Raw genomic sequence first — 133,481 nt, 5'->3', positions numbered from 1 at the left:
ACTGTTCAGCTTATTTTTAGTAGCTGGACAATACCCTGTTGAATGTTCCAGCAACTGCAGGTTAACTGGTGACCGGCTAAGAGAATTAGAACTAATATTTACTTGGCTCTTATATTACTGGGGACTCAGCAGCAAGCATATTCAGAAGGTTTACAGGAAAAAGATTAGACAACAAACACTTGAATTTAAAACTTACAGGGACTTAAAGGGATTTTTCACCTATTTATTTTTCATGTTTTGTCAGACCAGCTTTATCAGCTCCTCAACTAGCAATAAATCTCCTGCACTTCTGAGCAGTGTTGTACACCTCTCTATTCTGGTCATTGATGGGATTTCCACCAGGGAAGAGATTTATACTTTTGTCAAATCCTTTTTTTTCTTTAATTCATTTTTACTTTATGTTCAAATTACCCATCAGTGTTTGTTACATTGGGTTGTTATAGTATATATCTGATACCACTTACTGTAATAAATACTTACAGTATCAGTTATATTTTTCTTCATATGGGTTTATGGGAAGCACAAAAACATCCATAAGTATTAAACCGAAATAGTGCTGAATTTAAAAATACTGAAAGCAGCTTAACGTTTGAAGACTTGGAAATATACTTCTAGTTTACATGTTTGTCCTTGAATTTATTACAATATTTTAGCATTCCTAAATTATGACCAAAAATATAATGTATCCTGACAATGTAAAAAGCTAATTTCCTGATTCAGAGTCTACCAGTGCCGAACTTTAACCTTCTATATGCAAGTCCTACACTCATACAAAAATCCTTTACAAACTCATTTTACATTTCTGAAAATGAAAATTCTTGACTCTTGCCCAATTAGGAGAAATAAATTGGTCAACGTTTACAGTAAAAAGACTAAAAGAGACTGTTGCCCCCAGTTGTGTTCTTGAATTGGCAAAACCACCTCTTCCACCAAAATTAAAAGCCTCTTAAACCAGCAGTTTGACCAGTGTAGACCAGTGCTGGGCATTGCTCTAATTTCCAATGTCACTTTATGTTGTTGTTGATTTTTTTTATACGCATTTATAACTGCTGTGTCTTTCAACAAAGAATAATAAAGTAATCGTTTCCCTGAAATGAAACACTGACAAATGTTAAGGCCAAGACATCGGTGTACCCTCCCTGACTCTATATAAAAAGATAAACAAGTGGCTGAACTTTTATACTTCAAGAAGCAGCTCCACCTATTGAAAGAAATACAAATAAATATAACAGATTTCATAAAATTGGTTGAGGTTCTTTCTTCATTTTAAATGAATAAAGTGGTACTGCAGTTAACTAATACAAGTTACATACGTTATCTAGAACCCTATGAATTAAAAGCAATAATCATTCAAGTGCGTAGTGTACACATTTAAATAGAATTTCGGTACTGGCACAAAACAAGCCATTGGGAACACAATACTTAAATAAACCAAATTACCATAGAGAGCACTGTTGAAGCATATATATGACTACGATTAACTAAGAGCAGCTATAGAACTCTGTTTGAGGCCTCAGTTGATTCATTCAGTTTTTGGAGCCACATTATAGACTCTAGCATGGGTGCTTGGTGGGAAAATATGTATTAAAAAGCCCATGGACTTCAACAGGTTTTCCAATGAGAAATCATTGTATTATTATTATTATTATTATTATTATTATTATTATTATTATTATTATTGGTGAGCATTATCATGAGGCACAGTAGTAAAAACAGCTTTGCTGTATAAACAGGCAATTTAGATCTTGATATTGTCATAATCTCTGTTAGAAATACAAACACATCTAAAAGACCTTGAAATAGACTTTTTGTTGATGTTTGTCATTGAATTTATTAAGTTTCATTTAGTGATCCTAAATTCGCACTGCATTAAAAAAAAAAAAAAAAAAAAAAAAAAAAAGTTTACAGGCATCCAAAACAGGCAAATAATGCTATCCTTGTTGAAGCACCAGGACAAGGCAATCACTAGGTCTATCGCTTTCCAAAAGGGAATGTTGCTCCTGATTTACGAGCAGCTTCTGATGCCTACTTTTTTTTTATTGGTCAGTGCTAACGGAATGCTTATAAAATAGAACTTAAAAAATAAACTGGCTTTTGTGTAACACACTGTTTTTGGTTTGTGTTAGTGATCATGTATTCAGAAAACTTAAAGATGACTAAATACTTAAATGACTAACTGCAATCTAAATGATTAACTTTCTTTATTGTACTTTGTTGCATCAGTGTGACATTCTCTTCATTACACATTGATTTCACAACCTCAAATGTCACTTTATTGCTTATGTGAAAAATACTGATATGGTGATTTTCGTTTCTTAGAACCATTGCACTGAAAATGAACTACAGTAATAAAGAATTGCATATCACAAGAGAGTGTTAGAAGTTATACTTCTCTGTTTAGAGACTACCAGTGTTTTTTTTTTTTTTTAATTCATGGTCTCTATCAACCAACTATCCTAAACATTGCCATGAGGATTTACAAACTTTCTATAAAAAGAAATTGCAGTGTCTATAAGCCTGCTTGCAAATGAGATATTAAATTAATGTTAAATTAATATTTAATAGATATGCAATTAATATTACATTTACATTCAATTATTCCTTGTTACTCCCCATTAACATTTAAGTCAGATTAACTCTATTCTCAATTAAAAACATGTAAACAATGGGAAATGATTACATATTTTCAAGCGTAACAAAACGTAACATAAATGGATATGCTATGCAATTACATTTTAAATCAACATTTGGTTAACATTTGGCAAGAAAACAGCCATTGCATATTTATTAAATATTAATTTAACATTAATTTAATATGCAATTGCATACCTATTTAATAATAATTTATGCCACGCAATATAAAGCATTATCAATATGTCTAATCCTGTCATTTGAATTAATTTTAGTGATTTAAACAATGGTAGTATTTAGATTCACCATTGTTTGGATCAATTGTCTTTCTGGTCTAGGTCTGTATGAGAAATCTTGCAAGACAATATTTGAATACTTTAAACACCAGTGAAACATGAAATTCATAGCCTATCAAAGCGATGTGGATGGAGATGAGTCACCATTGTTACATGTTGATCGTGTGCCTTGTCTGTTTCTACCCACACAATCTACTCTCTTTGTGTGTACCTTGCATGCCATTTAACAATGTGTGGCAAAGTGGTTTGTAGTGCGCAGGTGTAGAGGTGATGTGACTACAAAACAGAAGACAACGAAGTTCACGATCCAATGCCGTTTATTTTTATAATCCCGGTCTGGCGACCACAAAGAATAATCCCAGGCAATACACAGCAACGTGTATTGCACTGTTCCAAAAGAAGGGTTTACAAATAATAAAGAGTCCCAAATAATAAACAGTTTGAAAGAATAAACACAGTAGAACACATACAAAGACACACACACACGGTCACAAGTCCAGAGTGAGTGCTAAAGTGCTTGTGGTGAAATACAATTTTTTCTTGCACAGTTGTGAAGTGTTGTCCAGGTTTGGTGCTGGCCTTAAGCGATAGCTGCGGATCATGTTAGCTGTCTAACAAGAACAAACAGATTAATTAGACACGACAAACAAACAAAACACTCACAGTTATTTAACAGTTCTCCTTTCACTCTTAACCATAACAAAAGAAACAGATCACCTAGCCACATCCCCTTTTGTACCGTCAGTTACGCCCCCTTGGTTAGCGAGTGCAATCGTTTCTCCTCCAATCCGCGGGTGCCACATTGCTTCCCTTCTGGGGCGATGACTTGGTGTACCGTAGCTCCTCACCCTTTCTAGATGGCCGACTTCCACCTTTCCCTGGGAATTAATTGCCAGACCATCGTGTCCAGGGCACTTTGTTCCCTTTACACAGCACCCTCACAGGTCAGAGAGAGGTTTATAACCAAGATTAATTCTTTCTCTGTCACACAATGTTTAAAAATATTACAATAAGCAAACATGCCAAGCCTGTTTGGACTTGGAGGAGGGCCTAACACACTCTCTAACAGATGAGTTAGAGAATTTTTTAGAATATTGTTGGTAAAACAAATGTTGTGTTGCGCATGGGATATTTTTAGACTGCAATGCACTTTATAAAATTTATAAAAAAATGTTAGAAAAATGCTTTGTGTCTAAATGGAATAATGAAAAAGCTTTTAATAATGCCAAACTTTGTGTAGACCAATACTATCTTCTGAGGTACACAGTGAAAACCATTTACACAAATTGTTCATTATTTTAAAATGTGTTATTATTATTATTATTATTATTATTATTATTATTATTATTATTATTATTATTATTATTATTAATAATGTTGAATGATATTTTTTCTCTAAGCTTTGGTGTTTTACAGTCTTATTATACTCAGTGGTGGTGCGAGACACCTGTATAATAAGATTCCCTGTGTATAAGAAGGTTGATGATAAAGCTGCTAACCTCAGTTTAAAAAAAAAAAAATTTCCCACCAGTACATGAACACAACAACACATCGTCATCCCAAAGCAAACAACAATGGACTGCATATTTAAAGTTTTCTCCACAGAAGGCAGGACGAGTCAAAGGCTAAGTAATCAAAGGCTCTTGAGTGACAAGGAAATCATCCAGCTCCATCCTCCATAAAATCCAAGTGAATTTTCTTCTCTGATTTTTATTATTAATACTTATGTAACAAATGAGTCATTTAATTACTAAGGTAGCTGCTCTGAGAGCTCGGTTTTGGTTAAGAGTTGGCAACTGAGGCTAATTAAAGAGGCTGCTGCACGAGAAAAAAATGATATAAAAGGGGGTATGGAATGAATGCAGAGGAGCAGAGTGAAACGGAGTGCAGAAAGAAGGGAGCAGACTAGTGAATGACAGTTAAAAGAAAGAGAACAACATGTAGAACAGATACTGAAAAGGTTACTGGTGCGGATGAAAGCGACTGGCCAGCAGACGCAACCAGGAGACAAGGAAGCGCAGCTTGGGGAGAAGAGAAGTGAGGACCGTTCTACGCCTCCAGCGCAGTTACAAAATACGGGGATTATACTTGTTTAATAGACTTGAGAAGTGAATACTGTGGCTATTAGAGCTCAAAGTGGCGGAAGTCTGTTAACTATAAAATAAGACAATCATAATGATGTGTCAGTGTTATGAAGTAGTATAATAGTCCTAGACTGAATGGAAGGTGTGTTTATTGTTGTGGGAAGAGTGTGTTCTCCCCAATAATACTAATTGCCATGCTTGCACTGCTTTCATTCTGCTTTCCAGCTCCTCCTTAATGGGGCTGCCCAGAAACAAGATGGGAGACGCAGGTCCAAAAAACGGATCAAGCCAGAAGGAACGAGGACTACTAGCGCCGCACCCCAATGCGAGGTCGGTAGCCCTTAAGTTTGGTCTGTTTCACTTTATAACCATACTATTTGGACTATATGGTGCACCAGCTGCCTTTCAAAGACTGATAGACCGAGTCTTACACCCACATCATGAGTATGCTGCAGGGTATATTGACGATGTAGTTATTTACAGCTCCACCTGATGAGAGCATCTGGCCGTCCTTCAGTCTCTAAAGGTAGCCCGGCTGACAGCCAAATTGAAAAAATGTGTGTTTGCCAAACCAGAAACTCATTATTTGGGATTTTGATGGGAAATGGACAGGTGAAACCCATTGTCACCAAAGTCCAGGCTTTGATGGATGCAGCAATCTCTAAAAACCAAGTCCCAGATGAGGTCTCTATTGGGGTTGGCCAGTTTTTACCGAAGATTCATCCCCAAGGTCACTCCCTTAGTCGACCTCACTAAAAAGAGCACTCCAAATTTGATTAAATGGTCGGGAGAATGTCAGCGGGTGCCTGATACTATTAAGCAGAGACTTTGCCAGGCCACCGCCCTCATCATAACAGATTTTAACAAGAGATTCATCCTCCACACCGAAGCTTTGGATGTTGGTCTGGGCGCAGTTTTGTCCAAAAAGGTAGACGGAGTAGAAGAGGGTGTGGCTAGGTGATCTGTTCCTTTTGTTATGGTTAAGAGTGAACCGAGAAAGGGGAACTGTAAAATAACCTTGAGTGTTTTGTTTGTTTGTCATGTCTAATTAAACTGTTTGTTCTTGTTAGATGGCTAACACAATCCGGAGCTGTCACTATAGGCCAACACAAAACCCGGACAACACTTCACACTTTAGCACTCACTCTGGACTCTGAACGCGTGTGTGTCTTTGTGTGTGTTCTACCATGTTTATTCTTTCGAACTGTGTTTATTATTTGGGACTTTTTACACTTCTCACAGTCTCCTCTGATATTATACAGAATTCTGGTACACTATACGCCATTGCCACTCTTCCTGTTTTTGGCTCCATCTGTAAATAAACACAATGCCTCTTTACTCTTATCCTTTACAAAAGCTTGACTTTCTTTTCAAGTCAATTTTCACCCCCCTCCTTTTTTCACGTGCTCACTCAAGTCTATACAGCAAATTGGTTTGTTCACCAACCATTCTGGTAACACACTGAAATTAATGTTCTTGTGAATCCTAGTCAACAATCTCCGTCTCAACCTGTAAGGGTGCTGTATAACAGAAACTGTGTGCCCCAGACTTGATGGTTTGACAGTTCATTCCAGGGTCAGTTAGAAGTTGGCCATCCAGAAAGAGAGCAGTCACAATACCAGAAGTCATCTCCTTAATGCGGTAGGTGATGTGTCAATCATGGATTGGAGGATACGTGATTGCACTCTCTACCGAAGGGGGCGTGACTGAAGGTATATCAGGGGATGTGGCCAAGCAATCTGCTCCTCTGTAATGATTACAAAACGACTGAGAGGAATAAAAAAAAAAAAAACACCTAAATTCTTTACTAAATTCATGTTTTCAATTCTTATCTCCATTTCTGCATCCAAAAACTCAACATTCTCCCATTTGTCTCCCAGCTCTCCTTTTTATAGTGATTTATCTATCTTCCATGCTTTTCCTAGGAGGAAATGCTATAGGAAGAGAATTAATCTTAATCCAGTATTTAATGGCATCTCATTGACCAAAAGCTGCAGAGCATTAATCTGAGCAGATTGTACACACACCCTTATCGATTTAGCTTGAATATTATCCATATTTTTAAATCTTGCTTTTACTAGTGTCTGACTTCCATAGTCTACTACACTCCTAATTAATCCTCTGTATATCATCATCATCCTAGATTTATCCGCTCTCCAATTCATACCTGAAATAATTTTCATAACATTAAGCCTTTCTTTACATTTATCTATTATGGTACTAATCTGTTTTTCCCAACTCAACTTTTTATCAAACCACACTATTTTTATCAAACCACACCACAAACCAAAGTATTTTAATTCTTCCACTTCTTTAAGTATCTTATGTTGGTATAATATACTTACACTCCCCTGCTCTCTCCTCCTACGTGAGAACAAGAGTACCTCTGAATTTGTTATTGATATTTTAAAACCTCATTGATTAGACCATTTTCCAGAATATTAATTTTCATTCTCTCCTAACTATTTCAATATGTTTGTCTTTTATAAATAATTCCATCATCAGCAAACAAACTCGCAGCTACATTAGATCCTAATAAAATATCACCTGCTAAATCATTAATCATATTAAATAGCAAAGGGCTGATAACACTTTCTTAGAGTGTTCCCCTTAATTTTCACTTTAAATCCTCTTCCTTTCAGAAAATCTCTGATCCAAAGAGTCCTCCCCTTTATTCCCAATGTTGCTATTTTATATAGTAAACCTTCTTTCCAAACCATATCATAAGCCTTTTTATGTCAATGAATACTGACCCATCCACCTCATTCACTCCAAGTCTCTAGGGGGCACATTCCCACTTCCTCACACCACACGTGACAGGATAGCTGGGTGGACAGAGACTCTGAGACAGTAAAACCACAGTTAAAGTGCTGCTGCACTGTTTTAATCAACAAAAATAAATAAAAAAGTCAAACAAAACACTGCGCACACAGCCAAAAATAAAAGGTCAAACAAAAACTGTTCAGGCTGGGCAGAGCCTTCACTGAACTTTGTAACACAAAACAAATTTAATAACACTCACCCCAAAACACCTCCACCAAACAAAAGCATTTCCCCCTTTTTTATAGCATGTGGCTGGAGCCTAATTATCAATTACTCAATAAGCTCCAGCCACATTCTCACATGTATTTTGGCAGGGATAGGAAATTAACCCCATGCCTGCCAACCACCACCAAATCACCACACAACAATATTTACAGACAGGGCCCTGCGTTGCCACACTACCACACACCATTAGTTCCATAATTTTACAAATAGTAACCGTCAATGCTATTGGTCGATAAGAACCCACTTCATCGGATCCTTTCCTGCCTTACTTCCAGGAATGACAATGGCATTCTTCCATTCTTTAGGCAAACAACCCAACTCCCATACTGTATTATAAAGCTTCAATAATATAGCTACTATCTGGCAACAATTTAAACATGTTATAAAATATCTTTACCTGGCGATCAATACTTTTTCAATCACAGTTTTCAATTCCCCAATGGAGAATGAAACATTTATTTTTGTTTTCCAATATCTTGTTTGGTATCTTCCAATGTCAAACAATTATAAATATAAAATTGACCCTCTTATCCAAAAACTCATTACTATAATTATCATCTTGACTCACCAGAAAAAGCTAACCCCAGCATAGATGCTTTCTTCTCATCATCCCTCACAGCTATCCCATCCTGCATCAAAGAAATCCATTTGTTTCCATCCCTTTCTTTTCCTGCCATTGCCTTTAATTTATTCCAAACATCCTTTACATTAGTATCAGAACTTATTTTAGCGCTCTCTGTTGTTGCTTGCTTGTGTCCACTGTATCCAGCTTGGCACAGGTGCAGCTACTCAGCCCTAATCATTACACTGAACGCCAGTGTAATGAAGTACCCTACTCAGCTCAGTGTGCTAGGGAGGCCACACAGTAGTTGATCCCTGGAGCCAGCACTACACTGAAGGATAGCTATATCATCAGATGGGAGGAAACACAGATGGATCACATTAGTTTACAATAAAAAAAGCTATGTCTTAGTTGATGATCTTGGTGAGAGCTGGGCCCAATATAAGCATGAAGTTTTAACACCTACTCTCATTTAATGGAAACCACCATATATACAGTGTGTATATATATATATATAATAAAAGTAATAAAATTATAACATACTAAAAAGTAATGTTTTATTTACCTTGAATGCTTAGAGTTGAAGGCCAGGGTGTTGTTGGCAGGTAAAAATTACACTAAGTTAACAGGGAGCAACGAGACAGCATGCACATACTACTATGACTAGTACATGAGACAAAGCGAGAGATGATGCTGGTACTGGTAACGGGAGACGCTGGCGAGATGGGAGCGTGCAAGAATACACACGATGGAGCGGAAGCAAATGCGGATGCATCACATGTTTCCGTGCAAAACCTACTACCTACCTATACCTGGTTGGCAAATACGCGGTTGTCGGGGGATTACTGTGTATATACATATTAGTAACATATACGTATTAGAAAATACAAAGCCTGTTTAATGTAACAAATGGAACCTTTAAGTAAAATACAGGAACATATCATTAATTGGCATAGAAATTGATGATTAGCTGGACTACAACCAAGATAAAAAAAAATGAATACATCTCAAATTCACGTGATATGCCAGACATATTGATTGGTTTTATTTTAAAATGTAGTTCTATGGTCCAAAAGAAAGCCTAAAAACCTGGTTGGTGTTGTTAACACATTGAAACGAGTTATATAATGAGAAACTTTGCAGGTTACTTCGAGGTAAATCTGCAATGAGATAAGTTGAGGTGATAACTAACAGGGCATGCAATGCCAAGGCTCGTCACTGTCACATGTGAATAAAACATAGTGGGCAATTATCTCATAAATGTCCAAAAAGATCGGCCAATTTAGAAGCAGTTTCATTCCAGACTAGAGTCCATTTCAAACAGTATAACATTATCGGACAGCAAGTAAGGTACTGCTCACGCTCGCATAATTCTAAGAAAAAAGGTACACATTCAAATAATATTTCGCTGCCTGTATGCTGTTGAAATACATACATCATATGTATATACAAAAAAAAAAAGTGTGTATACAGATAATCCATAAACGGCAAACAGCATACTCACTCACTAAAAATACTTAACGAAGAAAAAAAGTATTTGATAAATGGATAACTCGTTTAATATTTAAGTACAATGTTATGCAATGCCAGATTTTAGCAGGTATCTGATTTGGTCTGAAACATTTGTGTCGACTCATACTCATCACATATTAGAACGCTGGGCACTGGAAAGCAAACTGGTTTCATAGCAGGAGTAATAGTAAATATACCAGTCACCTCAGACACCTGAGATGTTGTAATACAAACTTGAACACGAATGTGGAGCACGGCTGCTTTTAACTGAACTCAACAGGTGAGGCAGAAAGAGCAAGAACAGAGAAATGAACAGCACAGTGAGTGAACAAGTAGAAAACGAAAATCATGTGGATATGAGGTAAAATCATTTTTTTAATGCACGGTATAAGTTTAAAAGTGTTTTTGATGATGAACTGTAAAATACACTATTTCAGGGTCTGTGAAACCAACTGTGAATCTTACTCATTAGAGGAAAGACAGGACTGAAAAAAGGCATATATTTATTTCAAATACATGCAAACCAAACCCTGGTATTATTATTATTATTATTATTATTATTATTATTATTATTATGAAGAAGAAGAAGAAGAAGAAGAAGAAGAAGAAGAAGAAGAAGAAGAAGAAGAAGAAGAAACCAACTGACCTATGGTGGCTTATTGAGAACATGAGGGAAAAAAATAAGGAAAAAATAATTGAAACTGTGGTAGACATTACAAACTCCCACAGGCATCACAGATGGTATGGGTGTTGGTTGGTTGATTTTCTCATGCTGGTATTGGCAATGTTTTTTTAAATGGGCCTTGCTTCCTTAATGATAATGATGTACAGGTTCACACTGGCAGACACACAATGACAAGTTTTTTGATCGTTCTTTCAGCATGCTTGAAACTATTATTTTTAATGGTGAGCTTGTCAGGATGTCACAGTCATCTTAAGCAATTGTTTGCTACTGGTTTCTACCTTTTCGTGGTAGACACAATCAACTTGCTTTTGAGAAGGTGCTTTTGTGCTGCACATTTTTTACTACCTTATTAAATTACCTCCTTTTCAAAAGCTGGTTCTGCTACTGTCAAAGTGTTTACCATCTTCTAGTTAGGGAGCTTAAAATCATTAAATTATGCTCCCAAGAAGCTCTTAGCTTGGCGAGGACAGTTGTCTATGGGATGTAGGCCTAAACCCGGCATTCCAAAAACATATCTCCATCCTACGTTTTAACATTTGAAAAACAAAGCAATAGAATACCTTTTCCCACAGTAGAAAAAGATCTAGGAGGGTAACAGATGTTTGGCCCTTGAACTCCTGTCCTGAAATGTTGTGCAGTAAATCCTTAGTTGCTTTTATAAACATGGGTGAGGTCAATATGTTTAAAAGGCCACCTGTATTGTAGTTTTTTCTATAGGCAATTTACAACTACCTTTGATAATAATGTGTTTCTCTGGAAAATGCAACCAATTAAGGGGTTTTGTTTTAAAAAGCTTTAAATCCCGGCGTATTTTTAAAAACACTGAAATGATGTTGATGAAGACATAGAAAACCATTAAACCCTTACCTCTCTCAACTTTCCAGCAAACATATGTCTCCCCCATTTCCATGAATCACAAACTGTGTTGAGACATGAAAATCCCAAATATATAATTAACAGATACAGGGGCTGGGTGTACAATAAAAAGGTAAGGTAAAAAAAAAGCAAATACTGGGATCTGTTTTAATTGATTTCAGTAAATATTTTCTTTTCTGAACCTTTTTTGCATATTTGTCATCTAAATAGGATACACCATGGGCATTTATTGAGCACTCAGGACTACCGAATATGAAAAATGTATTTAAAATTATATTTGTATAATATAATTTATTCAGTGATATGCTTAAGATTTATGAATCATCTATCTTTTGTAGTGAAAAGAAAGTCAAGAAAAACGCACCTAAACTAGCCATGGTCAGTCCCATAGGTATGGTAAGTATTCCTTTACCATCTGTCCTTTGTAATTCTGTCTCTGTTTATAGTTGCATTGTAAAAAGCTTTACATTATCTGAAACAAAAACATGATCACAAGTCCAGAATGAGTGCTTTGGTGCAAGTGGTGAAATACAGTTTATTAGTGAACAGTAGTGCAGTGCTGTCCGGGTTAGTGCTGGCCTTTAGCGACAGCTCCCGGTACGTTTTAGCCATCTAATAATGACAAACAAGTACAATTACATGGGCAAACAAACACACACAAAATACTCACGGTAACTTTATGATATTTCAGCGGTTCTCTCGTAACCATAACATAGGAGCAATTCACTCTGCCACATCCCCTTTTGTACCTAAAGCCACACTCCCTTGGTTAGCGAGTGCAATCGCTTTTTCTCCAATCCGCGATTGCCACATCACTTCTCATCTGGGGCGATGACAAAGATATTTTATTTAAATAATGGGTGCATTCACAGAGATCATTCTGCGCAGATTCTGACCAATTTAGCCAATGATCTTCTAAGAATGATCTCCGTGGACACACCCATTGGCTAAACTGGTCAGAATCTGCGCAGAATGATCTCCGTGAATGCACCCAGAATATCTTTGCCGATGACTTGGTGAACTGTGGCTCCACCCCTTTCTAGAGAGCCGACTTCTACCTTTCGCTGGAATGAATTGTCAGACCATCCAGCCCGGGGCACACTGTTCCATTTACACAGTCCTCACAGTTCTGGAGGGAGAAAAATAACCAAGATTCATTCTTTCTCTATCACAACGTTCGATCTGCTTTTATTGTGCCTGAAAAAAACAAGCCAAGTTAGTAGAAACAATTTTTTCATATACATATGTGCGGATAAAACTCCCTCAGGTCTTCAAAAAAGTTTTTTGGGTTTTTTTTTTTTTTGCATATGATGCGTGCAACTAGTCAATTTTAAAATATCAATAAATTATTTCATGTAAATGATATCTACGTCAAAATAAATGCGTTCCCTAGTATATTTCCATATTGACAAAACAAGTTAATTGTCATTAAGCTTGGATGTTATGTTATACATATGCATGGATAAAAGTGCCTGGGGTCTGCAAAAATCTGCAAATAAAATGGGAGAAAACAGGACATTTTTACTTTGGCAACTTACATCTCTTACTGTGTGACAGGTATTGAATTTATTTTCTATATTTCACCTAAGAGTTTTGGGAACTACAAATTAAAAGTGAAATGGTGCTTTTGGCTGATTTATCTTTGCTGCACCAGTACCCTGAAAACAAACAAACGTTAGTTTACCTACCGTAAACCTGGTTCCCTGAGAGAGAAGATGGCTACCAAAACATTGTTATGGGATATACTCCTGCCTATTGATAGGTGTCACTGAGCTCTTTCTATCAAAGCTGCCGATAAGCCCTCTCCCCTCGGTGACCTCCTCGGTCCCGCCTACCAAGGGTACTTAACCGTCACTCAGGGGAGACTCGTTCTCTTTTCGTGATGAAACCGTGATGTCGACTGATGCGACCTTGTGGTTGGTGGCCATCTTCTCTTTCAGGGAACCAGGTTTACGGTAGGAAAACTAACATTCCCTTTCAATTTGAAGATGGCCACCAAAACATCTTTATGGGAAACGTGTACCAGAGCCGTCACGGTGGAGAAAAGAACGGCAGCATATGAGGGAAGCTTAGTCCTGCCTGACCAAGGTCAGTGGTGCAAGCGTGCAACCTCAAGGACCCTAGCACCCAAGCGATTGAACCTGGAAAAAGTATGCGGGGTAGCCCAGCTAGCCGCATCACAAATCTCAGCCATGGAGGCACCTCAAAAGAGTGCCCACTCTCGTGGAATGTGTGGCGACCCGCCCAGGTAGGGTAAGCGAGCACCATCATATGCAGTAGAGACTGTCCGCAATCCAATCTGACAGTCGCTGCTTCGAAAGGGGCTGTCCCAGGGTCCGTGTTCCATGGTAGACGAAGAGCTGATCAGATTGACGCAGCGCTCTCGTCCTATCCATTTAGCAAATGGTGGAGGATGAAAGGACTCCAGTTCCACAGACTGATTCATGTGGAAGGCTGTAACCACCTTGGGGAGAAAAGCAGGGTTTGCACGCAGTGACACTCTGCTACCACCATCCCAAATATGCAAGCAGGAGCTATGCACAGACAGCGCCTGCAGCTCACTAACCTGCTTTGCGGAGGTGATAGCCAAGAGGAAGGCTGTCTTCATGAACAGGTGCTTCAACTCAATGGAGTATTTAGGCTCAAACGGGGCCTGCATGACAGCTTCCAGTACAATCTCAAGGCTCCATTTGGGGAGAGTAGCCTTCCCCTCGGAGGGCGCAATCACCGAGTGCCTCAGAGAAACCGGGTAGCCAGAAAATGCGCTCCCGGGGACACTGAGTCAACAGGGCATGGCAAGCAGAAATAGCCGTTAGGTAAACCTTCAGTGTGGAAGGTGAACTACCAGACTCAAGCAGATCTTGCAGAGACTGCAAGAAGACAGGCATGGGACAAGAGATTGGATTGGTTCGTTAGTACTGCACCAATCTGGAAAATATTTCCACTTACAGGCGTACAGCGATGGAGTGGAATGCGCCTTAGCATTATGCAGTGTACCCATGACTGCGTCTGAGAGCCCTAAGGCTGACCAGCGGTCCCTTTCAGGGGCCAGACCCAAAAGTAGAGCCTGCCCAGCTCCGGGTGCCAAAGTGTCCCTCTCGTCTGGCTGAGGAGATCTCGGCCGGGAGTAATGACAGAGGCAGGACCACGTAAAGGAGCACTCTGGGCCATACATGGGCTAGGGCGTCGATGCCGAGTGGACCGCCGCAGTGATGGAGTGAGTCGTCTCTGCCGAAGCTAAGAGATCGACCTGCGCCTTTCCGAACCATTACCATATGCGCTCCTCCACCTGAGGGTGGAGCCGCCACTCCGACGGATGAGGGCCCTGCCTCGAGAGGAGGTCTGCTGCCCGTTTCTCCATGCCCGGAGCATGCGTTGCCCGAAGGGACAGTAGGTTCCATTGTGCCCAAATCAGAAGCCTGAAGGCTAGGCGATGCAGCCCTGGGGACTGAAGGCCACCCTGTTGGTTGACATACGCTACCACTGATGTATTGTCCATGCGGATCAGCACGTCTGTTCCGCACCATGGGTAGGAAGTGCTGCAGGGCAAGGAATACTGCCTGTAGCTTCAGCATATTAAGGCAACCTCATAACTAGGGGCCGTTTCAGGCTCCGCCTCGACCTCCATATCCGGAGGGAAAGCGGACTCCCCCCACGAGGCGACAATGGAGAGAGCGTCCTCATCTGAACAAAGCGCCTGGTCAATCCGCTCGCCCTGCTCTCCCATGGAGGGGCCAGAGGGTGATACAGTGACTGCGACCGGCACAGTGGGTGAGGGGGATGCCACAGGGGGCCCATGGCCAGAGCTGGAGGGTCCTGCCTCTCCAAAAGCTCCATGATCCGACCGATCTGAGCTTTTATGTCCAAAATGTCCCGCGCCTGCCGGGACTTCTTTACCCGTCTAGCCGTAGGCGACGGGGAGCGGCTGCAGGTAGACACAGACGCCTCTGCACAGGGAATATCCACGAAGGGGCTCTCTGACGACGTCAGGAGGTGTGGCTGGGAGGGGCCCGCTGCAGGGGACGAGGAACGCCCCCGTGCGACTCTCTCCAGGCGATTAGCGAGCACACAGGGCTGAAAAGATGTTGCAAGAGCCTTTCAGGGCTGAGGAGGCGTGCCCGGGGCCTAAGCACCGAGTGCACATGTTGTGCCTGTCCTCCTGTGGGATATTCGTCCCAAAGGCCTCACAGGCATGGAAGCCAGCCCTGCCCATCATAGCATGGAATACACTAAGCACCGTGAGCACCGAGCACTGTGTGCACTGAGTGCCATGTATCACCGGGTCTAAGGCACACCGACTACCGCGTGCACCACGTGCACCGAGCATACAGTGCAGCACTGGTATAATGTGCACCGCGTGCACCGCTTGCACTGAGCACCACGTGCACCGAGTGTACCGAGCACCTCGAACACTGCGTGCCGTGCAGCACCGGGTATAATGTGCACCGCGTGTGCCATGTGCATCGAGCACTGCCTAGCAGCACCATGTAATATGTGCACCGAGCAACACGTGCACCGCTTGCACCGAGCACCGAGCACCAGGCTACCGCTTGCACCAAGTACTGTGTGCACAATTGAACCAAGTACCGTGCAGTGCCAGACACCACGCACACCAAGTATCATGTGCACCGCATGCACCGAGTATCGTGCAGCACCGACATGCTAGCCTGTATTGGTAAAGAGAGTCAATAAGCACAGTGCGCACCGTGGTACCGAAGTAACACGGGCAGAGTTCTGTGCACTGCGGTATTAAAAAACACCGGGGCAGCTAGGCAAGGTGCCTACCCTGACCACGTGGTCACATACCTGAGCAGCGCGTAGCATACAACAGGGGAACAGGGCCGAAGCCGCGGCGAGCGATTGACTTTCACAACACAGTAATACAAAACATTTTTTAACCCTTTGAGTAGTGAGTTTTAGAATGTTTTGATGGGCCCACTGGATTGAGTTTTCTTTTAATTTTTCATATTTACACTCCTCACATCAATACATCTGTTAGTAGGCCTATTGGCAATTTATTATACAATAAAAATATGTAAACAACTATTTCTTATCGTAAATAAACAAAACAAATAAACATTAATCTTTATTTTGTCATAGTGAAAGGTTTTGACAAAAATAGCAGGTAATCAATAAGTCAGTGAGGAAAAGTCAGTGAGGAAGTCAGTGAGGAAAATGTAGGTCAATGATCCTTCTCACATTGTCTGTGTTTTGTCGTCCGACTGGATGACTTCTACCTTGTGTGACATGTTCTAGAAGCTATGAGATGAGGTAGTGCTTGATCTTGCTGAAAGGGATCGTTTTTTTTTTTTTTTTGAGAGGTCTTACCATACCAATCTTGAGAAGCTAAAAGAGAGCAAGTCTCCCCAGCCTGACGGTTAAGTACCCTCGGTAGGCGGGACCGAGGCGGGTCACCGAGGGGAGAGGGCCTATCGGCAGCTTTAATAGAAAGAGCTCAGTGACACCTACCAATAGGCATGAGTATATCCCATAATGATGTTTTGGTGGCCATGTTCAAATTGAAAGGGAACTATCCTTGCTGTATGGAGCTACCGTTCCTCTCAATATATTCGTATTTCTTTCTAATGTTTCCTTACCTTTTATGGTGTTTGAATGGTTCTGTACTTTGACTATGAGTCTCCTGTTTGCCTGAACCTGAGCAAAAGAGCAAAAATATATTATAATTACATGACTATATTACAGTTGTTGCATCAGCATATTTGTTATTTTTTGTATTGTTAATTAAGCACCAACAGTTACTATGTAATACACTGCTACAAATGGAAATGACAGTATTTTTTAACATTTGTGATTTATGTTTTGAGCAGTTTCGCTATGCAGACTCATTGGATATACTGCTAATGCTACTGGGCACACTTATGGCAGTAGCTCATGGAGCTGCCTTGCCCGCAATGGTTATAGTATTTGGAGACATGACGGACAGTTTTGTTTCTGATTCCATCGCAGGTATGCCAGGTATGTCGTCATTGAAAAAGGAAATGCAACGTTTTCTGAAGTAAAGGGTTTTCAGTGTTTCTATAACAACATTAAATTGTCACCAAACTTAAAATGAGAACAAGTAGGTAAATTCTAAATTAGAGCTGTCAGTTAAATGTATACATGCAGCTAGAAATGGCAATTAAATGTTTAATCATAAAATGGTGTCACTTTGAGCACTTATTTTATTCTCTAAGATAACCAGGTTCGGCTTTAACAGGAGGACAAATAGATGGTTTAAACTCCCACAGTGGATCGTTTGTGTACTGGCTTACAGATTTTCACATAATCAGACAACCTTCAATCAAGAATAATCACACAGATTCAGTTTATTCAAAGTTTTAACGAATCAGAGTATATATTTACTCCTTTCGTTTATTAATGCTTAAATGGATCGAGTGATCGCAGATCTACTTCGAATCCTACCTCATAGACAATCCAGACAGCCTGGTGTCTTTACAAACTAACAGCATTACTAATATAAAACACTATAGTTACAAAGCATACTTTTGATCAGTCTAAATCACCTACAACTATCCTAAAACTTACAACATAACATCCTCTCTAAAGCCAAGTATAATAACCCAACCCTTATGGACTAATGCTTCAGTATAGGTGAGATAGAAACTCAAGACTATGCTTACCAAACTAAAGGCTCTGAATACAACACCAGCAGTCAGCTTTACAGCAAGATCTTCAAGAGCTGGACCAGATAAGCCTGTGTTACCAAACCCCTCCGATGCTTTTACTTCTGCTTGTAGCAGCCTAGTCCTACATTTCTGACACCCACACTTTAAGCTGGGTATGTGCCTGCTTCGTCCCCTTTTCAGAGAACGTCGCCCACAGGTAGTAATGATTCTTAACTGATAGCTATTATGTTCATGCATTTCAACTTGATTACAGAGAGCTATTTTACTATGTATTCCTTCCATCCAAAATATCTGAGTTGGCCAGAATTCCCTACTTTTCATATCAATGGGTTCCGAAGCCTCATTATCACTTCCATCATCAGTGGGGAACCTCATAAGAAATTAAGTTGATTCTATCAAAAATCCATATACTTCTGCAGCCCAAGCCTTCCATTCAAAAGGAGCTAGCACCTTATACTAGAGAAGCGGTTTTAGGGCCACTTGTGACAATGATAAGCGGTTATCCAGATATATTTAAAAAAAAAGTTTGCCATACATTTTTGTCCCCAGAATGTAACACTCTCAGTGTTGTATACTAGATAATGTTAATAGCAAGTTTCATCACAATTGGGTGAGCCGTTTTCCAGATATGTGTGAGACATGCTTCCCCTTTATCCCTGTCACCAGGGATTTCCTGCCCTGTGAGGAAAATTAGCACAGAAAAGTTTTAATATGAATATATGCTTACTTTCATAAATTGTCTACATATTCTTCATTAAATAATCTGTAAGCTAGTGTGTGTGTGTGTGTATATATATAAATATATAGATATATATATAGATATATATAATGGCACTGTATAGTATGGTTAAAACACATTTGACTGTAATAATAAGGGAATTAAACAGTCAGACCTGCTTATAACAACTGCTCATGGGACTGTCTAAAAGTAGATTCAATACTTGAGGTTCTGTAGTTGCTATTAATTTTTATTTTTTTATTTATTTTTTAAATTAAGGTCAAAGAATTGATCATATGTTTTTAAGAGTGTATTTTAATTACTCTCAAATCAATGCAAATCTCTTTAAAATTCCATAGGCCCCTATTTTGAAATTTCTTAAATCTCAAGCTCTACATTTTTTTGCAGGCTCTGTATATACTATCTAAATAAAACCTAGCATTGCTTATTTCTTCAGTATTTGTAGAATACTGTATCATTACAAACTGTTGCATGTTGACTTATCATTGTTGCTTCTATTTGTGCAATATTGTTTCCTAGGACAAGAGAATTTTACCAGGCCACAAGCGAATGAAACATTGGAACAACAAATGACAAGGTACAAACACCTTATACAACTACTTTTTTTAACACCTACTCTCAGTAATGGAAATCATTATATATACTGTGTATATATATATATATATATATATATATATATATATATATATATATATATATATATACACACACACACACACACACACACACACACACACACACACACACACACACACATACATACATACATACATACATATATACATATGTGTGTGTGTGTGTGTGTGTGTGTGTGTGTGTGTGTATATATATATATATATATATATATATATATATATATATATATATATATATATATATATATATCTCCTTTACAATATTATATTTTGTTTTACTTATTACCTAATTTTGGTCGATGTACAATAAACAATGTCTGCTTGATGATTAACTTGATAAGTTAATATGTACACGATATATAATATGCTGACTTTGGGCCGGATCTTCGATCTTCGCGCAATCCCCTCGCTAAATTTGTTCCTCGCAAAAAAATAGTGATTTGGCACAAAATGTGAGATATTCCAAAACGGCACAAAGCAATTGCGAGACGTTAGAATATAGCAGTTTTTTGAGCAATTCGTAAATCTGTTTGGGCCTCGCAAAACCGTCTGCACATTCACTACCAGTATAGCAACTGCACACAACAGCCAAGCGAGAATGCAGAATGATGGACTGTCACAATTAGTAACGCGACAAGCTGCTATCATTGGTGTCGCCACAGTATGTACGGATATGACAGCAGACGAGACCAGACAATATATCGCCGAGTTTTCAAATTAATGAACTTATAACGCCACTGTTTTATTGAATACGGACAGTGTTGTATCACGAGGAAATACTATATAGGTTTCTTTAAAGACCAGCTGATCCGACATATCTGTATGTTTTTGAAGTAAATACATTTAAAAAAAGGCTTTGGATACTGTCTTTTTTTCTGAATGATTTTTTTTTTTTTAATTATTTTGTATATGTCGTGCCATGACAAAGTCTAACTGTGGTAGCACAATCTGATTTGTAAATGTAACGAGGTCATTCACCTGCAAAGTAAACATCAATCAAGCATTTTTACATACACCAGTGGTCCTCAAAGTAATTTTGGCACGGGCATAAATTGATCTTACTTGCCTGTTTGCGGGCACGCTAACTATTGCATAGGTTCTCATCTTTCACACAGATATTGGTATATTAAGACGAATTAGGACTTTCGCCCAATTCAAATTTGATTGCGCTATGTGCATATTGAATGCATATGCACATGTTATATATGTTATGGAAACAAAAAAGAGGCTTATTGCTTGTATGTTTTTGCCGCAAATTGACTATGGTGATGCAGTGTATAGGTTTGCATCACCGTCAACTTTAGGTAAACTGGACTCGCTATATCATGCAGCATTGAGGTACATTACAAATACAAGATTTAATACTCATCATTGTATATTATACGATTCGGTAGGCTGGACTGCTTTGGCTTTACGCAGGTTGAAGCACTGGTATATTCTGCTATATAAGGCTATTCAAGGTAAATTATATGAATATACTTATTTAAATAAATACCTTATAGCTTATAGCTCATTCTTTTTTGCATTTTAAAATCTCAAATGTGCGTACTGAGGCTGGTAAAGGATCCTTTGCTTATTATGCCCCATGGTCCTGGAATGAGTTCCAGTCCAAACTAAAGCTGCAGACCCAGATATCTTTATTGCAATTTAAGAGTAAACTGCATGATTTCATGACTGAGAGTTGTAATTGTTTTAAATAGTTGACTACTTTTATGTAGTTTGATTATTGTTTTAAATGTGATTTACCTATATCCAGGTATTGATTGTTGATCTACTAAAAAAACTTAAAAAAAAATAAATAGGAAGATATTGTATAGTCGGCAACCAGTTTGGGGTCATACAAGTACTAATATATTTGTGCACAGTTTTTGCAAAGGCTTTGTTGGGCACATAAGCCATCGTCTTATATATTATAGATTATAAAACAACGACTCCTGTGTCTAGAAAAAAAAAAAAAAAAAACTGATTTTCTGAATAAGCTGTCTAGAAGGGCTAGTATTCTGATAGTATCCTAATACTAAGTGGGTATTCAGTAAAACGTTCGGAATAATGGCATCCACAATACGGATGGATTCATTCGGAATACCTTGTTTACATGGTATGGAATAGCTATTCAAATTCCCCACTATTCTGAATACAACTGGAATCCTGACAGAACAGGCAACTAGAACAGGTACCCAGATAGCAATATGGGTGCAGTCAATTGCACCTACCACGCGCGGCAGGTGGGCAACCTCATAAAAAACCTGCATTATCTCCTCACTGTTTGCTGTGGTACTGGGCAATTTAATATGTTCCTCAGCACGTCGCGGCAACGCAGTTATGAACTGGTCGAGGTGGTGGACACGACTGACTGGGTGATTCCCACTGTATCACCTGCTACCTTCTGGAAGGTCCCGGTAGCCAGGATACACATACAGACAGACACTACCAATTGCTCAGACAAGGCGTGACTGCGCAGGTTTGTTCTAGCCAGGTCATCATGCAGCATGTGGCATAGATGAGTCGAGACGATACCTGGACCAGATTTGCTCATTGCTGAGCTCCTCGTGTGCCGAGGCCTGTGCACCCTTTCAGCATATCTTCGTCTATGTCGGGGTTGCTGTCCACATGTCGACGGACACGCTGCATGCTATCACGTTTCCCATTGTTACCTATTTTTGTGCTTGGCGCATACCTTCGAATATACCAGGATCACGCATATTGTCGGCCACTCCCCCCATATTGCGCGATGCATACATTTTATTTCTGCACAGCGCAGAACGGAATGTGACCCGCAAAAGGACATTTCGAATATGAAAACTTGGCACAATTTCTGCACAACGGCAATTTGCGACGTGCATACCACTCTGCACGGTGCGCAAACCTTTCGAATATCGGGCCCTTTGTCTCTCTTACGGTGTACCAGTGGCTAACACGTTAGGTGGGAAAGAGGAGCGCAAGAGGAATTTGATCCGAAAGTTCAAATGAGAAGACACATTTATACCATAAGTGACCGGGTAAGCTGTACATTTGAACTTTTTATAAACCAAAGAGCACAATACATAGTTAATGCTGTTGTCTGTGTTATTAGAATTTTTGTAAGTTGATAGTTTGTGCACGAAACAACACGTATATCAAATGAGATCATCTGGCATTTTGATTTATGCAGAGTGGCTTCAAGATTTAATATAAAGTATGGTGAACAAAAGGCGCCATGGCCTTGGAATTAATCACGATGCTTTTGTGTAGCCTATATGCAGTGTCATAACCAGAGCTGACATTCTACCAAGGCCAAACTTATGTTTCAAGCTACAGCTGGCAGTATTTATATCACTGTTTTTTACTATTCAGCCTCAAAATCTATGTTACATGGCAAACCAACCGAGAAAATGAAGGAGTCTTTTGTACTTTACCAGAATTTTTACATGAGCATCAACATTGATGATGCAAAAAAACAACCGAGGACACGACCTCTGTGTCCTCCTAGCTAGTGACGGTCATGCCGACATGTGAGGCACAGCACCCTCAGGTTTCTTTAAAAAATAAATAAATAAAAAATGTAAAAGCTTGAAAGTGTAGAGTGAATTGTGTTTTAGTAATGGTCATGTTCTCTGTTTTAGGTTTGCTTATTACTTCTCAGGACTGGGGGCAGCAGTCCTACTTGCTGCCTACATGCATATTTCCTTTTGGACCCTGGCTGCAGGCAGGCAGATGAAGAAGCTGAGAAAAAAGTTCTTCCACGCAGTTGTGCGACAAGAAATAGGATGGTTTGATGTGAATGAAGTAGGAGAGTTGAACACACGTCTGACAGAGTAAGTGCCCTCGTTTTTAGTTACCTCATTGGTACTTGTAGGAAGCTTGAAAAAGGCAGTACAAATATAAGCTCTTTTAATGTTAAACAGCATTCATGGAGCCATTAATCAAACTACCAAACACAGGAGAACATTTTCAGAACACATGTCTGTATTAATAAAAGATTCAAACACATGTTTGAACATTCTATAAACTTTTCATTTATATATATATATATATATATATATATATATATATATATATATATATATATATATATATATAACTTTGTTGTCTTAATAAAATGTAGCTTTTTTTACAGTTTTATTCATAACCATGAAAACCTTACTTTGGTGATGCATGGCAATCATAGGGAAAATGGGTGAAAAAATGCAGGTTTTATATTTTTTGATAGAAGCCCTTCTTAATTTAGTGTGCAGCTTTTTACTTTTTAAAGTAGTGGATAAAAGTTGAATGTAGATATTTGGAAACAGTTGTATGTATCATGTGAAGTATTAGGACAAAGCAACATTTGTGTGATAGCAAACACACCTTTTTATCTTCTGGCTGCTGCACTACCAACAGTGGGAAACTTTAAAAACTGATTTTGTCCCCTACTGTACACAGTGTTGTGTTTCTTTGTTAAGAGTAAGCTGTATTATGTATAAATGTAATGCAGCGTCTCCTTTATCTGACACCTACCTTACCCTCTTTGATTTTATAAATCTCTTTCTTCCCAGTGACATTTCCAAGATAAATGAAGGAATTGGTGATAAAATTGCCTTGCTTATCCAGTCAGTGGCTACTTTCTTATTTGGATTCATTGTAGGCTTTATAAAAGGATGGAAGCTGACTTTAGTTATTCTGGCAATCAGTCCAGTCCTGGGAGTGGCAGCTGCTCTCTTCTCCAAGGTGGGTAACATAAACAATACCCTGTGTAATTCATTTACTTAACAACAAACAAAGATCATGGCAAACAACTATATGTCAGTATACTGATAGATTGTAATTGACTTCTAACATCAGACATACATTCGTGTGGCAAAAAAATGTGAACAATAGTGTCTTTTTTCAGTTCAAAATTGCTAATTTGTTAATGAGGCCACTCTCGTAACGTTCTTCTGACACAAGTTGATGTCAACCGCTTTAAGAGTGCATAAAAACATGATATAAAATGAGCAGAATTGTGCCCTTAGCAAAGTAGGGCCTGGTGTGTCAAAATTAAACCAAAGGCTGCAGTTATGTGTTAGAATCAGTACCATCTGAGATGCTTTAGTCTCATTCATCGGAATGCAGTTAATATTGGAACCCACTTTTTTAGAGTTGAGAAAAAACTCAAAATCAGTATTTCTCAATAGCACCCTATGATTAAAAATACTGATGGAGATATATGATTTTAAAAAGAAATGCTTTCACCCAAGTTAACATAAATGTCTTGTTTCCCAGATCTTAACTAGTTTTACTAGTAAAGAGCAAGCGGCCTATGCAAAAGCCGGAGCAGTGGCAGAGGAGGTTCTGTCATCCATCAGGACTGTGATGGCTTTTGGGGGACAAAAAAAAGAGATAGAAAGGTAAGATAATTTGAAGAGGTATTGCAGCAAAGCCTGTCTTTGTGGTCGTCTGAGCAAAGTGGTAACCAGTTTTCACCTGCCAGTGTTCACCTGATAAATCATAACTGGTATTTTCTGAATTGCCAAGTTATGATGTGGGGAGCAGTGCTGTTTTGCACAAGCTTGTTTAAATTTTGCTCAATTCCAATTTTAATCCCAATGGCAATATTTAACCTTTGGACAGGTATCACAAAAATTTAGAAGATGCCAAGAACATTGGAATAAAGAAGGCTGTCTTTGCAAACATCTTACAGGGCTTAGTCTTCTTTGTCATATACTCATCCTACGCACTGGCTTTCTGGTATGGAAGCACACTTATTCTAGATGAAGGATACACCATTGGAAAAGTACTAATGGTAAGTACCACATACTGGTAAAAAATACATAGCTTTTTCATGCTTTGATAAATTATGATGATACAGACATTGCAAAAATAGTCAGCCTTTAATGTTCTTGTTTTATTTTGTAAATAATAAAAAAAAAAAAGTATCAGACTTATTTTAAACATTATTGTGCGGTTGTGCCAAAAGGACAGATTGTTTTACTTACTACATGCCTTTGAACAAGCAGTTCTAGGCAGGAGGGCCTTTCAAACGAACAAGAAACTGAACTTGTAAATCATAGAGCACACAGAGCACATAAAGAGCGATGGTAACCCTATTAAAAATCTTACATTAAATATATAGTATAACACACAGAATTTGAAGGCAAGGATAGCACCTATTTGGCACTGACTCAATGAATCATACATAATGCAGATGTATCTTTACAGATCTTTTTTGCAGTTATCATTGGAGCTTTTGCGGTTGGCCAAACATCTCCAAATATCCAATCATTTTCCAGTGCAAGAGGAGCCGCTCATAACATCTTTCGCATCATTGACAGTGTATGTAACTTGTTTTTCGTTCCCTCAGTAGATCTATTTTTGCTGTCTTTCTCCTTCTTCCCATTGTCCATATTTGGTTTCAAGAAACAACTTGATTAAACATTAAGCTGTTGAGCATGGTGCTCCAGACACACGTTGGTTTTGGGGTTGATAATCCCCAAAAAAACAGTTATCCTTATTACAAAACTTTCCATTACATTATAAATAGGGCTTCTGATTTCTGGTTTTAACCGATAAAACATCTCTGATACAAAATAAAGGAAATCAGTGGAGAGCCGGAAAACACCCGAAAAACTGTGGAAATGGTTAATCAATTCCCATTGACGTTACCCTTTTTCTATTAAAAAATAAAACCTACTACAATACTAATAATACTACTACTAATAATAATAATAATAATAATAATAATAATAATAATAAATACATTTCCCAGTGCTGGTGGGCAATGTCCTGCCATCCTGACTTGAATCATTCATTGATTCATTCTGAATACTTCAAACCAGCCCTAACGACTGAGCGACAGCACGTTCCTACATTTCTATTGGAGACTCCGCTTGCAAGATTTAAAATGAGATTACAATCAGGATGGAGGATTTCTAACAGAACTGTGGTGAAAAACCGTGACGTACAAAAACCGTGACCATAGCGATTTCGTTGTGGAAGACAGCTAAAATAACTAAATTTGCTGTTTATTATTCTAATAATAAAGAGCCTTTTGTTTTCAAAAGAACCCTATTTTGTTTCTTCACTAATGTTTTCTCACCTTGTGTATACACATAATTTTTTGATGCATAAGTCCTTTATTTTTAGTTTAAATAGGCTAAGCAGTTAAAATAGCTAACAATAATAATAACAACAACAACAACAACAACCACAACCAAAACGTATATACACAAGCAAGGCTTTTCCCTGCCCCTTTTAATAATGTGCAGGGCTCTCTCCTGCTGCCCTGCTACAGGACATCTCAGATTTAGTGTATCCATTGGAGACATTAGTTGAGTATTTTCTAAAGGTATTAATTCTGTAGTAGTTCTTAATTTCATGTAAAAAAAAAAAAAGTAATTCCCAATACTTTGGTCGTAATTATGGTGACATTATTTTTTATGATTCTCATATCTTATGAGCAGATCTATTGGCAGATCTAAATGGAACTATATGCATGTGCATACATACTGTGGATACGTTTCCATGATACATTACAGTGTCATTGTAGTGTCATATCATGCATATTCTGTTTAAGCAGCTACAGTACTGTTCTGTAAAAGGGTTGATTTGTTCAAAGACGAACATGTTGATGCATGTAGTTATCCTCTGTGCTTACAGGAACCGAAAATTGATAGCTTTTCAGACAGAGGATACAAGCCAGATCAAATCAAAGGAAATGTTGAATTCCGAAATGTCCACTTTACATATCCATCACGACCAGAGTCTAAGGTAAATGCAATAAAACCTGTTCTGTTTACTCAATTTTTCCCCCCAGTCTATGTTCTTTAGATTGGGCGATCAAGTTACTCTATGTAGTTACGTTTTTTAAAACTTTTTATTGATTTATATGTTCTTTTATAGAATGCAGCATCCATTAAATATTAGCCATATTCAGTAGGTGTGTGTGTGTGTGTGTGTGTGTGTGTGTGTGTGTGTGTATATATATATATATATATATATATCATAGCTTAAATTCCTTAATTTGGTGCTAGTGAAATAGATCTGTAGGCTGTAGAAGTAATAATGTGCACTAATCCTCTGTTCTGGAGGTTTGGTATGTAAAGCTATAATTAACACATTTTTTTAATTTGCAGATATTACAAGGTGTGAACCTAAAGGTCAGCAGTGGCCAAACGTTGACCAACCATCGTCACCGACACCCCTTTTTCGTGGTTTGCAGTCGAGGAAGTCTCTAAATACTACGACTCCTCCTCCTTTGTCATTCATAAACGTCCTAATGATAGAATCAGTAAGTCCGATCTGGTATTATTACTACCGTCTAAGCCCTTTCAGGCTCAAATTGTGTCATGGCCCAATTCTTGACCGTGTCGTTAAAACAGTCTTTGGATAAATAAAAACACATGCTTGTTCTTCCGTGTAACACACGGGTGTATGTACAGTTATTCCATATATGGTGTGTGTGTGTGTGTGTGTGTGTGTGTGTGTGTGTGTGTGTGTGTGTGTGTGTGTGTGTGTAACCACATGCATTATTGGCACATTGTTCTTGGTTACAACCATTTTTATAAGGTGTTTTTTTTTTTACAGATGCAGTATTTGGGGATTTTCCAGGGAGCCTATGGGGATATTTTCAGTTGCCACAGTTTGCAAGCCTCTGTTTTAGCATAACCTGAGTGAATCATCCTTGTAATTCCAAGCTGTTCTGTTGGTTTACAGATTACAATCGATGGAAATGACATTCGATCCTTGAATGTAAAATGCCTCAGGGAATACATCGGAGTGGTGAGCCAGGAGCCTGTTCTTTTTGCCACCTCTATTTTAGAAAATATCCGCTATGGGAGGGAGGATGTGTCCCAGGCTGAGATTGAAGCTGCCACGAAGGAAGCAAACGCATACGATTTCATCATGAAACTACCCAATGTAAAATCATATAACACTTTTCCCTTGTAATAATCTGTTCTCTTTTATTTTTAATTACTATTAATATTAGATATAGGTAAAGATAAAGTACATAATACATAAATAAACAATGAAGCCGCACACAGAGTAAATATAGTTGATAAAGAAAAAAAAAGAATCATTTGATCTATATACACTAGGGGTGTTCTTGGTTATTTCATTAACAAAAACAATGCCTGTATTTCTTTCCATACTGTTAACTGAAGAAATTTGAAACCTTGGTTGGCAACAGAGGCACACAACTTAGCGGAGGTCAGAAACAAAGAATCGCAATTGCTCGAGCTCTGGTCCGAAACCCCAAGATTCTCCTGCTGGATGAAGCAACTTCAGCACTGGATACTGAGAGCGAAGTGATTGTGCAGATGGCACTGGACAAGGTAACACACTACGCAGAGAAATCTTCCCCAAAAGTTTCAATAATGGTATTGTCTTGGATAACGGATAATGAGTATTTAAGCAAGTTTGGTTTCAGTGTATGCGCTAATTAAAAGATTATTAAAAAAAAGCAAACTCACAAGATTGTGCTGTCTTCCTCATAGCCAACCCCCCTGCCTGCTTTCGTCTCATTTTCAGTGCCACCAAACAGTGCTTTTTCAACCAGACCCTGGTTGCAAAATATGGATCCTCCAAACTTCTGCCCCCTAACATTTCAGCAGAACCCACTTGCATCTGGCCAGCGACTTCCGTTATCAACCGGTTCACAAACAACAACGTTGTCTTTTTTATATTGTCTGTTTGGTTTTGCAGGTGAGAAAAGGCCGGACCACTATGGTAGTGGCCCATCGCCTGTCTACAATTCGCAATGCAGACATTATCGTTAGCTTTGAGAATGGAGTGGTCACAGACCAAGGCACGCACAGCGAGCTAATGAGCAGAAAGGGGGTTTACCAGACCCTTGTCACTATGCAGGTATGTTTCCATGTCCAAGCAGTTAAACCTGTATTATTGAAGGTTAAGGTGGTAGTTGGTAAGACAGATGTATACTGTACATGCATTGACAGCTACAATGTTGTAACTAGAAAACCTTGACCTTTCATACTGCACCTGAAACTAGGACATATCAAAGATATATCACTAAATCAACAAACCACTTAACACTGCAAAATTGCGTTAGAGGATCTTTCTTTGCTTGTTTGTTACATCTTCTTTTCATGTCTCAATGAATACATTTATGTCCAGGCATACACAGGGAAAGACAAAGGGCTGGATGCTGCAGAGGAGGTTGTGGTAGATGAGAAGAGCCATTCCCTGGTATCGTTAACTGGATCGACACTGTTCAGAAGTTCAAGCCGGCTGAGTGGAAAAACGCCAGAGAAGGATCTGGAAAGCAAAGTTTATGATGAGACAACTGAGAATGTAAATTTTTCGGTTGAATTCAGTACCTTACCTTTACCTTACAGTACCTTGCATTTCATTATCCCCATCTGGATAAAGTAACAAGTATTTGGGAGTGTGGAAATACATGTCAAAATAATAAAAATGAATAATTGCTGAATCATAAACAGTTCTGTCTAAACAGATAAACTATGCTCAGAATTGAGAATTTTTCATTTTCTTCTTTCGTTCTTCTGCCCTCATCTAGGATGAAAAGGTGCCGCGGGTATCTTTTTTCAGTGTCCTCAAACTCAACAAGACGGAGTGGCCCTATCTGGCTTTAGGAACCTTTTGTGCCCTTGTGAATGGAGGTATCCAGCCTGCATTTGCCATTATCTTTTCCAAAATCATAGGGGTAAGTTCAACTAGCATTTCAATTATGCTGAAGACAAAATTATGTTGTGCATATTTACGTTGTAGATCTAGGGTTTATGTCACAACTGTGTCCTCGCCAATTACCATTAAAGAAAATACCCATTATAGCTCATAATGTAATTATTAACCATAATAAACACAATACCACAATAAGAACCAGCAATTCTGGCTTAGTTACCCCTGGATTCATGATGAAAAGAGATTAACAATTAATATTATGTATGTTTAAGTATTTCAAATCAATCATAAATGTGTATTTGTTATAAGACAAAAAGAAACCTAACAATCCAAATTATTATTACATTTATTCATATTCTCAAAGGAAGAAGGATAAAGGTTAGGCTTCATAGTTAAAAACATATGTATAAAGAAGAAAAAAAAAAAAACATTCAAGGAAAAGTAAGGCATTGTTAAGTGTTCATCATTAATCCTTGATGTGCTCTCTGGTCATAGAGTTCTGCATTAGTGAAACAGTTTTAATAGTTCATCATGCATTGTTTGGTTGAGTCATGCATTACATATACATCCGCCAGCTTCCATGCGGCTAAGTACGCATGTACAATGTTCAGCATCTAGTTGGATAGACGCACATTATGTATTGTGACGATATCAAAAGCATGGCTTCAATTCAGTTACTTGTAAACACACAGTATAAGTTTGATACTGATTCTGTTGGTGCGATGTTTAAAACAAAGTCTTCTTAACACGGTCATCCTCTCTGTGCAGGTTAGTTGTGCAGCAGTGCAGTGCAGTATCTCTGTGAAGTCTGTAGGCAAAAGCTTTCATCGTTCTGTAGGAAGCCCATCTTCTCCGGGACAGCTTTGAAGATTACATCATTGCATTTTCGTTGAAAAACTTCAGAGTTTGCTGAGTTGAGAGTGATGAGATGTTTTGAACAAAGAGCAAAACCAGCCAGAATCCAAATAGAGCCCAGAGAGAAGAAAAGAAAATCCTTGTGTTGAGTTTAAATAACATGATGTATAGGCGTTCCCTTGTACTGTAAACAAATCCTTGTCGGTCCTTCCATTGGTTCACAGTATTTGATAAACAGTTGCGTGTCACACAAAAAGGGCATGTTAGAAATGGAATGTAACCGCCTATTTCGCTATCAACGGATTCATTTAAACCTCCTATTCAATATAACTTTAGTTACATTCAGTCTCAATACAAAATAAGATTACAAGCATATAAAACACATCATAATACAATCAAATGTTCATATATATAATATTCAAAAATAGTTATTAGTTTATAATATTAATTTTAAACACAATAAACCCTTCAGATTTATTGGAAAACTTAAAATAACTATTAAACTTGTGTCCACAAGTTATGTAATAAAAATATATTCTCAAAGCATTTTAACTAACTTTTAACACAATAATGGTACAACTGCATCGTCACTATAGCTTGCCTGGTAAGTTTTATGACACCTTAGGAGGCCAGACAATCAGATAGCATTTTGGAAGGTGAGCTTCAGAGAGTTAACACAGTTTGTGGCCTGTACCTTATCTACAACCTTTTAAGCAGATCTGGGTAAGAATGTCCTGTAATCAGTGTTAACAACCCAATCCCCACAGCATATTACCCCCAGACAACAGAATTAAATATCTGAGAAATGCTTATATTAATAACAGAAAATGAATTTGATTATGAAAAGTTCAAATATGTAATGTAGGCTGGAGTGGATATGTTCAAATGTTGATCTTTGTTTTGAGTTCACTAACCCCAGTTTGAGAACGACTCTGTGTTTGTCAGGGTCCATTTGTAAAACAATGAAATCTGTTTAGGTGTAAATTGCCAAATGTTAGAGTGAAAATTATGTTTTGTTTTGCAGGTTTTTGCTGAAACAGACAGAGAAGTGTTGCGATACAAAGCCACAATGTTCTCATTATTCTTTTTAGCAATTGGCGGGGTTTCATTTTTCAGCTTATTCTTTCAGGTACATTTTTATTATTTCATATTTAAAACTGTCATAGGTTTTGTGAATATGGTCAGGAGAATGTGTTCTTGCCCTCGATTCTCTTTCCCTGGGAGACTTTGTCTGTCCTCTTTATTGTTGATATTCCTGTTGAGGTACAGCTTGACTTGTTAGAGGTCTGTGGCAAAGTGGCAATTATCAGCAGGTGTATAGCAGGTGCGGTGCTGATGTAGTAATCCAAAGACAGCAAAGTACAGGAGAAATTGATTATTTTATTTGTTTTTTAATCCAATGGTCTGATGACCAATCAGTAAACAATAAAGCTTTTGCAATACACAACAATGTGTATTGCGCAATGAAAAACGGGGTTGCAGTCCCGTAAATAATAAACACAGTACGTTTTAACACACACAATTAGACACTCACGTCCACAAAGTCCAAAGTGAGGGCTCTCAGTGCTTGTGGTGCAGTACAATTAGTGCTAACAATGTTAATCGTGACAGTAGTGCTGTGCTGATCCGGGTTTGTGCTGGCCCTTGGCGACAACTCCGGATTCGGATACCAACTACAGGTGGTAAAGTACTTTCAGGGATCAGTTGTTCAAAAGGAGGAGTGACTTGAATAAAATGTTGATTAAAAGGTTTGCAGTTTTGTCCCTGTTATCTTATCATTTATAATAAATTATTTTATAATAAATGTTTCTGATCTCCTTGAAGATTTTCTGAGAATTTTGTAAATTCTCAGCAGTAAGATGTAGATAATTAGATGCCATAGGATACAAATATATTTTCTACACTGATTTCTAAGTTTTCTATATTCAGTCCAGTCAGTTGAATAAGAGGATATGTTAGCTTTATCCCATATGCAGTCTTTAAGTTTACATAGAGCTGCAATATCAGGATTAAACCAGGGTAGAGGTGAGCCTTTTATTCTACTAGATTAGAGAGGAGTTGATGTGCAACAGACAGTATTAAAATGATATACAAAATTAGGACCACAATTCATCAACTGTAGGAATCAGATCCAGTTGAACCCAACCAACCTGTGAAAGGTCAGACAGGAATGCCTGTCTATGGACATTTTCAAAAGAACTGATTCTTATAGTCCTTGGAGGTAGTTTTACTCTGGGTATCTCTCCTAATACTAAAACTATAATACAATAGCATTATTGGTAATACAATAAATAAATAAGACCAATTGTTGTAGCAGATTCATTATTTTTAGTATAACAAGTGGGCTCATTTATTAACTAAGTTAAATTATAATGACATTTCTTAATTTGTCACTTATAGAAGAATTGTTGACGAGATGTACCTGCATGGTGGAAGGTGGAGGCTGTATTAAGACAAGTATAAATGAGCTTTCTACAGCATTTGTAGTTCTGGTTGAGAAGCAGGCCTCAGACTGGAGTTAATGACATTGGTGGTTTCTCTAGCCTCTCATAACACGACAGCCTAGCTTTCATTTTAGGCATTACAACTGAGGGAGAGGATACAAACTATTATCATCAAATGGAAAACCTAAAATAGTGCTCTGTTACTTTGTGTTTTGTTGTTTGGAATATTACTGTGAGAGTTTACAGCTTGCTGTAGTAGTATTTCAAAGATTCCTGACAAAGTTGCAGGTGATTTGCAGGTTTAGTTTAGCTTATGCAGGTATAGTGTATGACAGCTGCCAAAACTTAAGTTAACTCTTTTGTTCTGTTAAATAGGGTTTTAGCTTTGGAAAATCTGGAGAAATTCTTACAATGAGACTTCGATTCAAGGCATTTAAAGCTATGCTGCGACAGGTAAGGCTGTTTTTATTACTGGAGACATTATAATACCCAATGTATACTGTATACATATACTGTAGCGCTCCAGCTAAGGTTGTGGTTCAATTGTATTTAGACACTCTGAGTAAAATGCAGCATTACCTCAAAGTCATGAGCACTTTCAATAAATACAGTTCTTACTTTAATGCTAACTTATGCGATAAGCATTAAACATATATTTGACCTGTAATGATACTTTGAATTACTGTACAAAAACTTGGTCTAACAATAAAATAAAAAACAGCAATTGCTTTATTGACCACAAACAATATGGCTGTGGAGTGAATAAACACAAACATATACAAAAAAAAAAATATTCCAACGCTGTAGATGAAATATACAGTACTTGACAAAAGACATCCATGCGCATGCTATATATTTTTATAATATTTTTTTAAATTGTACCAATACTGCACTAATGTAAATAAAGAAACAATAATATTGTGTTCCTTATTAATCACCTTGCTCTATCTCTCTCTCTCTCTCTCTCTCTCTCTCTCTCTCTCTATATATATATATATATATATATATATATATATATATATATATATATATATATATATATATATATAATATATATATATAATAAAAACCCTGATTTATTGGTCATGCGTTTCTGGCAATTCCAGACAGATTACAATTAGCTGTCCTGGCATTTCTATGATCCATTCTCTAGCTACTGCATGAGTTATATGGTAGCAGTGTTCTCAGGGGTGATCCATGTTTCTGTAAGAGCCAGAAACTCAGGAGAGAGATGAGAGGCGTAGGCAGAGATGAAGAGCTGACTGACCGTTCCAGTGGGTGACGGAGCGAGAGCAGGAGGAAGGAATAGAGGAGGGGGCAGAGGTAGAGAGATCAGGTTGGAAGTGTTAGAGAAGTTTTGGTGAGAGATTTAGCAAACACGGGAGTGGAGAGGAGGACTGGGATGGCAGAGAAAGTCATAGTGGATAGAGGCAGGGAGCAGTGTAGACAGTAAACAGGCAGAAAAGGCAGAGTATAGGTAGGAAAGGGCAGCGGGGAGTGCAGTTGCAAATCACCTCTGTATCAGTCGCACCTGCAATAATCTAGACCATTAGCAAGAAACTCACCTAGGAATGCTAATCTAACAAGCAAATTAACGTCAAAAGGGATCTAAACAAAAGGCATTAAGATCAACAGCCTAACCTTAAAGAGTAAGTAGCGGGGTTCAGAAAAATCTAACGTTCACATCCCCACTTGTTGCGACAGCTGTTTAAATAACGTACTTGGAATTTTTCTTTTCATTGTTAACGTGACAACTTTTTCCACTTCTAACTTTAAACTAGTTTCAAAACGTCCGCTCTAGTGCACGGATAGTGTCAAGATTATTGCCCACACTGTCAAACAGGTAACACAACAATACTGATCCATGATGTGGTACAGAGCAGAAAATCCAGAGCACTTGTTGTTATTTATTTATTTTTTTTAATCACTCTTCCTGCAGTGATTTAGAGGACAGATCTCAAACCCCATGCACTAGAGCAGACATTTTGAAAATAGCTTTGAAACAGAGCTTAAAGTTATAAGTGTAAAAAGTTGTCAGGATGTTAACAATGAAAAGAAAAATTACAGGTACGTTACTTAAACAGCTGTAACAACACATGGAGACGAATAAAGCTATATTTTTTTTAACCCTGCTACTTAATCTTTAATGGCACATTAAGTATAATCACAGCAAGACAAAAAGTAAGTCGCTCAGTAAAGCCTAATCTAAAATAAATTACCCAAACACAGATTGTAGCTCACCTCAAATTGTGTGTTAATTATTAGTTTAACATTTTAGTTCATACTGTAAAACAAACTGAAGTTTATCGTTCTGTGTGGGTTGCTATGGTTAGAGCAGACTAGATCACTAGAAATTCCAAAGTTCAATCTTTATGGTTAATGCTAAGAAAGGTGTAGGTGGGAGTTCATTTTTAAATCACCCATTCCAATATTATATTGCAGGTCTTCCCAAACCTGGTCAGCGAGACACCAGTGTCTTCTGTTTTTCATTCCAACTGAGCTCTCAATTTAACTAAACCCCGAACTAATAATTTGCTTATTTCACCGTTATACTGTGTCTTGCGGCTCAATGGATTATAAGCACAGCACAGTTGGTTCAGTCGGGCAGATAACCGGTTTGTTCATTACTGATGTGTGGTTGAAACACAGACTGGGACTAGAATAGCCCCCAAGGGTAACCTCTTCAGCATTTAAGTGTTTTTTTGATTAATGAATTCCCTTTGCAGCAATCACAAGCAGACTAATAAGCCAGGAAATGAGAAAACACAATATATGAAAAGAATTGAGCTATAAAAGCAAGTTTTGTACATAGTAAACAAAGGGGAACAACAGTAAGTGATGAGGATGCTGTACAAGGTTCATTGTGCTCTGTGAGGCTTGTAAATAATGAAGCAACCTTGAGGAGATGAAGGAGCACCTCAGTAAAATCCAGGTTTCTGATTTATAAATGTCATATTTAAAATATTATTCATACCTTCACTGTTATAGGACCTTGCCTGGTTTGATGACCCTAAGAACAGCACTGGAGCCTTGACGACAAGACTTGCAACTGATGCAGCTCAAGTGCAAGGGGTGGGTGTTTCTGGGTCACTTTTTATCCATCTGGATTATTGCTGTGTTGATTCATTTACTTAGTTACCAATTGTAATCGGTTGCTACTTGAAATACTGGAGAGTTTGTTCATGCTTTACTGGAGGTATGGTTCAGAACCAATTCATATCCTTGCATCTCAATAAGCACCATTATCATTATTTGGCATTTGGGAAAACACCACAGTTGGAATGTTTTAAAATGTCTTCTGCTGAGTTTTCCAGGAACTGAGGTGCCTCCAACCAGTGAACAAAATGACAACAGGAACAAAACCAATAATCACAACTAATGTACAAGGATTGCCCAGTGAAATCAATGTCCTTATGAAGGTGCTGAAAACTAGTTTGGAATCAGAGTAGCTCCTTTTTTTGAGTATCACTGAGCAGGATAGCATAAATAGAGAGACAGACAATGAAAATGCCACGTGCAGGCAGGACAGTGATTACTACCAGCCATATTTAGAAAGCCTTTGACTGCACATGCCTTCAGAAAGTACACTTAGGTGAACACTAACACTCAAGGTTTGTTTCTGACTGAGAATAATGTTACATCTTGTAAAAACGACCCTTATAATGTAAGCATTAACTGCACTGTTCAATACTTGAACAGTGCAGTTAATGCTTAAAAGTAAGTTACATATTTTTGACTCAACGCTGTGTTTTTGTCATTTTTAAAACATAAATGAAATGCTTTTGTAATGAATAATTTTCATCTATGCAGGCTACTGGTTCCAGGCTTGCTACCTTTGCTCAGAACGCTGCCAACCTTGGGACAGCCGTGATCATTTCATTCTTCTATGGCTGGCAGCTCTCTCTCCTCATCCTGGCGATTGTGCCAGTGCTGGCCATTGCAGGGGTGATGCAAACAAAAATGCTGTCGGGGCATGCTGAGAAGGATAAAAAGGAACTGGAAGTTGCTGGAAAAGTGGGTTTGCTGTACAGTTTTTGTGAAGTAAGCAATTCTAGAAAGATGACCAAGGACCCATGTTTTTGGGTTGGTTATGCCTTTCTGTGCTTGACAGACACTGTGTAGCTATGTCCTGAATCTATATTCTGTGATCAAATCATGAAAATGGATCCCTTCAGGTGGAGACATCAGTCTGTACCCACATATGTTACACTTTTTAGCTGTACATATATTTAAAGAACTTCACAGTGTATGTTAAAGTATCTGATTATTATGAATACTATTCAAGACATGTATCTGTTGTTTAATTGTAATTGTTGAATTATTTCATACAGATTGCCACAGAGACCGTGGAGAACATTCGAACCGTTGTTTCATTGACCAGAGAAAGAAAGTTTGAATCCATCTATGAGGAAAACTTGGAGGTCCCTTACAGGTAAAAATTGTGCAGTTGTATTCAGCTAGTTTTCTGTATTCTTAGGAATTACAGCAGACAGCAGTAGTGTTTATCTGAATCTGACAAGATAACGAAGAAAACAAAAGTAACAGATAAACAGAAACATGTTCTAATCTAGCCTATTCTGTCTTTTAAAAACTTTGAATCAATCCTCACATCATAATTCTATGAAATCTGCCCATTTCTATTTTTTCATTCTAAAGTTTAAAATTCAGTGGAAATTTCAGTTTGGGACGTAGGTATGCTGATATTATAAAAGTTCTGTTGTTGTGGCAGTGTGCCCCGCCCCTGTGCATATCTTTGTGTTTCATGTTGTCTGTTATATGTGTATATATTGGTGCACAGGTCTGTGTAGCACGAGTGATTTAAAATATTTAGTTGTATTTAGGCACAGGGATTGCACATTCACTTCACGTGCTGCGATTCAAGTGAATAATTAATTAGTAATTGAATCCCAACACAACTGTGTATATATATATATATATATATATATATATATATATATATATATATATATATATATATATATATATATATATATATATATGTATAAAGATCCTCGCACTCACACGGTTCGCTGCCCCTTTAAAATAGACCCAGGACACAGAAATGGAATTTTCTTAGCGCTGACGTGCACTTTTAATAAACACCAATCAAATAAATTAAACAAAACAAACAAACACCTAGCTCCTTCCTGGAGCACTAACTATACAGTCTGGAACCTAACTGAACCAGGACAGCTAAGCTGTTTACCTGTAACTCAAACTCTCACGGTTTCCTACAGCACTTTACCTTGACTGCTTGGAAGCAGACCACAACTTCTGCCTCCCTACACACAGCAGCCCTCAACAAACTGCCTACAAGATGCAGCAATCTCGTCCTATCCACATAACACCTCAATGCCCGAACCGAGCAGAGGAAATTTAATCTCTGATCCCCCTCCAAAGAAAAAAGAGGGTGATGGAAAGCCTGTAGTTCCACTGATTGATTCAAGTGGAAAGCCATGACCACCTTAGGGAGGAAAGCAGGGTTTGTGCATAGTGGCACCCTGTTTCCATCAAAAAGATGTCTTCATGGAGAGATAGTTCAACTGTATTGAATGTATAGGCTAAACTAGGCCTTAGTGAGAGCCTCCAATATCACATCTAGACTCTGTTCAGGGAGAACGTCCTTTCTAGGAGGATGTAGCCACTGAGCACCCTTTAGAAAATGGGTTGCCAGAATATGAGCGCCTAGGGGAAACTGAGTCAATAGGGACATGGCATGCAGTTATAGCTGCTAGGTACACTTTCAGCACAGAGGGGGACCTGCCCGCCTCCAGCATATCTTGCAGAAACTGTAAAATAGTTGTTATGGGGCAATAGATGGGCTTGTGACCTCTGGTCATATACCATTTTTGAAAATATCTCCATTCTGCAGTGTACTGATGTCTGCGTCTGAGAGCAGTAAGGCAGACAGATGGTCCTGTTCATTGTCCAGACCCACAGTTGGAGACTTCCCGGTTCTGGGTGCCAGAGAATGTCTCCATGAGCAGCGGGATCTCCCAGGGCTGGCCTTGCAGCAGCTGGCAAAGATTTGCAAACCAGATTGTTCTTGGACATCTGGGGGCCACCAGGAGATTCTGCCACCTCTTCTCTTCGAACTTTCTGTAGGAAAGCTGGGAACAACGGTATTGGCTGGAATGCGTATAAAAGCGTTCTGGGCCACTTGTGCACTAGGGAGTTGACATCTGTGGAAGGAGAACCATATTGGGCAGTGAGTCGTCTCTGCTGTGGCAAAGAGATTGACTAGGGCCCTCTCGAACTGTTTCCAAATGCGCTCTACCACCTGAGGGTGGAGTCGCCATTCTGGTGGGTGAGGACCTTTCCTGGAGAGGAGATCCACTGCCTAATTCACCACTTCTGGGAGATGAACAGCTCGGGGGGATAGCAAGTGACTCTTTACCCAGGTCAATAGTCAAAAGGCTATGTGGTGCAACCCCGGCGACCAAAGTACTCTCTGGCAGTACTGACACAAGCTAGTACCGACATGTTGTCCGAGCGGACAAGGACATGTCTCCTCTGGAGCACTGGGAGGAAATGCTGGAGAGCGAGGTGAATCGCTTGCAGTTCCAGAGTATTTATGTGCAGGGCTGTCCAATGACCCGACCAGGATCCGCGGACTCCTCTGCCTGCCCAGACCGCACCCCAACCCGTGATGCGCCTGTCATCACCACCTGACGGCTGTGGATCACTGCCATCCTTATACCTTCACGCAGGTGAGAGGCTTGTCTCCACCAGCATAGGGCTTCCCAGCATACGCGAGACACGGTCAGCCAATGGTGCTTGTCATGCTTGGGGTGTAGCCGGAAGAGATTGAAGCTCTTGAGGCACCGAAGCACTGAGGGTATCGATGCAGGAAAGCAGTGAGGTTCTGAGGCACAGAGGGTGTCGAAGCACCAAGACGCCGAGGCACCTATGCACTGAGGGCACTGATGAAGGGAGCGTCCAAGCACCGAGGGCAACAAAGTACTGAGGTGCCGAGGCTCTGGAGTACCGAGGGCGCCAAAGCACAGAGGCATCGAGGCATTGAAGGTATTGATGCAGGGAGCATCTAAGCACCAAGGCACCGCGGCTCTGAGGCACCGACACCGAGGGCACCGAAGCACCAAGGCACCGAGGGTACTGAAGTCACTGAGGTTACTGGGTGGAGTGTCTGGTCTGGACCACGTGCAGTCACACAACTGATGCAGTGCGCAGTTTACAGCAGCATGGAGCACAGTCTTCAGACAGTAAATAGAAAAAAGAGAACTAAAGAAAGAGAGCAATCTTTTTTTCTTTTTCTGATCTACTCACCGAGGTGGGTGGTCAATGAATGCAAGTCTTCTCTTACAGTGGGCTTTCAGACCCAGAGGAGGAAGCACACTCACATACAACAGAAGGTGAAGTGTAGGGCACACACATATTTATTTATTTATTTATTTATTTTAGGCTGCATACACAGAGTGGGCTGGCAAGGTCAGGCCAGAGATATCGACTCGACAGCAGAGGAAGCATCTCTCTTTTCTCTCTTTGTTGTTGTTGTTATTATTATTTTTTTTTTTATTTGCAAAAAGCAGAGGAAAAAACACAGACAGCAGATTGTTAGAAAGCAGACTACAGTCAGCAAGCAATATAGGCTGTTTTTTTTTTTTTTTTTTTAACGGAGCACAGTTGCGCAGCATTTCAGCTCCGTCCTCAGAAGCAGAGTTCCTGATTCCGGGGAAGTGGCAAGCCAACTTCCAGCTATAAATTGCAGTGAAATTAGCATAAAAACACGAAGTGAAAGCTTTTTTACAAAGAAACAATCAAACAGCTGGTAAGGTTAGTTATACCTACCTTACCTGATTGTGAGAAATAAAAGAGAACTTGATCTCCGTGGAGTGACTACTTATTCCTTCGGTATGCAGGACCGAGGACATCACTCCCCGGAGGGGCCTATCAGCAGCTCTGACATAAAATGCTCAGTAAATATCTGACCTGTGGCAGGCATATCCCAAAAGTATTGTTGTTGGTCGTCTTCTAATTGAAAGGGAACGACCCTACACTGAACCCAGAATATTGATGTAGTTGCTAAGTACCCTGGCTCATGCCACGACTCACTTATGGAGAACAGTGCTTTGAACAGGTGATTATAATCTGGCTAATTTTAGAATATATTAAATACACAATTAACATATGACCATTCGAAAACATATGTAACAAACACATGTTAACATTTAACATTTTTATTACGATATTTCACAAACATACATAACCATTCGGATAGATTATTGCATGTAAAAAATATGAACGTTAATATTGCATCAGAGAATATTGAAATAAATTAAGGATTTTTTTTTTTTTTTGCTAGAGGCAAGCTGTATTATTAATATTAGTATTTGTATTATTTAGTCATTTAGCAGACGCTTTCATACAGAGAGACTGGGGGGTGCGACACAACTTTAGGTCCCAGAATCTTTTTTTTAGCTTCTTTATTTGACCTTTTTATGGAAGAGGTTGCGTTTATTTTTTCAGTTTATCCTTCCGTATTTTAAATTAAGCAGTGGCTCCGGACCTTTTGCCGAAAAAGTTTGATGTGCTAAATATCAACTTGGGTGGAGAATGTAAGAATGTATTTTTCCTTTCTTTTCTAGAATTGTTGCAACTACATGTGTGCTGCTTCTTTGTTTTCCAGTTATATTATTATTACTATTGAAATGTGACTAATTGGCTTGTTAATAAGCAGTCATAAGCAGGAGTTGCAAAGGGCATTGCTAGTAGAAGAAATTAACCTGCCCCTGTTGAAAATCAAGACGTATAATTGGTGGCTAAAAAAAACTTGCAGTGCAAATGCATTGCAACCTCTATTTTCTCTCTAAAAATGCACCTTCTGAAAATCAGACGGCAAGCTTATTATCATTTAACTTAGAATTGTGCTGTATGCACAGGAGGATCTCTTAAGACAGGACAAGTACTGGAATTTTAACAAATACCTTACAGGAACTGGTTGATTTCTTACGTGTGATTTCTAATTTTAAAAAGGCTTTGGCAATTGATGAAATTGCATATTGACACTTTTAATGAAAGCAACCCTGGCTTTAATGAAGTAATGAAGTCTTCTTTTTGTTTCAGAAATTCACAGAAAAAGGCTCATGTCTATGGCCTGACTTTTGCCTTATCCCAGGCAATGGAATACTTTGCATATGCTGGCTGCTTTCGTTTTGGCGCCTACCTGGTGACAAAAAAAATTATGAATTTTGAAGACATGTTTCTGTAAGTATCTATGGTTGTACGTTTCAATGAGATAGCAATGGTAAAGCTAAGAAGGAGTAGCAGTATAGTGTAGCCTAGTAGCCCAGGTCCCAGCACACAAAGGACATCACAGTGTTCCTCTCATTAGATTAAAAGTGAAATATGATAGATGCATTACTACCAATACGATTTTTCATGATTCAGTCTTGAAGCTATGCATTATTGCTGTGGGCGTTCCTACGTACTAGTAATCCTACTTATCAGCTCACTGGTTGGTTGGGCTTCTAAAGTTTATATCTTGTGAAACTAAGGTAAATTGCTTTAACATTTGTAACATCATGTTTTCCTATAGTATGAGTGTAGCTCAAGTGGACACACGTTCCGGCTGGTGCTTTCTTTTTAAATTACTGATCTACTGCTATGGCCAAAAGATTTACATCGCCTGTAATTTTAGGATAGAGACATAATTAAAAAAAAAACAAAAAAACAATATGAACATAATGTAGATCTTTTATTTAACTTCATCTCATCAAATAAACTACAAAATTATATCACAGAAGTCTACGGGAAGCCATCATGGTAGTACAGGCTTTTAGGTTAGATTTTGAAATGTCATATTTTTGTGTGACCGAAATGTTGGGGCAAAGACTTCTATCCTGACCATGGAAACAGTTAATCATTGGCACAGGAGAAAGGCTATTAACTTTCTATCATACAAAATGACCCCATATGGCAAATGTAAGCACTGAATTAAAAAAAATAGGATAACATATGTATTGGTTTCTCTGTTAATACACAAACTAATTTTATTATTGCTGAAGGCTACAGTATAATTGTATTCATAACACAGTTTAAAGGCAAGTTATCTCAACCCAATTAAAGGGATAATTAGGGTCAGCTGTTTGAACACTTTGGTTAACAATCAAGCCTGATTTGGGCCAGCCCTGCCCAATATAAACCTGACTAACTTTGGCCCTTACCATCAGAGTGAAGTTGTCAGCACACAGATTCTAGAGGCTCATCATGCCACGATCAAAAGAAATTCCTGAAGACCACCGGGGAAAAAAGTTGTTGATGCCTATCAGTCTGGAAAGGGTTACAAAGCCATTTCTAAGGTTCTGGGGCTCTACCAAACGACACAGAGCCATATTGTCCAAATGGAGAAAGTTTGGGACAGTAGTGAATCTTCCCAGGAGTGACTGTCCTGCCAAAATCTGTCCAAGAGCAAGGTGTATTATCGCCCAGGAAGTCACAAAGAACCATAGAACAACATCCAGGGATCTGCAGACCTCTCTCTCCTCGGCTAAGATCAGTGTTCATGACTCCACCATTAGAAAGACACTGGGCAAAAATGGGATTCATGGCAGAGTAGCAAGGCGGAAACCACTGCTCACTAAGAAGAACATGAATGCTCGTCTCAAGTTTGCCAGAAAGCACCTGGATGATCCTCAAGAGTTCTGGAACAATGTTCTATGGACAGATGAGTCAAAAGTGGAACTTTTTGGCCAACATAGGCCCCGTTATGTCTGGCGAAAACCAAACATGGCATTCCACAGTAAGAACCTCATACCAAAGGTCAAGCATGGTGGTGGTAGTGTCATGATTTGGGGATGCTTTGCTGCATCAGGACGTGGACAACTTGCCTTCATTGAAGGAACCATGAATTCTGCTCTGTATGAGAGGATTCTACAGCAGAATGTCAGGCCAGCCGTCCGTGAACTGAAGCTGAAGCGCAGCTGGGTCACCCAGCAAGACAATGATCCCAAACACATAAGCAAGTCTACATCAGAATGGCTGAAGAACAAGAAATTTAAAGTTTTGGAATGGCCTAGTCAACATCTAGACCTAAACCCCATTGAGATGTTGTGGCAGGACCTGAAACAAGCAGTTTATACTTGAAAACCAACAAATGTTTGAGTTGAAGCAGTTGTGCATGAAGGAGTGGGCCAAAATTCCTCCACGGCGCTGTGAGAGACTGATCAATAACTACAAGAAGCTCTTGGTTGCAGTTATTGCTGCTGAAGGTCGCGTAACCACTTATTGAGTCTAAAGGGGCGATTACTTTTTCACACAGGCATTGGGTGTTGCATAACTATCTTTAATAAATAAATGAAATAAGTATCAACATTTTGTGTTATTTGTTCAGTCAGGGTCCCTTTTATCTAATATTAGATTTTGATTGAAGATCTGATAACATTCATTGTCAAAAATATGCAAAAATGCAGAAAATAAGACAGGGGCAAATACTTTTTCACGGTACTGTACATGTACATGGCTGATTTAAAATTACGGTATGGTAGATGTGATTTACAATTTTGAAGTTACACTGTATTCCTTCTGTTTATACTTTGAGGTTATACTTGTGTTTGTTTTTCCATGCTTTCACTACTCTATGAAAAAAAAAGATATAATAATAATAATAATAATAATAATAATAATAATAATAATAATAATGCATCTTACTATAACATGTAAGTGGGTTTAATTCCAGTGTCATTTCAGCCCTTGTGTTTGGCGCTCTTGCAGCAGGACAGGCTACTTCTTTCGGTCCCAACTATGCCAAGGCCATAGTATCTGCATCCCACTTGTTTATGCTGTTAGACAGAGTTCCAGCCATAGACAATGACTCTGAAGAGGGAGACCAGCTGGTATGTTTGCATATTTATCAGACACAATTTTGGGTCACATATTACAAGAGGAGCATGCTCGTGATTAAAAAATATGTCTGGAATGCATTAAAGCATCACAATTTAAATAAAAAAGCAAAGCAGTTCTGTACTTTGTAAATACTGTAGTGATCTCAGTTCCCACAAGCAGGCGCATCACACAGGGCGAGACAATCCACTCACAGGCGGAGGGCGGGTGCGAACCCGGGACCTCTCGCACTAAAACATAGCACCGATACCACCGCCGAGCCGGATCCTTTTGGAAGGAGCGTATATCGAGCTTATGTCTTTGCATGTGATTATTTCACCTATCAGCCCTGCTGCTGCCTTCCCCTGTGCATGCTACACTCTCCCCTGCCAGCCTCAAGTCTGCCCTGGACTTGCTCACCAGGCTACAGTCCGACGAGTGCGTGCTGTGGTGCCTGCGTCCACTTCTGACACCAATGTAGAGATCTCGGTTAACACAGGCAGGCACCTCACACAGGGCGAGGCAATCCACACACAGGCGGAGGGCGGGCGCGAACCCGGGACCTCTGGCACTAAAGCATAGCGCCGATGCCGCTGTACAAAAGAGCCAGCTCCTTTGCTTAAGTCACCTACCAGCCCTGCTGCTGCCTTCCCCCATGCACACTACAATACGTTTTGAATAACTGTCACTTCCATACATGTTTTCAGGTTAAACAGTTCTTTACCCTGAAAATGAGAATAGACTACTCTAAAACAAGTAAAAACGCAAAACTTTAACAAAACATTTCTTTAGAACATTTTTGTGAATAGGGCCATATATCTCATGAAGTGTTTCAGATGGTAACTATTTATTTTTAGTGTCAGTCATAACATTAGATTTGTTGATAATATTGTACAGTACAGGGGGTATTCCAACAGGAGCATGACAAAACTGAATCAGAAAACTGATTTACTTAAAACGTCACTATTCTGTGTTTACATTATTAGCGATAGAAAAATCTAATTAGAATATTTTCGCATGCAAAGTACTGTAGTAGCCTAAGTACGATTTGAAGCCTGGACATTTCTGCGATAGAACAGAGACCAATCCAATATAGCGCTTGATCGAAGAGTCGGGTCTTAAATTCAAAGATTACTGTCCTATACCTCTATTCATATTCCCCATAGTGTGCAATCAGCCTTTCCAACAGCTGATCCTGTTCTATATTACCAGTTTCTTTTGCAGACATTATTTTAAATTATCACGTCATTTTAAAGCTGGAAATCACTTGCTGCTTCAGTATAGGCTATTAAGAAACACATACAGACTTTAACAAATGTATTACTTTATCCCTAACATTGCAAACTGACTACAGATTTATTTTCCGTTTTGTAAAACCGCATGCAGAAGTGTAGGTCAAAGTTTGCACATGTACGCTGTCAGAATAAGTTCCAAAGTGTGTTTACATGATATGCATTTTGCTAGTTTTCTGAATTTAATTGGAAATTTCTAGGTGCTGTTTTCCGAAAACTGACTTTAAGAATATTCCGATACATTTTCCGAAAACTGTGTTTACGTGACTTTTGATATCGGAAGTTAGATTTCCGAAAAATATGGTAATTCTTATGCTCATGTAAACAAACTGATTGACTGTATTCCTTTTAAAGTAACTCACTAAATCCACCACTTCTGCAGTGCTGTGCTTTGACACTGAGCAGCTACAGTCTTTTAAATTCTCGTTTACTGTTTTGTTGTGTTTCCTTCACACTGGCACTTGTTCTGTGGATGTCTTTAAGTATTCAAAGGCATTCAAATTATTGTATATTCTAAAATTATTTTATAATGATTTCTTTTCACAAAACCATTTCCTTTATTACCTTACTAGAAACAAGTTGATGGCAACATCAAGTTTGAAGGTGTCGTGTTCAACTACCCTTCCTGCCCCGGCGTGCAGATATTGCAGGGGCTCAGTTTAAAGGTGAAGAAGGGACAGACTCTGGCACTGGTGGGTAGCAGCGGATGTGGGAAGAGCACTGCCATACAGCTGCTGGAAAGGTTCTATGATCCACTGAAAGGCAAAGTGGTAAGCTTCTCTGTTTACATTAATTGTTTTTGTACCTAACAAAAGTCAACAGCCCAAGTGGCTTACCTTGTAAAAGCACAGCTGTGTGGTGTGCAGTGTGAGTCATACAGTCAGGGTATCACAGGTTCACGTCTTGGCTGTGCAAAGCTGTCAGTCTTTGCTGGGGATTTTGGAAGGGAGCGTTGCATATTGGCTCTGGCGCTCCTGCAGATTAGGGAGGCAAAACTCCTCACCATGCTACAGCAGACCCTACTGGCCAGGTGACCAGTGAACTCAGACAGACACCTCCTTGAGAGGCCAGTAGCTCTCTGACATCTGCTCTTGAATTCCTGGGTGAAAAAAGAGGAAACTGGCTTGGTTGTGGGATCGAGGACACCATTTTGATTTCATATCAAATTAAACTGTGAAAAAAAACAAACATTTGACTTAAAAGTGACACTCACTGCCCAGCTGCATACGAACAATGGAATGTTAATGTTAAACAAGAGCTTTGCAAATGTAAAAAATAAAACTAGGCTGTTTCAGGAACAATGCTGTTTAATTACACTATGTAACACAATTTTTGTTCCTGGGTAGTAAGTGTTATTTCCTAATTGCTTATGCCTCAAAAGTATAGAAAATGGCTATTATTCCCCACAAACTTTGCTTTTGTGACCAGGACAGTGATATTTTGAAATGTACTTATTTCCAATGTTCACATAAAGTCAGGAAAAAACAACATATGAATCCAAATTAACATGTATTTATACTAAAGTAATACAAAAATGACTACAAAAGATTTAGAAGTGAGTAGTTTTTCAAGATTTACGATTATACTGTAAATCACTTTCACGAATCAGCCCCCAGATGTAGTCTCCCTTCATGTTCTCGCTATACTGTCCTTGGTAGCGGCATTCAAAGTCCAGTATATCCTGGTGGAAGTGCTAGCCTTGCCCCTCCGAGTACGCTCCCATGCTCTCCTTGAATTTATCAAGATGAGCATCAAGGATATGGACTTTGAGGGACATCCTACAGTCCATTGTGCCGTAGTTCTTCACCAGAGTCTCAACCAGCTCCACATAGTTTTCGGCCTTGTGATTGCCCAGGAAGCCCCGAACCACTGCGACAAAGCTATTCCAAGCCGCTATCTCCTTACTAGTGAGCTTCTTGGGGAATTCATTGCACTCCAGGATCTTCTTTATCTGTGGTTTGACGAAGACACCGGCTTTGATCTTTGCCTCAGACAGCTTAGGGAAGAAGTCTTGAAGGTACTTGAAGGCTGCCGACTCCTTATCTAGAGCTCTGACAAATTGTTTCATAAGGCCCAATTTGATGTGCAGTGGTGGCATCAGCACCTTCCGGGGGTCCACCAGTGGCTCCCACTTGACGTTGTTCCTCCCCACAGAGAACTCGGTCCGCTGTGGCCAGTCCCGCCTGTGGTAGTGCGCCTTGGTGTCCCTGCTGTCCCAAAGGCAAAGATAGCAGGGAAACTTGGTAAAACCGCCTTGGAGACCCATCAGGAATGCCACCATTGCAGCCTCTTGATGCCATCTCAGAAAAATGCAGATATGTATCCACTTAGGCAGCTGGAACTAAACTGAACTGGTGGGCTTCAGGCCCCTGTATTTATACTACTATTTATATTATTGGAAAGTTCTAGAAAGTTCTAGAAGTTACTCCAAGTTTACTCAGCACTGAATCTATCTGGAATGTTCTGAAAAATAGGTAACTATCACTGTTCTGGTCACAAAAGCAAAGTTTGTGGGGAATAATAGTCATTTTCTATACTTTTGAGGCATAAGAAATTAGGAAATAACACTTACTACCCAGGAACCAAAAAAAAAAAAAAATTGTTACACGGTGTTATACATTACTGGGAGGTACTTGTGGTTCAGCAGTTGAAGTTGTCGATGTAATTTTATATTGTAATCTGCTGACTGATTTTTTTGTGTCATGTAAAATGGGTATGCAGTAGTGTGGCAAAGTGCCCCGCCCCTGCGTGTATTTTGTGTTGTATGTTGTGTGTTAATGTTGATGTATAGTCATTGGTACACGTGATATAGACGGGTCTGTGTAATACAAATGTTTAAAATGTATATTTGTATTTAGGCACAAGGATTGCACAGCACTTCACGTGCAGGTAAAATGTAATAATATGTGAGCAAGGGGAATTGCACTTTATGAATTCACGTGCAGTTGTACCGAGACTCCAACTGAATGATTGATTAGCAATCGAATCTCGGCACAGCTGTATAAAAGCTGCATGTTTTCACCCAATTGGGGTTGTGTGTTCGGTGAGTGGAGAACGGGTGTGAGAGAATTAAAAACGAGAAAACTAAACAAAGTAAAATATATAACTGTTGTTTTGACTCGCCGTGTTTGTCTGTTAGTCCACTGTTTGTTTATGTGTTAGTCCATTTTGTTTGTCTGTTTATTTTGGCCTCACATGCCGTATGCTGTTTTTGTTACAACCTTTTATTTACTGTCTGTTCATTTATTAAATGCTGAGCACAAGGAAGTGCTCAGCTTCCCCAAAACTCCATCTCTTTGTTTATTTCCTGGTTCCTGTTTCTGGTCTGACGTCCCCCACTCCAGCCGTCTTTCTGACAAGTAGTTATCACCAGACAGAGATGTGACCAGATATTTTAAAAAGCCATAATTACAGGGTGCATCGTGTGTAAAATGACTTTTGTAAAATGTATTCTAGTGAGGGAAACTGTTTTTTCCATGTACACGAAATGGACTTTTAGTCATAACTAAAATGAGCGATAGTATTGTAATGGTACTGGCTTTTGTTTTCAGATGCTGGACAACTGCAATATGAAGGAGCTTAATATTCAGTGGCTCAGGGCTCAGATGGGTATTGTATCCCAGGAGCCTGTGCTGTTCGACTGCAGCATCGCAGAGAACATTGCCTATGGTGATAATAGCAGGAATGTGACCCAGGAGGAGATTGTGGCAGCAGCTAAGGCAGCCAACATTCACTCCTTCATTGAAGGACTACCTGATGTAAGTACGGCAGTTAGAATTAAGAATAAAACCGGCGCAGCTTTAAGGCTTCTGCACACCAGACGCGATGCGATTTGTCTTGCGATAAAATTGACTTTCGGTGCGTCACTACCTTTCACACCAGGGGCAACAGGCGCACGTCAAAATGTAGAATACATAACAGCTTTTCAGAATACTTATTTCAGTAAAGTTAAATGAATCATACACACCAGCTGTATCTAGTTCCCAGGAAATAGACTGCCAGATGTTCTCCCTCATTGCCATGTCTATAATTTTTTTTCAAGAATGATATTTTCTTCCACCATTGTTTACTGAAAAAGGTGCGCAAGACAAGCTGTTCCTCATTGGTCAGTTTCCTAGCTGCCATGCGACAAAATTGCAAAAATAGATACCAATCCTATTTTTTTCACATCGCTTCAGTGTCGCCCCCTTGCAGGTAGTGTGAATGGTTCGTATAAAAAATAGGTGTTCATTGCGTCCGGTGGGTAGAGGCCTTTACACATACATATAGTATACCTCCTGAAAACTCTGTCAGGCTGACCAATACAATTAAGTAAGATAACGTATATATATTTTTGAGATATATACGTTATATATAAATAAATAATAACGTCACTATGATATATATATATATATATGTTACACTATGTTCAATACATTATTACAACAATGTGATACAAGTAATGATTGCTATTCTGTGAACACTAATATATTCCTTTCTGTAACCTAACTGTGGCATTGCTTTAAGACAAATCAAGACTGCTAGCACATTCTAGTGGGTGAAAAATGCCAACACCTAACAATATATTTAAACAGTAGTGTATGGATAGATACTTTTAGATTTTGTTATTATAATTCAAGTCCAGTATAAGATTCCAAGACGTTATTAGTGGAATAAGACCGATGTCTTGGTTACAGCGTTATTTCTTCTTTACACTCTTTCAGAATTTACTTTGATAGCTCAGCTTTTCATGCCAATACGAACTGTTCATATCAAGTTCTTGTGACAACTGAAATGTAATTTGAAGGTTTTTGTTGACTACTTGATATATAGTTAAAACAAAACTGAATCATAGCCCTGTTTTCAGAAATACAACACCCAAGCTGGTGACAAAGGGACTCAGCTCTCTGGTGGACAGAAGCAGCGTGTGGCAATTGCCCGTGCACTCGTCCGAAATCCCAAAATCCTGCTCTTGGATGAAGCCACATCAGCACTGGACACAGAAAGCGAAAAGGTATGGAAGATGAACAGTCATTTTGTAGAAAATGTAATGTACTGCTTATTATTTATCAAAAAAATGACATCTTTATGAGTTTGGTTGTTTGGTGTCTACTTTCTTCCAATTATTCCCAGATTGTGCAAGAGGCCCTGGACAATGCTAGAGAGGGCCGCACCTGTATTGTTATAGCACATCGGCTGTCCACTATCCAGAATGCTGATAAGATCGCAGTGTTTCAGAACGGCCAGGTGGTGGAGCTGGGGACACACGAACAACTTCTCTCCAGCCAGGGCGCATACCATTCACTTGCTAATGTCCAGATGCAACACAAATGAATAAGCCATGAAAACTAAGACCCTATGCAGGACCCCTAGCATTACAGTTTACCATGTTTACTATGCTTTTACAAGCATAGTGAAGTCTATCCTTCATTTGTACAGGCTCCTCCTCAGACCTTACCGAGTTTCACCATATTGTAAGGAATACATTTTCAACTGGCAATTTTTTTTTATTTCAACTGGTAATTTGTACAGCTATGGTTGTTCACCTTCTGTACAGAATTAACTAATTTCATAAAGCTGAATGAAACCTGCTGAATAATGTTACATTAGCACATTAAATTACCGCTTTGTAGTTTTCCATATATTTAATGAAAAACTTTTGGCCATAGCTGTATGAATGGTAGCTTTTTGTGGTCCTTGCTGTAAAGACTTTCTTCCTTTCCAACATCTACAAGCTTTCAAGAATTTGCTTCAGTCAGTCCCAGTGGCAGGTGGAAACATAGCACTTGTTATCCAAATTAAAATTATTTTTTAATAATACCACCTGCTCATTTTACCTTTTCACATTGTAACGTTTCTGATGAAGGCAGAGCAAGGAGGAATTTCTTTAATGAGGACAGTTTGAAAATGATTACTGAGGGTGCCAGTGGTAATTTATTGTACGGGCCTTATTGCCATCTTAATGACTGCTGCAAAAGTTAAAATATGCACAGGAGAGCATGATGCATGCCACTTATCTATGTAAAGCCAGTAATAAACAGATTAAACAGGTTAATTTAATTAGACTGAGATGTTCTTGCAGAAATGTGAGGGGAAGCTTTCATGGCCTTTGATGGCAGCACCAGTGTCCCTCACCTTTCATTAGCACAATATTCAAATATTTACACATTGGGACGTGGTAAGATTATGATAATACTAGAATAAACTAAGGAGCAAACCAACCAACCTGTTATATTCCTGGGATTCAAACCAGAAATGTAATACACACACTTTAAATGAAACAAACAGTCTTGTCACACTTTTGTCAATCACATTTATTTAGATACATACAATGTAAATCTTATACATTGTATCATTCTAAGCTTTATATTTCAGGAAGCAGCTTTTATATTTATTGTTATATAAATCACAGTATTTGCTCAACAGTCATTCTTAGGTTGCATTCTGAGATGGGTAATGAAGCAAGTCCATGGGCTGCACTTTTCTTTCCTCTGTTTCACTTTCTTTAAGTATCTTTTAAAAAGCAACACTATTCACGTTACTTTCTCTCAGCACAATGGTTCCCCCGTGACATTAGCTATAATATATTAACTAAATATCCCTCCCAGTGAACCTAAACATTTTCTGTATAGTAATAATTCCCACTTGTACAGGTATTAGATAGGAAGATTATAAATGTACAACAGAGTTGGTAGTAAGTGTTGCGTTCAAAATAACCACAAGCGCCTAACGTAAGTTTTCATGTACATAATTGAAGACTTGGTCTGGGGAACATTTATTAGTTTCGCATCAGGGTCATTTAGAAGAGGATATTTCTGCTTCTGCTGCAGCCCCTTGAAACTGCTGTGTCTTTTGTGAACCATTGCTCCACAATGCCTGCTCAAATACAGCCTAGTTTATTTCATCATACATATGAGTCATTCACTATTTCTTTAAATATTCTAGTAGTGCATGCTTTTACTTTGTTCAATATGAGAACACACATATTAGGACTTCTTTGGGCACTTTGACATAAAAACAAATCCAAACATTTTGTATGATTTTTTTTTTTTTGACACAGGCTGCCTCTTCTCACTGTGGACAGCAGCTTACAAAATGATTTTTGTACTTTTTACCAATTGTACCCTTGTGTCTAGTGTTTCTTTTTAGTAATAGTAATTCCACTATTTGACAATTTAGGCTGTGGTTAGATTCATGTATATTGGATAAACTAATAAAAACTTAAAAACCGTGGCATTTCCATTTTTTAAGCTGGTAAAACCAAAAGCTAGCTGCATCTAATTTTTAAAACATTGGTCTAGATACAAGAAGCATTTACTTCAGTGCTGCGTACTGTATGCAAAAAGAAAAATGAAAAAACACCCAAAATTGCATACGAGTGACCTTGAATTAACACACTGAATTATTTATTTAAAATTTTGCAAAATCACAAGTTAGTTTTTCTAAAATCAAACTGCATATGCAGCTCTGGAGTAGATGCTTGATGAAATTGACTCATCCCGTGCACAAGCCTTTAAGGGCATTCATGTACAGTACAATCCAGAGCTAACAACAAAACTTCCAAAAGTCACAAACCCAAGCAGGCCCTTTAGCATAGTTAATAGTTTCATTTCCTCTATACTTATTACTAGCATCAGTGAGATTTAGGTATATGCACAGGCTCTGAGGTATTCTAGTAGTAATCAAACAGTCAAATGAATCTATAAAAAACTCAACACTGGTACAGGAAATACAAGTTAGTCGTGTTAATTAGAAACAGGTAGTTACATACTTTGTTTTCCTAGCAAATCTATTTGTGAATTTACTGCATATAGTAGTTACTGCAGGTGGATCATTTGCATTGTTTTGTGCACAGTTAATAAAAAAAATGCATTGCTACTGCAAAGTGATGTATTATACTGCACCACATTTTTCATTCTCATTAACCCTGGAAGGTTGGATGCTTTACTGAGTGCCTCAATCGACACCCTTAAAACCACATGCTGAAGAAAAAAAAAAAAAAAAAAAAAAAAAAAATCAGACTACTCTGCCTACAGCGGAGACAGAGTGAGTAGCTGCAGCATATCATGGAATGACTTTCTGAGGTTCTGAAATAATTTGTCTGCATCAGTTTCTGGGCAGGACTTCCAGGCAGTGCAAGCTGCCACAATCCTGTTAGAAACAAAAAGAAATATCAAGATTATTTTACAGATATATTTCAAACAGCTAATGGGGAAAGCTGTTCGGCAAGAAGGCACCAAAATCTGTCTCAGCACAAAATACATATTACAGAAAATGTACTTTCATTTTTTAAAATGCTATACAAAGCATGGTTTGCAGCCAGTTAATTTCACAGCAGACACACTGCTCGGGTGAAATGACCTTGGAAGTGTAACAGTAAACAGACTTCCGGAAATTTAGTGTAGGGCCAAATATGGGTTTATTACAAAACAGCACAGTGGATACCTATGTAGAGAATGGAAGAGGGCGACAGATACGACTTATTTACTATTTCGCGAGCTAAACTTAATAGAGGAAACTTTTGTCTTGACAAGGGGTTCCACTGCATTCTGCATGAACATTTTATATTGCTCCTCAGGTGTAGGTATTTTCATCAAGTTATAGGACTGCAGCTTGAATTTCCATTCTTACCTATCATCCCTGATGCGGTAGAAGAACCCATAACCATGATGTACCATTGGAACTACACCTCCAAGGACTGTAGTGTAGCCCACTAGGCTGGTTGAAAGAACAAAATTACCCCCTCCACCACTGAAAAACAATGAACAAAACACTAGTCACCCCTATTAAATAACAACCGTATATCCACCCCCATTCCAACCTACCTTCCGACATAACAATATAACCCAATCTACAAGTAAACGTTGGGTTAAATCATTTTTATTATTTAACAAATACTTGGGGCATTGTTGCACACATGGTTAGTGCAATGCTCAGCTTTTCATGTACGTAATTAAACATTTACATCTTTAGTTGCATCTGTTTCAACGCTGTTCTGAAGATGCCAGAAATAGATCAGATAAGGATAGCCACTACTGAATGAAAGGTTCCCAAGATATAGCAAAAATGAAACTTTGACATGCAGTACAAGCAGAAATCTGTAATATATCACTGTCACTGATTGATTTGCTATCAATGATGAATGGCATCTGAACTCTAGTAGAAACATTACCTTTTAGTGTAAGCAGGGTCATTGTAGAGGTCATGGATTGGAAGACCCTCTTCTTGTGCAATAAGATACAACCCAAGAAGGTGTCTATCGAAACCTACGAATAGATACAAAACAATCAAACTGATGAAAAGTGACTGAAAAGGATATGGAGTAAATAAATAAACATAAATAAACAAAATGTCGCAGTTCAAACTTCCATGTGGCCCAAACACAATTATATAATGTAACGCGATTGGCATATATGATCACATTGTTTGTAATCGCAAGAGATCTGTGACAACGTGGGATGGAAATGGTTCATTTTATAAGACACTAATTGTAAATTAATGGATCTTTATTTAGAGAATCAGAATAATAACATGTGTGGACTGTATAATTAATACAGCCAGAGGTTTAAACAACCATATTAAGACAGAGGTCAAAGTGAAAAGTACCAACTGGGATTTAAAAATGGTCAACTAGATATTAGCAGTTAGTATCAGCAGTTGCGCTGCAGTCAAATTAGTCTAATGTTATAAATTAAAAAAGAAAATTAAATATCTGTCCATAAAATCAATGACCTGGGTTACTTGAATAACTACTGACTACATTGAAAAAAGAAAAAGAGGCAAATCTTTTGCTATTATGTTTGACTACAAAACAAAATAAGTTTTATTTCAGTTTTATGGATGTATCAAACTCAAAACAATAAAAAATACCTTTCCCATTCTGTGCCTCATTCATCAATGTGTTGTGCTTTGCAACAGCACTGAGCAATCTCTGTCGTCTCTTCTCGGTCTAAAAGGGAGAAAGAAAATCATTAAAATAACAAGCTGTTCAGTGGTCTAGCCTCCAGTCTTGTTTTACTCTGACAGACTTTGTTAAAGCCTCAATAAGAACCACATATGGTAACTATAAAAGCAGCTTAAAGCAGGTTTAATAAGAACATCCTAGTATCTTCCTTTTGCACTTTTATTAAAAATCCTGCAGAACCACTGCGGTAAAACAAGAACATACGGCATCTAGCTGGATATCAGCAGTGGTAAGATTCTGAAAAAAAAGATTCTGAATGGAAAGATTCATTTTTTATTCTGGAAAACATGAAATAACAATGACATACATTCAGTGTTGGGTCTAGCATGGCCTTGCACCACTCCACTGACTCCTCGGTACAGGGCCTCATAGTTTCTGTGCGCCCATGATAGAATCGCCTGGTGGTTGCCGTCTCATAACAGCTCCCTGGCCTGAGAAAATGGAAAAAATAAGTCAGGAGGGCAATATCATTACGATTTTAAGAAGATCAATATAATATATATTTTTTTGTTTACCAGGAAAGAAACCACCAAGATGTGCAACTATTTTACAAAGCGGAAAAGCACACAAATTGACACTCAACTGGCAAAATAAACAAACAAATAAATAAATAAATGAGAGACAAGAGGGTGACAGGTGGCACACACAATATAATGTACTAGTTTACAGAACGTACTTTCCATGAAGCCGATAGTAGGACAACTGAAGGGCCAGCTGGACAAATGTGTCTGGATGAACCTTCCTTTTCTTAATTGCAGTTTTGCCAAAGGAAGTGAATGCATAGGATGCTACCTGCAAGTCCTGAGCCTGAAAAGAAAGTGAGCAGGTATGTATGCGAGTTCTAAACTGCTGAATAAAAGGGGCACAAGCCATGCCTTTCCTATTGATCCTTCCTTCCACCCTGCAGACCTTAAGGTACATAAGGACCTTTTTATTTTACTGTGTTACATGTTCCCATGTGTTGCTACGACTGTTTATGTAAGGTGTGTATTTTTTTAAATTTACATTTTGACCACTTTTTTAAACTTTTAAAATTGCATTCAATGCCTCAAGATGGCTTCACATGTACCTGCATGGACCTCTCAGAACTACATTTTACATTTCACCCTCCTGCTAACATATGTGCAGAGATGGACTTACCAGTGAGCAAGAGGATGATGGGAAATGTAGTTCTGAAAGGTCCATGCTGGTAAATGTGAAGCCATCTTGAGGCATTGAATGCAATTTAAAAGTTAAAAAAGTGGTCAAAATGTAAAACAAATAAATTTAAAACAATACACACATCTTAAGTAAACAGTTGTAGCAACACATGGGAACATGTACCACAATAAAATAAAAAGGTCCTTATGTACTCTTTAACTGCTTCATGTGCTGTGGGTCATACTAACTCCAATGGTCAAGGTGCAATCAGACCATGTGACCTACATCAAAGTTAACCAGATCCAGCAAGTTTATCTTAGTTGTATCTGAAAAAATGTGCCTATCCTGAATTAACATGAAACACCAAATGAAGAACGAGAACACTTCCAGCAAAATAAAAAGGGGGGCCAGTGATGGCATGAAAATGAAATTTAAAGAGGAAAAGATTATAATTTGAAAGCATTAGTAAACACTTTGTTTTAAAGATTACCTTATCGTAATACTGCTGCTTAGCTAGCTCAATATCCTGAAGCACCTTCTCATCCACAGTAAATACAAGCTCTTCTGGCTGGGCGATGTCCCTCACCACCTCTGAACCCTGAAATAGACCAGGGAAACAACAGGGTGACAATGACATCATCCACTGCGTATATATCTGAACTGCAGAAACAAGGTATTAAAGCTTACCTTCCACTTGCCTTCATTTGCTTTTAATTTCTGATCAATGTAATAGCACATTGATACCATTACCATGGCATCATATGGTGCATGCTGGGGAAAAACAAACAAAAATCCCATTAGAGAACAATCAGAAATCGATTTTCCGAGAAGGGGGACAGGAGATTACATTGGGAGCTTGCCTCAGCTTAATCTTTCATCTTAAAGTAAATATTGATAGGTATGAAAGTGGACTTTTGTTTTGTGCACGTTTCATCTTTCTTGGGTATAATGTTTATTCTCTTACTTGCCGTTTGAGCCCAAAAATCATTATATCTCTCCCTTGAATCCAAACACCCCAGTTTTCTTTACAAAACTTTACAATAAATGGAAGTTTCTTCCTCGACGTAATTTCCTGGTGCATCAAAAAGGTCCATTGAAATAATGAAAGTTCAAATTTAGGGGGAGCGACTTGGGTTTGGGGGTTTTACAGTTAGGGGACCAATTTACATTTGTGTGTCAATTATTGTGGCACGCTTGAGCAAAAGCTACTGTACACAGCGATGCCCACGACAGTAATTACTCTTCATACAGTACTGGGATATTAACATGGCTATGCGACAAAGTTCACGCAAGCTGCATAATGCAGCTTTTAAAACAAAAGTAATCTTGTTTGCTGAAGAAGAGAGAAACCGTGTAGCAGAATGTGAAGCATCCGAGATGTCTGTCAGAAGATGGAGACGCAATCGAAAGGGTATTTTAGTTTGCAAAGGAAGACAATTAACTGACTGAAAAAGTTCAAGGTAATTTACTCCTTTTCAGCTTTTTCCTTTTTTGCTCTTCAAGTTTGGGGGTGTGACTTGAATCCAGAGGCGATGTACTATAAATGTGAGTAAATACGGTATTTGATACGGTAAATCATATGCCCATCACCATAGAGACAGAGATGTTTTGCATTGTTTTAATGTTGTTTTATTCCGGCTTTTACACACTCCCTCCTGTATATTAATAAGCTCAGCTGCTGTCCTCAATGAATTAAGTGACTTGTGGCCACTTACTTGTAACCAGTGTAACAGTAATGTTGGCATGCTGCATTACCGAATCATTATACTATAACCGAAATTACCATCAAGTAATATTCGTATATTAATGTGATTATGTTAATCACTGAACTACTGAACTCAAACTACTGAGATTGTAGTTTGAGCAATCCCTGTCCAAAAAACTTATGAATTGATTGCTATTAGACATATTACACTTAGCAAATGTGTAATCATTTTATACGGGCAACGTGCGAAAAAAAATATTAATACATAAATAAATATAAAATTAAAACATCACTTACATCACAGTTTGAACCAAAAGACCCATCAGCATAGCAGAGAAAGTTGTAGGATTTGTCTCCCCAGCGTATAGTTGGATCGCCAGTCAGCGCTACTGAAGTCATCTAGTTTGAGAAAATGACAATTCAAGTTCAAAACACTCAATCAGAATTCTAAGGTAAAACTATCAGAAATGAAGTGAAGTTAAGCATAAAAGACTATGCAGCCAGTAACATATCATGTGTCATATATATAGACACACACACACACACACACACACACAGTGGCTTGCGAAAGTATTGACCCCCCCTTGGCATTTTCCTATTTTGTTGCCTTACAACCTGGAATTAAAATGGATTTTTTGGGGGTTTGTATCATTTGATTTACACAACATGCCTACCACTTTGAAGATGCAAAATATTTTTTATTGTGAAACAAACAAGAAATAAGACAAAAAAAAACAGAAAACTTGAGCGTGCATAAGTATTCACCCCCCCCAAAGTCAATACTTTGTAGAGCCACCTTTTGCAGCAATTACAGCTGCAAGTCTCTTGGGGTATGTATCTATAAGCTTGGCACATCTAGCCACTGGGATTTTTGCCCATTCTTCAAGGCAAAACTGCTCCAGCTCCTTCAAGTTGGATGGGTTCCGCTGGTGTACAGCAATCTTTAAGTCATACCACAGATTCTCAATTGGATTGAGGTCTGGGCTTTGACTAGGCCATTCCAAGACATTTAAATGTTTCCCCTTAAACCACTCGACTGTTGCTTTAGCAGTATGCTTAGGGTCATTGTCCTGCTGGAAGGTGAACCTCTGTCCCAGTCTCAAATCTCTGGAAGACTGAAACAGGTTTCTCTCAAGAATTTCCCTGTATTTAGCGCCATCCATCAAGACTTCAATTCTGACCAGTTTCCCAGTCCCTGCCGATGAAAAACATCCCCACAGCATGATGCTGCCACCACCATGCTTCGCTGTTGGGATGGTGTTCTCGGGGTGATCAGAGGTGTTGTGTTTGCGCCAGACATAGCGTTTTCCTTGATGGCTCAATTTTAGTCTCATCTGACCAGAGTACCTTCTTCCATATGTTTGGGGAGTCTCCCACATGCCCTTTGGCGAACACCAAACGTGTTTGCTTATTTTTTTCTTTAAGCAATGGCTATTTTCTGGCCACTCTTCCGTAAAGCCCAGCTCTGTGGAGTGTATGGCTTAAAGTGGTCCTATGGACAGATACTCCAATCTCCGCTGTGGAGCTTTGCAGCTCCTTCAGAGTTATCTTTGGTCTCTTTGTTGCCTCTCTGATTAATGCCCTCCTTGCCTGGTCCGTGAGTTTTGGTGGGCGGCCCTCTCTTGCCAGGTTTGTTGTGGTGCCATATTCTTTCCATTTTTTAATAATGGCTTTAATGGTGCTCCGTGGGATGTTCAAAGTTTCTGATATTTTTTTATAACCCAACCCTGATCTGTACTTCTCCACAACTTTGTCCAGATCTGGCAGATTTGCTCCAGGTTGTTCAGGTTGGTTGGATGACGCTTGGACGGCAATTTTCATTTTGGTGGCAGCATCATGCTGTGGGGATGCTTCTCATCAGCAGGGACTGGGCATCTTGTTACAATTGAAGGAAGAATGGATGGAGCAAAATACAGGAAACTACTACAACAGAATCTGCTTCAGTCCGCTAAAAAACTGAAGCTTGCGATGAAATTCACCTTTCAGCAGGACAATGATCCCATGCACAAGGCCAAAGCACCATTGGAGTGGCTCAAAAACAAAAAGGTGAATGTCCTACAGTGGCCCAGTCAAAGTCCTGATCTCAATCCCATTGAGAATCTGTGGCACTATTTGAAAATTGCGGTCCAAAAGCGTCGTCCAACCAACCTGAACAACCTGGAGCAAATCTGCCAAGAAGAATGGGCAGTACATAGCAGAAAAAAAAAAAAAAAACACAATACATTTGTATAGCACATCACATGTACAACTACCACATTCAGACCGTTTAAATAACAGTATACACATAATACAAAAGCAGAAATTTTAAAGTTACATTAAAACCCACTAACATCAGAAAGCCATTTTATAAAAGTGTGTTTTCAGTCTTGATTTAAAAACTGTAACGGTCCCAGCTTTCCTGACAAATGAAGGCAGAGCATTCCATAATTTCAGAGCTCTACAAGAAAAAGCCCTCCCTCCCATGTTCCTTTTGTTCACCATAAGAATAACCAGCAGCCCTGCATCCTGTGATCTCAGAGTGCGGTTTGGAAGTAACTCCAGCAAATAACTAGTTGCTAATCCACTCAGGGCCTTGTAAATTAACAGCAAAAATTTTGGGACACCAGAAAAAAAGTGCATTACAATAATCAACTCTAGATTAAACAAAGGCATGCATTACTCTCTTAGCATCAGATATGGAAATAATCGTTTGGCTATATTTCTCAAATGGTAAAATTATACTTTACTAACTTCCCTAATTAGTCTCAAATGAGAGATCAGGATCAAAGATGACCCCCAAACTCTTGTTTGGATGAGAGACTGCAAGAGTCGAGCTCATGTAATCCCACATTTCCTTTTAGTTGGTTCGGTAATCCCACTATCATAACCTCTGTTTTATCTGAATTCTACATTAGAAAATTCTGCGACATCCAATGCTTGATGTCAGTAAGGCAAGTTAATAACACCCAGGCAGAAGAAAATCCTTGTTTTAGGGATAAATATAGCTTGGTATCATCAGAATAGCAATGAAGTAGTTATTGAGGACTTCATGGTCCAAATCATGTTTCTTAAGCACAGGCTTTACCACAGCTACCTTAAGTGCTATACCGGAGGAAAGTGAACCATTGTATCATTATACTGTCAAATACGTCAACAAAATCCATTTAAAAGTATTTATTTTTTATTAATATATCCGATCTACTTATTCCCTGAGCTCGAGTTACTATTTCCCCAAATGTAGCACTAGTACAGCGATCTATGCTTAAACCTTAGAAACAATGGAACCCCCCCCTTTAAATTCTAGACTGCGATCCACTTTTTCCCCAGGACATTGGTTCCATTTACTTTTGACCATACCTACACATACATACCTGATTTTCTGGGCACCCACTTCCATGTGCCTTCAAACTTAAGTAAACACATTTTTTTGATGACAACCTACAAGGTAACACTAGACCAGATGAGCTCACCCTGTACCAAATGTGAACAAGATGCTGCAAAACATTACATTTCTTACCTGGGTATAATCATCAGGTGTTGAATATGGGGTGACATCATCAAGAGACACCACGAACAAACTGCTCTGAATTGTTTCAAGTAAAGTCAGATTCTTTGGGTCCAGTTCAATGAGATACTGCCGTGCCTAAAATAAAGTTAGTACGCTATAATTACCTTTTTGTCCACACTGTTACAATATGCCTACTGAAAAAACAAAACCAGACAGTTTTAGCATTGAACCTTAATAATACTGAAGTGGGGCAGCACACAGTGATGCCCTGCAATGGTCTGAGGCTAGTTCATGTATTAGTTGTGTAAAAGAAGTTTCACTAACTTGAGCCCAGCGGGTTCGCTCTTCAGTGGTCAGAGCAGCAAGTCCAGCTCCATTCGGTTCACTGTCACACCTGTGTCTGATTATTGTAAACTGCCTAATAAGACAAGAACGAGACACCAGCAAACTGATTTTAAATGTATTTTCACAGAGCATATGCAACTATATCAATGTAGACTAATCTATAAAACTTGCTTTCCCACAGCCAGTCAGAATATCAAAATCAAAACTGCATTTTGTTTTTGCCTTTTTTTATTCCATTTTATAAATATTTTGCATCCGTTTTTATTGTTCTATTTTTTTACAAACGTGTTTTTTTATATTAGTTTTTCTAATTGTGCAATTAAACCCACATTTGTTATCTATTTTTTAATTTCTGTTTTATTACACTAGATCATTTTTAATGTGATGGTTTAATTGTTCTTTTTTGTGTGCATGTGTGAAGCGCTTGAGGATCTTTGTGATGAAAGGCACAATAGAAATGTGAATTGTATTGTATTGTATTGTATTTAATATGCACAGAGGTACCAATTTGTTTTGGGAGTGCCCAGTAGTAACTTCTTTTTAAAAACATGTTTTAGGACATATCACCTGTGCCCTTACATCTACAGTTTGTCACTGCCAGTAAGCTCTCTGCCTTGTTTCTATCCTTGCTATTGTATCTAGCTTGACTGTCCCAGACTCTCTTAGAGTTAGGCACAGGTTGAAAACATAGTCATTGTTTGATTTTAAACTTTTACTGGAAAGGGCAATAGGGCTAAATTATAGTCTTGTGTAGACAGTTGTGTTTTGATGTTTAATTGTTTTTTTTTACTCAATACAAATCTATAAATAAATGAATATTGAAGTGTTACGCAAAAATACCTGGCCTGTATAAAATCATAGCTGACCACTTTCATGTGGTTGATTTTACAAGCTAAGTGCAGACTAGTCACCTTACATAATATGTGATGGTACTGTAGTTGCACAGTAAATATGCCTTCATTCTCTTTAAATGGACTTCGACCTCTTTTTTTTACCTAGATGATAAGAAATCCACTTAAACAGTTTATTATTTACTGCATTAACAGGATTGCTTATACCACAACAACAGCTGTGCTGTGCGCCTGAAGCCAGCATTCTGCGATCTGAAAGGTAGAGTTTATAACACAAGCCGGAGTAAGTACCTGAGAAGTTCTGGAGGGCTAAGAATGCAATCCTCATGCACAGCATCAAAAGCAAAGATTCGGCCCCGACACATCACCACTAAATGGGAAGGGCACCGTCCTTCACTCTCTGTATGTGTGAGAAATTCAAAACTACAGATTTAATTATTTAAAATAAAAAAAACAACAAAAAATCTGAACTCGATATTAATCAGTTACAACATTCGACAACCTGGTGACACTCTGCTAATTTAAAATCATTGGCTTTGATCAGATTTATCAAGCAAACCCCATATAGCATATGACATGATTTTTTAAACATTAGAACCCAGGGATTTGTTTTTGTATGGGAACTTGCAAGCAACAATTGCTGACTATACAGCACACTGTCAATGTGAGAAGTCAATCCAACTGCTTACAGTAGCTATACCCTGTATTTGCATTGATAGATTTGCAATGCAAACAAGAGATGAAGCGTAAGAAAATCACTGAAAATATCATCTCAAATATTGCTTTCATACCAGTCTTGAAGTAGTTGATAATAGCATCTCTCGTGACTCCTGGCACTTTACAGGTACAGTACAGGTTCCGGAACTGGTCCATGTCAAAAGGTGAGCTCCCTGCCTTATGTACAGCCAGCCTTTCACTGAAACAAATGTATTTATACATGTCAGTAGTGACATACAGTGCCAATAGTAAGTATTCACACCCTTGGACGTTTTCACAGTTTGTTGTGTTACAACCTGACATCTTGACGCATTTAAATGGGATTTCTTTTTCCTTTGATTTACACAATCTACTCAACACTTTGAAGCGGCAAGAGAATTTTTACTGTGAAACAACAGGTTAGATAAGTATTCACCCCTGAGTCAACACTTGGTAGAACCACCTTTGGCAGCAATTAAACAGCTGTGAGTCTTTTAGGGTTCTACCAGGTTTGCCCATCTGGATCGTGCAATATTTGCCCATTCTTCTTGGCAAAATTGTTCAAGCTCTGTCAAGTTGGATGGTGATCGTTGGTGGACAGCAATCTTCAAGTCTTGCCACAGATTCTCAATCGGATTCAAGTACAGGCTTTGACTGGGCCACTCTAAGCCACTCCAGTGTCGCATTGGCTGTGTGCTTGGGGTTATTGTCCTGTTGAAATGTGAATCTCCGTCCCAGTTTTAGGTCTTTTGTAGACTGAAGCAGGTTTTCCTCAAGTATTTGCCTGATTTGCTCCATCCATTTTTCCTTCTACCTTGACAAGCTTCCCAGTCCCTGCCAATGGAAAGCATCCTCACAGCATGATGCTGCCACCAACAGGCTTCACAGTACAGATGGTGTTACCTGGGTGATGTGCTGTGTTGGGTTTGCTCCAGACATAATGCTTTGCATTTAGGCCAAACAGTTCAATTTTTGTTTCATCGGATCACAGAATCTTTTACCACATCTTTTCAGTTTCCCACATGCCTTTTTGCAAATTCCAAGCGGGATTTTACATGAGCTTTTTTTCAGAAATTGCCACTCTTCCATACAGGCCAGATCTGTGGAGTGCAGTTTCTCCCATCTCAGCCATGGTGCGCTGTAGATCTTTCAGAGTTGTCATTGGCCTCTTGGTGGCTTCTCTGACCAATGCCCTTCTTACCGGGTGCTCAGTTTGGAAGGACGGCCTGCTCTAAACAGATTCTGGGTGGTGCCGTATACCTTCACCTTCTTAATGATCAACTTGACTGTGCTCCAAGGCATATTCAATGCCTTTGAAATATTTTTATTCCCCTCCCCTGATCTATGTCTTTCCACAACTTTATCCCGGAGTTGTTCTGAAAGGTCTTTGGTCTTCATGGTAGTATCTTTGCTTTGAACGCACTACCCAACTGTGGGACCTTACAGAGACAGGTGTATTTAATCTGAAATCATGTGAACTGCTTTTTAACTTACTGCTGACAATTGGTTGCACCTGAGCTTATTTAGGAGTGTCATACCAAAGGCGGTGAATACTTGGATAATGAAGACTTTTCAGGTGTTTATTTTTAACTAATTTGTTTTTTCGCCCCCCAAATTTTTCACACGTTGAAAGTATTGAGTAGGTTGTGTAAATCAAAGGGGAAAAAAATCCCATTTAAATGCATCAAGATTTCAGGTTGTAACACAATAAACTGTGAAAACGTCTAAGGGGTGAATACTTACTATAGGCACTGTACATCTCCCTCCACAACTGCAAAGGCCAAATAGGAACAATCTATATCATGAAAGGGAAATCATTATGACCTACAGCCACCACACAAACACGTCATGCAAGTTTGACAGACAGGCAGCCTCCATCTCACTCTCAGAAAAGGTCCTTAGCAGGTTTCGTAGCTGGATAAGCAGTTTACACTTTTGCTCTATTTTTTTCCAAGATAGTTTTACATACTTTTTTAAACTTCACATACGTCTTTATGAGGTCCCAGTATAGCAGCGTGTACCACACAGCAATGCTTGTTCTCTCCAGCTGGGTGCCTGCTTTGGGTGGCCAGTAGTGCTCCAGGTAGGGAGCAGGACCACCGAAGTTGACATTGAGCTGTGATGGAATGCGGACATCAAGGTAAGCACTGTTTAGCCACCACTCTTCCAGCTGCAAATGCAAGACATTGTTAAGACCACTTTAGAGTAAAGACTCCCTTAAAAAGAATCAATATGAGTGAGCTTACTGGCCACTCTGACACTGTGTAGGATGAAAATCAGCCTGTATCTTACGCATTGCTATACATATATTTGTTATATACATTTAGTTAAATAAGAATAACTAAACTGTTTGGCTTGTTTTTATGTGTGACATTAAAAAAATGCAAATGGCTTTATAACAGGGCATACATAATATACAAATATAGACTGCAGTTGAGATGTACAGTGGCTCAAAAGTATTCACCCCCCCTTGGACTTTTCCACATTTTACTGCGTTACAACATGGAATCAAAACGGATTTAATTTTTGCCACTGATCAACACAAAAAAAGTCAATGTCAAAGTGAAAAATAAAATCTACAAATTGTTCTAAAAATTTATTACAAATATAGAACAGAAAATAATTGATTGGCTAAGTATTCACCCCCTTTGCTATGACACACCTAAATAAGCTCTGGTGCAACCAGTTGTCTTTAGAAGTCACATAATTAGTTGAATGGAGTCCACCTGTGTGCAATTAAGGTGTTTCACATGATTTCAGGTTAAATACACCTGTCTCTGGGAGGTCCCACAGTTGATTAGTACATTTCCTAACAAAAACTACATCATGAAGATGAAGGAACATTCAAAGCAAATCTGGAATAAGGTTCTTCAAAAGCACCAATCAGGGGTAGGATATAAAAACATTTCCAAGGCTCTGAATATCACCCGGAGCACAGTAAAGTCCATTATTAAGAAATGGAGATAATATGGCACAACTGTAAATCTGTCTAGAACAGGCCGTCCTCAAAAACTGAATATCCAGGCGAGAAGGGCACTAGTCAGGGAGGCCACCAAGATGCCTATGGCAACTCTCTCTAAAGGAGTTACAGTCTTCCACGGCTGAGCTGGGAGACACTGTGCATAAGGCAACAACAGCCCGGGTGCTTCACATAACTGGCCTTTATGGGAAAGTGGCAAAAAGAAAGCCAAAACTCACATCAAATCTCGGCTAGAGTTTGTCAGAAGGCATGTGGGAGACTCTGAGACCAAGTGGAAGAACAGTCTATGGTCTGATGAGACCAAAATAGAGTTTTTTGGTCTCAACGCTAAGCTCTATATTAAGGACTTTTTTTGTGTTGATCAGTGGCAAAATCTCCTAATTAAATCCATTTTGATTCCATGTTGTAACACAATAAAATATGGAAAAGTCCAAGGGGGGTGAATACTTTTGAAAGCCACTGTATACAGAAAGGTGACTAAATATATTGCTGAAAGATGGTGATAAATATTTTCGTTATAACGTACTTTGTTTTTAGTGTTTTTTTTTTCATTTAGAATGTTTTTAAGCTTATCTCCAGAATGTCGGTCTATGTCAAAACGGTTGCTATGAGTACCATTGCTATGGAAGACTTGAAGTACAAATACTGTTGCTATGAATACAGAACGTTGTTAAGGGCTTCTGGAGCTATAGTGAAAAACATAATTTGTCACATGATAGTGCATAACAAAACACAAGGTTTAATACACCCACACACATATATAGACATTCATCAGGAACATTTGGTGCCTGCCCTATAGTTCTCTACTGCAACAGTGCAAAATATGACATATTGAAAGTCTTACCCAATTTCTTTTCACCCTGGCTCTCTTCAGTAATTTCTGATGTAACTCTTTACCAATGCCTTCACCAAAACTCTTAACTAGCTCTGAAGTTTTCTTAAAATCCTCCTTAGATGAGAATGGCTTCACTAGAAAAGAAATACAGGCAAAACAGCATTCGATTTGTTACTACAGTAATCTGTCATGTATCTGCCCTCACCGTTTAAGTTTCTGTACACTGTGTTGTATGTACTCCGTGCGCTACCATTGTTAGTAGAGTCACGTGAGCTGTTCAGTGTGTTGATATGTAACAGAAAATCCTGTTCACCTGCGGGGCGTGTCAACTTCAACCTCCGTCTCGCTCTCCTGCCTGTCACTCAGCAGCGAATGCACGCACCCACACGGCAGACAGCTACCCCGTCACAAGCATTAATACCCTGTATCCTTCTAAACAAGGGATTTAGGGGAGCTCCCTAATAAAAGCTGAATCTCAAAACATTCATTGGGTGAATATAGTAATTGTTACAGCTGTGTACAATGGTATTTAAAACAGGATTTGTTTATTCGACTTTTTATCTGCCCCACCGCAGTCGGATATGAGACGGATTACTGTCGTTGGAGAGTTCAAGAAGGAAAATCAATATAAAAAAGAAACTAAAAACACTAACTGTACTGCATTGGATTTAAATTGAGTATATTACTGAGGTGTCAGAAATATATTTCATCATTTAATGCAGTATCAGCATTAGCAGTCACCATTGCCAAAGCATGTTTTGGGGGGTAAAATGAAGATGAAATGTGCCAGACTGTCGTTCAACATTTCATTCTGGAATAGTAAATGTGACTTTAAAAATTATTTGTGTATGTTTTGAAGCATTAAATACATAAATAACAGTTACAGCTTTGTGAATTGGTCCCAGTATCTCCAAACATTTGCCATTCGGAACCCAAAAAACTCTAATATGGCTTAAGGGGATAATTCATTGCAGGGCTGAACAAAAGACGTTCTGCCAAAATTAGATATCATTTTTGGCACACTAATACAAGAAACACAATTGGCTGGTTTCACAAACCCTGATTAGAACGGATCCTGGACACATTTGCTAAAATAACATTGCAGTCCAAGATTAGTGTAATCAAGGTATGTTAAACCAGTTGGAAATATTAACTACAAGCTTTCAACATAGGTTTTTTCAGGAAAAGTTTTCTACTGGAACAATATAGTAAAATTCCACACCTGCATCCAAATATTTCTTCAAAGATTCCTCGAGCGAAGGCACTGGCAATGGAGGCAGGGAGTTCTGATACTGAAACGTGCGCTCCGCTGTTGATTCAAATACTTGATTGTCCATCTTCTACCTGGATAATGACTAAAATGATTAAAAAAATAAAAAAAAAAGAAAAATTATGTTTATTATTCTTTAGATGTTACTGTTTAGTTTACATACTTTAACTGGACAAACATGACAGTCCGTCACTTCATTCACAACTATTAAACACTCAATAATGCTGAATTTGGAAATATTAAAAGAAACAAAAATTCAAAGCCAAAGTCTTTTTCTTGAAGTAACTGAAAAGAGATTTCCAGTCACTGAATTCTGGTTTCTTTTAGTATTTCTAAAGTCCAGTTTCAGCTAAACATACTTTTTGCGACAAAGTGACAGAAGGTCCAGTGAGTTTGTGTGCCTGCTGCTAAACTCCCTTTGGTAATGTCTGCAATAAGAACTGTAAATAAGATCTCTTCATCATTCAAGAAGCATTTGGATTACAGATACCTATGCAGTATTTTTTGTATTGGGATACATTTATGTAGGAAAGCCCCCCGCCCCATATATTATTAACCTTAGGCATACAAATGAAGGTTAATGATAGACCAGATTATTGGTTTCAAATTCCTGTCTAAACCAATAAACACACTCGAACGTTGGCACAGGTGAGGGGTATTTATTGTTGAAAACCTATTTCAAGCCAGTAAGAAATTATTTTGAAAACACTTTATGTAAATCTAGAAGATACTGTAAGACAATTACCCAGTTCACACTTGCGGTTTAGGCCGGCCCAGGGCCACCTTATCTCATGTGTGAACACTCGAAAAATGAAGAGACAGCCCTGGGCCAGGTGAAGTTTAAACCAGCTTTTTGATGTGGCCTAAAGTAGGCAACATCACCTCAGGGCCGGCCTATCTATGTGTGAACCCAACGCAGGCCCTGGGCCGGCCTTATCACGTCAATGCGGTGACGTAGCTCAAACCACTCCCCTACTAGGTAAAGCGTAGTAGATCAAACAATGTCAGTTTTAAGAGGTAGCAGCTGGGACAATGCAGAAATGAACCCTTAGCGGTCCATTTATTCAGTGCTTGTCAGGCATGTCAGGTCCAATTTATTATCACACGCGCTGTTTATTTTACAAGCGCCGTTTAATTCTTTTTCAGAATAAAACAGGTTTGAAAGGCATTGAATCGCAAAAGGACACTCAGTACTGTATCTCCAGCCAAGCCCCACCCCTTCTTCACTGTATTTTTCACATACCTCTTTATAGACGTGCATACTGATTAATCCTCTCCTGATCCCTCGTTTTATCACCAAACTCCTCAAAAGTGTGATACAAGTAATTATTTTATTACTGTAGACCAATTGTTTTGACTTCCAAAGTGTGTAAAATAATGAAGAGAATGATAAATCGGTTAAACTTCTTTTTAGAAAAAAAAAGCTATTATCTGAAGTACAAGCTGGTAAATGGTACTCCTCAGGGGAGTGGTGTAAAGTATGGCGTAATTTACTGAGATGTATTTTTGGACAACATTGGGGGTCAGATAAAGGTATCTTGATTTTATATATATATATATATATATATATATATATATATATATATATATATATATATATATATATATATTGTGATGGAGTGTACATTCCAGAGCAAAAGAATGCACACTCCATTTGGGTAACGTTTGTAGTGATGGTTTCAAAGAAAACTAAAATAATGGAATGTGAAGACAATATAAACCAACTGGATAGTAAACAAACTGTGAAATCATGTAATGTGTTTAAAAGTAAAATTATAGTTAATAAATTAATGTAAATTGGTGCCCACAGATTGATGTATTAGGTTAAATCACAGACTTGGGTTTATGTTATGTTTTATTGAAAATAAGGTATTCTGTTAGAAAGGATGATGAAGGCTTTAAGACCCTGGGAAGCATACTGATGTCAGGAGTGATTATCAATTGGTCTTAATTGTTTACTTTTCTAATTGTCTAGCAGTTAAAGCTGGTAAAGTTGAGATGGTAGAGGGAGGGGAGAAAAAGAGAAGAGACCAAACGATGAGGTAATAAAGAACTTTAAACTGAGTGGAAAGTTTGTTTCAGGGTAAGCAGAATTAGCCTGTCCATGTTTAGTTTGGAGGGAAAAATGACTGTTTAGTTTAGGACCCAAGAAAGGTTTTGTTTGTTTATTTGATTTTGTTTTTCTAAAATAAATACAACCCACAGAGGGTAACTGGACTACTGTTGTCAGTGTTTGTTATTTAAACATACCTGGTAGTGTGTGGAAGACTATACTAAACAGTCAAAGAGTAAAACCGGAAGCAAGAATCTGTCACTAAAATCATTATATATGTTAATACGGTCAGTAATTGATTACACTATGTAACACAATTTTTGTTCCTGGGTAGTAAGTGTTATTTCCTAATTGCTTATGCCTCAAAAGTATAGAAAATGGCTATTATTCCCCACAAACTTTGCTTTTGTGACAAGGACAGTGATATTTCAAAATATCACTATTTCCAATGGGAAAACGGGCAAATGTGTGTCTTTTCGTTCACATACAATCAGAAAAAAACAACATATGAATCCAAATTAACATGTATTTACACTAAAATAATACAAAAATGACTACAAAAGATTTAGAAGTGAGTAGTTTTTCGAGATTTACGATTACTGTAAATACAGTATAAGTAGTCATTTTTGTATTACTTTAGTATAAATACATGTTAATTTGGATTCGTATGTTGTTTTTTTCTGACTTTATGTGACTTTTTTTTCTCAAAGTTAGGTGTCAAAATTATTGGCAGCCCTAAAGATTCTTATAAATAAAATCAAACAAAATGAAATCAGCATTAACAGTCTACTTTTTAAAGTATATCTCAGTTTTAAGGAACTGTATTGTGGCCTTCCATGGCTTCCTGTTTCACTGGGGTATAAAATCAATTTGTCATCCATCACCATGGGGTAAAGGCAAAGAACTCACAAATGAAGAGACAAAAGATTGTTGACCTTCATAAATCAGGCAATAGATACAAAAAAATAGCTAAAAACCTAAACATACCACTTACTGCTACCAGGGCAATAATTAAGAAGTTCAAAACCAGTGGAACAATGGTACATCTTGCCCCCATGCACAGTGAGGAAGATGGATTGGGAGGCAAAGAAGAATCCAAGGGCCACAGTTGGAGAATTACAGAACTTGGTTGCATCTTGGGATCACCAAGTCTCCAAATCTACAATTAGAAGCCACCTCCATGCCATTAGCCTATTTGGAAGGGTTGCCAGAAAAAGTCTTTATTGAGAGCAACCAACAAATGTAAGCGCCTGGAGTTTGCTAAACGACACTGGCACAAGAACTGAGCTCATTGGCCACGCACACCAGTGGTGGGTTTGGCGTTGAAAGAAAGATGCGACCACACGCTGAGTTCAGAAATTATAGTCATTATTATTTACAAAATTTCCCCTTCGACCTAGACCTTGCAAAGGTAAACCTAAAATGAGAAAGAAACCTTGACCAGAAAAATCACCCTGGGTGCAATTTAGATGCTACCATCATGTGTAGCACCTCGTTCTACTAAATTGAATAGGGCTTTTCAGAAAAAAAAAAATACTAGGAGCACCCTACTCACTTCTGGCAAATTGCCAGACGAGGGGTAACTGATGAGTTTTATTCGAACTTCAACCTAACCCTTTATCCTGTAGGGGATGTGAGTGCTAAAATGTATTGCTGGAAGAACATTAGGAACCAGTCTTCCAAATTCTGTGAAGAACTTTTGCTTTCAAGTCCCACTACTATTCATTAAACCCACTTGAAATAAGAATTTTTGCTATTTGTACCAAGTTTAGGCAGTAATAACTTGTGTGGGGAGACTCAAAAAAATCACCCAAAGATATGCTTGGATAGATGTTAACGGGATCTACAAGCATCACGCAAAATATGTTGGTATGCGGGGATTTTTGGCAGATTTTTGAAGGTGCATTTGCCATGAATTCGAGCATTGCCTATGGCCACTATGATGAGGCTAAAGTACCACATACTTCTATACAAACTGGCTATTTCCTCAATTGTGCATTCTCTGAGGATTCATCTAGAGAAAAAAGTAACAATGTGGGCTTCCAATGGCACTAGCTTAGAGCTGTGGGGTTATGAACTTGCATACGGACCTTAGGACTTCGTTATTATATTTACACATTTGAAACAACCAAATCCTTACTATACGGCTGATTAGCTAGCGTACAGTGAAAACGATTATGATATGTACCGAGTGGGGTGAGAATGTTCACCCTTCCAGAAGAGTAGTGGGGTGAGGATCTGTCTAGGACAGAACTCACCTGGGGTTAGAATTAACCTGCAACACCGGCTCTTTTGCAAGGAGCGTATATCGGTATTATGTCTTTGTGTGCGGTTACGTCACCTACCAGCCCTGCTGGTGCCTGCCCCTTTGCACACCACAATACTATCATAAGATGATTATGGAAGTAGGCTCTCGCACGCACAAACATCCATTTACTTGGTTCACATTTAATAAAAACTCATTCTGGAAACCCATCTGGTAATGTATTTCCGCAAGGGGCAAAGTCGCTGTCAGACGTCAACACACCAGCTATAACCAACAATAAACTTGAAAAGCAAACAACGGACTAATCGCGAGAAAAATCTACTCTCAAATACTGCTGCTACCAACAGCATAGTAACAACAGTATAATAATTTACACTACATTTTATCTTGGCTTTTTTATTATTTATTTATGTATTTATTTATTTTTAATGTGCCGGTACAACATTGTTTTTTAAACACGTTAATTGTCTTTTTTTCCAACTTACCCAATGCAAATAAAAGTACCTTTTGTCTGTAATGGTGTGCACCTGTGAATCACTCCCAAACGAGCCACTCCAGCAGACAAACCGAGTTCAGTATATGTAGTTGTTATGTTCGCAAGCAGCTTATTTCCGCCCCAATTTGCAAACATGACCTTTCCCCCAGTAGGCCGAGGTACTGCAGCCGGAAAGGGGGCGTCTTGATGTCACTTGTAAAAACACGATTGGACTTGTAGCAGGAAGTAGTGTAATGAAAATAATTTCTGTTATGGCACAGCTAAATCAGCGTACAGTCCGAACAGCTTTCCGTGCCCTCACCAAGACTCAGGTATACGAGGTATTTATTTATAATTGAATCTACAATTTTAATTAGCGTTGCAGGTTTCAAATACAGTATGCACAGTACTGTATATTAAAAGCAATTACACTGAACAAGCATAAATAAAACACTCCTAGGGCTGTGTTATACAGAGACAACAGGTCAGACAATTTACTGTAAAACGATACTCTTGAATGAATTTAACTGTTAAATAAGTAATGCCATAGTGTTTTGTGAATGACTCGGATAAATGTAATTTTGTAACATTTCCTCCATAGCATATAGCTGTACACAAACACTCTCACACATGCACACAGTGAAATGTGTTGGAATCCTACATGTAATATAATTCAAGAGAAATACAATACAAGCACTTACTGAACATGAGTCACTAATTAATATGACGAAGACCAACATGCATATTTTTTTTTTTTTTTGGAGTTTAAGAAGTAATCTTTATAAATAAAAAGACAAAACAAACAAACAAAAAACACTTAAGTATATATATATATATATATATATATATATATATATATATATATATATATATATATATATATATATATATATATATAATTGATTGAAAACCATTACACTGTAACTAAGCTGCATTATAAAGGCAATAGCCAGGAAAAGAGGTCATTATTTCCAAAGTCTATTGAAGCAAGTTTTGGCAACAAGGCAGATGATGGTCAAGGCAAAGGAGTTGGATTCACATTTGAGAAAAGCGTTCATAGCAAACTACAGCAAAGGAAATGGCTACAGAACAGTATCAAATAAATACGCAAACCAAAATCAGAGCAATAATCAAGAAGTACCACAGAACAGATTCAACTGAAATTGGAAAGAAATGGATGTCCAAAGAAAATTACGGGTACAGCAGGTTGGAGAATGTCCGAGCCGCTTAAAAAAGATTAACAGCCAAGGACTTAAAGAAAGGTTTAGAAGCATCAGGTATAATAGTGCATGAAAAAACTGTACAAAGGCACCTGAGCACAGAAAAGTTGTATGCAGATAGACCTTGCTCCAAACCACTTTTAAAGAAATTTAAGAAAACAAACCATCTACAATTTGCCAAGAAATATGAACATGAATCTGAAATATTCTTCAACAAAAGTGTCTAAAACAGACCAGTTACAGTTTGTGAATGGACCACAGTATGTTTGGAGAAAAAAAAAAAAAAAAAAGTATTTTATGAAGTAAACCTTGTACCTATTGTTAAACATGGAGGTGGTTCGATCACCATTTATCAGAACATTGTACAAACTACAATAATACCATCTGCTCGTAGGCTGATTGCCAGACAGTTTCTCTACCAACACAACAGTGACCCAAAGCATAAAGCTTAGTCAACTCAGGAATTCTTAAAGAAAGCAAAGATAAAAGTACGGGAATGGCCTTCGCAATCACCAGATCTCAATCCAATAGAAATGCTTTGAACTAATCTGAAAAAATCTGTAGCCAAGCATTGTGCATGCAGTTTGTCTGAGCTGAAGGCAATATGCAAGACAGAATAGGCCCAGAATTCAGAATTACCATAAACGTATGAAAGCCATAATCAAAGCAAAAGGAGGACAAATGAAATTCTAAAGCAGGCGTGTCAATACTTTTATCAAAAACAAATACTTTCAAGGAAATAAGTTTGTTTGTTTTTTGTGGTTAAAGTTTACTAAATGCTTGTCCTTAATCTGTTACCTTGAATTATGGAAAATAAACGTAGGGTGCCAATAGTTTGCAAATACTTTTTATGTATTATAACAAACTAGCTTTAGGGGGCCTTGAGTAATTTGTGCATTCATATCTTAGTTAAATCAGCCCATTAATTAAGTACACATTTCAATGTATTCTATGGCTAATTTGGTCAAGAAAATGCATGTACTTGAGTATCTTACTAAAAAATGACCCCTCTGAAATGTCCAGGGGTCTGCAGATCAACAATCTGCTCCTTTCTCGATAAATAGAGGGGTGCAGAAAGGCATTAAAAGCACATTTCGTTATCTCTCTCTTTTTGTTTTAGGATGGAAAAAGTAATAAACTGTTTTTGCAAACGACCTGATGCTGTGTCAAGACTGGTCTGCTTTCCCTGGGCTGGAGGAGGTTCCATTTATTATGCTCGCTGGGGCCAACTCTTTAACAGTTCAGTAGAAGGTACGAAGGTATTAGTTCAGCCAACATGTAAGAAAGTAAACAGAATCGTACACATTTCAAATGTCAATCAATCAAGGGATTGCGTATGGGAAAAAAAATAGGTTCAGATTCTAAAGTTGTCCATTTGCGAAGTATTCTTGTAAACAACAGTACAGTAATTGCAGACAGCAAATACATTAACAATGAAGGATACATTCAATAAAAGATCATTAAAAGGCTAAAATCTAGCAGTTTTTTTGTTTTATTTTTGTAAAATAACCATTTCAAGCTATTTTATAAGTGCAAATAATCCTCTTGAAGGCGTGGGTTGCACTGACACAATCCAATTATATAGTCATAGGCACTCAGCTGAGCCTTAAGCCACAACACAGCTTGAGGCAGTACAGTCGGGTGTCATTGCTTACATATTCAATTGATATAAAAAGTAGTGTATTTTAATACCACTGCTGTTTATCTAATTTAAATAAGTGTAAGGTTATAATAAAAGTAAATAAATAAATAAATAAAAAATAACTGTGCATCTCAGTCTCATGTGAGTGTATTTCTGGAAAGGCCCTCTTAATGATTTAAACAACAGCCCTCGTTAGATCCTCCGCTGCTTGACCACATTGTCAGTTTTTATGAAAAAATGAAGCTTGATTCTCATGAAATTGAATTTTAAATTGTTTCACACCCTCAAGCAGTTCCACTGTCTGCCAGCAGATGGCAGCTACTTTAGTAATGGGCTAGAGAGTAAACAATAGAATCTATTGTATACTTGCCAGCCCATTAGTAAAGTAGCTGCTACTGAATAGATCCTTGAGCCTTGAATAGTCAGTCCAGATCTGCTGGAAAATATGCAAACATTAAGTAGATATCTGCGGAGTGTATTTAAATACGTTGTAGTTTATACAAATGTTAATCAAGTAAACATAATCATATCAAACAGTGTATGGGTTAATATATCAAGCATTTTTGTTAGTAAAATGTATAAAACTGTCTAACAAAAACACCACGTCACCTCACATGAAACTTATTATTGGGCCACATTTTCAAAACTGTATATCCAGTCTTTAATTAACTCCTGCTTTTTGAAGGAGAAGACATCTGTTCATTTAATAAAACTAGAACCGAACAACTAAGTTGTATATTTCAGGTCAGTTTAGAAGCTTGTTTATGATAGTTATGATGACGATGTAGCTGCAGAATATAGCAAATCTGTGGAAGACTGAATTCCACAGGAGCCTGCAAATTCCGCAATTCACAAGGAATTCCGTTATTCACTGATTTGGACTGGCTGTATCTTTAAGAAAAAGAGAATTGATTAGTTTGTTGTTGTTTGAGTATATCTGCATATACAGGTAGTAATATGTCATGCTTCTGTAGATATTTAATACATACTTTTATTGAAAGGTATTTTTTAAATGGAATAAACAAACATAAATATATCTACCATAAAATGTAACTTTAGAAAAAAATGGGCATGCTGTGAACTCATTTTAAAATAGTTCTTAAATATAAATTGATGTAAGAATTTTAGCTCACTTGACCCCAGAATATTACTTCACATGGGGCCTGGATTTCAGCATTTTGATTTCCTCCGTCCACACTGTAGGCCGGAGGAAGACAGTCAGTCCTGTTCCCTACCACAGATTTTTTTTATCTCATCCCCTTTAAGGTGGCTGTAAAATTGGACTCTTAAATTGAAAAAACATTCTCAACACGATTACCACGACAACAGCACAAACAAAATGGGAATCAAAAGCACCATGAACGTATGTTAAAAACATACACGAGTTAGATTTTTTTCAAATGGGTGTCCTGAAGATACATACCTACTACCTGTGTACATATATATATATATATATACACACACACACGCTAAACCTTATTTTGAATAATTGGTAATAAAGATGGGAATTCCTCCATCTCCCATCACTATTTTCTAAATTAAAACCCAGAGCCCTCTTTAAATAACGGAACTGATGAAAATGCCCTCCTGTTACACTGTTCAGTAGTTAATGAAAAGGAGGCATTAGCATTTTACAGATTCGAGTTGGCAAACTTTGAATGCCTTGGCTTGCATTCTTATTCAGATCACATCTGATGTTGCTTGGGCCGGATTGCAAAGGCTTCATTAGTCTCTTTCTGATCGGGGAGGACAATAGCACACTGTGTCTAATTTCATTACATCAGCAGCCTCCTCCACAAGCTATTGTTGTCTCTAGTGCTGTAGGTCAATAGGCTGCATGGGAAGTGTACTGGATATTTAACCCTCTCTGTCTCTCACACGGTTGAAAATGTTTATTGCATATTGTTTTTTTAAGGTGCAGAATGAATCGAGTAAACTATCAGGAGAATCAATGTTGCAGTCTTTTTTTTTTTTTAAATGTTTCTGAACTAGATATAACTTTCAAGAACAAGTAACTGTTGTTGTGCAGATTTGAATAGGCACCAAGTCCGTTTTTAAGTACATCCCGTTGGTGTGAAGGTATTATTAGATGTGATAGCCCTGAGCAAATATTTGTATTGTCACTTTATTTCTTCATGTGCTGCAGTTAATTGTGATGTGCAGCGAGCATGCTTTGGAACAGCATTGAACATTTGAGAATGCAGTTCATGTGTGTGACAATCATGCTCAACTGAAAAATCTAACACATTTGTTTCACAGTTTACTCTGTTAAACTTCCTGGAAGAGAAACCCGAGTTCACGAGCCTTTTGCAGAAGACATCCAGCAGATTGTTGATGAGGTCATTAGCATGTTGCTGCCAGAACTCAAAGAAAAACCTTTTGTGTTTTTTGGTCATAGGTAAGAAAGCCAGTGAAACCCAATGATAATGTAACTGTTTATTGTCCAAGAGGTTTCTCTATTATAAGATCTGTTTTTATGATGTTTGCAATTATTTGTGATTCATATTGCAAACACTCTATTGTTTTATTTGTTCTGTTCACTTTTAGTATAGTCTGTGTGAAGGTGCTTTGACCTGGCACTACTGTTACTCACCATAGACACATGTAACGGGTTAGATTGTGTTTTTTTGTAGTAATAACCAACACTGTCTAGTGAACAGCTAGTCTGAATCGATTTCCTCTTGTATTGGTGGACATACACCAACGGGTCTTGTGCTGACTCTTAATTCAGATACATAGCTGGTCACTTAAATAACTTTTCTTTGTATATTTCAATAGTTTTGGGGCTCTTACCTGCTTTGCTACTGCGGAACACTTGAAAAAAAAACATGGACTAGAGCCAGTGCATCTTTTTGTATCTGGTGCTTCAGCCCCACATGTAAGTAATACAACTGCAGCTGTCTGAGTGAATGGATACTATCCTTTTGCACCATTTAGTATACTTTAGTGATTCTAGTACCCATAGTCACAAAGGTTTTGAGAATCTCCAAAGAAGATGACATAAAATAGTGAATGGAATTATTCTATGATAGATTCACGTCTAGGGTCGATCCAAGAAGTTCAGTATTGTTCACCCCTAGATGCACTTTTCAGATAATTATCCCTCATTAATTTTCACTATTTGATAATTAGGTAAATTAACAGTTAGGGCGTGTTAACAGTAAACTGTTCATGTAGTTTACTTTATCGTTTAAGCAGAATAACTAAAGAACACTACAACAACAAAATAACTAAAGAACACTACAACTCCACAAAGTAATCTGTAAAGGTACATTTTTATTTTAGGGATATATTTAAAAGTGTATTATTTCAAACTATCCAGTGGTTTAGCCAGCTAATACTTTCATTACTTACATTTTCCAGGACCACCGTCAATATGAGATTGAAATCTCAAGGTTTTAAATTTCATGGGAAAATACATTTCAGATAAATGAAACAATAACATCACTGTAAGTCCAGGGAGCCAGTATTTCTAAGCACACCTGGCACAGCTGTACACTAAAAATGATTGCATTGATAGTACAGAAATTCATTTGTGGTCAGATGTTTTGTAACGTCTGCAAAAAGAGAAAAAGGTAAACAAAACAAGCTGTAATAACAGCAAGACACTGTGTTTTATGTATTTCTACACCCAATTGTTCAGGAACATGCGAGTACTGCTGTGCAAGGATGTAATAAAAAGAAAACAGTTGACAAATATAAAATGTTAATTTCAAAAACAAAGGGAGGTGGTGGAGGATAGAAACATAATCATTAAAAAGCTGTTGTGAAAAATGTATTGGACTTGTCTTAATGTGGTCATAGCTAACAAAATACTCTCCTAAATCTTACATGTTGTGCTCTTCCATTCACTATGTAGGACTTGAATGTGCAGTTGTGAAAAAAAAACAAAAAAAACTACCATTTTAATTTTAAAACATGACATCTAGAGCTGCGCTAGATAAAGTACTTCAGACTCAGCCCTAGTGGAAAATCAAATGCCCCTCGGGAAGACCTCCAGGGTAGCAAGTATTCACTCGGGTCAATAGTTTTCCACTATTGGCCTGCCTGTCCAGTTCATAACAAATTGCATCCCTAAAGAATAAATTGCTGAATCTTTTAACTCATTTACAGAGAAATACAAACATTTCAAACAAGAACCAATCTACGAAAGAGTAGGCTGCACATTACCACGCAGCTTAGTAGTCATTCTGATTCCTTTACACTATGACAGGGTGCATTTCTTTTGGTTTTTCCAATAGTCCAAGGCACGTCAGGCCTCACTGAAGAGGTCTGAGTTGTCAGATGAAGAGTTCCTCAAATGGATGACTGCAGTAGGCGGAACTCCTTCTGAAATCTTAAAGAACACAGAAGCAATGAAGTTATTTCTTCCCGTCCTCAGAGCTGATATGCGGGTTGTAGAGAAATACAGGTAAGACTGGGGATCATGATTAACGTTGAGGCCTACAGTATTTACTGAAGCTGCTGGAGATGCTGTGGTATTTCCCCTTTTTTTGTATTTAATTTACCACGTGACAAGATTAAGTAAGCATTTGTAAGGAATGTAACCCCAGGCAATAGCCCCTTAGCTTAAGTTGGTTTGAGGTCAAAGTGAACAGAATGCACAATTAATGCAAAAGCTGTGTTATATAACTGTGTTTGTGGGGGTTCTCTTGAACTCCATTTAAAACATACTCTAGTGCACAATTATTCTATATATACTGTACATGTGAATTAAAGATATTTCCTCAGTAAAATATTTTATATTTTCTTGCAAATGGGGTACACCATTTATAGTTGTTTATTGGGACAACTTGATTACCTGAGGGTAAGGTACTGGTAGACCTTTTGGGCAGAAGTTACCTGTGACTTGCTTAGTACAAAAATACTGTTCCTGAATGTCAAGATTACATATGCAAGACCAGCAAATAATCTTTCTACCACCTGTAAGTGTATCAAATATTTTGAAGTTATTTTCCACTGAAATGTATATTAAAATGCCCTCAAAAAGTTTCTAATAAAAATATGTATTTGTTTCAAAGCTATCCAGCACCAGAAAGCAATGTTCTTACCTGCCCTGTTACATGTTTTGATGGAAAAGAGGATATACCACATGACCTAGAAGGTAACTCACAAACTCCCCAGTGATTCGCCTTGTATAGACACTTGCTAGGTATAAAATGCCTGTTTGCTTCAATACACCACAGCAACCCCTACAGCTCATGTGCCAGACGAGTCCTGGCTGTACACCAAGGGTTCAGTAACTTGGTAACATATGTGTTTTGGGATCACTGGGTAAAAAGAGGCATTTCAAGTTGGCAGAGCGGGTGATATTAATAACTAGGGCACTCTAAATTAAAAAATAAAACTGTACCTGGTTTGGAGCGTACTTTTAGCTTGGCTGGAGATCCTATGCACCTGCACTGATTCTATTGAATTGATATGTCTATGTGACCTTTTAATAGTTGTAACTCGCTGAAGAGGCCCATTATTTTTTTATAATTCATGGATACCCTTGTGATGTTAAGAAGACGAGGTTCAGCAGTTCAGTTCGGTTTTATTAAGCAGTGTTTCAGTGCTGTACAGATGTTCTATGTCGTTATCGGTTTCTCCAGTTTCTCTGAAATACAGATGTACCAGCTTTACATCTTTTTTTTTTTGTTTAACATATTCTCATTTTGTTTATCATTAATGAACATTTCAGTACTGTGGGTGTTGCCAAGTCATTGAAAACAAGACATTTTGTGTTTTAATTGAAAGTGATGTTCTCGAGGAGTCGAATGGGTCAAAGCTCAAGTATATTTTCCTCTAGAGGAATTATCACTTTTTGACATCACTACTGTGATATTGTGCCTTTTTTTAGAATGGCTCAAGATGCAAATATAGCCTTCATCCATATATATATATATATATATATATATATATATGTGTGTGTGTGTGTGTGTGTGTGTGTGTGTGTGTGTGAAGTAATTGGTCTTGAAATTGCACAGGAAATGATATTGAATTCAATAAGTAAACATAAGTCACTAAAGCAAAGTGGATCCAGGCACAATTGCTTAGTGTTTTTAAAGCTTAACTTAATGCTTAACAGTCTTACCATGGTTTAAAGAAATCCCAGTGACTGTGTTCTGAATAAAGCTGGTACATTTCATGTAATGGAAGAAAGTGATAACATCAGATATCTGGATCAGAAAACCATTCTACCAATTCTGACCCCCTTTAAAGTGCTTGTAGCTGACAAAATAGTTCCATACATTTTCTCCACCATCATTATATAGATCTAAAGTGTTTTAGAAAACGTGTATTTTCATTTTACAATGTGGTATCTTGCACTACTCTGAGTTAAAGAAATGCCTGTTTGCAAGCCATGCTTTTGGAGTCCTGTCTTGCACTTCCCCTATTCACTGATATCCTTTCAGCCAGTAACATGCCAGGTGTCTCTTTTAAAATGAAAATACATGTTTGCTACAACATGTTTCTTTTAAATGGGTACATTGTGTGGAAATACTTTAACATGGCCACATACAATTCATTGACATGAAAGAGAATTATATGAAAACTAAAAGCGGATGCATCTTTATTTTTTTCACAGCATGGAAGGATCTAACCAGTGGGGAATTCACAATACAAATGCTTCCAGGTGCTCACTTTTATTTAAAGGATCCCAGCAACGAAACTATAATAATAGACAACATCACAAAACACCTAGAGACTGCTGAAATGGATTATCTAAACTGATGTTCACCTTTTCAGATTTAAATAGTGGAATTCTGTTTTTCTGTTGTTTTAATTGTCAGCCATTCCACAGTGGAGACTGCAAATATGTTGATTAACCTGGGTTGATTTGATATCAGACTGTCAGCGACATAGCATTCATCCCAACATACAGTACGGTTTCATTTAAGGTTACATTCAAACCTGCATAACAAAAACAAAAGAAACAGTCAAATGAATTTACAAGTCAGCAATCGGTACCATAATTACAAACAACCTATTTTACAATAATCGGAATATCAGCATGGACCAGTTCATATTTCTTTGACACAGAGAAAAGAGACATTGAGGGAAACCGATTGTGCAAATGTTCTCCAAAAATATATAATTAAATTAAGTAAACTGATTCCTATAACATAGCCTTATTAGCCCAACCAGTCACAAACCAGAACTCGTTATTAAGTTATGTAAGAAAACACAAACCACTAACGTGTAAAGGTGGTGGTAAAAACAAGGTCTAGTTTATTGTAGTAATAGAATACAAACAGAGCAGCGAGCTGCAGTCTCAATGGGATGGACACCTGAGCCCCAGGCACTGGGTTGTGTCATCCTTTATACATAAAAGTGTTTCATCCCTCAAGCACAAGACATGCACAGCATTTGAAACACAAACAATTTCCATATATGGTTCTTAATAAGTAGTTTCATTATTTTCTGCATGAGGAGCTCTCATATTTTGAAAACCTCAATAACAGATACAATCATAACTGGATTAATTTACCCATAGTTTTGTCTAAAAATGTATGATGCATGGACATTTGTACTTAATATATACCAATTACAGATATACGGTATGATGTACCTGTGAATAAATAAAACTGCATCAATGGAAATCACAAAAGAAAAATGGACAAATGTGACAGTATTAAAAAAAAAAAAAGTTTTATTTGTGTTTAGTACATTTCTGAAAGGTTTTAAAAATGAACAGTGTGTTTGAAACAAACTCCACTGTTGAACCATGATTAGAAAAAATACCCCCAGTATTTGGAGAAATACAGGGTAGCCTACACTTGCAAATTAGACAAATGCACTATATACTACTTCAGTGGTTATACTTTTCTCTACAGCCCATATTTATCAATGACCTCCTTTGCTTTAGCAATATAGGCTGCCATGGCATCATCCTTTGACATCCCTGCAAGACACAAAATACAGAGTGAAAAACATCTGTAAAAAAAAAACAAATACAGTAATAAATTAATATTTTATATTATTTATTATTATTATATTATTTTTATATTAGTAAGTACCAGCACAACCTAGTGCACATCCGTTTTCTGACAGCAAATTAAAAGAAAAACTTTTATATAAGGTGACTAGATAGTACTAGCTCTTACATCTATAAGGCCTCTTTCTAGACAGACCTAGGGTGGGGGGGGCGTGGAAAATGTATTTGAAGCTGCTTTAAACAAGGTGTTTCGGGTGTTAGAACGTGAAATGTTGTTTGCTGTGTATTTTATTTTTCTTAAGGTGGTATCAGGATAGGATTGAGAACACAAATTCTCCGATCTTCCACAAGAAGGCTGTCTGGACTTTGTATTGAAATCTCTGTTAGCAGTGTTTGCCAGCAGCTGCAGACACAGAACTGTGTAACCATTTATAAATAACCTTGTGGAAGATTTAAACTCACATAAGCACACAAGTTAGTTAAAAGTATAAAACGGTTGTGTGCCATGCATGCAGTGGCCTGAAACCTAGTTCCACTAACGCAAGTATTTTACCTTTTCTTTCATCCCAGGCATCCCATTTCGCTTTACCCTTCATGTCTAACATTCCAGGTTGGTCTGTTAAAAGAATAAAAATCAGAGTCTTAAATAAAGACCATTTTTAAACCAAGCAGAGATCTCTTTAAAAATAATAATGTCCTCCACCTATATTAATTTCTCCGACAGTGGCTTGTTTGTAGAGCCCATACAGCTCCAGCAGTTCCTCATCTTCGGGCCTGGACTTCACCTTCTTCACATCCTCTGCCACTTTCTCAAATTCTGCCTGAATTAAAAAACAGCAAACATACTCAAATTATACAGGTCACTGCCTAAATAATTCACAATCATCACACTTTGAAAACTTGAGAGTGTCACACTTTATTGACGGTTAAGATGAATCTTAAAAGTGGTAAAAGTTAAATATATTTCAAGTCCAATTTGTAAATACAACAACACTAAACAACTTTTAATAAAATACATGTTGAGCTGCACAGACCATTTTAGATTTCTAGTGTGATGTTTCACCAAACCTCATGTAATGTTATTTTCATTAAAAGCTTGGGGGAAAGTTCACACCCTATAACATACGGACCATAGCAGCTGAGTGCTGTATTGTGTTTTGTGTTGTTGTTTTTTGTACACAAATGTGTTAACTGTACTTCCATTGGCTCTCACTAGATGGCAGCATCAGGTATTAGTGCCCCTCTATTGAACTTAGGAAAATATCAGGGACTGCGGTATTCTGAATTGCTGTCCCTTGTTGCTTCTCAAATAAGTTAACTGTTGTTGTTCTTGGGTACAGTATTACCAAGCCTTTTTTGAGATTCGCATTAGCAAATTTCAAGAGCCAAAATGTCCCTTTTCTATTAAATTACTTGTTTTCCAATATATATTTTCACTTTATCACAACAAGTGTGACTGGTAGAAATTTTGCTTTGTAGGATCACAGACAAAGCCATCAAAAGATACAAATGCAACATCAGCATAGGTAACAAGTGGAATTATTAATTTGGCTGTTCTGTTCTGTCAGTGTAATTAAAAACTTAATGTTTCACTAAAATACACTAATCAAAACATTCTTTAAATATAAAAAAAGGGAAAGCAAACACTTAGTAAATGTGGCATTTAATTCCAGTAATTTCGAAGGTACTGTACGTTTCCTTTTAATATTTGACAAATGATATAATTTTATAATACATTTTATTATTATTATTATTATTATTATTATTATTATTATTATTATTATTATTATTATTTAGTCATTTAGCAGACGTTTTTATCTTAAGCAACAGAGGCTAGGGGTTGAACTATGCATCAACAACTGCTGTAGAGTCACTTACAATAGGACCTCTGTTTTAGGTCTCATGCGAAGCATATATTCAGTGGGAGAGAAAAAATGTTTGGGTAACAGACTGTTAGCCTGTTTAAAGAAACAGAAAAAAATGATGACTTTAGTTAGAGAAATGTAACAGTTTACTAAATGCTAACACTGCCTCTATTTTTCAAGCAGTGTGCAGTAGTATCAATAACATTAACAAAACACCCGTTGGCGTATCAGGGTCGGGTAAAACAAATCCTTTCAATTATCTAATTTGAAATACTGTGATTAAGTTACAACAGCAGGCTCTTTCCAATATTATAAGGCTGGTGTTTGAAATACTTAGTAGTGATGCTATGCGCATGGTTTTAATGTTTGCCTTTTCTACTAGTAACGGTTTAAAGTACATATTTGTAGTTTAGCCACAAAAAAAAAAAAAAAAAACACCTATGTAAATATATATTTAGCATAACGGAATGTAGCTAATTTGTCAAATTACCTACAAGACACTGATATTGAAATTGGATAGTCTAAATCTAATTAAACACACCCTCTCGTAAGTATCGTAAGGCCACGATAAACAGTACGCCAGCACTTTAATATTGCTTGCAAACAGAATTTCTGGTGATAAATGAGTGCTTCGGGGTCAACGTGTACCGGAGATACGACGACTACGACTAATATTTCGAGGTTCCTTTTTATGAAGCTGATACTGCCGCATCAGTAATCCGAGTTTATGATTTTACATAAAATGTCATATTATTATATGCTTTGTTTCAGACGCCAAAAAATGCATAATATGCTAGATTAATGTGATCTTTATAGATGCTTTACAGCCAATCAATTTTCAATGCGTTAAAAAGAGGGCATGTGTAAATTAAACATTTGAATAATAAAACATGCAGCACTATTTAAATACATAATATTATAAGGATATGCATACAAATTACAAAGTGCAGTTACATAAACTAAAAAAGAGCGATTTTTTCGATTAATATTTACCTGCAGAGACATTTTTTCAGAAAACCTTTTTGATTGCAGCCTTCTTCAAAACTCTTCACTTACCCTTCCTTTAAATATTTATTTTAATTCAGCAAGAATAGCTCGAGGTCTGATAGCGTTGTAGATGGATGGTGATTGGTTGGCTGCGGCAACCAAAGGGAGCTGGCAATGAATGTGTATGACATCACCTCGCCGAATAAGCACTGTCACAAACATGCCAACAGCGACAGGGTTTTCCAAGTAGGGGGCAGTTGTTTTATTCGCAGGAGGTTTAACTGCCCATGTAAGTTTAGTCGTTTCTGCGGTGTAACTGTTTTAATAAAGCTATGTGTTTCAGTTATCATGTCACACATTTTCCCATACATACATTGATATCATAATATTGGGATTTTAGGAAGTGATGTAGTTCCAACTTCCATATTCTAATTTCATAAGTATCAGCTTTGCTGTACGACGAGACGAGTGTGTGTGTGTGTGTGTTTTTATATAAATTATTGATTTGTGGTGAGTAAAAAATAAACAAATAAATATTGTAGTGCCACCATGGATTTGGCATGAGTGAAGAAGTGTATATAGTAACTAACACTTGTCAATAGTGAAAGAAAAGTCTTAATTAATTATTTGTACTTGGTGAGGTGTGCAGGTAATCCTCGGGATTTAAATACATTTAATCAACATGATATACTGATGTAATTGCAGTCAAAAACGTTTTCAATAGTTAATGGTTAAAGTATGCTATACAGGTAAGTTAAAAAAATAAATAGTGGATTATGGGTAAGAACACTATCAAATGTATATCTTGACCCTGTATTTCATCTTTTTTCTTCACCTCCACACACACACATATATATATATATATATATATATATATATATATATAGGCAATCCACACACAGGCGGAGGGCTGGCGCAGACGCGAACCCGGGACCTCTCGCACTAAAGCATAGACCTGATATATGCTCCTTGCCATCGGTGGTATGCTTTAGTGTGAGAGGTCCCAAGTTCGTGCCCGCCCTCCACCTGTGTGGATTGCCTCACCCTGTGTGACGTGCTGCTTGCGTTAGCGAGATCGCTACATTGGTGTTAGAGTGGGATTACGTCACCTATCAGCCCTGCTGCTGCCTTCCCCGTGCAAGCATGATAATATAAATATAAGTTTATATAAAATAATGTTAATTTGAATTAATATCGATTTAAAGATATAAGTAAAAATGATGTCACAATATATAGAACACAATTACATCATGTAAGAATAAATCATGGATTTGAATATAAACAATAACAAGTAGTTGTCATGCCGTCAAACACCTATAAATACCTCCAAAGACCAGTCTAAAATGTGCAGTTTGTCACACAACACAATGCCACAGATGTCTCAAGTTTTGAGGGAGCGTGCAATTGGCATGCAGGAATGTCCACCAGAGCTGTTGCCAGAGAATTGAATGTTCATTACTCTACCATAAGCCGCCTCCAACATCGTTTTAGAGAATTTGGCAGTATGTCCAACCGGCCTCACAACTGCAGACCACATGTAACCATGCCAGCCCAGGACCTCCACATCCGGCTTCTTCACCTGTGGGATCGTCTGAGATCAGCCACCTGGAAACTGTGGGTTTGCACAACCAAAGAATTTCTGCACAAACGGTCAGAAACCGTCTCAGGGAAGCTCATTTCTGTGCTCGTCGTCCTCACCAGGGTCTTCACCTGACTGCAGTTTGAAGTCGTAACCGACTTCAGTGGGCAGATGCTCACCTTCGATGGCCACTGGCACGCTGGAGAAGTGTGCTCTTCATGGATGAATCCCGGTTTCAACTGTACTGGGCAGATGGCAGAGAGCGTGTGTGGCGTCGTGTGGGCGAGCAGTTTGCTGATGTCAACATTGTGAACAGAGTGCCCCATGGTGGCGGTGGGGTTATGGTATGGGCAGGCTAAGCTACAGATAACGAACACAATTGCATTTTATCGATGGCAATTTGAATGCACAGAGATACCGTGATGAGATCCTGAGGCCCATTGTCGTGCCATTCACCCTCCGCCATCACTTCATGTTTCAGCATACACGGACCCATGTCGCAAGGATCTGTACACAATTCCTGGAAGCTGAAAATGTCCCAGTTCTTCCATGGCCTGCATACTCACCAGACATGTCACCCATTCAGCATGTTTGGGATGCTCTGGATCGACGTGTACGGCATCGTGTTCCAGTTCCTGCCAATATCCAGCAACTTCATTGAAGAGGAGTGGGACAACATTCCACAGGCCACAATCAACAGCCTGATCAACTCTATGCGAAGGAGATGTGTTCTGCTGCATGAGGCAAATAGTGGTCACACCAGATACTGACTTGTTTTCTGATCCACGCCCCTACCTTTTTTTTTTTTTTTTTTTAAGGTATCTGTGACCAACAAATGCATATCTGTATTCCCAGGCATGTGAAATCCATAGATTAGGGCCTAATAAATTTATTTCAATTGATTGATTTCCTTATATGAACTGTAACTCAGTAAAATCTTTCAAGTTGTTGCGTTACATTAGATTATTTTAGATAATTATAATTAGATTATTAATTTCTTCATCGAAAGTGCCATCTCACTAGAAACTGGAGAACTGAATACAAGCTGCGATGATGGGCAGAGTTTCAAATGATATTAAGGAAGTAGGAGAGCAGCTGCAATAGAGACTGAAGCCGAATCTTGAGGTGAGTTTGTAAACTCGTTATATGCGGGGCACACATATTCTACTAAGTTTTCAGGCTTTTGGATCTCAAAATATGTTTTTGTTAGTTGTCGGACACCCTCACGTCTAAGTCATGCCAGATTAAGTTGACGATCGAACCAGACTTTATGCACCAATCCGACTGCGGTGTCGGGATAGTACCTCAGTTTCCCGCAGATGTTTAAAATCCACGCCAGTAATTCAGGGGGTCGTGTCTGGCCTTGTCGTTACCAGCTTTTCTAAGAGTTTTCCTGACTGACATAAATACATTACTGGTGGTTTTAAACCCGCTGTCAGCAGAGATGTTAAAACTTAACTACTGTTAAAATATGTGTTTAGTCCAGCACAGCGTTATAAAACTGGAGTCTGAATACTGTTCCTTAGTTTAACTTCTTGCAGTGGCATAAAATTCCCTTATGTTGTTGAGATTTTTATGGATTTATTTCCATGAAATGAATGTCCATATTTTTTTCTTTAAGTACATTAACCAGCCCATGCTGTAGTTTTTTTTTTTTGGTGTGTTTTTTTTCAAGCTTTGTTTTTTAATTTCATTTATATGTTCCTGTGACAGAAATACAATGAGTTCTAGCGATAAATCTCCCCCCCTACCTGTGAGGGTGCTAAAGAACGGGAGGAAAAGTATCTGGAAGGGCTGGCCTGACAGTTTGTTTCCGGGACCAGGAAGTCGGTCAGCCTGGAAAGAAGCAAGACTCTGCTGTAAGACCGTATTGACCTGAAAGATAAACGAGGAGCAGCTGCAAGTAATAACACAGCTGCAACCGTTTACCTAGATGTCGTGCGGGAGTACATATAAGGGCCAGGGTAACGCTGATCTTTTCCTTTGTTTTGGTTAACGTTTGGAGAGAGAAGGATTGAGAGAGGAGCTCGTGTTGTTAAAGAGAATTACGTGCTTTGTTTTGTTGTTTGTCTGTGTTTTTTCACCACCAGACAGTTAAAGCACTACTCCGAAGCTGTCGCCAAGGGTCAGCACTGTCCAGAGCACCCCTGCACACCACACTATCTGTGTTCGCACTGACCACCATCACGACTGCACTCACCCAGGACTGCTGACCGTCTGTTTGTTTTGTTTGGGACTGTGCCCTGTTTTTGCTATCTCCATGTGTTAGACATTGTTGTGCATCGCTGGGGATTTGTTTATTTTACGGTCACCAGACCTGGAAAAGATATAAAGCACTTTTCACTGGATTACCGCTGTCTGCCTGTCACTCCTGCACCGCATCACTGCAACACCTGTTCCCCTTACCAGCCACTTTGCCACAGTTCTTCATCAACTGTTGTGTCTGTGCTTGCTGGTGCACTTATTTTTTTATTTTTTTTTTTTTTTCAGATGGACTGCTGTCTTCACTCAAAGTTGGTGTTGTACCAGTTATGTGGATTTTCACCCCCAAATATATTAAAGGAAATAAGTGAAATGCCACTCCTTTTTGGCAGTGGTTTGTAACTAATAACAAATAAAATGGCAGTTTGTCATGGAATTTAGAATGTAGGGGCGCATAGTGATTTTATTCAGTGTAAAGCGGTTCATTAGTATGCAAGCTATGGTATACGCTATATATACGCATGGTCATGTGATGCTGTTGAACCAACCAGAGGTGGTTATTTTCCAAGCCGTGTTTTTATATATATATATATATATATATATATATATATATATATATATATATATATATATATATATACAGACGTGCTCAAATTTGTTGGTACACCTCCACAAAAAACGAAGAATGCACAATTTTCTCTGAAGTAACTTGAAACTGACAAAAGTAATTGGCATCCACCATTGTTTATTCCATATTTAATAGAAATCAGACTTTGCTTTTGGTTTTTTATTCAACATAATATTGTAAATAATAAAACAAATGAAAATGACATGGTCAAAAATGATGGGACGCTAACCTAATATTTTGTTGCACAACCTTTAGCGGCATTCACTGCAATCAAACGTTTTCTGTAGCTCTCAGTGAGACTTTTGCACCTGTAAACAGGTAGTTTGGCCCACTCTTCCTGAGCAAACTGCTCCAGCTGTCTCGGTTTGATGGGTGCCTTCTCCAGACTGCACGTTTCATCTCTTTCCATAGATGTTCGATAGGATTCAGATCAGGACTCATAGAAGGCCACTTCAGAATAGTCCAATGTTTTGTTCTTATCCATTCTTGGGTGCTTTTAGCTGTGTGTTTTGGATCATTATCCTGTTGGAGGACCAATGACCTGTGACTGAGACACAGCTTTCTGACACTGGGCAGTACATTTTTCTCCAGAATGCCTTGATAGTCTTGAGATTTCATTGTGCCCTGCACAGATTCAAGGCACCCTGTGCCAGGCGCAGCAAAGCAGCCCCAAAACATAACCAAGCCTCCTCCATGTTTCACTGTAGGTACGGTGTTCATTTCTTTGAAAGCTTCATTTTTTCGTCGGTGAACATAGAGCTGATGTGACTTGCCAAAAAGCTCCAGTTTTGACTCATCTGTCCAAAGGACATTCTCCCAGAAGGATTGTGGCTTGTCAATATGCATTTTAGCAAATTCCAGTCTGCTTTTTTATGTTTTTCTTTCAAAAGTGGAGTCTTCCTGGAATCCACTTTTGCTCAAAAAGCGATGGATGGTGCGATCAGAAACTGACGTACCCTCACCTTGCAGTTCAGCTTGTATCTCTTTGGCAGTTATACTTGGTACTTTTTCTACCATTCGCACTATCCTTCTGTTCAATCTGGGGTTGATTTTCCTCTTGCGGCCGCACCCAGGGAGGTTGCCTACAGTTCCATGGACCTTAAACTTCTTAATAATATTTGCAACTGTTGTCACAGGAACATCAAGCTGCTTGGAGATGGTCTTGTAGCCTTTATCTTTACCATGCTTGTCTATTATTTTCTTTCTGATCTCCTCAGACAACTCTCTCCTTTGCTTTCTCTGGTCCATGTTCAGTGTGGCGCACACAATGATACCAAACAGCACAGTGACTACTTTTCTAGGCTGAATTGCTGATTACAAGATTGGAGACATGTGTGATACTAATTAGTACCCAGACAACTGGTGGCTCAGAAGTTATATATTATATGTTGTACGTGTTGTATTGTTAAGCTTATATGCATGTGAGTGTGTCTGCGCAGCCGGGAGGGAATGGGGTTAGTTAGATTGCACGGCTGCGGAGGACTGCGCTTGTGCACGGGTCAGTGGTGGACTTAAGGTTGTAAAATGGTGAATAAATAAAAGAAGACTAAACGACACTCACCTTGTCAGCGACTTTATTGCTGGTTCTGTAAAGAAAAGGGATGGCACTACGGGTGTTCGAAGTGGGATGCAGGTACCCAGCCGTGCACTTGGAAGCCTGTAGCCTGGTGATCAATTCCGAGGACTTCCGACTTGAGGCTGGCAGGGGAGAGTGTAGTGTGCACGGGGGTAGCGGTCAGGGCTGGTGATGATGCAATCTGAAAAGACATAAGCACGATATCTGCTCTTGCAAGGGAGCCGGCTCTTTTGTACAGCAGTAACGGTGCTATGCTTCAGAGTGGGAGGTCCCGGGTTCGCAAACTCTGCCTATAAGAATCTTCCGCCTGCAGGAACCACGGTTTGTTTATATATATATATATGTATATGTAGTAGTTTACAGAAGTATTCACCCCCTACCAATAATGTCACATTTTGCTGAATCATAAATAATTTGTGCACAGTTTTTCAAATATTTATTTTTTTATTCAAAGCTGTAGGTGTTAAACTGAACACTGCTATATGTGGAGAAGGTTAAATGTCAACAAAACTTGCAAAGAAAATGTACAAAATGAAATTTACTGGTTTGTATAAGTTTTCAGCCCCTTAAGTCAGTACTTGGTAGAAGCACCTTTTGCAGCAATTACTGTTATGAGTCTTTTTGGATAGGTCTCTACTAGCTTTGCACAGTAGGAATTGCTCCAGTTCTGATAAGTTTGTTGGGGATCGCTAATGGACTGCAATCTTCAAGTCTCACCATACATTTTCGATTGGATTCAAGTGAGGACTTTCACTGGGCCACTCAAAAACATTAATTCTCTTCTTGTTCAACCACTCCAGTGTTTGTGCTTTGGGTCATTGTCCTGCTGAAATGTGAATTTCCTCCCCATTTTCTGAGTCTTGGCTGACTCAAATAGGTTTGCCTCAAGGATTTGCCTGTACGTTGTACCATCCGTTCTCCCTTCTACCCTGACAAGCTTCCCAGTCCCTGCTGAAGAGAAGCATCCCCATAACATGTTGCTGCCACCACCATGCTTGACAGTTGGGATGGTGTTGACTGGGTGATGTGCAGTGTTGGGCTTGCACCAGATGTAATGCTTGGAATTTATAATAATAATAATAAACTTTATTTTGTATAGCACTGTCACAAAGATGGCTGAAGTGGGTGATGTCAGACCAAAACCAGGAACCAGGAAAAAAACAACTGAGGTGGAGTTTGGTGAAGCTGAGCGAATGGTCTCGCTCAGCATTTAATAATGAACAGACAGACAGAAAACAAAAGGTTGTAAGACAAACAAAACACAGGACACGTCACTCGTAGCCAAAACAAAAAGACAAACAAAGACAAACAGACAAAACACGGTGAGCTTCTATTTTAACTATTATTACTATTATTATTATTACAATTACCTCCATCTCCAATCCCGTTCTCCACCCACCGAACACACAACCCCGAGTGAGTGAAAACATGCTGCTTTTATGCAGTTGTACCGAGACACGATTGCTAATCAATCATTCAATTGAAGTCGCGGTACAACTGCAAGTGAATTAATAAAGTGCAATTCCCCATGCTCACATATAATTACATTTTGTTTGCACGTGAAGTGCTGTGCAATCCTTGTGCCTAAATACAAATATACATTTTAAACACTTGTGTTACACAGACCCGTTTATAGCCTGTGTACCAATGAATATACAACAACATGAACACACTTAAAAGCAGTCATCTCAGAGCACTTCACAATTAATATTAAGAACATAAGAACATAAGAAAGGTTACAACTGAGAGGAGGCCATTCGGCCCATCTTGCTCATTTGGTTGTTAGTAGCTTATTGATCCCAGAATCTCATCAAGCAGCTTCTTGAAGGATCCCAGGGTGTCAGCTTCAACAACATTACTGGGGAGTTGATTCCAGACCCTCACGATTCTCTGTGTAAAAAAGTGCCTCCTATTTTCTGTTCTGAATGCCCCTCTATCTAATCTCCATTTGTGACCCCTGGTCCTTGTTTCTTTTTTCAGGTCGAAAAAGTCCCTTGGGTCGACATTGTCAATACCTTTTAGTATTCTGAATGCTTGAATTAGGTCGCCGCGTAGTCTTCTTTGTTCAAGACTGAACAGATTCAATTCTTTTAGCCTGTCTGCATATGACATGCCTTTTAGCCCGGAATAATTCTGGTCGCTCTTCTTTGCACTCTTTCTAGAGCAGCAATATCTTTTTTATAGCGAGGTGACCAGAACTGAACACAATATTCAAGATGAGGTCTTACTAGTGCATTGTACAGTTTTAACATTACTTCCCTTGATTTAAATTCAACACTTTTCACAATGTATCCGAGCATCTTGTTGGCCTTTTTTATAGCTTCCCCACATTGTCTAGATGAAGACATTTCTGAGTCAACAAAAACTCCTAGGTCTTTTTCATAGATTCCTTCTCCAATTTCAGTATCTCAGTATTTCTAATGCACATTTTTATTTCCTGCATGCAGTACCTTACACTTTTCTCTATTAAATGTCATTTGCCATGTGTCTGCCCAGTTCTGACCTTTGCTGCTGCAACAGTGTTTGCCATTATTTTTGTGTCGTTTGCGAATTTAACAAGTTTGCTTACTATACCAGAATCTAAATCATTAATGTAGATTAGGAATAGCAGAGGACCTAATACTGATCCCTGTGGTACACCGCTGGTTACCACACTCCATTCTGAGGTTTTTCCTCTAATCAGTACTTTCTGTTTTCTACATGTTAACCACTCCCTAATCCATGTACATGTGTTTCCTTGAATCCCTACTGCGTTCAGTTTGAGAATTAATCTTTTGTGTGGGACTTTGTCAAAAGCTTTCTGGAAATCTAAATAAACCATGTCATATGCTTTGCAATTATCCATTAACGATGTTGCATCCTCAAAAAATTCAAGCAAGTTAGTTAGACACGATCTCCATTTCCTAAAACCATGTTGACTGTCTCCCAGGACCCTGTTACCATATAGGTAATTTTCCATTTTGGATCTTATTATAGTTTCCATAAGTTTGCATATACTAGAAGTCAGGCTTACTGGTCTGTAGTTACCTGATTCAGTTTTGTTTCCCTTTTTGTGGATCGGTATTACATTTGCAATTTTCCAGTCTGTCGGTACCACCCCTGTGTCAAGAGACTGTTGCATGATCTTGGTTAGTGGTTTGTAAATAACTTCTTTCATTTCTTTGAGTACTATTGGGAGGATCTCATCCGGCCCAGGGGATTTGTTTATTTTAAGAGCTCCTTGTCCCTTTAACACTTCTGCCTCGGTTATGCTAAAGTTATTTAAAACTGGATAGGAACTGGATGACATGTGGGGCATGTTGTCCATATCCTCCTTTGTAAAAACTTGTGAAAAGTAATCATTTAATATATTTGCTATTTTCTTTTCTTCATCTACGATTTTGCCATATGTATCTCTTAGACATTTAACCTCCTCTTTGAACGTTCTCTTGCTGTTGTAATATTGGAAAAACATTTTGGAATTGGTTTTAGCCCCCTTAGCAATGTTCATTTCTATTTCTCTCTTGGCCTTTCTAACTTCCTTTTTGACTTGCGTTTGCAGTTCCGTGTACTCTTTCTGCGTACTTTCTTTTTGGTCCCTTTTTAACGCTCTGTAAAGTGCCTTTTTTCGCTGAATATTTTTTTAATTGATCTATTAAGTCATTTTGGAAATTTAGTTTTACATTTAGATTTGTCTACTTTAGGGAAGTAATTGTTTTGCGCCTCTAGTACTACATTTTTGAAGAACAGCCATCCTTTATCTGTGGATTTTTTCTCTATTTTACTCCAATCTACTTCTGTTAGTCTCTGTTTCATACTTTCATAGTTTGCTTTTCTAAAATTGTAAACCTTAGCTTTAGTCATTACTTTTGGGGTTTTAAAAAACACTTCAAATGAGACCATGTTGTGGTCTGAGTTTGCTAGTGGTTCTCTGACCTCTGTTTTAGTTATTCTGTCTTCGTTATTTGAAAAGACTAAATCAAGGCATGCCTCCCCTCTAGTCGGTGCCTTGACAAATTGTGTTAGGAAGCAGTCATTTGTCATTTCCACCATTTCAATTTCATCCTTCGTGCTACCCACCGGGTTTTCCCATTTTATATGGGGGAAGTTGAAATTAGTATGGCTTCTCCTTTGCTACATGCATTTCTAATGTCATTGTATAACAGATTATTTTGCTCACCGTCTGAATCTGGCGGTCTATAGCATGCTCCTATTATTATGCCCTTTGAATTTTTGTCCGTTATTCTGACCCATATTGATTTGGCTTTATTTTCTTTGTCCAGGTTTAACACCTGGGCTTCAAGACTGTTTCTTATGTATAGCGCTACCCCTCCTCCTCTTCTGTCCTGCCTGTCTTTCCTATACAGTGTATACCCACATATTATATTCGTCCCCATCACTCTCAGACAACCAAGTTTCTGTAACACCTATCACATCATAGTTACTTGTTAGTGCAGTAGCTTCAAGTTCTAGAATTTTGTTTCTGATACTTCTAGCATTTAGATAAATACATTTAATGGTTGTCTTACCTGAGTTGTTGTCCTTGTTTTGATGCGGTCTCCCTTCTGTTTTTTTGTTGATTTCTCCCCCCTTCCTTTCTAGTTTAAATGCTTCTGAACCTGCTCGAGGATCTTTTCTCCAAGTAGACTGGTTCCCTTTTTATTTAAGTGCAGTCCGTCCCGTCTATACAGATAGTCCTCGTTGTAGAATGTGGTCCAATGATCAAGACAGGTGAAGCCTTCCCGTGTGCACCACGTCTTCAGCCATGCGTTTAGATTAATTATTTCCAGCTGTCCATATGGTCCTTTGCAAGGTGCTGGTAGTATACCAGAAAATACCACAGTTTTGGTTTTCTCTTTTAATTTCCTTCCTAGCTCTCTGAATTTGTTTTGCAGGGATTTTGGTCTATCTCTTCCAATGTTGTTTGTACCAATGTGGAAGACTACTACCGGGTCGTCTCCTGTTCATTCTAGGAGCCTGTCCACGTTCTCAGTGATGTGCTTGACAAAGGCTCCCAGAAGGCAGAACACTGTTGTAGTAAGGGGGTCCAAACTGCGAATTGAACTTGCTGTGTTTCTCAATATGGAGTCCCCAACAATCATGACCTCCCTTCTTTTTGCTGTCTGGTCACCACTGTCAATAAGGTCCTGGATGGTGTTCCTTTTGTTCTTTTGTTGTTGGTTCTGCTCATCAAAATTCTGAAGTGACTCAAATTTGTTGGTTGTTTTGATTTCTGTGTTTGACAAAGTTTCTGAAGTGACTCAAATTTGTTGGTTGTTTTGATTTCTGTGTTTGACGAAGTTTTTTTTTTTCCCTGCTTCTGCCTACCTGAACCCAGCTGTTCTGACCTTCTATCTCCCTGGTGGCTTTCAGTCTGTTAGGGGTGATGCAGACTTCCAAGGTGCAGGTGCAGCTCAAAACAGGACTAAAAAGAACAGAGGGGATAGGATCCAACAGACAACCGGTGGCTTTCATACAAAGGGCCAGGTCTGTAAGAGAATTAAGAGTGAGAGGTGTAAAACGGGATAGAGAGGACCCCGCAAAGCCAGACGGACCGAGAGATTGTGCAGGAGAAGTCTGAGAAGAGTTACTAAGGTGTAGGTGGATATTGTCAATCTTAGACTTTAAAAACTCTAAGAAACTATTGCATAGCTGATGTGAAGTAGGTAATGTGGAGGTACAGTTAGGCTTTAACAATCTATCAATAGTAGAGAACAAGTGTCTAGGATTATCTTGATTATTAGAAACAGTATTTGCAAAATAGCTCAATCTGGCAGCTGCCAAGAAGCCCTGTATTCAACCAGAGATTCCTTCCAGGAGTGTAGATGGACAGTAAAAGCAGAATCCTGCCATATACGCTCAATTTTACGACAGCAATTCTCAAGAGTGCAGCTCCATAGTATACCATGGCGCACGGTTGGTGTAGGAGACGTACCTAGTCTTGACTGGGGCCAGGGAGTCTACGGTATTAACTAAGAGACTTTATTTATTTTAGTTATTTTAATTAATTTAATTTAGACTGAAAAGTTCAATTTTTTTCTTGTCTGACCACAAAACCTTTTTCCACCTGTCTGCAGTATCATCAACATGCTTTTTCACAAACTCCATATGTGCGTTAAGATGAGGCTTTTTGAGTAATGGCTTCTTTTTTGCCACCAGTTGTGGCCCTTTGTGTAGGAACCGGCTTATTGTTGATGTGTGAACACTGACTCCCATCTCAGACAATGCAGATCTCTCAACGTCATTGTTGGCTTCAGAGTGACATCCCGAAACAGTTTCCTGCTTGCCCGGCTGCTCAGTTTGGGAGAACGACCTGATCTGGGTAGTGTCTGGATGGTTCACTTCTTAATGATGGACTTCACTGAGAGGGATAATCAGCGCCTTTGAAATTTTCATGTACCCTTCTCCTGCTCTGTGCCTCTCTACCACTTTATCCCTGACTTGTTTCGAAAACTCCTTGGTTTTCATGGTTGCTTTGTTGGATCACTATAAGAGTTACAGCTTGAAAGTCTTTGTATACCGGAGGGGCATTATCTACAAGATAAACCACTTTGAGTACACACAGGCTGAAATCATTTGGACCTGAGCTGATTTAGGGCTGCAGTAGCAAAGGGGCTGAATACTTATGCAACTGAGATTAATCTGTTTTTCTCTGTAAATCTTATTTATATTCTATATGCATTTTTAACACTGTCAATGTGGAGTAGTTTGTGTAGATTCTACATGTAAAACCTAATTTGAACGCGTTGTGGAGTACGCTCAGGTGCCAACAAAATGTGAAAACTTTGCAGGGGTGTGAATACTTCTGCAAACCACTGTATGTATGTATGTATGTATGTATGTATGTATGTGTGTGTGTATATATATATATATATATATATATATATATATATATATATATATATATATATACACACACACACACACACACACACACACAGCGATTTATTTTTGAAGTATGTATTCAAATTAAACTGAACTATAAATAATCCGCATTGTAGCTTTCTATGCTCCAACCACCCATGACACAGGTGATAAGTACAGTATACCTAGGTCTTCTGTTTTTCGATGTTTATTCATTTTATTTATTTATTTATTTATTTTGTGTGTTTATTCTGAGCTATCTTGGCGTTCTACTTTTCGGGGCTTTCGTTTTTGATATACTGTATGAAATTTGTTTTCGGTTACTTTACTTTTTGGGTTTTTTCTGTCAACATATATACAGTAGTAACTCGACAGTACTTGCACACAAGTTGTACCTTCTTTCCTTAGCTGTCTTCCACAACGAAATCCTTATGGTCACTGACACATTCTTCTGGGGTTTTTGTGTGTAGGCATTTCCTCTTTACATTTCGCCACAATGTAACATTTGCTAAAATATTTGTGACCATGTTAAGTTTAAATATTCTCGTGCAGAAAAAAAAATTGCCACAATTTGCAATTCTGTTTTAAATCCTCCGTATCTTAACTGTAATACATCTTTAAATCCTGCTAACAACCCTCCATTCCTAATTGTAACCTCGTTTTAAATCTCGCAAGCAGTCTCAAAATACCCACCTACAACATACAACTGCTTATAAATTTGTGATTGGCTGTTGTAAAACAGAGCAATAAAGTTGTTGAAAGCAATCCAAAATGGCCGCACCCGTGAAAGCAGATGTCCGAAGATCTTCTGTATGTTTTCAGTTTGTTGGAAAGTAAAATGTAAGTTTTGCGTTACGTTTAGATACTTATTTGTTTATAAATGTATTATTTAGTGTTTGACGTATTCTTGCTAAAGTCAACTGTGTTTGTAAGAAATGCATGTGGCTAACTAACTCATGTACCGTTTTCCCGGTTTTATTTTATTTTTTAGCATACTAGATCAACTGCTAATATACATTTTTAAATTATTATTATTTGTATTGAATTACGTATTGTAAAGGTTTTGTTGCTGAGAACCTAGAAGAAAACGAGTTTGGATAAAACAAGATGCAAGTTTTTTTTTTTTTTTTAAAACATAATGTGTTATCTAAAACATTTAACAAAAGCGCAGCCAAGTAGCAATAAAAAAACAAGCCATGCAAATGTGTTATCTACAAAAAGTACCAAATTACCCAACCTAAATGACTCGTACAAATAAACAGAAAACTGACAGCCTTCAATTATCTTCTTCTCTTTCTCTTTTCAGTTTTAAAAAGTAGGTGCGAACACACACAGTGAAATATGTCAACACCTGTACGAAAAGTAAAGCAGGTACCTGCCAAAACATCTTTCAACAGTCCATACAGTATTGCATGGTGCCCTTTGCCAAGTGCGGACATGCATTTTATTCTGCAGCTATTACAAGACAAATTTAAACAAATTGGTCTGCACAAGAGGGAACCTCCAAAACGAAAAAGAAAATGCCAAACTGCTAAAAAATCAGAAAGTAGCGACCAAATGGAGCTTGAGCAAACTCCCCATGAAGAAAAGAAAGAGATGCCTGAAAGCATGCCTCCAGTAACAGAACCAGGATGGACTGACCTGTCTCTCAGAAAACAGTTGGCTATAGGAATCAACGAAGTAACCCGGGCTCTGGAAAAGAACGAACTTTGCCTAGTGTTAGTTTGCAAATCTGTGAAGCCTGCTCATATGACCACTCACTTAATTCAGCTAAGTGTATGTCGTGCAGTCCCTGCTTGTCAGGTGCCACGTCTGAGTGAGAATATAGCTGCTGTGCTGGGTCTTAAGTGTGCCCTGGCACTGGGCTTCAAAAGAAACTCGGAAAGCTTCACTGATGAAGTCAAAGCCATAATACCAAAAGTCCCTTCACTGCAGGTTTCTTGGATTCATCAAGATAGTAAAATTGCCACGGAAGATACAAGTCTTTCCAGAGAAGAAACTGTCACACAAGGAGGGCCGAAGGAAGGGTTTGACGAGCCGCTCAAGAAGCGGAAGCTTGGTGAGGATTCGCCAGAAGAGGAGCTGAAAAGTGAAGAAGTGATAACTTTGCAACCCCTTAAAATAAAAAAGGTGATTCCTAACCCCCAAAAGATACGCAAGCCAAAACTGAAAAAGCAGAAGAAATAGCACACCTAACTATTCCTATTTCATATGAACAAGCTGAGGTGTCTGGATTTGTAACTAAAAGTAGTAAATGGAACACATCACAAAATGTGAGCAGAACTGGCCACACATAAGCCTAAAATCACCAATGTAACATATTTTAAATATTCTTGTGCAGACAAAAAAAAAGAGGGATGGTGTTACAGGACTAGCAAAATCATGCAGTAGTGCCTAAGGTATTCATTTTAGTATTTGTAATATGCATGTTTGTTAACCTAGAAAGGTGGTGAATGTTGATCCTTGTATTTTTTTCCAACCGGTTACTGCAGTAACCTTTATACAGGATTATATGATATTGTGGAAAGAGCAGATCGCTTTCTGAAGACTACCACTGTATAAAGTGCTGCAGTATGTTGCCCATTGTTTATTCTTCCACCTTTTCCTGTTTTCTTTGCTCGCAGGTGATTTGTCTTTACACTGCATTTTCTTTTGCTAGTCCATCTCTCTAAACTGTGATTGTAATCTTGCAGTTGATTTAAATATGACAGATTTACCTTTCAAATCTTCAAGAAAATTGTACAAGCATTCCAGTTCATAAAACAAAACAGGACAGAGCCTCAAAATAAACAAAACCAATTTCACACAGGTTTCTGTTCATTTATTTCCCTGCTCCAATTGCAATCTGTATCTAGGTTTGGCAGACACAAAGAAAACTACTTTGTTTTTAATAAATATTGTCATGTTGAACAATGAGGGAAATGTATGTAGTGTTTAATTGTGTTTTTGATGGCTACATGTTGTTTGACTACAGGAACAGAAAATATACACAAAAAGTTAACTTCAAAGTTTGGATGACTTTATTCAATTAAATATCCATGCTGGTAAATCCTAAAATGTATCCAAAATAAGAAGTTACTTTAAATGGTCCTGGTTTTTCTCCTTCCTCAGCAATCATTTAAGGCTTAAAAAACCCCCAAAAAACAGACTTTCAAACAGCTGTACATTATACGGTATTATAAATTGCGAAGAACATCTGCTTCTTAGGTCTGCTATAAGCCCACTGAGTGATTAATACAGTAACAATTGCACAGTATGAATCACTGCTAGAGATGGCTTGTAAACTGCTGGGCAAAAAAAACCAAAAAAAACAGCATATATATGTCTATATACACTTATTTTTTTCTTGTACAGGGCAGCATTGTTTAAGATATGGGATTGCCCAAAAACATCTTTCATGTCTAATGTTTGGTCTCAGTACCCCTGGGGTTTGAGTGGAACCAGTGCATTTCAGTTAGCAGAAAAAATAAACAGGCATGTGAACAGAGGATTACATGGGACAAGAATACAAGACTTGTGTAGCTCTGCTTGAAGTACAATGCATAGTTTTCATTGTTAAACTTGGGTAAAAAACAACAGGGTCCCTTCATTTAGTGGTCATTTATTAACAGAAATCACATTTAACCTTTTTTTTATTTTTTTTGCCCAACGCTATAGCAGGGTAGATGACTCTCAGGGGCTTCCTATAACATCCCAGAACACCATTTCTAATGGACAGAAGGCAAGGAGCTCAGATTTTATTGAGCTTGATACATGCACAGACTCAGCAATTGAAAGATAATGACAAGAATTGTATAGCCTTCAGCATAGATTACACTGTGTAACAATTTTTTTTTTTTTTTTTTGTTCCTGGGTAGTAAGTGTTATTTCCTAATTGCTTATGCCTCAAAAGTATAGAAAATGGCTATTATTCCCCACAGACTTTGCTTTTGTGACCAGGACAGTGATATTTTGAAATATCACTATTTCCAATGGGAAAATGGACAAATGTGTGTCTTTTCGTTCACATAAGTCAGAAAAAAACAACATATGAATCCAAATTAACATGTATTTATACTGAAGTAATACAAAGATGACTACAAAAGATTTAGAATCATACTGTATTTACAGTATTGTCGTAAATCTCGAAAAACTACTCCTAAATCTTTTGTAGTCATCTTTGTATTACTTTAGTATAAATACATGTTAATTTGGATTCATATGTTGTTTTTTTCTGACTGTATGTGAATGAAAAGACACACATTTGCCCATTTTCCCATTGGAAACAGTGATATTTTGAAATATCACTGTCCTGGTCACAAAAGCAAAGTTTGTGGGGAATAATAGCCATTTTCTATACTTTTGAGGCATAAGCAATTAGGAAATAACACTTACTATCCAGGAACAAAAATTGTGTTACATAGTGTTATGTCTGTGGTGGGATGAACTGTAAAGGATGCCTTCATCTGAAAACCTATTGCAAGCCCAGATTTTATTTCTTTCCTGTTCAAGCCTTTATTGGAAGAGGCATTCATCTTCGGGTAAAACTGCTTTCACCCAAGACATTGCACATTTCACAAAGCCACATCAAAAACATTTACAAAGTTTTGATAAAAGCAGTTATTCAAGTATAAAGCAGCACTAGTCAAAAATAAAACAATACAACTTTTTGACTTGTTTTAATAGACTGTACTAGGGATTGATGACCTTTGAAACGTCAAACTTCAATACTAAACCACATCTGATGCAGTTCAATATTTAATGACTGCAGGAAAAGCAATGCACATTCTTTCCAGCAGAATATGACCAGCGACTGTACACATTTACTATAGATGCAAACAGAGAAAACAGACACTTTCTAAAAAGGGCAGACAGATGCTTGGAGACCAGCTAGAGTTCAGTTATACTTTAGGTGGAATTGATTAAATCCTCAAAAGAGGCAGGTATGTAATTCACCCTATTGTGATCAGTGCAACACAGGGATGTCTGCTGTGCATATAACGTGATACAGCAGGGCCTTAAAGGCCAGACAGAATGTTCCAATGCCACTAAAGATGGCTCTCTGCGATATGTTAGTTCATCAAGTACAATAAGTAGACATGCCTTCTTGTACTGTAACAAAATAACTTCTCTTGTCTAAAGAAGCAAGCCTGCATCAATGAATTACAGGTGTTTCTGTCAATGTAAATATTTAACCAAAATATCATCTGCATTTTGAATGGATTATACAGTACTTAAGAAGCAATGGGTAATATTAAGCAGCTAGTACTGTACACTGACTCAGAAATAAGGGATCCAAAATGTAGTTTACTATTATAGTAACTATCAGAAATGTCCAAGCATTGAAAGAGTAACCACTATTAAATGTAATATGGATTTCAATGGGTTATCTCTAGCATATACTGTTAAAAAAAATAACTCAGGCATTACCAAAGAGCTTTAGAGTGCAAAAACCCAGATCCTGTCTTCTGCCATCTTTCACCTGCTCCAAAATTAGACATCAACGATAGGTTAAAAAAAAACAACAACTTTGGATTCTTCATTATTTTCAATTAACTGCACAAAACACGTATTTGAATAAATATCTGGCTTAATACTAGAAACCAGCAACAATTTCTCTTTCACACAAACATCTACCATTGCACCTCTGTCGTACAAAAAATGAATCAATAAGACAGTTTCTTCGCCTTTTTGTTTTACTCCTGGCCAACTTAGGAGCAAGCTGTGTATGTGTGGACTGAAGACGATGACATTTTCCTTATTGAACGGACAAAATATAAATATAAAATTCAGTCTCAGGCAGTCTGTATGATTTCACATTCAAGATGCAAATGTTTAGAAGAAACATCACTCGGCTACAATCTGAATTCGTAATGTTCTCGTATTGACCAAACAAGCCAGAGAAGATCAAGTGAAGTGATGATACCATTCACTTGATTGTTTCAGGTTTGTGTGCATCTTCCTGGAAGCAACCCAGCATTAAAATAAAACAGAACGCTGGCTCGTTTTTTGATTGTTAACTAGTAGGTCAACAAAATTGGCTATTGTAGTACAAGAGCAACCTGAAAGACAAAAACATTGTGTTACTTTGCTGGCTACAAAAGCAGCAACATGTAATTCAAAATGTAACATGGTAATGTCTGGAGCCTGTCCACAGTAAATAATGTACTTTGACTTCTGAAAAGCTTAGGAGAGTAAATAACTAACTTAAAGCTACTTGTTTTTATTTACTCTCCTGAGCTTTTCAGAAGTCAAAGTAGTGAGCAATTTCTAGAATATGTTTTTCACTTGGAAGTTTTAGTTTTAGTTTTAGGATGTGTAGATCAATGAAAAAAAAAAAAAAAAAAAAAAAACTATTTTAATGTATTTTAATTCCAGGCTATAAGGCAACAAAAGGTGAAAATTTGAAAGAGGGTGTAGACTTTCTATAGGCACTATATATATATATATATATATATATATATATATATATATATATATATATATATATATATATATATATAGTGTGAAATAGCAGGGAGGGGGTTAAAATTCCTCCCCGTTAAAAACATGTGAGAATACACGTTTGGGTGAACGGGCTAAGGGTGTTAATTGCTTTATTGTTTAGTTATCCCCTGCACCTGGTGGTAATTGTCAATTAGAGCCAGGTGCAGGGTATTTAAGAGAGGCAGCCAGACTGATCAGGGCTGCTGAGTGGAGAGCCCGACTGTGTGTGTGTGAGATCAGTTGTATTGGAATAAGGTATTGTGTCAAACTGTGTGAAGCCTGTGGAAAGTTTTGTGTTTGTGACAGGTAAATGGCTTAGCCGTCCTGTGGGTTAGTCAGGGATATATCGGTGTATAGTCAGAGCTCCAAAAGAGAGCTAGGTGTTTGTTTCTGTTTGTTTATTTTTGATTTGGTGTTTATTAAAAGTGCGCGCAAGCGCTGGAAAAAAATCAATTTCTGTGTCCTGGGTCCATTCTTAAAGGGGCAACGAACTCTGAAAGTGGCGCAATCTTTCACTATATATATATATATATATATATATATAAGATTACACCCACCCACCCACACACACACAATCAAAATCAAAGGTATTTTTGCTGTTTCCCTCATGACTATGTATTCAAAGCTGACTCTTAACAGAGTCCTAAAGGAATTTGACTATTTTGTATTCCAGAATATAATCCCTTTACCTTACGTTATTATACCATCTGCTCTGTGCCTTAGGGTGACCTACATCCTTTCAACAGACTTCCTTGACAATGAGTAGGACAGCATTTTATCCAGCAAAGCCAACACAATGAGTATTTTATCAAAAGAAACTGAGCAATGGCTCTAGGGAGGGCTGTTAACATAAATCTTACCTTTTCTGGATCCATAGCTGGGCACTTCCAGTTGTACAAATAATACTGCAGATTACCATCGCCTATACCAAATTTCAGCTTTTCGAGGAATGTTTTGTTTTCCATTAAATCCAGTGCATTGAACACATCAAAATCTTTCTGTCAATGTAAAAAAAAAAGACAAAATGATTAACATTAACTTTACATACCCACTCAATTATCGTAGCAAAGTCTGAAAAGATACCTTTGGCCCTGCCTGCATTCCTGTTTTAGTCTGACTGTGTCCAACTGTGACACCCGCTGGGGAGCCTTGGAACTGACACGGCTTGAAGCTCATCTGACTGCCTTCTGTATCTGTCCTGGATCACCTGCTGCACTGCTTGTTAAACTGTTATGGGATTTTATTTTACATTTTTATGATTAATATATCACTTTGCTAAAGAATCAATGAGATAGAAATGCCAAGTTCCTAGCTTTGTTTCAGTGTTCACCCAAATGTCTTCAAAAATAAAATGAGAAAATCCTCAATTGTCTCATTCAAAATTCCTACAGGCTAGGCAGAACGTTGACTCGAGGTGCCATCAGTAGTAATAATAAATAATAAAAAAAACACATTGTATATGGAAGCAACAGTGTGGCATAAAAAGAAAACAACTGTACCAGTTTAGCAAGAATGAGAGCATCATTTATGAGGTCCATGAGTGGGGTTTCTGTGTGCACACTGTAGAAGGAATAGGCAGCCTTAAGGCTTGTGTGAAGAGGATGATGCATAACTGTGGAGGGTAGGGTGTAGAAACTTGTGAAGTCTGTCAAAACTCCACCAGGGCCCTGAAAAACAGAAAGTTACATTCACTTTAAAGTAACACTAGCCCTGTACTCAGTCCTTGTTTCTGAACAATTAATCAGACGGATGCTCTACAGATGTGCCAAACTCAATCCAAGCACAACATTTTGATTAAGTCCCAATTAAGTACGAGTAGCGTGCCGTCTGAAACAATTAATTTTTCCTCAACGCTCTTTTGACGCTAGCAAGCCTTACTCTGCCGCTCAGAGCGGCTCTAGTGCACCTTGGTTTCATAAGGAGTTCCAGCGGCGAACTGAACTAAGCTGTGCTTAATGCTAATATACACAAATGATATACTAAACAGTATCGTGTATCCCACAATGCTAATCAAACATGGTAGCGACCATGGAGGAGCAGCGAGTCAGGGGCTGTATTCTTGAAAGACAAAGCTTAAGAAAGTTAGTTAGAAAATAGTTAAGATCTTCCTAAGATTATTCTTAAATTCAATTGATCTTACGATCGTCCTAAATTTCTTATTAACTTCTTAAATATTGTCTTTAAAAAAATGAATAAATAATTCTGAGTAATATAGGCCTAAGGCAAACTGAATTTAAAATACATGTATTGTGATTTAGCTAAAGACGTGTTACAGTTTAATTAATGTATTTATTTATTTATACTTGTATACGTATGACTAAAAGAAACAAACCACGGAAATCAATCCTTGTTTGCATAAATATTAACATGAACGCAGACTTCTATTAGTTTCATCTGAGCAATTTATTTTGATCTAAACAGAAATAAAACAATAATATAATGACTATTTCAATAATTATCAGTGACAGGCTTTTTAACTAAATGGGGATGCTGTGATTCATGTCATTGTAGCTCGACTTTATAGAAATGCAGCTGTATGAAAATGTATTGTAGCCTAACCCCAGCAGCAGCACCGAGCTCTATTTTTCAACTGAACGAAAATCGTGCTTCTACCTGTGGAATCTGCTCGCTGATCTGTCCTCAGCACTACTGCTTGCAAAAACGGAGATGGTCATCTTAAGAGTAAAAACAGTCCCTAAAGACTGTAAATCTTTTAAATTCAGATGTATTATTATTATTATTATTATTATTATTATTATTATTATTATTATTATCAACAATAAAGGAGACATTAATGATGGTTAAATGTGATTAAAACTTGTTTAGCTGTATTTGTTTGACAGGAGCAAACTGTGTTGTGTAGGCCTACTGTTTTCTTTAAAATAACCATTTGTCTACAATGTGATTTTATTTAAGACACCTTTGGAATAAGTGTGATACGCTTTCGGTTTGCCAGTATGAAACCAATTGATTCATCGAATTTAATAAAGTGCGGCTCTAAACGCATACTTAATTTCAATTGAGTTTGGCATGCCTCTGGAGCACCTGTCTGAAACCGACCTAAGTATATTATTTTAATGATCAGAAGCCAAAGGTTTGATGTTAAAAAATAATATCTACAAATCCTACAGTAAGTTTTATATACTACAAAAGCTCCACCAACCAATTCACAACCATGCAAAACAGTGCACATTATTAAAAGCCCCCCCTGATACAATTATTAGGCAAAGTTCATGAATCAAAGCAAACAATGGAGGTAAAGTATCAATTACCTCCACTACATAGGTGTCAATTATATTCTCTTGTGGCAAGAACCAATGGGTGACTTCTTCCTCATCCATAACCGGTCCTAACTGAAACTGCTTTAGATACTTTTCAAGCAGTTCCTGCACCTGTTTGACATCCTTTTTCTCCATGGTTCGCAAGCCAGCTGTTTTCGTGGCCTGGGAGAACGAGAATGTTTATTTGACACATTCTCCAATTATACAAATACTGTGTAGTACTAACACAATAATATAATACAGAACTGGGCATAGTTATGAGAAGATCACAACTTACAGCAGCTTTTAGATATCTTGCCAGCATGTGCAAGCTTTTATCAGTCTTATTACAAGTTTCAACTATTTGTCACTTAACATTCTTGTGCTCTGTCTTTCGGGTGAGATGTTGTTGTAAGTAAGCAGCTGATGCACAGATCACACACCCTAGAGTCTGTAAGTCGCCTTGGATAAAAGGCGTCTGCTAAATAAATAAACAATAATAAAAAATTAAGAGCCTCTATTTCCAGCCCAGTATTAAAACATGTATGTTTTTGCACATGTGAATAGCATAGACAATGAATAGGCAGCATTACTACATGGTTAAAAGATTATTAATTTTGCCAGTCACTGTGTAACTTTCAAAGTTAAAAGAACAATATATAATTCAACCTAGAAACAGGAAGATTAATTTCATTCAAGCTCTGTTTATCGGGTACTTTTACTTCAATATTTTGACACAGGGATGAAAACATGCGGCTTTTTTGTTCGATCAGCAATTGTGAATGCAATCACTAAATTTTGTGGTAATTAGTTTTTTCTCATGTCTTATAAGAATGTTTCCATAATTATTTCCAGTACTATATATACACACATATAATTGATGAAGGACAAACACAGCACGACACAGCAAACAATATAACAGAAAGTAAAAAATAGGCTGTTTACATGGCCTCTGTTTTGCTTAGTTTACAGGGTAAGCAAACGATTGAAGACAAAGTATAAACTGCTTACATCTGGCAATCTGTAGAGCTTCATTGTTCTCTGCAAAGTCATATTTCTGCTCAAATGGGAAAATTTTACTTCCACCAGTTTTCTGGGATTCAAAGATCGATGCCAATACCTGGACATACAGTACACGTACAGAACTTAAGCCAGAAGAATTGACATTATCATTTAATCACCCTCATTCACCTGGCAAACTGTTTTTTCAGTGAGTTAAGATCCTTTTTTTCCTCATAAACATTACATAAGAGCACCTTCACCTTTGCAAAAGACTTCAAAAAGTAAATGCTGTCCATTTTATTACCCAACATATTAAAAAGTTCAAGATAGAAAGTATAGGGTTGTTGCCACATTACAAACAACATGTTTATATAATCCCCCCCCCCTGAGCAAAATTCCATAACAGTACATGCATTAAACATCAATTCCAGGCCAAAAGTATTGTTTGGTATCTGGTTTGACCACACTCAACTGGACAGGAACGCTTTGTACCTGCATGTGGACACTGGCTTGGGCAGCACCACTCCAGCAGTGTACACAGCCTGGAAAATCCCTTCCAGGTTCACCCTTCGCGTGATTTCCCGGATCAACACCGGCGCAACACGTTTGGATCGCAATTTCTTGTGCACACATAGAAAATTGATTTCTACCATCTTCTTTACACTGGAGCGGGGACAAAATGGATTACTGGATGTTTTCTTGGCGACACTAACAGCTGAATAAACAAGCAAATTCTATTCCTTACACATGTTTATGAATGCACTTCAGAAAGGGATACTTTTTATGACAGATACCTTTTAAAACATGCAACTGCACAACACATCACACTGAACTTAGTATTCAAATTAAACAAAAGTTTTAACTTGAAGTCATTGCTAGTGAAGATAGATTTTTTTATGCAGACATTTCATTGATTAGATTTCCACGTGATGTTAACATTAAACAACTAGGCACTGTTGGAGGCAAATGGGCTAGCAGGAGACAAGGCTTGTTGTCTCTCGTTATCAACATTTGTATGTTCACTTTTTCACTTACCTGTCATAAATGCGAATGCTGGCGGGAATGGCACTAATAAACCCTACTAATTTCTTGTTCGAAGAAACTCTGACTCCACAGTGCCAGTGTGGTAACCAGCCTGGAGGACGCAGTGCCCTGAAAATATACAAAATAAAACCGGAAAAAGCAAAGTCAAAACTGTTAATGCTGATATTATTTAAGATAAAGCTACAAGGTTCATGGAGTTCACTAGGAGGTAACAGTTTTCTAAGTGGACCAAACCAGCTCCAAATGCACTTGATACACCCTCCAGTTACAGCTCCTGTAGGGGAAATTTGCCCTTTCTTTTTAACAGGCAGCTATGTGTGGCTTAATCCTTCTGCAGTGCCTAGTCTAACCGTTTATTTAAAGAAAACAATGCTGCAACAACTGAAAATGAATGACACCCCAGCATTGCAGTTGTGTTCACAGGATTTGTTATGTCACATAGATCACAACTGTAAAGCAATCCAGATACAACACCATTTCTAGACAACCAAATTATTCTTATGAAATATTCATTTCACTAGTGTAAATCAAGGAACATGCAAAAACTTACCATTTTAGGAAATTGGACGAGTAATCAAAGCGGAACATGTTGTCATCATCTTCCACATAATTTTCATTCAGCAGGGTATACAGCTCTTTTAACTATAGGAAAAAACACAACGTGTAGCATTGTTTATTTCAGAACACTTTACCAGGACTCATTTTCCAGAGAGGTCCCCTTTCTATTCCATTGTACATTGTTTTTCCAACTACACTGAACAAAAATATAAATGCAACATGCAACAATTTCAAAGATTTTACTGAGTTAAAGTTCATATAAGGAAATCAGTCAATTGAAATAAATTCATTAGGCCCTAATCTATGGATTTCACATGACTGGGAATACAGATATGCATCTGTTGGTCACAGATACCTTAAAAAAAGGTAGGGGCATGGATCAGAAAATCAGTCAGTATCTGGTGTGACCACCATTTGCCTCATGCAGCACGACACATCTCCTTCGCATAGAGTTGATCAGGCTGTTGATTGTGGCCTGTGGAATGTTGTCCCACTCCTCTTCAATAGCTGTGCGAAGTTGCTAGATATTGGCGGGAACTGGAACACGCTGTCGTACACGTCGATCCAGAGCATCCCAAACATGGCTGATATGTCTAGTGAGTATGCAGGCCATGGAAGAACTGGGATATTTTCAGCTTCCTGGAAGTGTGTACAGATCCTTGCGACATGGGGCCGTGCACTATCATGGTGAAACATGAGGTGATTGAGGCAGATGAATGGTACGACAATGGGCCTCAGGATCTCGTCACGGTATCTCTGTGCATTTAAATTGCCATCAATAAAATGCAATTGTGTTCATTTTCCGTAGCTTATGCCTGCCCATACCATAACCCCACTATGGGGCACTCTGTTCACAACGCTGACATCAGCAAACCGCTCACCCACACTACGCCATAGACGCTGTCTGTCATCTGCCCGGTACAGTTGAAACCGGGATTCATCCATGAAGAGCACACTTCTCCAGCGTGCCAGTGGCCATCGAAGGTGAGCATCTGCCCACTGAAGTTGGTTACGACGTCAAACTGCAGTCAGGTGAAGACCCTGGTGAGGACCACGAGCACACAAATGAGCTTCCCTGAGACGGTTTCTGACCGTTTGTGCAGAAATTCTTTGGTTGTGCAAACCCAGGTTCACCAGCTGTCCGGGTCGCTGGTCTCAGACAATCCCGCAGGTGAAGAAGCCGGATGTGGAGGTCCTGGGCTGGTGTGGTTGCACGTGGTCTGTGGTTGTGAAGCCCGTTGGACATACTGCCAAATTCTCCAAAACGACGGTGGAGGCAGCTTATGGTAGAGTAATGAACATTCAATACTCTGGCAACAGCTCTGGTGGACATTCCTGCAGTCAGCATGCCAATTGCACACTCCCTCAAAACTTGAGACATCTGTGGCATTGTGTTGTGTGACAAAACTGCACATTTTAGAGTGGCCCTTTATTGTCCCCAGCACAAGGTGCACCTGTGTAATGATCATGCCGTTTAATCAGCTTCTTGATATGCCACACCTGTCAGGTGGATGGATTATTTTGGCAAAGGAGAAATGCTCACTAACAGAGAAGTAAACAAATTTGTGCACAACATTTGAGAGAAATAAGCTTTTTGTGCATATGGAAAATTTCTGGGATCTTTTATTTTAGATCATGAAACATGGGACCAACACTTAACATATTCTGTTTATATTTTTGTTCAGTGTATTTCTTATTTAATTGGCCCTCCTGAAGATCAATTGAATAATGAAGAACCTGGTTGGATCAAAGTATTGGAATGAACTGGAAGTAGAAATGTAACAATTAAATCAATGCACAGATTATTGATCACTTGTTCTTAAATTTACAGAGCTTCGATTACATATTGGTGAATGGATGCATCAAATTAAAGCCTAGCTTGAAGTCTCCCATTACCAGTTTACATTAACTCATTGATTATGTAGCTATGCGCTTATACTAGTGCTAGTACGGTAGGTAGCCAATGTCACAGTTATTTAAAAAATGGAAGAATCTGACATGAAGATTGGTAATTTTGGGGTTAAAGGAAAGGGAGGGCAGAAAATCAATGTTTAGCAATTTATTGGATTTCGTGCAGACTGTAAACGCTTCCGACATAAATATTAAAAGTAATGTTCATTAACAAGCACATTTCAGATCAGAATGACTTCTGTTAAAGTTTTTTAAAAAATGTTTTTATCATTAGTCTTAGTGACATAATGTGGTGCACGCATATTCTTTTCAGTTGTTATTTGAACACAAGTCCTTAAGGTTTTATTTTCTATCACAAAAGTGGTCTCATTTGAATGCAAGTTGTGCCTTGCTGTTTAACTATTATGCATTTTTAGTTATTAGCTCTTCTGATAAAAATTCTAATGTTCGTTCTCAATTTCGAGAAATAAAACGGTGTCGATGCATGGCTTATTGTTGATAAATGCGTATGTGATAAGAAACGAGGTTGCCGATTGCCCCATTAACTGCAAGAGCCAAGGTTGCTTTACCCTGCCAAAAACAAAGTACAACAGTACATAACCTGACGAGCCCTGCTGGTTGTGACCAGATCAGGGTTTTCAAGATAAACCTGAGAACCCCAGGTCTTAACAATTACTGAGGACTGCACCTTTTATACCACTTATTTAAATGAATATATAAATGTTAACAAACACACTTCTAAAAGAGTTTCATTTACTACTGTTATAAAGCCAATATGAGATTATAACGGCTTCTTGGAGAACAGCAACCCGCACAACTCCAAGCAGCTGTCTCTTCAACTGTTTCACTTGGAGTAGTAAATTAGCCCAATCAACACCAATGACCCTCACCTGCAGAGAGCTTATCAGGCTCTAATAGGTGACTTTAAATAAAGTTGAGCTGACCTGAAAGCCATATTGCCCCGACATCTTCCAACTTACCACTTCTGCATTGCTCAGGTCCAAGGTGTCCCACATGAAACCCTGAGGTAAAGAGTAAGGTTCCTGGCGAATGTTTTCCTTATCTGGTTCAATAGGGCCATGGGATGTAACAACTTCATCTGGCAAGGAAATGGAATAAACAAAATAGCATACTTTAAATCACCTGTGCTACAGGCAGGTCACTAGCCGTTTTAGAATTTGATGCTGGACTATTTTGTCCGTGACTTGTTACATTACACATCACAGACACACACTAACTGGAATAGGGCAGTAAAATATTTCGATTCATATGCTGGTTTGATGGTTTTAAAGAAAGGGGAAGTTCAACAGCACTGGAAGGGTTAGGGACGGCAATATTATTGCAGGTTTGCACCCTGCAGGGAGTCAACTTGTCTTGAAAACTTAAAATAAACAAAATGCTTATAATGAAGAGCTGAAACGCAACAATAAGGATTAAAAAAAAAAAAGTCAGTCAGATCTTAAGGTGCCTAAATAAAGTTGAGTCAATATAAACAGATTTGTATCATTTTTTGCAAATTCTTTAGCAGCTGCATCTATGTCAGATTTGATTACACTGTTTACCTTCAGGAGTTTAATTTAACATGATTTAACTGTGCAGTAGCTTCCCTTGTTACAGCAAATGGTAAACTGATAATAGATTTTCATCCAAAGAAGCAGGCACAGTAATTTAAGATGTTACCATGAAAAATAGTAAATGTAGCACAAGTTTTGTACTAAACAGGGTCAGCTGCTGCAGGAAAAATAGTTTATTTCTCAAACTGACCATTTTAACAATGGTGACAGCAGAATGCATAAAAATACTTGGGACTACAATTAGGAAGTGTACTAATAAGGATTTTTTTTAGGGAATTAAAAATAACATGATGGAGTTAGATAACTGACCACACCAGATAAAACCACAACACCACAGACTGGTTATGCCCTGTGGACACAGCACATGCAAAGTGAAAAGAAAGGAAAAAGATATGTCCTACAAGAACAAAGACTGCTTGTACCCTGTACCATTTCTCTCCCACAGTGCCAAACTAACTCACTAAATCATTTAATTAGTTTTGAATTAAAACATGGAAAATGTAGTACTTACTAAGCTTAGGAACTGGCTGAGTATCCCAGAACTGGTATTTGTGCTTAGTAGCCTCATCAATATTCTTGGCTGGACCGTGACAAGCTGACAGTAACTCCATTGCTCTCTGAATATCTTGCAATTTTTGCATTGGTATAGCAGGATTCTGCTTGAGAGAAAAAAATAAGCTAATGAAAAAAACACATACAAGTATGAAATAATTTATCAGTCAGAAATGTTGATCTGTCTTCTAATTTTTGCTAAATTGTAAAAATAATAAACTAGTATTAATACTTAATAGTTTAGTGACAATACTGCTTAATACCACCTTATACGAGCAAAGGGAATGTACAAGTTAAAAAACACGGTTCTCAAGCAATTAACCTTTTATTCTGTATAAACAACTTTTTTTTTTTTTTTTTTTTTTTTTTTTTTTTAGTGGCCTAAATTATTTCATTGTTTTCTTCCTAATTTAGTAATGTCCAATTATTTTTTGGCTCAGCCCACTGCTACCACCCCTGTGCTGACTCAGGAGGTGCAAATACCAACAAACGCTGTCCTTCAAAGCGTCTGCCGTCAGGCACCCGCTTTTTTACATATTGCAGAGCCACCATGGGGCCACCCTCAGCTACAGCGTCAGGGGACACCCTGGCCAACTTAAACCTCCCTCCCCCCGGGGCAGCGCTCGGCCAATTGAGCGCCACCCCCTGGGAGCTCCCGTCCTCGGTCCCATAATCATTCCGCAAAGTAATAGCCCGGACTCGAACAGTCCAGACTATAGGGCGCATCCTGCACTCCACGTAGAGCGCCTTTACTGGATGCGCCACTTGGGAGTCCCCATACAACTATTTTCAAATATTTGTTATAAGTAACATAGCAATTCAATGAAACTGTGAAAGAAAAATGTATGTCCAATTAGCTTCCCCATGTTTTTTCTCTGATTTAGAAAGCAGTCCCCGTCATGTATGGTATTAGTCTACCGTGGAGGAAACGTCATCCACACTTATAAAACACTCAACAAACAATGAAAAAGTATAATTCTATGATAAACGTTTCACCTCAAAGCCTTTCTGAATATCTTTAAAACATTACCAGTACAATTATATTCATCACAGTAGTACACGGAGTCTCAGGTGTCAGTGCCACTGGGAAAATAGGCATTTACTGAATCATCACAGCCACAGTAAAGGGTAAATAAACAAAAAACAAATATATTAGTTTCAGTTTATGAATATAAAATGTATAAATGTATTTTTTCTTCATTTATTTTTATTTTTTTTACAACCTTTATGGGCTTCAACTATTTAAAATAATATGCACTTGTATTTTCTTATGTTGTCTCTTCCAGACATGAAGGGGATGTTGGGCAGGAAGCAACATTCCAGGATTGTATACTAAACTACATGACAGATGTGCAGCGTCAATGCACAAATCTTTGAAGTAGTATAGCAGAGTAAGAATTGTCGTTGAAAGACTCCTGTGTGAAACCATAAGTGTGCTGCAAGTCACGTGACAGGTGTATTTAAAGTTGGGATACCGGTAATATTATTATGCAATTTAAAATCAGAACAATGAAACAGGCATTTATTCTAAGCATGAGTGCAAAATCTGATAAGAATTTAGATGTTTATCTGTTGTGCAAAATCCAACTTTCAGATAATCTTATATCTGAATAAAAAAAAGACATTCAGTTATTCTATATTACTTCCACACATGCCAATATTAGTCAGCTTAATTCTACATGTATTTTTTCTTTTGTCATGCAGTTCGGTGTCTCTGTGACTTGCAGCACTGGTACTGCCCGCGATCTCCTCTCACTGTCTGTGGCAGTTGCACCTTTATTTCTTGAGAGTCAGATGCAGAGTCCGACTTCGTTCCCCCAGAGTTCGGCTTCTCCTTCTTGCGCTTCTGCTTTTTCTTCTTCTTCTTGGCTCCCAGATCTCCTCCTGGACTCCTGAGTTGATCAACGCAAACAAAACAGGGATTTACACTGGCTTGTATAATGGCTTGCATGAAGATTAATTCAGAACTATAACAGACTCGATAGTGGTACATTTGGAAATATTAAATGAAACTTTGTAAAATGCAATGACAGACATGTTAACTGAACACATTGCCAAAAGCTTTTGTGTTCACTGAATCTTACAAAGTTAGGAGTCAGTTCAATTGATCTAAACAGCAGTGGACCTAAATACCACAGATGTTTAAATGATTAAAATAGAGCACTTGGTATATAGAGTCTATATGCCTATTTTGCATCCTCTTTAGTGTAAAATAACTATGACTAGCTGCACTGTACAGTAGTTACATATTGTAGCCCCTGCCCTGGAGACTAGCCTCTCATTAACAGAACACATACAGTACCCACAGCCGACAGGAGAGCTCCGAAATGGTGTACTTCAAATAGGCAGCCAGATTTCCAAATACAAGGGCATCGGTTCCCTTAAGAGATGTATCCTACAAAGTTGGAAGCATACAGTATAAACGGTTTCAACTACTGAATCGGTGCATTCCGAATTATTTAACCCTTGGGTTATTATTCCACCTTCTGTCTCATGGAGTGATCAAGTCAACTTCCTAGGGCTAAACAAGTGAAGTTATATATACCCCTGAACTCGGCTTGTGTATGAATTGACTGCCTTTGTCTATTTCTAATCGTTCAAATAGCTTAAAAGAAGAAAAAAGTGTTAACATTTTTTCCTTCAAATTGTGTTTTATTTTACAAACACCAACAATGTAAATATATTCATCTGGCTATGTTTATATACTGTAATGTACATTATTCACGTAAATGTTTAACACATCCATTTCTCTCCTTGTGGCAACATGACAATACAAGTCAACGTCTAAACATTTCTTATGTATCTGAATGGAGCAACAGTCTAGCTTTACTAAATCAGTGTCAAGTCAATGACACAACCTTTAACAACTGTACTAAATGCAACCCAAACATGCCCATTACTTGAATGATTCAAAAATCAAGTAACAATACAACTAAATAAAACAAACTATATCAATCAAAAACAAAGGCTACTCTCATGCTTTAGTAAGTATAACCGATTGCTGTTACAGTGTAGCCAGAGAATGACAGGTGTCTTCGTAACGTTGAATGGTCAACTCCTTGCTTCAGCGCCACTGTATAAGCGTCAGTGTCAAGATGCATGGTCTAAGTGCTAGGCATGTATACTAGCATAGTGTCTTCTTTACCATTAAAAAAAAAAAAATCGTTGTCAATTTGAAACGGATCGATTACCTATCGTGCATGTACTACAAGGCTATGACATGTATGCTGGTGTAAAAACAAGTATAGGACAATAATGAATACTGTACAATGCGCCCGTTTGACTGGATTAATTTTAATTTATTAACTTTAAATTTACTGTAGTTCGAAACCACAAAAAACACCCTCATATGTCTGTCTATTATCTGTCTTAAAAGCCGTCATTTTTACAGCAATGTTTCCTTCTGTTCCGTTCGTGCATCAAACGAATACCGTAATTCAATCAAACTGGAAATAAGCGAAGGGCCTTTTGAGAATTGCATGTACTAGTGTGTACTGTGTATGCTACACCTCTAGCTGCCATTTCTAATGTAGGTGTGGGTAATATCGAATTCTTTTAAATGCTTTTTTGTTTTTCGATGCCTACCCTTGCATATGCTCATTTTCCTCCTCGTTGTCTCCGTCTATACCGCAGGTATCTTGGTCGTCCAGCTCCAGACTCTGCTGACTGGCTGCAGATTCGCTGTCCTCCGCCATCATGGAGAGAAATGCTGAAAAAATCTAGAAAAACGGAGACAGAGAGCAATAAAAGAAAAATAATTTAAAAAAAACATACACATACACACAGGAAAATGGACAGAAACAGCTCCCTCTACCGGTTGTCCTCCGCGTGTCGGGGAGTCACTGGCTGAGAAGAGATTTGTGAAACGGTGTTTGATATTTTAGGATTGGAATACTAATTGAAACTGCAAACGTGGATTCACAGACGCATTTGAGCATATCAAAAGTACCAGTAGTAAGACTGCCGCTGCTTTAAGTTAAATTAAATGCACTATGAATAGGTATATTAGAATATTAGTGACAATGTGAACGTTCCCTTTTGGTAAGTATACAATTGTTAGACAGTAAATACGTGTTTAATTTGTATTTTTATTATATTGATAACAACACCTGCGGTTTAATTGAATGATAGTATAACTATCTGTGTTGTACCGTACTTCTGTTGTGTAGGTATGTTTACGTGCTATGTGTGTCTTTTGTCGTTGGCCTTGTTGGTAATTGTGTTCTCTTCCCCCTCTGTATTTCTCGCTGTTGTTTAACGCTCTTATGTGACCCTAGACTGCGCACAGGGCATGGTCTTGTCTGTGAGTCGCTGTGTGTCGACGGGTTCAGTGTGTTCCCATTGGCCCGAAGTGTGCAGCTGAGGACCAATGGCATGTGTATGTATGTATGTATGTATGTATGTCAGGTCTGTGTGTATTGAAATGTACCCTTGTGTGTGTGATCCAATAGGGCTGGGGGATCTCTATTTAGGAGCTGCCTATGAGCAGCTCTGGGTTTGTGGTGTCCCGATGTTGAATGAATAAACAGCAGAATGAGAACTTGCTGTGGTCGTCTGGCTTTTGTTTGTTCCCCTGAAACGCTATAATATTATTAATCCATACTGTCATTTTACAATTGCTATATAAAATGCAGTGATGACCAGCCCTGGTGTATGCTGGTCAGAGCTGGTGGTTTGCTGTTCTTCAATGGTCCTACCGGTTCAGATTCAGAAGACGTGGCGCTGGTGTTTGAGAAACTGGTTAAGCTATTAAAATCCTTTATTGTGAAGTTCTAAAGTTAACTGTTTGTTGTATACATTCCAATGTTTATGTACAGTATACGCTGTAACTGGCATTTTATATACCTGCTAGCGGTGTAGTAACCAGAGCTGAGATTCTACCAACGTTACATTTAGATTTCAAGCTACAGCTGGCAATATTTATATGACTGCTTGGTTTTTACTATTCAGCCTCCAAATCTATGTTATGTCATCTGTGTTTGCTCGAATTGGTGGTAGTCACATTCCAGAAGCCAAGCGTTCTCCTCCTACTACCCATTTTGATGCCCTAATAATTACTTCCGTTGCCATGGTAAAAGCCAGTGGAGAAATGGTGCATCCTGCCATTATTCCAACTTCTCCTTTTTAGGTGATTGAATGTGTATCTAGATCACGCTGATGTGTTCTAAGCATCCTAGGAAACCTGCTTTTTGTACTGAAGTGTCAATGAAGCAGTTTTTTAATCGGTAGGTTGACAATCTCTGAGCAGTAATGCTAAAGAAAATGTTGCCTTCTACGTTTACTAGGGAAATAGGATGAAACTGACTGATGCTTGTAGAATCTTTTTCTTTTGGTATAAAGACTCCGCCTGCTCTGCACCGTGCTCTTGGTACAACCTGTTTTTCCCATGCCACATTCATCAATTTCCACATCATTTGTAGAACTCCAGAAGCACTCTTGTATACTCCATATGGAACTCCATTGAGCCCTGGAGATGGTGACGCCCTTGCTTTTTTCACAGCTTGCTCTACTTCTTTCCACTTAGGTTCACAGTCCTCCATTTGGTATTCTGGTGGATTGATAGGTGGGATGTCAGAGGGAATTGACATAGGCTCCTGCCTTTTTGAATCTGTATGTGTTTCCTCCTAATCTCTCTCCAGCTCAAACTTAGCTGATTTTAGCATGCCATTTTTCTCACAGCTCTGCACAATGTTGCAAGCTTATCTTTTATGACCCTTTGCAACAGATTGAGTCCCTCCTTCTGACTTTGTTCTGCTCTTCTCCATTGCTTCCTCAGCTGCCTCCTTTCTCTAACTAAGCGTTCAATCTCCTGCTGCCGTCTAGAGTTTCCACGAATAGTTTGTACTTTTTCATTCTTTTTTTCAACTCCAAACGTGTAGATGATGTCCCCAAATTTGTCCAGCTTCTTTTCAACTGTTCCACTTAACCTTTCCAATGCAAAACAAAGATCTGTGTTTACTGTGTCCCACACAGTTTTCTCACAAGCTGTTGGCCATTTAACTCCAGGCTTGTGCCCATTGAGGTTCTTTTCTCTCTTATGCTGGTTCTTCTGACCGGGTTCGTAAGGATCATTAGGTTCAGCGCTAGTTGTATCCATGAAGGTCCTCCTCACATCTATTGACAGGGGTGCTGATATCCTGCTAACTGTGGTTTGCTTCCTGTCGCTGGAATCCATTCAACTGACTTGACTGACTTCGTAAGAAGTACTGATCAGTGCAAGGCTCTTGTCCCTTCTCCCTCAAGCATTTCATTCTCCCTTGATGAATCTTCAAACCCCTGACAGTTGTCACCTTGCTCCAGCCGCAGACACAAACCTGGAGTTCCATGTCTTTTCTAACTGCAGATCTTGAACCATTCTCATATCTGTTTCCGTTCCTAAGTCGTTAACTGTGTTGTCTAGCATTGAGTCATCTTCCGCCCCCAGACTCTAGGTGTATTTTTCTCTTTAATTTTTTAGAAGCCTTGGGCAGGTGTCTCTAGCATCCTGTTTACCTTTTGAAAACACTGAGCTGGATACTGCCGACAAGGGTAGCTAACCCTTGCCAGCCCCAATGGGGTCTCTTTCCTCCTGTCAGCTGTCTCTCCGTGCTATTACGAGATCTTTTCTTTGTTGCCAGCTTCATTATTCACAGCAGTCACTGGACATATCCATACATTCATGATTTCCATTACATGAGAATAGATGTTAAAACTTCATGTGGATTTGAATTCTGCTCTTGCCAAGATCAGCACCAAGTAAGACGTAGCATTACAGTAAACTAATGTGGTCCATCTGCATCTCCATTCATTTGCGTTTGATGGCTGAAGTGTAATGCTGGCTCCAGGGATCAGATTATTTTGCCACCCCAGCGCATCAGCACACACAAGGGCTGCGATGCTAGCTCCAGGGATCAACCACAGTGCGGTCTCCCAAGCGCATCAGCATGACAGCCGTCTGGATTGAGCTAAGTAGGGTACATCTCTGGGGTCTTCATGCTTGTTCTTTTAAAAAGTATTTCAAGTCAGAACATACAAGGCTGTGCATTGAACTATGCATTATTCCTGGTGCAGTATGGTATCACCTCCAGGGAGGCCTGATTGAAGCTTAAACTGAAGAAGTGAATCTGATCTACGGCAGACGAAGTGATTTGATACCAGGAATCAGCTACAATGTTTTAACTTTTTTTTTAACTTATATAACATTGTGTTTGAATTATCTACATTTGAGAAATTGACACTTAAAATACAAGCAAAGATCTTCAATTGATTAAAGGGATCAGTGAGGTAAGAAAATGGCTTTTAAAGCCTTGGGAGTACACACTGATTCTAATTTAAAGCACACAGTCTCTTAAAACATATCAAATTAATAATGAGTGAGCATGGGGCTTAATTCAGTGCTTCACATCTGTGATTTGTTGTTCAGATTTTAGGAAGTTTGTACCCTTAACTATAATAAACAGGTGATAGATGTTGCCTTAAGCTTGTTCTTCACATGAACGTAAATTATGCTTTTGGTCCGTTCATCCTTCACATTCCATATCACACAAACTAAGTAGCTTGTGGAAGTAATCATCATACATGACTTGAAAATCAAGATCAGATCAGATTTTTTGACGTCTCAGAAAAACATTGTAGGAAGTCTTTATAGGAGGCTGTGTTGTCCAGCGGTTAAAAAAAACGGGCTTGTAACCTGAAGGTCCTCGGTGCAAATCCCAGCTCAGCCACTGACTCAGTGTGTGACTCTGAGCAAGTCACTTAATCTCCTTGTGCTCCGTCTTTTGGGTGAGGCGTTGTTCTAAGTGACTCAGCAACTGAATGCATAGTACACACACCTTAGTCTCGTATCTTGTAAAGCCTTTGTGGTGGTGGTCCACTATGAAAGGCGCTATATAAAGATTATTATTTATTATTATTTACTTTTGAGAAGGATGTTGTGTATAATTAAACTCATCATTGTTGAAAAAAGAGAAGCCTGAACTGAGACCGGGCCTGACATTTATGGCCCAAGTAAAGCTAGTTTCCAGTGTTGTTAGTCAGGCAGTCTCAATTGTCTCACGCCACCTCATTAGAATGGAGGTGAAGTCAACAGAAACCCCCATGGATTCCACTTACGGCAATGGAAACTTTACCATTCTTTTCCGAACAGATTCATAATAAAACCCACGGCCTACTGAAAATCAATGAGTAACTTGAGCTAAACATCAGGAATTAAACAAAGCTATCAATGGAATGTTATATCATTTAAACTAAGATATCAGTTCAATGTGTAAACAGCAGCTTCACCTTCAGTACATTGGAAGTGCATGTGCTGTATGTACAGGGGCTGGAAGAAAAATAGAAAGCATCCACTACTACACTGTTAATAGGATGTAAGGCCACCATGGGAAGCAAACACAGCACGGAGTTTAAATTATTAAGTAGGGATTACCACTTCTATTTCCGGCACAGAACTAGGGGGTAAAAAAACCTAGTTCTTCAGACCAACCCATTTTATTTTAAATAGAACAGTATTTGAAAATGGCCCTGCTAACATCAGTCGCGTTTTGCCGCCCTTATATTAAGAATTAAGTCAATCCCCAGTGTGTGTGTGTGTCATATATATATATATATATATATATATATATATATATATATATATATATATATATATATATAGCTCTGGAAAAAATTAAGAAACCACTGCAAATCTTTCTTAAATCAGGATGGCAAAACAGTGCTAGTAGTACCTCAAAAGTAATTGGAATCAAAAAATAACTATTGACCATGCCCAAAGAGTTGAAAAGGAAAGTTTTGAGTGAGGAAAAGAAGGGTTCAATTCTGGCAATTCTGGCTTTACTGGCAGAGGGATACAGTGAGCGTCGGGTTGCTTCCATCCTTAAAATTTCAAAGACGGCGGTTCGTAAGAACAAGGTCAAGCAGCACACATTGGGGACAACAAAGCTACAGACCGGCAGAGGGCGAAAACGACTCTCCACTGACTGGGATGACCGCCCACTCTTTCGAATGTCACTCAGCAACCATAGAATGACATCAAGTGACCTACAAAAAGAATGGCAAACGGCAGCTGGGGTGAAGTGCATGGCGAGGACGGTTCGAAACAGGCTCCTAGGGGCAGGGCTGAAGTGCAAAGCTAGAAAAAAGCCCTTCATCAATGAGAAGCAAAGAAGAGCCAGGCTGAGGTTTGCAAAAGACCATAAGAATTGGACCGTAGAGGACTGGAGTAAGGTTATCTTCTCTGATGAGTCCAATTTTCAGCTTTGCCCAACAGCTGGTCATCTAATGGTTAGTCAGAGACCTGTAGAGGCCTACAAGCCACAGTGTCTCGCACCCACGGTGAAATGTGGTGGAGGATCGGTGATGATCTGGGGGTGCTACAGCAAGGCTGGAATCGGGCAGATTTGTCTTTGTGAAGGACACATGAATCAAGCCAAGTACAAGGTTGTCCTGGAAGAAAACTTGCTTCCTTCTGCTCTGACAATGTTCCCCAACTCTGAGGATTGGTTTTTCCAGCAGGACAATGCTCCATGCCACACAGCCAGGTCAATCAAGGTGTGGATGGAGGACCACCAGATCAAGATCCTGTCATGGCCAGCCCAATCTCTAGACCTGAACCCCATTGAAAACCTTTGGAATGTGATCAAGAGGAAGATGGATGGTCACAAGCCATCAAACAAAGCTGAGCTGCTTGAATTTTTGCGCCAGGAGTGGCATAAAGTCACCCAACATCAATGTGAAAGACTGGTGGAGAGCATGCCAAGACGCACGAAAGCTGTGATTGAAAATCAGGGTTATTCTACCAAATATTGATTTCTGATCTCTTCCTAAGTTAAAACATTGGTATTGTGTTGTTTAAAAAATGAATCTGAATTTATTTTCTTTGCATTATTCGAGGTCTGACAACACTGCATCTTTTTTGTTATTTTGACCAGTTGTCATTTTCTGCAAATAAATACTCTAAATGACAGTATTTTTATTTGGAATTTGGGAGAAATGTTGTCAGTAGTTTATAGAATAAAACAAAAATGTTCATTTTACCCAAACACATACCTATAAATAGTAAAACCAGAGAAACAGATAATTTTGCAGTAGTCTCGTAATTTTTTCCAGAGGTTTTTTTATTTTCGTACCAAAAATAACAATTTAGAAATCATTTATAGTTTAGTTTTTATACTTACTCTCTGTCTTGTCTCCATTCCACTCTGAATGGCTAGGGGTCGCTGTCAATCATTATAGTGATCTGTTACTATAGTTTCACTGTCATTTCAATCTGTTCTAACAGATCTCATTTACTGAAGCAGTGCCAGAATGCTGTCATTCATTTAAAGACTGTCAATCATCAAGACCTGTACCGACTGTGCACTTTCATTTGCCAGCCAAGCGCCTGTCATTCAAAGCGCCTACTTTTGAAATTAGCAGGTTAAAGTGTAGTTAGGGTTTTGCTAGGTATATGGTGAGTTACTAGTTTGATTTGAAATTGGGGCACAAGGGGAAAACACACAATGAATATTGTGCACAATCCCGACCGACATCTCCGCGGCAGGACGAAGCGGGCCCGTCTGCCTTACCTTCCAGTGACTCCAGCTGTGCTAAAGAATAAGTGCATGTTCATTCTGTTAAACTATCTAATATTTTGTTCTGTGCATATTATTTTTACTCGTAAATCTATGCTATAAAAGTCTGTGTAATACACTTTTATATGCTGCATTTTCTACAGTTTGAGGCAATTTTTTAATCTGTGTAGGATCTTCATGTTTACAAGGTATAGCTCTGCTGTGAACAAACGTTATTTCAATTAAAATGTTGGTAACCATGGTTTTGTTGCATGTTGAATATGATAAAGGTGCTTTGCTAGAGACGTTTCTCAATGGCACAAAAAGTACTTTTTTTTTTTTTGTAAAGCAAATAAAGAAAAAGTGGTAAATACTTTCTAAAACAAATCCCATTAGGTAATGGTTACATATCATACTTGAAAGGGAACATAGGTTTTACAAACTAGTTTACCTGTCCTACAAATTATCTATATAAGCTACTTGGAACACAAAGTAAGAATGGGCAGGAATAAAATAAAACACAGAAGCAAACAACACACAAGAACAAATTAAAAGGTTCAAATAAAAAAAAAAAGTGTTAGCACCACTCCTTAACCAGGGGATGCTGCAGTTTCCTCGCTCTGGCACTGGAGAAGGCAGTGGCTGTTGGGAAAGCAGGCAAAGCCAATCAGCTGCATCCCCAACCTCTCCCTTTCCGTATGCCTCCATAAAGCCGGGGTCTTCATGTGGGCACTCCTCAGACTTCTGCCTAAACTCCATACAGACCCCGCACAGAGGAGGCCCAATGCCTTTGTTGTTCATGCCAGTCCATTATTTGTTTATTTATTTTTTACTGCAGTTCCGCTCTGAGTCTCAAGGGGATTCTATCCCACTCTAACACCACATGTGGCAGGATAGTGTCATGGCCCAAGCTGTTACTGGCAGGAATGAGACTCAGAGCTGCAGTTAAAGCACTGTTGCACATGTTTATTGATATACAACACATACAAAATAAAACACAGAAGCAAACCAAACACAGGGACAAAAGAAACTTTCAAATAAATCATCTAAACAAACACTCCTTGTTCAGGCTGGGCAGTCACCTTCAGTGAACTTTTACCTCCCTAAATTCATCCAACTAAACTAAGGATTTGACTCCCTTTATATACCATGTGACTGGGGCTTGATTGATGAGCAATTATTCAATCAAGACCCAGCCACATTCTACATGTGGAATAACTCCATCCCTGCCAAACTTAAATTAAAAATAATTCAACTTTATTTAAACAGAAAAAAAAAAACTGTATATTATTTGTATGCGAGATGGACCGATGGAAAGTGTCATTTTAGTTTATGTCACTGTGAATTATAGGGACTTTTAAATAAAAGTGCTGAAGTTTATAATTATACTTTGGGAGCTATGCCCTAGTGGATTATTTACCAGGCAATAAGTCAGTAGATAGGGTGCGATTCAATAAAGAACAAAGTAATTTACCATTAAAATAACAAAAGAAAACAAAACATTTCAATTCTGTTATAAAGGATATTTGAAACACTACATACCAATAGAACACAACAGGAAGCAACAGCAAGAGTAAGAAATTCAAATTGCAGTTCACGTGCAGATTTTAATGGGCTACAACTAATTTGTCATTACATAGCTCAATAACAGCCCTTCTACATCAAAGTGTCCCAGTTTTAATTACATTTCACCTAAATGGAAAATAAATCACATCCACTGCTTCATTTGCAGTTCTTTGTGTAAGTTAACACACAAGCATTTCTAAAAATGATTTTATTTCAGTATTATTTCTGCAGGGACAGGAAAGTATGTCCATTAAATGTTTGTTTTCATTGGCAGAACTAAGTTTTATATATGAAATGACAGCTTTTTTTCTACAAAGACATAAGGTAATGAAAGTTGGCAGATGTCCATTAATTCTGTGTTATATAAATTTTGCGGATCCAATTATACCAAACCGTAACAAAGATCAGAAGGCTTTATCTTTTAACTTTCACTGTTTGTTGAGGGAAAGCCTGATAATTACATTGTGATAGTTGTTATTTCCAGTATAGTACCATGTAACAAAGTGCCCGCCCCTGTGTATATTATCTGTTATGTGTTGCGTGTGGTGTGTAAATGTTGGTGTATAGACATTGGTACACGGGATATAAACGGGTCTGTGTAACACGAGTGTTTAAAAATGTATATGTGTATTTAGGCACGAGGATTGCACAGCACTTCACGTGCAAGTAAAATGTAGTAATATGTGAGCACGGGGAATTGCACTTTATTAATTCACGTGCTGGGATTCAAGTGAATAATTAATTGGTAATTGAATCCCAGCACAATAGTATATATAGATGCACGTTGTCACATACTGTTGGTTGGGTGTTCGGTGAGCGGAGAACGGGATTGGAGACGGAGGAAATAAGTATAGTAGTAATAATAATAATAATAATAAGAGAAAGTATCTGCTCACCGTGTTTGTCAGTGTCTGTCCGTGCACCGTTTTGTTAAGTTTAGTCTGTTTTTGTTTGTCTATTTATTTTGGCGTAGAGTGCCGTGTCCTGTGTTTTCGTGTTTGTTTAAACCTTTTATTTTGTAATAAACCGGCGCCAACAGGCGTCTTCATCATTTCATTTCACATCATCGTTTTTGTGTATTTCATTCCTTTTCCTGGTTCTGACGCCGCCCACTTGGCCGTCTTTGTGACATACCCGTATAATGAAGTGTAGGTAAATGGACAGAGTATATACTGTACATATTTTATCAAAGGGACTAAGTGTGCCTATTGTTGGTACTATTTCTGTAAAATTATCAGTTTGGTTTTCCATTGTTAAAAAAGTTGCACAGTTCACTTTGTTATTAACAGCTTGAGAAATATGGCATATTGCATCTAAAAGGTGTTTATTCAATCATTCTCCCTGAGGTGAAACGATAAAAATGTTCACATCGCTTCAGTGGTCTGTGATGCAAGCTTGCTTGAGTTACACTTTGCAGAACAGTATGTGAATGGCCTTGACTGCAGTGTGAAAACAGTTAAGACATGAAAATACAGAATTTCACTTGGCTGAAAGCAAGAACAATGTAACAAAAAAATTGAGATAATCTAGTTTTAAAATCAAAACATAAAAATGTTCCTACTGTGTTCTTGCTTTAAAATGGTGTCAACAATTTTTGTCCATGCCTAATTTGCCCGGTACTGATAAATTAATTTCAGCAATTGAAATGACTCAGCATTCCTGAAAACATATTGGTTACAACGCAGTGGATTAATATCTTCAGATACTCCTTGTTAAACCAACCATTTTGTGTGCAATTGTGAGATGCACATTATAAAATCGGGCAACAAATTACAATCAAAACAGTGGATCTCAGAAAATGCCCAGAATAAGGAAACCTTGCATCAACAATTCACTGTCAAAAAGAAAAACACAGTATTATTAAAGTCAATATGTCATATTTAGGGTGTCATTGCATAATAGAAGTTCTCTCATGTAAATCACACAGATGATGTTTGTACTCAGAAATAGCTTCAAAATGAAAGATAGGCCTAAGGTGCTGTGTCATGGTGACACTATTTATTAAAAACAGAAGTGCAGCCAGAGAACCATGTGTTTTTAAAAGTTTGTAGCGATTTTGGTAATATTTTCTTAGGAGAAACTAGTGTTCATCAAAATTTAAACAAAGAGTGACGTTAATAGGATACAATCATTTAAATACAATCAGTACTGACATCCATGCTTCAGGTCCAGAATCAGTACACAGACCTCGTTTGCAGTCCCCAAGTGGTTTTACATTTCTCAATGGTAGTCTTAGCAACATGACACACATTCCTGCTACTGACAAACAGTAGAATGTTACAAATGTTACACATTTATAAACTCAGTCACATTTGCTTAATATAAATATAGGTAAATTATATATGTTCAATGCTTGGAAATTCTGGCCTGCGATTGGTTAAAACCTCATCATAGGATTAAAAATAGATTGAACTATTGCCCTAACAATAGTCTCCTTCTGACATGTGACTGACTCACATCATTGTCAGTCCTGCCCCATTTCAAAGGAACACCCTCCACCTCCACTCCTAACAAGAGAAAATGGCTGAATAATAAAAAAAATTAAAAAAACAGCAATTCTGTGACTTAACAGAAAATGAATTACAAAACATACCACAAAATACTGTAAAGTCATAAATATTTGCAACCAATATATTTGGCGAATCACACCCCTAAAACCTATTGTGCTCCAGAAATGTTGGCGACCAGTTGCACTGGTCGTAGTATATTTCTTCATTAAATGTACAGCACTAAGATATCTGTGCCAAAAATGTTTACTCCCCCCCCCCCCCCCCCCCCCCCCCCCCCCCCCCCCCCATAAACGCCTAATAAAAGGCTTGCAAATATTTATGACTTTACAGTATACAAAGTCAGATTTATTATCTAACCTTGCCTCTCATTATTTTGACTGACTCATATATTAAATATGTACTGCAGACTCATATGGGAAAATGAAATGCGGCTTTGGACATTATAGCTCACTGTCGGTAACAATAGTCTTCTCTCGGGGGCAATCATTTTCCACATGGCCCTCCTCTCCAGTCCATATGTACATAGAAAGTCTACATTCCCCTTGATGAGTTAGTGCCTCAGTTTCATGAATTAAAATACTCCACACTGGTAAGGAAAAAAAGATTTAAAAATTATATATTAAATACAAAACTGAAAGATCACAATTGGATAAGTCTCCACCCCCCTTAGTTAATACTTGGTGGAAACACCTTTGGCAGCAATTACAGCTGTGAGTCTGTTGGGATAGGTCTCTACCAACTTTGCACACCTAGATTTGGCAATATTTGACCATTCTTCTTTACAAAACTGTTAAAGCTCTGTCAAGTTCCTTGGGGAGCGTTGATGGACAGTAATCGTCAAGTCATGCTACAAATTTTCGATTAGATTTAGGTCGGTGCTCTGACTGGGTCACTCAGGGACCATTTACCTTTTTGTTCCTTAGCCACTCCAGTGTAGCTTTGGCTGTGTGCTTTGGGTCGTTGTCATGCTGAAAGGTGAACTTCCATCCCAGTTTCAGCTTTCTTGCAGAGGGCAGCAGGTTTTCCTCAAGGACTTCTCTGTACTTTGCTCCACTCATTTTCCCTTCTATCCTCACAAGTGCCCCAGTCCCTGCTGATGAAAAACATCCCCAGAACATCATGCTGCCACCACCATGCTTCACAGTAGGGATGGCGTTCTTTGGGTGATGGGCTGTGTTGGGTTTGCGGAAAACATACCGCTTTGCATTTAGGCCAAAAAGTTCCATTTTAGTCTCGTCAGACCACAAAACTTTTTTCC

The 133,481-nt window shown here is 38.3% G+C and overlaps 6 protein-coding genes across 8 annotated transcripts; 3 read left to right on the top strand and 3 right to left on the bottom strand.

Moving 5' to 3' along the window:
* Nucleotides 1-28,475: 28,475 nt before the first annotated feature.
* LOC121309117 (ATP-dependent translocase ABCB1-like) lies at nucleotides 28,476-52,241 on the top strand. The gene is made up of 16 exons (XM_041242009.1): nucleotides 28,476-28,568; nucleotides 28,814-28,984; nucleotides 29,355-29,516; nucleotides 29,787-29,963; nucleotides 30,190-30,336; nucleotides 32,194-32,298; nucleotides 33,989-34,066; nucleotides 36,602-36,685; nucleotides 37,424-37,627; nucleotides 37,945-38,045; nucleotides 42,698-42,838; nucleotides 45,309-45,465; nucleotides 47,316-47,513; nucleotides 50,295-50,501; nucleotides 51,590-51,736; nucleotides 51,856-52,241. The coding sequence occupies exons 1-16, from the start codon at nucleotides 28,554-28,556 to the stop codon at nucleotides 52,054-52,056; spliced, it is 2,295 nt and encodes a 764-aa protein (XP_041097943.1). The 5' UTR covers nucleotides 28,476-28,553; the 3' UTR covers nucleotides 52,057-52,241.
* A 777-nt stretch (nucleotides 52,242-53,018) lies between these two features.
* LOC121313183 (peroxisomal carnitine O-octanoyltransferase-like) lies at nucleotides 53,019-74,959 on the bottom strand. Of its 2 annotated transcripts, none has more exons than XM_041245478.1 (17): nucleotides 74,800-74,959; nucleotides 69,948-70,080; nucleotides 68,735-68,859; nucleotides 66,899-67,080; nucleotides 65,006-65,130; nucleotides 64,506-64,614; nucleotides 63,343-63,436; nucleotides 63,028-63,153; nucleotides 59,829-59,930; nucleotides 58,514-58,597; nucleotides 58,317-58,424; nucleotides 57,363-57,493; nucleotides 56,994-57,117; nucleotides 56,593-56,671; nucleotides 55,895-55,988; nucleotides 55,354-55,473; nucleotides 53,019-54,873 (listed from the first exon to the last, which is right to left on the bottom strand). In XM_041245478.1, the coding sequence occupies exons 2-17, from the start codon at nucleotides 70,060-70,062 to the stop codon at nucleotides 54,753-54,755; spliced, it is 1,839 nt and encodes a 612-aa protein (XP_041101412.1). In that variant the 5' UTR covers nucleotides 70,063-70,080; nucleotides 74,800-74,959; the 3' UTR covers nucleotides 53,019-54,752. The 2 variants fall into 2 exon arrangements, with proteins under 2 accessions (XP_041101412.1, XP_041101413.1); XM_041245479.1 differs by having other exon boundaries at nucleotides 74,819-74,959.
* Nucleotides 74,960-75,048: 89 nt separating this feature from the next.
* On the top strand, nucleotides 75,049-85,064 carry olah (oleoyl-ACP hydrolase). 2 transcript variants are annotated; one of them, XM_041245482.1, is made up of 7 exons: nucleotides 75,049-75,130; nucleotides 77,130-77,260; nucleotides 79,911-80,049; nucleotides 80,430-80,529; nucleotides 81,893-82,062; nucleotides 82,673-82,755; nucleotides 84,223-85,064. In XM_041245482.1, the coding sequence occupies exons 2-7, from the start codon at nucleotides 77,131-77,133 to the stop codon at nucleotides 84,366-84,368; spliced, it is 768 nt and encodes a 255-aa protein (XP_041101416.1). In that variant the 5' UTR covers nucleotides 75,049-75,130; nucleotide 77,130; the 3' UTR covers nucleotides 84,369-85,064. The 2 variants fall into 2 exon arrangements, with proteins under 2 accessions (XP_041101416.1, XP_041101417.1); XM_041245483.1 differs by having other exon boundaries at nucleotides 75,050-75,121.
* Nucleotides 84,838-88,537, bottom strand: acbd7 (acyl-CoA binding domain containing 7). Its single transcript, XM_041245484.1, has 4 exons — nucleotides 88,431-88,537; nucleotides 86,276-86,393; nucleotides 86,126-86,188; nucleotides 84,838-85,539 (listed from the first exon to the last, which is right to left on the bottom strand). Exons 1-4 carry the CDS (start codon nucleotides 88,440-88,442, stop codon nucleotides 85,466-85,468), a joined length of 267 nt encoding a protein of 88 aa, XP_041101418.1. The 5' UTR covers nucleotides 88,443-88,537; the 3' UTR covers nucleotides 84,838-85,465.
* A 13,385-nt stretch (nucleotides 88,538-101,922) lies between these two features.
* Nucleotides 101,923-104,168, top strand: LOC121313184 (ribonuclease P protein subunit p38-like). Its single transcript, XM_041245480.1, has 2 exons — nucleotides 101,923-102,092; nucleotides 102,559-104,168. Exon 2 carries the CDS (start codon nucleotides 102,594-102,596, stop codon nucleotides 103,437-103,439), a length of 846 nt encoding a protein of 281 aa, XP_041101414.1. The 5' UTR covers nucleotides 101,923-102,092; nucleotides 102,559-102,593; the 3' UTR covers nucleotides 103,440-104,168.
* A 1,432-nt stretch (nucleotides 104,169-105,600) lies between these two features.
* LOC121313182 (glycylpeptide N-tetradecanoyltransferase 2-like) lies at nucleotides 105,601-121,370 on the bottom strand. The gene is made up of 12 exons (XM_041245477.1): nucleotides 121,204-121,370; nucleotides 119,393-119,510; nucleotides 117,578-117,722; nucleotides 116,473-116,591; nucleotides 113,574-113,665; nucleotides 113,015-113,131; nucleotides 112,472-112,642; nucleotides 111,989-112,097; nucleotides 110,990-111,160; nucleotides 109,217-109,384; nucleotides 108,578-108,715; nucleotides 105,601-107,293 (listed from the first exon to the last, which is right to left on the bottom strand). Exons 1-12 carry the CDS (start codon nucleotides 121,314-121,316, stop codon nucleotides 107,273-107,275), a joined length of 1,482 nt encoding a protein of 493 aa, XP_041101411.1. The 5' UTR covers nucleotides 121,317-121,370; the 3' UTR covers nucleotides 105,601-107,272.
* Between the last annotated feature and the right edge of the window lie 12,111 nt (nucleotides 121,371-133,481).

The sequence above is a fragment of the Polyodon spathula genome, chromosome 3, assembly GCF_017654505.1.
Source record: "Polyodon spathula isolate WHYD16114869_AA chromosome 3, ASM1765450v1, whole genome shotgun sequence".
Classification (NCBI taxonomy): domain Eukaryota; kingdom Metazoa; phylum Chordata; class Actinopteri; order Acipenseriformes; family Polyodontidae; genus Polyodon; species Polyodon spathula.
The sequence above is the reverse complement of the archived record's forward strand: the minus strand, read 5'-3'. Positions and strand labels throughout refer to the sequence as shown.

Bases quoted from the DNA above. Each gene is read 5' to 3' on its own strand.
- LOC121309117 (XM_041242009.1), top strand. The intron at 34,067-36,601 runs GTAAGGCTGTTT...TCACTGTTATAG, and splicing joins TTAAAGCTATGCTGCGACAG to GACCTTGCCTGGTTTGATGA. The intron at 51,737-51,855 runs GTATGGAAGATG...AATTATTCCCAG, and splicing joins TGGACACAGAAAGCGAAAAG to ATTGTGCAAGAGGCCCTGGA.
- LOC121313183 (XM_041245478.1), bottom strand. From the start codon at position 70,062: ATGGACAATCAAGTATTTGAATCAACAGCGGAGCGCACGTTTCAGTAT. The intron at 59,931-63,027 runs GTAAGAAATGTA...TTCTCAAACTAG, and splicing joins CACCTGATGATTATACCCAG to ATGACTTCAGTAGCGCTGAC. The intron at 57,118-57,362 runs GTACGTTCTGTA...CCATTTTCTCAG, and splicing joins TACTATCGGCTTCATGGAAA to GCCAGGGAGCTGTTATGAGA.
- olah (XM_041245482.1), top strand. From the start codon at position 77,131: ATGGAAAAAGTAATAAACTGTTTTTGCAAACGACCTGATGCTGTGTCA. The intron at 80,530-81,892 runs GTAAGTAATACA...TTTTTCCAATAG, and splicing joins CTGGTGCTTCAGCCCCACAT to TCCAAGGCACGTCAGGCCTC. The intron at 82,063-82,672 runs GTAAGACTGGGG...TTTGTTTCAAAG, and splicing joins CGGGTTGTAGAGAAATACAG to CTATCCAGCACCAGAAAGCA.
- acbd7 (XM_041245484.1), bottom strand. The intron at 86,189-86,275 runs GTGGAGGACATT...TTCTTTTAACAG, and splicing joins TGTCGGAGAAATTAATATAG to ACCAACCTGGAATGTTAGAC. The intron at 85,540-86,125 runs GTAAAATACTTG...TGTGTCTTGCAG, and splicing joins TGCCTGGGATGAAAGAAAAG to GGATGTCAAAGGATGATGCC.
- LOC121313184 (XM_041245480.1), top strand. From the start codon at position 102,594: ATGTCAACACCTGTACGAAAAGTAAAGCAGGTACCTGCCAAAACATCT.
- LOC121313182 (XM_041245477.1), bottom strand. From the start codon at position 121,316: ATGATGGCGGAGGACAGCGAATCTGCAGCCAGTCAGCAGAGTCTGGAG. The intron at 113,666-116,472 runs GTAAGTTGGAAG...TTTTTCCTATAG, and splicing joins ACCTGAGCAATGCAGAAGTG to TTAAAAGAGCTGTATACCCT. The intron at 108,716-109,216 runs GTACAGTTGTTT...TTACATTGACAG, and splicing joins CTCTCATTCTTGCTAAACTG to AAAGATTTTGATGTGTTCAA.